The 121,896-nt window shown below is 38.6% G+C and overlaps 1 protein-coding gene across 7 annotated transcripts; it reads left to right on the top strand.

The window, feature by feature from the left end:
• The first annotated feature begins 928 nt into the window (after positions 1 to 928).
• KLHL13 (kelch like family member 13) lies at positions 929 to 75,170 on the top strand. Of its 7 annotated transcripts, none has more exons than XM_068696737.1 (10): positions 995 to 1,086; positions 10,313 to 10,377; positions 17,419 to 17,477; positions 25,425 to 25,496; positions 55,531 to 55,672; positions 58,455 to 58,587; positions 58,819 to 59,015; positions 63,924 to 64,719; positions 71,819 to 71,932; positions 73,630 to 75,170. In XM_068696737.1, the coding sequence occupies exons 3-10, from the start codon at positions 17,458 to 17,460 to the stop codon at positions 74,115 to 74,117; spliced, it is 1,962 nt and encodes a 653-aa protein (XP_068552838.1). In that variant the 5' UTR covers positions 995 to 1,086; positions 10,313 to 10,377; positions 17,419 to 17,457; the 3' UTR covers positions 74,118 to 75,170. The 7 variants fall into 7 exon arrangements, with proteins under 7 accessions (XP_068552840.1, XP_068552839.1, XP_068552838.1 ...); XM_068696736.1 differs by lacking the exons at positions 995 to 1,086; positions 25,425 to 25,496 and adding exons at positions 39,579 to 39,623; positions 40,093 to 40,205; XM_068696738.1 differs by lacking the exon at positions 25,425 to 25,496 and having other exon boundaries at positions 988 to 1,086; positions 10,313 to 10,400.
• Positions 75,171 to 121,896: the final 46,726 nt, after the last annotated feature.

The raw sequence follows: 121,896 nt of genomic DNA, 5'->3' as shown, positions 1-121,896 counted from the left end.
TATCCATAGCAAAATCCATTAGTTACTTAACTAGAAACACTTTCCCTCTGACACAGATGATGCTCTGCCTTTAACAGAACAGCTTTGAAAATTTCTATATAAAAGACGGCTTTAAAAGCAAGCAACATTGGGGATGGGCAACTCTCAAAGGGTATGGCATGTTCTCAAATTTTGCACAACCTTTTCTTTAAGCTGACATTTTTCAAGACAAAAATAGTTACCGAGCTGAAGTTACAGAGCTGCCATGAGGAGCCATGCTACGGCTTCATAATTAATTTTGCATCAAGTTCTGCCCTCAATTGCATTGCTGAAATTCCTGTATCTTCATTAGGGTTGACTGGGTTTAACTAGGGTGTTATTACCGTAGGATTACCTAGAGTCAAAAATTTGCTGAGTGTTGGGGGTTTAGTAATTGAAGCTGTGTTTACAGGAAACAATACAGGCAGAACAGCAGTCCCCAGATGAGGGCCACATGAAAGAGAGAATTGTGCTGTGAGACTTCACCATACTGCAGCGCTACAGGAGCAGGTGAAGCAATTCTGAGCTTTCCAGCACTACATGCTACAGCCCGGTGAGCAGCTTGGGACTGTCCTCTCACTCGCTAATAAAGCTGATCCCAAATTAATCCCCATTGGAAGCTATTTTTGGACACCCATCGCTCATATTAGCTGAGCTTCGCAGTGTGGAAGCACGGCAGCACTTATTAAATAGGATTTTTAACTGATTCGGGGTAACTTTCACACGGGCATGCTCCAGGAGAACACGCAGCCGTGTGGCACCACCACCGAGCCCCCTACCCCTGCTGCCCCCTCCTGTCACCACACAGCCCCCTCCATCGCCCCTCCCCTCCCCTCCTAGCTCCTCCTTTCGCTCCTTCCCTCCCTCTCCACACCGCTGCCGTAGGCGCCTGCGCCGTGTCCCGCCGTGTTGGCGCGGGCCGTGACGCGCGGTGCCGGGCAGGCGGGGCCAGGCGGCGGCGGGCGGGCGCGGGGAGCGGGGCCGCGCTCCCGGGCCGCGCTCGGGACTTTGGGAGCGCTGCGGAGCGGGGCCCGCGGCCGGGGCCGGGTGGGCGGCCGCGGCTCGCAGGTGAGGGAGGGGAACGTGGGGGGCGCTCCCCGCTTGTCCCGCGGGGCTCGGGGTGGCGGCGGGGAGGGCTTTGCCCGCTGCGATGCGAGGACGCGGGGAGGGGAGCGCCGCTCGCAGCCGCGGGTTGCGGGGGGGGCGCTCGGTTTGCGGCGGGGGTCGCTCGTGTGCACTGGGGGGGGGCTGCTGGGGTGCTCAGGAAGGAAAGGGGGGCGCCCCCTCGGCCATCGGGAGCCCCTGCGAGGTGCCGGGGGGGCGGTTGGGGTTGGGGGTGCGCGGAGGGGGCAGAGCGGGGCTGCCCCCGCTGGAGCTGCCCTTAGCGCCGGGACGGGGCTCGGGCGCTCCGTGCGCCTCCGAGGGCTCAAAGCGTCTTCGATTCGCCTTTCCCGGCGCTGTTCTGCGGCCCCGGGGGTCGTTGCTTCCCCCCCCCCCGGGGTTCTCCAGCTCATCGGGGGTGCTGTGGGCTCTGAATAGGGCAGCTGAGCTCTCGGTGGAGGAAGGAGTGTTAGGGGTTGTTTCTAGGGTGCAGCCATTGGGGATGGGGATGTAGCTAACTGTAGGTTGTAATCAACTTGCTGGTCTTCTCTTCACCCTACTTGCGTAAAATTTAGGCCGAGAACTGCTTTTATTAGGTCCTGTTCAGGACTTTTTATCCTCATGAGAAAAGAGCGATATTAACTTGAGAGCCTTGGGTTCTTTGTGTAACTCAGGAGACGCTAGGTGCATATCAGTTTTTGTATGGCGAGGGTCTCTCGAGCTTGACTGTTCTGTGTTAATGAAACTGATGGTGACTTGGGCTTGCTGTGAAGTGCTCATCAGAAATATCTCCCTCACCCATTTAAATATGGCTCATGAATTTGAATAGGATGCCACGGAGGAGTCTTCCTTATTCGTTCCCCAGTGAGCTACACGCAGAGATAATGCTAATGAAGAACCTTCAGGGCGCTCTCCCCACTTCTCTGATTTCACGGTAAAGCCTGTTCTGCAGTCCCACTTAATGCACTGCAGAGTGGTGATAGTGAAAAGTTTGGATAGTAACTAGGACTAAATGATATCTGGAATGCGCTTCTTATGATCTCTTTGATTCTGTGATTTTCAAAATTGTGCTTCTAAACATTTTCCTTCACTTCTGAAGTTCAGAAAATTGCAGTGCGCTGCCAGCACAAATTAGCATGCTGCTCTGCTTCAAAGAAGCAAGACTGTTTCTTGTGAGCATTGGCTCAACACCAGGTGTCAAAAATGAATTAGAGTGACTTTGCCCAAGCCAATAATTTTTTTTATTATTTTTGTGTTTCTTCTGCAGTTCTGCAAAAGGTTCACTAAGCTCCAAGTCATCTGAGGTCATGGTTCAGCTGTACCTGGTCTGTAGCAGTAATGGTGTCTTGAGGAATTTTGCTGGTTGTGGTCACACCGGCACAGCTTTTGGTGATTCCCAGACATGAAGCAGATCAGCAAACTTATCTGGCTAGAAAACAAGGCTTGTAACAAACAAAACTCTCTGATTCAGTTTGCGGTCCCACAAATGATGGGACGGCGTGGCCTTGGGGAGATGATGAGCACTGGGCTTATCTCAAACAGCCTGTGAGGCTTACTTAACACAGGGCTGAGTGGGGCGAAGCAGGGAGGGAAGATGTTCAGCTGATACCGCTATAGAAGGCAGTGCATAAGAGACTGATGATGAATCCTTCTTTAAGCTCTAAGGGCACTCAGAGGGGAAGTGAAATGTAGCTGCTGCAGAAAGGGCTCTTGTACTGGCATGTGAACTGGCTAGATGCATGGTGGGATTGGGCACACAGTAAAACCTTGCTTCTTTCCTCTGAGTTGTAGTAACCTTAAATATCTTTTTTCCTTCTGTTTTGCGTCAAGGTGATAAAAATGCTGGCATTCCTTTAAAAAGAAACAAAAAAACTATACCAAACTGTCTCACTTTCAGTGTATGTCAATATACTTGTATATAGTTCTTCGACAGTGGAGAGCAAGCCCAGGATGCCTGGATATAAAGGCTGTTTTCAGGGGCTGTATGTTCTTACTGTGGTCCAGCTATTAGAAAGGGGTAACTAGTTTACACTACAAAGAAACGTGTTGGTAGAGACTCCACCTGAATTTGCAGTGTGTTCTCTTAGAAGTTTCTACTAGTGTTACTGTATCACCTCCACAAACACTATAAACGAAGTTGTCAAAAATGTTCTTTTTCATTGTTATAGTGCTGAAGTAGCTGTGATGCTAAATACATTTACATTTTTTTTGTTGTTGTTGTTAGTCTTTTACTTGATGTATCTGTGCTGGCAAAACTTTCTGAGAAACTGTAGCGTGGCAAGGTTCAACAAATGGAAACATTTGTTAAATGCTAGCTGCCTCAGAGAGAAGGGTTTCAGTGTTTGACTGTTGCACTGTATCAATAGAAAATTTTTCTAATGACTCTTAATAGCTTGTGAAAGTTGTCTTAGATGGCCTCAGGCTAGGTTCACATGGATAGATGTCTTTATCACAAATCTGGCATGGTGTTTATGGGTGTCACTGTGAGTGGGAGGTAGGTAAGAGCTTAAATGGATGGGGCAACACATGTTCCGCTTCTCTTTCAAGGTTGTCTGCTCTGAACTTTTTAAAGATTCTCACAGCTGTATTCCGCTGTCAGAATACCGCATGAAAACATGTGTGGTTTTCTTTCAACTGTTTGTGATGTAGTAGAATTCTTAAAATTGGGAGATTAGCACTGCATGGAAATCTTCAGAAAGTTAGTATGTAAGAAATTATGAATAGTATATTTGCCATCTTTAAGCAAAGGGTCTTCGAAAAACTAGGGGGTAATAAAGAAAGGTTAGATAATAGTCTCTGGAAGAAAAAGGCATCCTTTCAATGATACTCAGGATAAGAGCTGCTTTGTAGACTTGTTGTTTTCATCTGAATTATTTACATAAAGCATATTTGTGTTTTGTCTCCAAGGGTTCTACACAGTAGTAGCTGTTTCAGGGTGAAAGCACGCTTATGCTGCATAATGAAGATTGCCTGTATCCTGTGTCAGAAGGGAATGACAAGTGAACTAAGCTGTGGGTGCCTTGAGATGTGAGATACAGGGATTTTTAATGTGTGACTTGATATTGGTGACAGGAATGTTTCAGAAATGGATTCTTGAAGATACCTTCTGGATCGTGAGGTAGGAAGGGATCTGTGTGAACCCAAGAAGAGCTTGCAAACTGGGACAAAATTTGCATACAACTCCTTTAATTGGCTTATGTGTTTCCAAAGATTAATCCAAAAAAAAACTTGAAATTTTTCCCGTAGTCAGTGTACTATAAAGAACTTGATGCCTATTTTGAGAAGCTATTTTTAAGTGAATACGATGTATTAATTTTTCCTGGAGAATGCAGTAGCTATGGATTTTTGGTGTTAGTTAATGTTTTTGCTTTAAACTTGCTGCAGGAAATAATTCTTTTTGTTCCATTTTGTGGAAACAGTGATTTGTTGTAAATACAAATGATGCTGGTCATATGATTTCTTGGGGCTTTTGTTGTAAGTTTTTCTTTGTGATTGATGCAGCTGCTTGTTGGTGTATTCTATAGATGTGAAAAATGTGAGATTTGTTGGCAGTGCCAATTACTTCATTGCCCATTTCTAAAGCTTTTTTGCTTGGTTGTTTTAATAGGAAATATTTATAGTGTGAGAATGCTTATGTACAGGTGAAAGTAGAAATGAAAATAGATAGTAAGCAGAAGTTTTGATGTCGAAGAAATTCTCAGATTTTGCCCCATCTTGTAGTTGCTTAAAGTTTGTGGATAGTTAATATTTCTTCCATTTCCATATTAAAGAGGATCAGTCTCGCATGCATTTCAATCCAGTTCAATTTTCCTGATTATTCTCTAGGATCTTTGTGTAAGTGGTCTGTTTTGTTTCCAAGCTGAGTGAGTTTCATGTGCATTTCATTAGCATCATGGAAACCTTGATTCTTTTGAAGAAGTGACCTTATCTAGTAATACTAATTTAAAATATCCAGCCGTATGTTAAAAATTAACTGAAATATCCAGCAGGTTTTTACTGTATCAGCACAAAATCTAGCTCTTTAAAGTTGAAGCTCTATTTGTTTTATGTAGTAATGTATTCTATATACTTACATAATTCTGTAAGACACAAATGCCACATATTCACTTCTTTTTTTAATTAAAAATTTTAAGACTTATTCATGAATCTGTTAAGGATTGAAAAATGACCAGAAGATATATACTCAAGAGCTAAATCTGGTGCTAGATACTTCGGAGACAGTTTGGTGCTGCAGGTACCTTACCAGATGCTACTTTGTGTGATCCCGCCCCTGGCCTATGCTGCAAACTGTTGCTGCACCTCCTTGCAGAGCTAACGCTTGCATGTTTGTGGGATGATTACTTTCATGCTGCTTATCTCATGGGAAGCTAACTCAGTAAGTTTTTTATCAGTTTAATTCACCCTGTGGCTACACCTTGATATCGCTCCCACAAGCAGAGCAGGAATGATGTGGCTGGAGGTGAGTGGAAGGGAGGCAGGACTGCTCCCAGCGCGTGCTGGGGCTGGAGGGATGCAGCAGCAGACAGCCTGGCGGGACCAGTGCTCACACCTCCAAGTGCTCACATCTGCAGGTGCCTTTGAAGAGGTGTTCCTCGAGCTGCTGTTCTGAAGCTAGCTAGTTAGCTTTCTACTTGCATAGGAGCTGAATGATCCGTGTAAATATTTTACTGGAGGCCTGAGTTTACATGAGAGCATGAATTCACTGGAAGAAGGGAGAGGGAAAGCTGTTGTCTGCGAGGAATCAGAGCGCTGGCCTGCGGCCTGCTCGTGAGGAGGAGATGCGTTGCTCGTATGCCTGTCAACTCTGACTTCTCAGCACCTGGCTTTCAAATACCTTCACTATTACGAAACGGGCATGGTTCTGGGCAAGTTTATGGCTGCCCACAGATTTTGAATAGAAGAGAGGAAGTGAGTAGCACATCCGTTATTTAAAGAAAGCCACGAGTGTTGCTAGAATCCTACGCGCTTTGGCACATATTCTGTGTTTTTTTTAGAAGTTGATTATCTACCGTGGGTGCCAGAGTTGTAGAAGACATATTAATAGTTTATTTCCCCCATGTCTCCACCCCAGTCATCTTTCAGCTTGTTACTTGTTAATAACTTTTTATGTGGTAGCAACTAGAAGTTACAAAATGGATACGTAGTTGTATTGCTGTTGCTTACTACCAATGCTATTACCTGTTTATATTGAAAGCTTTTAACAGGAACAGCTTTTAACCAGTTTTGCTCTCTTTGCTGTTGAACTTGTAATTAACATCATTTTAGATTTTTCATGACTGGATAAATTTAGAAATTCAAGCTGGACTTTTGTGTCCAATATTCTGAACTTGTTTTTATATGGCACTAAATGGAACTGAAGTATTTCTATCGAGGCATGTGCCCCATGAGAGAGATTTTGTATAAACTAAGAATTGCAAATTTATGCCTTCAAACAATGAATTTTGGATTAAATACTTCAGCCACAAAAGAACTGAAGGCTAAATCTAGACAACTAAGCAATATTGAATTCGATTTACTAGACTGCTCAAGTAGTCTTACATTTGCTTTCTCAGTGGCTATGCAAATCAGACCAATCTCTTGTGGCTACTCACACTTGTCATGGAGAAGTAAAGGTAAAGTGAAGTGTTCACTGACTCTTTTTGATTAGCTATGGGCAGTATAAAGCACTGGCACCTTTAATGACAGAAGGGTTAGTATGGGATGTTATGTAATTCAGGTGGTGCTTGGTACTGTGTTTTCCCTTGTCTGAAAATTTTGTCTTTCATGTTCAAACTAGGAGTTTTATTATTTAAAGGAGAGCAGTAATGACATAATTGTGATAGCTGATATCTTGGAGGTGGTGGAAAAGTGTCATCAATTCAACCAGTGATCTTACTGATGTTGGTGATATCACTTGCTATGAGAAACTGCCTCAAATCTTTGCAAGTGCACTAATTTATTTTGTCAGGAATGGATTAACTTTTCTTAATGTAGGGCTGAATACATGGAGGAGTTTGCAGTGAGTCTCTAAACTAACTGTGATCAAACTTCCCTAGTGTCTCCTTTTTACAAGAAGACAGTGGCCCTGAAGTTTTCTTTTATCATAATTCCTTGCTTTTTTATTAATAAAATTCTCCTGTTGACCTATGTGTCTAATCGTATGGACTTCTAGGAAGCTTGCTATTTTTGGTTGATGCTAAATTTAAAGGCTTTAATACTTGCCTTTTTCTACAAATATTTTGATCAGTAATTAAAAACTTTTTTTTTTTGAGTACATCTAACTTAGGGTATTACTATCCTCTAATTTTTTTTTTGTAAAAATGTTACTGATTAAGAGCCACAGTGATGGTTCAGGACCTTGAATTCTGCGCTTCACATATGCAGAACAAAAAGGCAGTTTCTGTTCCTAAATCTTATGCTTACTGTAGTCTTTCTTTCACCTGTTATTTTTGTGAGGTTTGTGGGTGGGGTGGACACAGGGGAATAACAAAGCAGTTAGCATTGTAGGCAATATCTTGCTAAGCGTGCAGTCTAACTTTAGAATATTGTGGTGTCATTTTTATGCTTTAAAACTTGTAGGCTGAACTTGACTTGATGGGCCTTATCAGCATTTCATCTTCTTTCAGGGACGGAGGCTTACATGTGGTGTTAATATGCAGCTCACATGTCTGTCCCTGCATGTGGAGCTCTGCAAGTTAGCTTCTCTGGGAGCTAGATGAAATCGTTTCCCTGGAAAGGGCTGAGCAAATGTATAAGCAGGACTTGCCCTTCTTTTAAAATGAATTCTTTGGATGATGATAAGTGAGCCAAGAGACCTAGTTTCTTTTGGGATGTGGGTAGATATATCTTCTCTGGGTTTAGACATTTCCAGGTTTAGAAGAGTTGCATGTTTCATTTAGGGGGCTATTAACCTTACCTCTGGTAGTTGAGACAGTTGTGAGCTCTTCTTCAGAATGACAGCCAAAATAAGCTGGGGTGGTTTGAACAGCCCAAATAATCAGTCTTTTATCTCTTGATCCTAAGTAAATAGGTTAGAAAGTACTTAAGAGAAGCTCAGCTGGTAGCCTTCTGGCAGACAGCAGTGACCAGCAGCTGAGGGTGATGAGCTCTTCTAGGGCACAGCTGTATCAAGGAGGAGATCCAAATCCAGGGCAGAGGTTCACAAGCTAAAAGGATGCTCAGCAGGCATAAATGTGGCTTTTCCACTGCAAATAATCCTACAAACCCCTTCGGAGTCCTTGTAGAGAGCATCTGGTTAGGCTATAATGGTCTGCTGGTGTGGTGTAAAAACTTAAACAGGCTATGGTGATAGCATGCCTCTTACTGTGCTGCCAGGCACAAGGGTGCTGTGGGACATGGTGCAGGGTTGCTGTGCAGCCACGTCCTGTCTCCTCCATGTGCACACAAAAGAGTCCATACTATGGTCATAATCAGCTGCCTTTAGTAGTTTAGATTGTTTATTCATTAGTACAATTAATAGTAGGAGGGAGTTGGCCCAGAATATGAGACTGCAAAAGAAGAGGTTGCATGGCAACACTATGCTCCTGTACATGGAGTCAAGAATAAATAATGGTGGAAAAAGAAATAGGAGGAGGAAAAAATGAGTGGGTTGGAGGAAAAATGCTGTCTTTGTATTGACTTTATTGTTTCAGTGCCATCCCAGATGTGTCTAACAAGTCTGACGTTGTTCTAGTTTTTCTTTACTGAGGGCCCTTCATAAAGACCTCCACTGTAATGCTTGTATGTGTCACTGGAGTAGCCTGACACCACTTTGCATAGATGCAGGTTTATGTGAAATGCTCAGACAGGATGGTGGGAAGCCTGGTTCTTATGCCCTGTTCTTAGGGGGCTTCTTGCCAGCAGAAACGACTTTCTAATTTCTTATCTTTGTGCTTTCCTTCACCAAAACAAACTGTGTAGTGCTTTGTGATGAATTGTGTGTGTCATCCCTGGCACATTAATATTCCTTCAGTTCTGGAACATGGGTCTTTCTGATGGCTGCCATGCATAAATGTGTATCTGTGAAAAGCAAACTAATGCATTTAAGGAGGGATACCAAAATGAAGGAAGTGTCATGAAATAAGACTGCAGTGGTTTATCTAATCTTCAGGTAACTCCTTTGTTTTAGTACAGGACATTCAGTCTTAACTGTTTTGTTTCTTTTCTGTTACTACTGTTTAATGAGTGGCTTCATATGTGATTTTGTCGGTAGTATTGTTTTAACTAGATGAGTAGCTTTGCTTCAGGTTGAGAAGGGCTTATAATTGAAAAAATGTTTTTATGCTTTGATTGCATGTAGGTGTGACTCAACTTATTGATTCTAGCTGAATATGAGAATATGAGATGCCAAATGTAATGCTTTAATTATTTTGGTCTTCAAAGAGAAGAATCAGAGAAAGCAAAAGCAGGCAGCAATGTTACCAGTGTTTCTTCACTCTGCATTAGAATGAACAGAAAAATAAAATTGCTGCCATTGCAAATGACAATACTGCCAACTGTTCTTTGCATTTTGGGGTGACTGGCTGTTTTTCAATAGAGTACACTATCTTTTCTGCATTACAAAGAAAAGCAGCATCTCTCAGCTTCTGTTCTCCAGTTGGTCATTCCATACAGAAAAATTACTTTCAAATGGCCGTGAAACTTCTTGCTGTAACTTTGTACTGTTACAGCTCTGTTGTAACCTACCCTTTTTTTGCAAGCCCAGCCAGATAGTTTCCTGCTGTAATAGCAACCATGAGTTGAATTTATAAAAAGCATGCCTGGTTTAGTGACATGTTGCAAGGTATTACTTCTCCTAGGTCTTCTGGGGCTTATGTGCATTTAATGATTTATGTAAAATGGTTGTTCTTCTGAGATGCACAGAAAAACTGACCAACTTAGAAGCAAAAACTGTCTCTGACACCTTTTTCTTCAACACTACTATTGAAATTGATTTTTATTTGCAGCTGTGGTCTTGCAGAATTGTGTATGAAATACTCTGTATACATGGAAGAAGAGCAGGACATGACAGTAGTGAGTTTTATGAACTTTCCCCGCAGGCAAGAAGTGGGGTTATCCAATTTTCCACTCACAGTGGAGATAGAGCTCAAAGAGCTGCATAAACCAATAGTTAACTCTGTGGGAGATGATGTACCCTGCAGTTCTTTCAAATAACATCTACAATGAATAATAGTGTGCAAAGGTGTGTGACATTCTTTTTTTCTCTTTGTTCTAGATGTCAAAATTAACCTGGACTACTTGGGAATGGCGAAACGTAGCCCTGGGATCCTGCCATGAACAGTAAGAAAATTGAGATGCTTTGTGTATGCAACTAATCTTATTTAAGTGGCTAACCCCCAGTGAAACTGTTCCTGTTCAATTAAACTATACAATGCGTTGTCTAGTTACATTAGGGTGGGTGTGCTCCCAGCTTTTCATGTAGTGAAGAGGTAGCACAGTAAATCAGAGGTATGGCTTGTTAGGGGAGGATTTTGGGAAACAGTGCTAGGAAAGTCTCTGCAGCCAGCAGGAGCGCCATGAAGTTAGAGTTGGTAGCTGAAGGATGCTTTCCTGTAATAATTAACTGTGTTGTGAGACTCCATTTTAATCTAGTATATAATTATCTTGAGACTCCATTGTGGCATGATATCTTGGACACACAGCAGCTTGAAGTGTGACTAGACAAATTAGTGGAAGAAAATAGTGAATTGTGGAGTGCTTAAAAACTGTTTTCTGCATGTGGTTTGTGTGACAAAGGCCCTAAACCACTGGCTGATGAAAGCTGTTAGAATGCAGTCATGTTGTTACTTTTGCTGCTCATGAGTTGTCCACTGCTGGACAGGAAGCTTGTTTAAATAGGTCTTTGGTCTGACCTTTCATATCTGACTTCTGTAAGGCATTTTCCTTATATGAAGCATTTGTTAGATGTTGATTAAATAGCTTACGTGTCCAAGAAAGTAAGCACCTTTAGAGATAATCTTGAATGTTGATGAAAATATTCAGGTATTTTTGTAGTGTTGGTAGTCTGAAACTTTCCAGTTTGAAGGTTATGTAGGTAAATATTTATGTATCTGTATTCTTTACGTAGTCTTTTCCAGATGTTGTAATAGGCATCCTTAAATTGATGCATTGAAAAATTATTCTGCTGAGTTTTCCCCGGCACAAAATAGATGATTTATGAGAGACTGTGTGGGTGAGTAGCATGCTTGTGAAGTGTAAATTTCAACTGAGCTTGGTGCTGTTGACACTATGTGTCAGCCTTTACTGGGACAGAAATTAGAAGGCTTTTGTATTGTTGAATATCATGAATTGAATAGATATAATCAATTGGAAATGAATAGCTCTTGTATCTAAACTCTTCATAGGAGTTTAAATGCTTAACATCCAAATGTTCAAAGCAAAATATATTTTCATTTGTAGAACTCTCTGACCATGCCATGTTTAATCCTTTCACGAGAGCAGTTTTTACATAAGGCTTTCAAAAGCTGGTGAATATGTTTGCAGCGTTATGCAATGTTAATACCTTAAATCTCGGAAATCTCCCTCGATAAGAATGCTGTAATTGTTAAATTATAATCATGGATCAAATTATGTAGCATTAGGTCATTTATCAGAACAATTGATAATGACGGAGGAAGCTATTTAGTGTATGTGCAAAGTTGTGTGTGCAAAACAAGGAGGTATTGTTAGAACTGATGGCCGTCAGCTTTTTTCATAAAAGCTGACGGCCATTCAGCTTAGCTGAAAAGGATATATGTATGCATTTTTAGATTTATGAAATAGAAGATAGGTTTGAAAGCTTACTAGAATGTGGCGAAAGCTTTAGTTTTTGTAGTCACAGATAGACTGAGTTAAAGTTATGCTGCTCTGAGATAAAACATTCACTTACTTTTACCTCTTCTATTTAGCAAGCCTCGCTGTTTGAAAGGTAAATATGTACACAACATTCACTGACATTTTCTGTGATCAGAACCTCATTGTTACCTGTGGAGTTACGAACATATTTATGTTATATCAGAATAACCCTGCTTATAGTTAAGAGGAATTTTAAGGATGGAAATAATTCTCTTAGCTAGGATATCTCAAATAGTCTTGATTGTGTTCTCTGGCTCTTCTTTTGAGGTGTTTATTGGTGTCAAAATCTTGACTGTTGTACTAGTGTTCAAGGTCCTTGTGTTTGGGAGATTCTTAAAGTCTGTTTCAAAGACAAGTACCTTTGAAAACCAAACCTCACTTCTGACATTAATTCTGTAGTGTTAGAGAAATAACTCTGCTGCTAAGCTAAATTACTGTTATGTGAAGTGCATCTTATTCAATTCTCATGTCATTTGTTTGGTTTATGATAAGCCAGTGAGTGGTGGGTGTGCTATATTGTGTTCTAGATAGCCTTATGACCTAGTGTTTCCTGAATTGTATCAGTTCAATGGCTGTGTTGTCTTTTTGAGGTATGCTTAAGACAGCTGTTAAAAGCAAAGGAAAAGCAATGTCTTTAAGTTGATCTGCAGCCTGGTGTTCTCCTAGCTTCCAGCTTTACCCATTAACAGCACTCCAGAATTAATAAGCTTCCTGATGGTGATTGGTGTTTGAAATCATGCTGACTAACATGGCCAAAAGTGTTTTTCCCAGGCCTTTATTTGCATATGTAGATAATTTTTTCAAGGATGTGGTTTAAATGAAGCCTGCAGGTAAAGGATGTGGCTGAATAAAGTAACAACAGGTGGGAAGGCTTAGTTTAGTGGAGAGTTATTCCAAGGTGGCTCATCACATGGATACTCGAGTGCTAGCTTAAGGAAATACCAAGGACTTAATTTCTCAGTGAAGCAGGTGGCTCTGATACTCTTGTGTATAATGTAACAGAGGAGTACTGAAATGTTTTCCAGCAGAAAAGGGGAAAGCAAGTTTTAATGTTCTGAGCTTTTTTGTTTTTACTGTCAGCTAATTTATACTGGCTACTTGAAAACCATTTTTTTGAGGACTGGAAGACTGCAGACCACTGAAGTGTGCGTTATTTTACTAGGAAGCTTCCCAGAATTTGAACTCCTGTTATAATCGCTTGGTTTCAGTCTATTGTAAAACTAGCCTTTCGATTTACCCTTCCAGAACAGTATTTAATTGGTAACTGTGAGTCTGTGACATACGCTCTTCAGAATAGAGCTCCTGACAAATGGAAGCAGTCCTGGTAGACTAAGAGGCACTAACTCCACGCTTTCAGGCCTTTTGAGAGAGAACTAGAGGTAGGTTTTTAACAATGATTGTAATCATGGGGGCAGTAGCCCATGGAAGATGCTTTTTAGTGTAGTCTGGACATCCACAAACATGGATGTGGACATTATCAGCAGTAGGGACCTGCTCCCAGTTGTGGCTGTAGTGACAGCAGTAGGAGGAGAACAGCCTTTTAGGCAGGTGTCATTGCCTCAGCATCCAGGCACTGTGTGTAATGCCAAATGATGCTTGGAGCTGCTGCTCTGGGTGAAGGTGTTTGGGCCACGGGCAGGAGAGAGAGAGAGCAGTGCTGCTGCTGAATTGACAAAGTCCATGTGAGCCCAGGGGTTATTAACCTGTCAGCTCTGGCATGGAGCTGGCATGTTTTCACCAGTGCTTTTGTGTGGTTTTTGGGCATTGGTGCCAGCTGTCTCCTTGCTCCCTCCTTGTGCTGGCACAACTCCTTGTCACTGCTGTGTGTCACCTGCAGCCTCTTCCTTGTCCCCTTTTCCTTTGGTCCTGGTTGGGGATTGCTGCATACAGAGCTGCCTTCTTACAGCTCAACCTAACAGGAGAGAAGTTGATTCCCTGGTGTTGGATTACTCTAATTGCTGAAGCTCCTGATGTGCTCCTGATATAGCTTCCAATATGCCATAGTACTTGTAGGCAGCCTGCTGTCTCTTTGGTGCTATTTTAAACTGCAGATGTTTTACTTGAATGCAATTTATAAGCAGTATATTAATGATTCTGTATTCTTCGGAGAACTATTTTTTCTTGTTACATGCACGAACAGCTATACTAATAAAGCTTGTTTTTTTATATAAATAGCACTGAAGACTTATAAGCTTGAGTAAGCATGCTGAAGCTTGATTTTTGTTATATGGTGTTGAAATATGTTGAATAATAATTTTGTAAAACATTTTTAAAGTATGCTGACAAAGGACATTATGTAATTGAAGTTAACGAGCATGATAGCATCACTTTTGGTGGGTAAGACCTTTTCACTGAGTGCAATTAGTAAATTTCTGTTAGTATAATACCTGTTCTGTTACCTAGTGTTGTATTTCAGCAGTTGACAACTAATTGCTTCCTTTCTGACACTGGGTTTTTCAAAATGCAGTACCTTGATTGACTGCAATAAATTGGTAACTTCTGTTGTATGTTCTGTAGGGTAAGAACAGCGGTTTCTTTTGTGTATGGACTTATTTTTTTTCTTTGAAAATGTTTGTGTATAATTCCAGTTTGTAGCTGGAAAATAGTGATGATTCTACTCGTTAATTATTGATTATCAGGGGGTGTTTTATAATGATAATGCCACTTCCAGGTAATGGAACTATGGTACCTGTTGTTTTAAAAAAACAAAAACAAAAACTTTTTATCATGAAAATTTCCTGCATGAAACTATTCTACATCTTACCTTCAGATAAAAATGCCTTTATAGACATAGATCTCTCTATATTTAGAATGAAAGTCTCTTACATATCATCTCTTATACAGAGATTAAAACCATTCTATGTGTAAGGGTATAGTTCAATGTCAAATTGAGTCAGCTGCTGCCAAAAGGGAAAATACTGCTTTCTTCATCTGCTCCTTATACGGCTGCTGAGTGCATGCCTGAGAAGGTGCAACTGGCACCAGGTGAGTGGGATTATCTTGCTTATCTCACAGAAAACCGTTATTTGTAATGGACAGTGGTTTTCCCTTGGACAGTGGTTTTCTGTTGAATTGTGCAGCTAGTTGGCTTGTTAAATTGGGCACAAGTTAGGTGACTACTAGTTAGGTCAGACTAAGTGTAATGTGGAATTGCATGCTTAATTAATGTTCCCAGGCTAGAGTTTAGCCACTTGCTCCACATTTGTTTGTCTTGTGTTTTTCAGCAGTTCTGTTAAGTTATGGGTTTAATTTTCATTCTTTACTGTGCTAGAGGAAGCTTGTATGGCCTGCAATTACTCTAGCTCAGGCTAAATAACAGCATCTTCTTGATTTATAATTTCTGAGCATCATTTGCAGACACCTTACCTTCTATAAAAAAGACAAGTTTGATAAAGTCTGTCCTCTGACCTAGGGACTGTATTGACACTCCATGCTGTACATCCTCATGTGTTTATCCACTAGGAATGCATGGGTTTGTTCATTCAATGGCTTCTTAGACTGTGCCCTTTGTTTTGTACTCTTTGATGTGTCTTGTCTCACTAATTTGCTGTTGTATCAGTAATCAGTTCTTTAGATAAGTAACCTACAGAAGCCCTATCATCTATGGAACTTGAAAATTTTAAAGCCTTCTAACAGATGTTAGAAATAACAAATAACCTGGAGTGGTCATTGTAATTGATATGCACATAAGCAATCCGATTAAAGACCACGTCAAAAAAATATCATTTTGGCCTCACCAAGGAGGTATTTGGAGAGATGACTAAACCATCTGTGGTGTATACTTGCCCAAGATGAGGCCAACTTCTTTTATTTCTTGGAGTTAATTTGGTCCTAACCATAAAACTTTCTGAAGACAAGGAACACCATTCTTTTGATAAATTGACACAGTTATGTAATGTATTTCTCATCAGAGAAACCTCTGCTTTGTGCACAGGATCGTAAAATAATGAACAAGACTGCATTATCCCTTCAAATTGTGTTAACCGTTCTTCAGATCCTACTGGACTTTACAAATAACTATTTCTGTGTACATTTGTAGGATAGCAATTCAGATGTATGTGGTACCTTTTGAATGTTTATTATGATGAAGGATAGATAAAACATATCCTGTTTTAATCAGCAGACTTTAATGAAGAAAAGCCTGGGGTTTATTTGAAAGAAGTGGATGTCCTAAAGTGCAGTAACAGCAGAGGTTAAGAACCACATTATTCTACCAGCTGCTGTTGCATCAGTGGGAGGGAGCAGTGAGTTAGATACCATTAAATAATTCACTTTGATGCTGTTATAGTACATTTAAAGCGTTGCAAAGCACACAGTGTAGGTTTGCACACAATGTAGGTTTATGCCTACAAATGCTATGTGTGGATTCCTTCCACTAAATATCTAGTCTGCTTTAAGAAAATCAATTTTTTGACTAAATCCGAAATTAGCATTGCATGTGATTTTTCTCCCTGAAGTCAAAATGATATTTATAATGGTACAGAACACTTGCGTGGGAGAGGATGATTTGCAGAAGTTTGTTTTTCATGATAAGTAAACTGATCTGTTTCAAATCAGGTTTACAACTTTGGGACTGTGTATAACAATACTCATTGACATCTGTATTAAAAATATTAATTCCAGCACAGGAAGTTCTGCTTGGGGCCGTGAAGGAATAGTAAATCTAAAGAAATCCATAATTCCCTCTGCTACTACTTTTCTTCATGTTCACTTATGCCTAACAATGCAAAATATTCAGAAAAAAAAAATAAAAATGTGGCTTTAGTCAGGAGTGTTGCATAGTTATGTTTTCCAGTGCTTGCTGCTAAACAATGTCAGAAAATGTAAATATTACAGCTTTGCCACTCTATCTTCAAGTAGAAGCGTGGTTTCAAACTGGAAGATAGGCTGTAGTCTTTCATTCTGATTAATAGATGTAAGATACCATACCCTTGAGACGTTAAAAAAAAATAATCTAACAAGACTGTCACTTTTTGATCAACTATATTAGATCTTAAAAATGGAACTCATTAAAATTTTGGCCTGCTCTGTGCAAATTAATGTGATTGTTTTGCACATAAATAATTTGAGCTGTTTCTCTCTCTCTCCTAAAATAAAAGGTGGCTTTAATGAGTCACAGCTTCCATCTTAGTAAATTGTTCATAGGATAGACAGGCTCAGGAACAACTGGGTTAAACCAAGAGATTATTTGAAAAAATCTAGGTCATGCACTCTCTCAGTTCACTTGATTAGTTTTCATAATTCATCCTTGTTTCTAATGTGAAAAGCAGTGTTATGCGTGCAAACAAGAAGCAATTTTCTTTCTTTTATGTTCCTTTCTCTCTAATTCTACTGTAGAAAATTAGTAAAATAGGAAAAAGTCATATTTTGAATGTTAAGAACAAATATTGATTTGTTTTGTGAAAATCTGTAGGATCTGAGTGACACAATGCTATTTATGGATGCCTGTCTGTGACTCTGCGTCAATTCTTTTCTGTTTGACTACAGGTGCATGAAGAACAGAGAAGATATTTCCGCTTATCAGAGATGATGTGGAGAGACTCTTTGTGAGTAACTGTGTGTTTCCTAAGAAGTCCAAAATAATAATGTAGGAATAATTTCACCCCCGCCCCCCCTTATATAGAATAACTGACATTTGATTAAATTTTTCTTTTGTTTCTGAAAAACTGTGAATACAGATCCCTTCATGGAAAGCATTGACAAAGTTGAACGTTGAAACAAAGAGCTGGAAGACTGAGCAGTAGAATATGAATAGTTTCATAAATGATTAACCACAATGCCCAACTTTTCTACAGAAAGTCTACCAAAGACTTTTACTGTTATCTACTGAATGCATTCTAGACATCAGTAAGAACTTGCGATGTTTGGTCTGTGGGTAACCTTCAAGTAGGGTTAACTAGGTACTTACTCAAGTTCTATAATGCTTACAGAGGGGCTATTAATACTATTGTCTTTGTCTAATTTGGATTTTCATAGATACAATTTTGTGATTTTTGTAGTTTAGTAACTAACAAAAAAAATAAGTGTGTGTGGGGGGGAATTGGTGCTTTATTTCCTCATTTTGGGATGTGAGATTCATCTTATGCAAATAGTGGGTAGTATTCTGTCATGTTTTGAGTCAAGAGGAAATTTTGCTTCAGGATAACCATGGCTTCTAGTCATCTTCACCTTGGCTTTTTCAAGCACTTCTGCACTTGCCAGTTCAGGAAGGATGCTGGAGTATTTCTTGCTTAACAATGTCCTGGCAAGGTGCTGCATTCTTCGTGAAGCAGCAGGAGAAATCCTTCTGCTGATCCACCTGGCTTATAAAAGAGAGACAGTGCTGATTGAATTTTTGTGACCTTTAGACCACTCTTTTGGCCAAAGTCCATAAGGATGTTGCCACTGTTGGCTATGAGTAGTGATAATATGGAATATTATTTGATAAAATTACTTTTAATAGTAATAAATACTTTAATAAAACTGTTACTGTGATGCCTTTTGCAGGTAGTCAGTGTAGTGGATTACCTGATTCATCAGCCATGGTGCACGTTCTCATTGTTTTCGCATTCTGGTCAGGGCTCAAGCAGAGTCCCTTGGGCAGATATCATGGGCAGAGCTTCTTACTGCTGCTCTTTGAACTGTTCAGTTCTGCCTCGGTGATGATTTGGCAGTCCAACCTCTGATCTGGTAAATCAGGTAGCAATTGCTCAGCAGTCTGTTGCTTCATTAGGTTTGTGTGATCATTCAGTGGATGATACTGTTCTTAAGATTGCCTATGTTTAAATTTTCCAAACCTAACAACAGATACTCCTGCTGTTGATAATGAGAACGAAGGGATGCAACTAAAGACTCCATTTGGTACATGCTCTCTACATTCAACTTTCTAGGTTTCTTCCTTAGGACAAAAGAGATTTTCCATAACTATAAGTCTTTACCCTTTTAAAAAATAAGTTCACCTTTCTAGCATGTTTAAAGGTGAATGAGGGAGGTAGAAGTCATGTGGCTGTCAGGTCTGTACAGGCCTAAATAAGTTTAATTGAAGTGTTTTACACAGGTACAGTTTTATTTGTTCTCCAACTGGGTGTCACTGTATAGAGCTTTGAAAATCTACAGTTGAGAAATTTATTATGTTTTTAATAATAGTAATTCATTATGAGTTATTTTAATTATTATCATGTTAGTAAAATTGGAACTGGATTGCTCACACTTCTAACAAGAAATATAGCTGTGGTGTAAGTGTTCCAAATATCAGTCTTCATACCTTAAATTAATGTTTTCTTAGCGATGCCGTAGTTACTGATGGAATACCAAATTTATTTTTTGAACAGATATTGACTATTTCAGTGTCGTATTTTTCAGAAAAGGATCTGTGGAAAAATACACGGCAGTTATCTTGTGGGGCTAGCATTTAATTTGTACAGATGGTTGCAGTTAAGGACCTTTTAGCTGCATAGCAGTCAGCTTTTCACTGTCTTCAGCATATGGTTGGGTCAGGTTGTGCTCTGATATTTAAGAGAGCGGATAAGGCTTACAGCCAATGACACCCACCGTGAATAGTGTTTCTGGATTTGCCTACATTAAGACTCCTCTGTGTCAGCATTAGTAGCTTCAATAACAGGTAATAAATAACTGGCTAGTTTCTTTAATTCTTATGGGATTGTAGCAAGAGTGAATTTGTAAGATGTAATGGGATAGCTTGTGAATTGAATAGAGTTTAATCCTTGTTGCAGGGTGGAGGTGCAGGAACTGGGCTCTTTTTCCAGTTCTGCATGATCATAACCTTGGCTTTAACCTCTGTGCAGCAGTATCTCTTTCTGTGATTGATACTTACTTGTACAAAGTTTGTGGGATGCATAATGCAAATTGTTATTTACTTTTTATTGTTGTTGTGAGTATTACTCTGCAGTTTTCAGTGTGCAGGATTTTTGGTTAACAGTGAAAAAATGTTTTACCTTTGAGTGCTCAAGCAGCAAGCTTTAAAGGGCTTGAAATGCATACTGCAACTTGAGTTAAAATGTCTTTGACAATTGAGAATGTACAATAAGATTTTTCATTTAGTGGTATTGACTTCTACATTCATGAACTTCAAAAATACTAATTCATAAGTATATTGGATAATAATGAAATTGTAGAAAGTGTCTTTGAGCAAAATACAGAGATGTCTACTCCTGTCCTACGTTGATTTTACTCCTTGAGCCTGACAGGCTGAATGAGGGTGCCTTGTTCTATTTGACATCTGTCCATGTCAGAGTAAGTCTAATTTGTACAAAAGTAATAGGTACTTGAGCTGTGCCCTTGGTAATCAGTAGATTAGGGGTGTATGTGACAAGCTGGGTGCTGAAGGGACATGCTGTATCTAAGCTATTCAGTTTCCTAGTGAATGGACTAGTATGTTCCATTGGCCTTCCCTGATCTTAGTAACCACACAAACCTTTATGCTCTCAAAATAACTGACAGTCAGCAGATGGTTTGTTACTGTGATTATTTTTTTCACTGCTAGTGAGAGTTGTTCTGTTGTCTTACTGGTCATAATACAGGTTTTTCTTCTACTTGTACAATGTTTGCTGGGTTACTTCTCTGTGCTTTTGTTTTTTTTTAAATGCAGCACTCATCTAATCAAACTTTTGTTGTGGGAATCTTCACCAACATGGATTTATTAAGTGTAGATGTTGATGAATGAGCTTTAATATGCTGAAGTCATGATCATAGGTGACTTGTACTGGAGAAAGGTGAGGTACAAGTCCTCTACACAACACTTAAAATATGATAACTCTGTAGGGGCTAAAACATTTTAATAATGCTTTTAAATCAATTCAGTATTTTGGGGGCAGCTTGATAATATTTTGAGTCATGTTGCTATAAAAGTGAGATAGAATTTGGTTCATTATGCACATTCAGGCATGAAGCAATAGTTCAGCTAACTTACAATTCAAAATAATACCTTATTTAAAGCAATACTTTGACATACAACTCACTTGCAAAAATACTGCTTTCTGCTACTTCAGTTTCAGTGCAGTGAGTTGAGACTGTCCTTGCACAGTGCCCTGATCTGGTGTTACACGTAGCCACTTCTAGAAACAGGAGAGTTTCAGGCTCCTGCCCCATTTACATGAAAGATGTGATGCTGTGTTACTAGGTGGCTTTTTCACCCTTGGTAATCTTCAGGTAAAAGCTGATTTTGGCAGTAAAATAAGGATGTTGAAGAATGGGAGGGAAGAGGGCATGAGGAAGCCCTTCTGCCTGCTTTGGGGCTTGTTAGGTGAATATGAACTAGGCAGTCACCAGCTTGGTTCTTCACAGCTTCCTTTCCAAAACCTGAAATACAGCCTGAAATGGTGGATGTTGAAAGACACAGTATCTCCAGACTTCCACTACAGTCTGGAGAGACATTCCTGTGGTGGCTACTGGATGTGAAATATTGGGGAAGAGCTCTTGGTCTTTTCTCTTGATGAGGCCATCAGCTGCACTGCTGTAGCAGACAGGCCTGAGGCGTTAGTGTAAATGCAGGGGTTTAGGTCTGTGGAATTGTTGTCTTCAAAGTCATGAGTGTGGAAAGAGTAGCTGATTATTTCTAGAGTTTACCTGAAATGAATGTATGAAGAGAAGGGAGATGTCTGATGATATGTGGCTGACACAATTGGTTCTATGATTCTAGTGAACTGGAGTTTGGGTAAAAGTGTGTGCTCTGAGCTTTTTTATTTTTTGGAAGTCCAGCTATTGTCCTACAAGTCACTTGAATGTATAAGCTGACAGGTCTGTTTTTAAATATTAGTTGCATAGATGTTTCTGTAAAATGCCACTCCGTGTTTGTCTTGAAATTTAATGATGACTTTGCTGTTGTCAGACTTGTTGCTCTTGGACTTCAAATTATGAAGCCTGTAACTGCCAGACATGAATTGACTTCAGAGCCAAGATCCGTTAGGGCACAGATGCCGGTCTGCTTAGGCAATGAAATAATCCTGTTTTAGCTCAGGAGTACAGAAGCATGATTGTGCTCCTGCAAATGTTATGCAGGGATTGAAGTTGCTGAATGGTTTTGTGATTATAGGTTTGATAGCATTAAGACTGTATAAAGGTTGTTCTTTTCCCATGTAACAGCTCTAGAGGCTTATTTCGCTGTCTTTACAATGGCATGTTAAAGGTTGCTGTAGCTATGCAGTGAAATTGCTTGTGTGCAGACATCCTTCTGGACAATTTTGGGACACATTTTAAGATTTTCAAACTTTATAATATGCATGCTGGTAGTATTTCCATTTTGCTTGCATCCTGCATGTTGGAGTGTGTTTTTTTTACAAGCTAAATGTTTACATGGCTTTAATAATGCTTGTCTGTTATACAAGCAGGTTTTACAGTAGAATGGTTTACATAAAAACAAGAATTACTCACACTGATTTTAAATATGACTTTGTAATATGGAGTTCAGTGTAGTGGATCCTGTCCTATTAAACAGTCTCATTTCCTTCTTTAGTATATGTAGCTTACCTGAAACTGCTGTTTGTAAATGGTATTTCAGGAAGTGTGAATTGATCCAGAATATGATAATGTATGAATTCTAATGAACTACCAGGTGTGATGTGAAATGGGTTATTTTTTCAATAACAATCTTTCTTATATTGTAGGCCTTAGACAGTTTCACACTTTCTTTTTTAATAATGATCTTTTGCCTCAAGGAGACAAAATTTAATAGCTTTGGAAAGAAGAAAGAATTTTAAAATTTTAAAAAATGTAGTGACAAACACTGTTGCAGCATCATTGCAATTAAAGGGAAATCCATGGGGAATGTTTTCTGAAGGTGTGTCTTGTACCCTCTTAGTGCTTGCTCATCAGCATCCGTGAATCAACAGATGTTGCAGCTGGGAATACGTAGCTGGATCAGAACAGCCTCAGAAAAGCTTGGGTCAGTGCTGTCACTGTGCTACCAGAGTGCTTGGCAGTCAGTTTACCTTTACTGTCATATTTAAAAAGGCTGAAGAAACAAACTTTTCTTGAAGCATATTTCTAATTTTTAAAATTTAGCCAGGTGAATGACTCCCTCTGTGACAAGTACAGATCTTTTATTCATTTGAATTTAATGATTCTGTGCTTTTATTTAATTTTTTGAAGATGCTATGGAAAGTACAGTTCAATAATTAATTTGCAGAAACAGTCTTTAGGGTAATAATTGTTTGCTTATTCATCTGACCAGCATTACTAGTATACAAATGTAAATCAGAACATCTTTCATGGAAAGTTTGTATAACTTGAGTACAAAATAAGATCACGTGCAGGTGGAGATCTGTTGAAAATCAAGTGAGGCAAATAGTTGCAATATATCATCACTCTGACCAACGTTCAGTGCTATTATGCATTACTGTTGTGCCTATTTTGGAGGAATTATCGCTGCTTTATTTTAAGGCACCTTTGTGTATAAGGGGTCACATGAAAGAAAACAGAGGTGCTCGTTGGACGGTTTGCCAAAGGTTGATTGAATTAAGGGGAACAAATGTTGCGAATACAGCAAGGCTGAGCCCTTAAGGGCATTAAAAAGCAGCTTTTCATGCTTAATGTGGTGAGAGAGGTAGGTGTATTGGATGGATGCACTATAATAACATGGCTGAAGGGACAAGGCAGGAAGACATTTCAGTAGAGTTTCAAAGGCTTAAGAAAACTGGAGTTTGCCTGAAACGAGAAATATCTTTGTGAAAGATGAATTTTACCTGTGTAAGTAATGAGGGAGAATGTTGAAAATATTGTACAAATACTTCTGAAAAAAATAGCATATATTTGACAGCAATTCTTCATACAGACAGCATGCACTAGCAGAAGATGGCTTGTTCAGTTTATTCTGATTTGGTAGTGTAAACTGATGTCATTTACAGCAGTAACTGCATTTGAGACTTTTGGTAGTATGCATAAGTTCTTTAGAGAAACAGGACCCTTCATGTTTCTTATACCTACAGTTCCTTGCCTAGTACTTCAGGCAAGATGAAAAGGATTAATGTAAACTATCCAAAGACTCAAAGTGATATATAAGTAGAGAAGAAAGATTATTTTAATAAGTATTGTCACATTCACTCATGGATTTATAATATTAAAATGTCTGAGGATTGAGTTCAACTTTGAATTTCATTTTCATTCTTGATGCTTTTTTTGGCAAAGAGAACTACTAATAAAATTCAGTGATTTTTATACAGAATATTTTCCTTTTCTGGAATGCTTTGTGGTGGCAAAAGTGGCAATGTTGATTTTCATTGGGAAGTAATTTATTCAGTCCTTAACATCCTTTCAAGAAATATTTTTATTGAAATAAAGGAGGAAAAATAAAAGCATGCTTCTGAAGGGAGTACCTCCATCTTTTTTATGACTACATTTTAGATATTGGAAGCCTGTGATTAGGTCACATCGAGCCCACCGCCCCCCCCCCCCAGTTGGACAAAGATCAGCAAATAAGTGAACAATTCCATTCTGTCATTTCATTTACTCTGTGCTTCAAATTAGAGATTATAGGATTACTGAGAAGTCTACCTTGGAAAGAACCTCAGGAGATCATCTGGTCCAACTTTCTCCAGAAAGCAGGGACTCAGATAGTTATCCAGGGCTCCATGGAGCCAAGTCTCAAATATTTCCAGTGAGGGAGTGTGCAGTTTCTCTAGTAAACCTATTCCAAAGTTTATTTGCTCTTAGTGTGAAGAATTTTTTTTATCTCGTGCACATTGCCTGTTGTGCTGCTACTGTGCATCCTAAGTTGTTCTAAGTTCCTCTTTCTCCCTTAAATATCTTCAAGGAAGTCTGGGATTAGATCCCCTGAGCCTTCCATTCTTGAGACTCAAAATTAGGCCCAAGTCTGATAATGTTTCTGTTCATACTTTAAAAGTTAAGGAGCAGCAAAATTTTGGTGCAGTGAAGCTTTGGTCCTTGCATTAAAACTGAATGCTATATTAGCTGCTAAATGTTCTCCTTGTGTTCATAAGGTACCAGTGAATAGAAGACACTTCAATCAGAAGTCAGCAGCCTGGGTTACATCCTGTCTTTGCCAGCAGAAGAGGACTAGCTGAAGTTTGTGGTAGTTAAGGGAATAGTAGAAATGCAGGCATCATAGTTGAGCAGTATATTCACACAGAAATAATCTGTATGTGCTAGGTCTATGGACCTTTTTATGTTGTTACGGCTTTTGTCCTTTAAACTTTAACTGAAGAATCTGAAGCAACTAAGTTGTTTTTTTTCTGCTGTTGGTTTTGATGGTCTTTACATTTCTTCAAAAATACTCTTTCAAAAGTGTATTGTGGGGGACTGCACACAGATGCTGTTGTGCCTCAATAAATTTCAGAACGTCTCGTCTGCTTTGTGGTTTTCTGTAACTTATTTTTCTTCAAAGAAAAAGGCTCATTTTCTCATCAAAAAAATAGATGGACTCCACAGAACTTGGGCAGTATTGGCTGCAAACTTCGTTTCTTCTACCATATGAGGCACACTTTAGGATGCCTGCTCTCATCTAAGATTACATGTAGCATTTTATCTCCTTTGGTCAACAGGGCAGTTACTAACCTCAGCGGCATGGATCGTTCTGTGCTCAGAGGCGAGGTGTCAGCAGTGCTTCATGACAGGTATGTGGCAAGTGGCTAAGTTCCTGGAGAGACGTCAACATTGTTTTTGTCAGAGTGGCAGCCTGAGAACTTTTTCCTTACCTGAAAAATTGAGGAAGTCTGGAAGAGCTAGGTATCAAGTGACTTTAGAAGCAAAAGGACTTAGGACTTAATTTGTTTGTCTAATAATGGACTACATGATTTTTAAACAACATATAGGAAAAAAGTCTTACTTTCAACATTTCTCTAATTCACGACTTCCATGGATTTTTCTGATTTAGTTGATCCAGCTGCCATTGCATCAGCTTTTAGATTTTTAAAGGCCGGTTTTACAGTAAGTAGGGAAAAACTTATTTGTGAAAACTGTCAGAGTATGCTAAAAACATTTCTGATATGACTGAAAAGAGACTTCTGTCTTAAAATATACTGACTTCAGCCATTCTGTCTTTTTTCATTACACTTGCAATTTATTCTTTTCATGCATGTTCTTATTTAGAAAGAAAGTTTTAAGGTAAGGATTTGAGATGCTTATCTTTTCCTGGAAGAAATTCCAGCAAGCTTCCTTTAATGTCTTCCGTTTTGAAATACAGTTCATAATAAAGGAACAACTACATTTGAAAAGCATACTGCAGGATTAGTGAAGGCTGTTGAGGGAAACAACTCAGTTTCTCAGACAGTATTCTTCTATAGCTTGGTGACTACCAGTTCCATAAATAGACACACTGAAATCTGAAGTCCAGATATCAGTATAATTTCAGCAGGTAACAAGTCTTAACAGCTGAAACTGTTGCACTGTTGAAGTGCAGAAGTACATCTGTCACAGAAAACTTTCAGCTATAGCCAGCACAGTTCTGCCTCATTACAATATTGTACATATTTTTATACCTGACTTACACGACACTACTGAAATGACACTTCATGATACTTCTAGTATCTTGCAAGTCTCCTTCTGTCTTCCCAAGTTTCCATCGTTTTGCATTCCAAATGTTTTCAGCATGTAGCTGTCCTTTTCCAAATTCCAGATTTACTTTCATTTCTGTGTTCTGCTTTACTTGCTTAGACTGAGTCATACCTGACAACCAGGTAGGTGGAAGTGTATCAGCCAAGGATCTGTAAGGAAACTTCATATGAAATAGTTGTGTTAAATCTTCAGATGCTCTCAGTCTACTCATGTTGTCTCAAAGAGTACAGAGGTCGTGTATCAACAAGTCAGCAAGTTCCTCAATACCCCATCTGGACAAGGATAGCGAAGCTGTGTTTGCAGTTGCTTAAATGTAAATTGACATGATTTGAGTGAGTCAAAGCAATGTGGGAGTAAAGCAGAACATAAGAACTAAAAGCAGAGGAGTTTGTAAAGCTGTTTTCTCCACAGCATTGTTGGCTGTTGTCTGGGTTCCTCTTAGCTTTCTCAGTGATGTTTTCTTCCTTCTTGCTCAGTTTCCCCGGTGATTAGACAGACAATACAATTACGTTCACTTCTGATTTTAGATAACTAAAGCTGGGCCCGTGTAGTAAAATATATAGAAGTCTCACTTGGATTTTGCTCACAGGCTTTGCCAGGACATCACTGGTCTGTCATTGTAGAAGCGAATAACCTTTTCATTGCTGCTCTTTAGTGGGGTGTGGCAAAGATACTGGCCAACATGGAGTACTTCTATGATGCATACTGGTTTTATCTGAAGTTAGTCTAGCCATCTCTATGCTATACATGGTTTTAAATTAATGAGGAGTGCTGTTTGAGAACAGGAATGTCCTTGTTCTCTGGACAGTTAAAAGTATTGGGTTATAAGACAATTTACAGTGTAGAACCTGGGGGCAAAGAGAGGGAGAAGGAGGGTGAATGAGCTGAATCATATTATTGGAATTTGCTGTTAGAAAGAATTTATTATATGTTTGACAACTGAAAGGCAAGGCTCAATAATTGTACCTAATTTTACTTTTTCCAAATGGAATATGTGCCCTTTGGATGGTGTATCTTTTTTCCCAGAAGATGACTTTTCTGCAGCAAAATGTTGGTGGTTTGCTTATGTTTCTGCTTCAGTTAAGGAATCAAACAGAAAAAGGTATGTTTATGCATGTTGTTGCTTGATTCAGGATATGAGCCAGAACACAAATTTGCAGAAATTTTATGTGAAGCACTGAAGAAAATATACTGTTCGGTAATGGTGTTTTGTGTAAAACGTGTGGTGTCCAGTCATTGCTGTAACTCTTGGTTTCCCCAAATAGGCTTATTATTTAATGGGCAGTTTCTAATTTGCTGTTTACAAAGACTTTTATAGCAAATGTTCATCTTATCTTGAGCTACTAGATGTGTTTTACTTCAAGCTCAGTACTAACCCTATTGAATAAATATCTGACTTATTGCCCTGTCTTCCTTCCTTCCTTCCTAATTGGACTGCTATATCCTGTGCTTTTGGATTTGTAGTAGTGCGTGGCTGGCTCAGCAGAGATTTCCCAGGTGTCTCCAGAATTAATCTTGCCTTCTTTTCATGCTTCCAGTATATGCTATACAAAGGCCTTAAAAGCTTCGTCTTTCAGGGATTTTAAGTCATAAAACAGGGATTTTAAGTCATAAAAGTACTGAGTTCATTTGAAATTGCCTTTGAATTATTAGGCACCAGCACTGCTTTCAGTGTGAGGTTTGAAATTTAGAATTCCAAGTGAGTGAAAAAGTGCTTTGCTAAACTAGAAAAATGCATCTAGTTAGTATTAGTTATAAATGTAAACACATGGGCAGGGAGGAATAATTCAGGCATGACTGCTATCAGTGCTTGCTTTTTGAAAAATATTTTAGCACTTCATGTGGGATCATAGCACTGCATTTTGTAGATAATACTTCAGAATATATGCAGCAATACTTTGTTCAGGGGGCTGCAGTCACATTATGCCTGACCACAGTTATCCATGTTGATTCTTCTGAGGATTTATTCTGCAGTCTTGGTGTATTATTTCTGTGATTCTTGCAAGATCATTTGGTTACACTGTTGTTGCAGCCTGACTTCCAGTGGTGTTTTTGATTAAAGTAATGTTTCCTACTTCTCACAGTGTGTATATCTTGCTTTGTGTGGTCAAAATGATAATTACATAATTTATGCTCAGGGACCTTCCAGATCAGAAGTAAATGTTCTATAGTTCTGTTTTTTTTTTTTTTTGTTTGTTTTTTTTTAATTATTTTTCACAGTTGCTTCTCTTTGAATTTTTGCACAGTGAGAAGAAATGGTTACTGAAAAGCTGAGAGCTTGGTAGCTGAAGCATGTGTCGTGTGAAGAGTTTCCTCTGTTTTGTTTGTTTTTTTTTTTTTCACCAGACATCTGCTAGTTTCATATGAGCTTCCTATTTTGTGCTACAGAGATGGTGAATAATTACTGTGTTCACCTTTGTCATGTTTTTGACACTTCATACTGTTACTGTATCTTCTCATCTGTCTTCCATGCTGTTACGTCCAGTCTACATGGTGTATCTTGCACAGAAACCACTTCATGTGTTGTCCTTTTCATTCTGCCTTTTCCAGTACCTCTGCTGTATCTATTGAGATGGGGACAAAGAGCAGAATAGCTTGTACCTCAAACGAGGTATTGTGGGTGAATGACTAGAAAGGAAGGTGGTACAGGTGAGGGATTCTGAGGCAGGGCACAAGCTGGTCCAAGCTAATGGTGATGTATGAATAAATCAAAGCTTTAGAAAAGTCACATTCTGCATCTTACCTGAAGTGAATTTTCTGAGTATTCTTTTTTTTTTCCTATTCAAGAAATGGGAATTTATAAAAAATAATAAAAAAAATTAAAAAAAAAATAGTATTTGTCTTATAGAGCAGTTCTTAAGAATGCCAGAAGGTGGCATAACTGATTTTCCTAAAGCTGTTTTAATTGTGAGAAATACACAATATATAGGATGCTACTAAGCTCATTTTAAAGCTGTTTGTTAAATTTTGAGCTAAGGAAGGTTGGATCACTTTAGCCCTTAAAGTTTAGGGGAACTTTAAAACTATACGCATTTTGTTCTTTCTTAAAACATGAAAACTCTGGTGGGATTTGTGCTGGCTTTTATAGCTAATGTTTTTGAAGTTAAAGTAGTTAAAATAGTTAAACTGAAGCATAGGATGGAAAGGAGTTGTCCATTATATATAGTGATTTTTTTTCCTAAGCTGTTTTGTAGAATCCTGTTGTCTTACGAACAAATTGTTTAAACATCTTCACCAATTTGCAAGAAAAGATCGATTCCTGCCTGTTTTAAGCTTTTCAGGTTAACTAATGTTATGCAAGAATAAATTAGCAATGTGGTAACTTACAGCTTTATGCAATATCAACTCTTAACTATGTGCAGATTTATATGTATACCAATGTTAGGTTTTAGAAGCAGTAAATGGAAAGTGTATGTTTAAAAAAGACCAGTAAATATTTGAATGGAAGTCTGTTTTCAGCTTAGTACATATTTTGTTCTGTCAAACTTGAAACTTTGCACGACGTTACTGTGCATTACTAAATGAAGGCATTAGATAGATGATGCTCTCACTACTAGTAAGAGAAGCCTATCTCTGGAGCAGCTGTGGTATAGATCTAAACTAGTGAAATATATCTTAAAATAAGGTATTGTTTCCATTCAAAGATCTAGGCGAACCTGTTGACGGAATGAGTATATTGGATATAATTGGCAAGGTTTTGGTGGTGCAGGTACATGGGTGCCCTGTCTGGGATGAGGCAGTGACTGCTCTGTGCCAAACACAAGTGGCGGTGTTTTCGCAGCAGAACCTGGTTCATCTGAATAGTTAAATGAACTGGTGTAGTACCAACCTAACACAAAACTTTTGAAGTATTGACATTCGAGGTGTTTTTTCTTTGCTCCAGCTCCCTCTGGCAGACAAACACCTGAATTACAACTGCTTCGAGTTTATATTTCAGAGAAAGGCGACTCTTAGCTCAAAGTTATTGCAGTTGTTTGGTGTTGTGTGTGTCTACATCTAAAGAGAATTTCAGCTGTGAGAATGCAGATGACTGCAGCTGCAGAAGGTGCTGAAATGCAAATATTTGTCATTTAGCAACAGCTGACTTTTGTACTATCTTTTTGTGCATCATGGCTGTGCAATGCCATTTCACCTCAAGGACCTGTATATACCGTGCTTATGTATTGATTTTTTTCTCTAACGTGATCTCTCCTGAGCATGCTGTGATTCTCTAGAGCAGCACAAATAAGAGATGTGGTTTTGGCATAGAAGTGTTCTTTACAGAATTGTTAGCTTTTTTTTCCCCCTGACAGCTTCTATAACGGCAGGGAAGAGGTGCACAGGGTTGCTGTTACTAGCTGTCATCTGGGCTGGATCCTTAGACTCTCCTCCATGCAGTTTCTGGAAGCACTGAGCTTTAATTTTCATTAGGGATTAGATGTTGTTGCACATCTGAAGTTCATTGTAGAAGTCTTCTGTGATACTCCTGAATATTCACTATTCACTCCTGATTATGTTATGAAATAAAGATTTATAATCAGGAGACTTTAAACTACTGGTTTGATTACTTCATAGTCTTTGAAAATCCAAATAAGGTTAGCATTCCATGAATCTTTGTAAAAACAGCTGGTGCTTAGATAGGTTTTGCTGTGTACACTTTTTTTATGCAGTATGCCCTATCTTGATCCTAAATTATCTAGATAGTTATGTTCTCATCAAACATTGATATTATAACTGCAAAGTTGTTCTGGTCTGCTAAGTGAATATCCTAAAACTGTCATTTTAAATCTGCTTCTGGAAATGCAATCATAGTTTGTACGTTTTCCTACTATAACAAACTTGAATGAAATAACTTGAATCTTTTGAAACTTTGCCTAGGAAAAGTATCTCTTTACATTTATATTCTCTTAGATGCTAAGGAAAATAGCAATTTGTACTTCTATAATTATGAAGCAGGAATTTTGGCATTTGATGAAATTTATAATATCAGAGTATTTCAGACATGCAAATTTACCATGACACAGTGATTTTTGTCATCATTCTTTTATCTTGGAAAAATCTTTGTATGCCAAGTTATACATTTTAAGTCTCGTGTGTTTTTATAACCACTGAGATTGTGCTACTCCTGAATAGAAGAGCATCTAAACAAGTAGAAACAAGGTTTCTCAGTTTTATTTTGCTTTTCAGAAAAAGATAGCAAGTTATGTTACTGATAATCTCTACACTGAGGAAGGGAGGATCCTGAACAAATAAACTAGGGAGGAACCCCTACCTTGTCTGTTGGGAAGGAGTCTTTGAACTACACCTAGCTTTGACAAATGGGAGGGGTTGATTCCTGATCACCTATGTTTTACAGGCAAAAAAAAAAAAAAAGCAGGGGCGGGTGTCGCGTTAAAGGGGTGTAGCTGATTAACCGTCACGGGCCCGTTTGGATTCAGAGTACTGAACCAGTCGGACATTCACCAAAACTGGGGGTCCGTTCGGACATTCACCAAAAACGTATTAACCACCTGGGGGTCCGCTCAGACATTCACCAAAAATGTATTAACCACCTGGGGGTCCGTTCAGACATTCACCAACAATGCATTAACCGTCTGGGGGTCTGGTTAGATTCAGAACACTGAACTATCACGGATAACCACCCTCACCCTAGTTGCATTAATGAGAGCTATCACAATGCAATCAAGTATGGTTTATTACAGCAACAGATAATCAGGTTCTTTTGGATTGCAGGTGATAGTGACTATCTGCAAAAGCAAGCTAGTATGCATGAAATACACAGGTGTTACAGGGGTTCTAGGTGTGGGTTCTAGGTGTGGGTTCTAGGTGTGGGTTCTAGGTGTGGGTTCTAGGTGTGGGTTCTAGGTGTGGGTTCTAGGTGTGGGTTCTAGGTGTGGGTTCTAGGTGTGGGTTCTAGGTGTGGGTTCTAGGTGTGGGTTCTAGGTGTGGGTTCTAGGTGTGGGTTACAGGGGTTACAGGTGCGCAGCCTAGAAATAAACGCGTTAAAAGGATCAAAGACTCTATAGAGATTTATAAGCAAATATTCAGATCTCACCCAAAGGCGTCCCAATGGGGGGGGAAGAGAGGCTCAGCCCGTCGACTGATCCCAGGAGTCAGGAGGTCCTAAGGATGTTGTATGTCCTTGGGATGGTATCTCCCCTGACGATGGTATCTTCCCTAACATCCCCTCTCTCTTGGGCCAATTTATATTATTTTCTGTCTTCTAGGTGGAGCTTGAGTGGCTCTAGTCAAGCATATCTTAGTTATGATTGGTGTAAAGTTTTCCCGTTTCCGTTTAAAGTAATAGGCTCCGAGAAATTCAGGGCGCATGCTCAGTGAGGGGTGGTCGCACCTTGGAGGCGGGTAGCTTTTGGGATGGAGGTGTGTTTTGGTATTATAATGATATTATAATAAGCAAAAAGTACACTAGGGTACAGCATTTGTCAAAACATGACAGGTCTTTGGCTTAGGGTGGCAAAAAGTGCAGCTTTGTGCACAAGAACAATCGAGGCCCCACCTGATTAGCCGTGGTGTCTCCACTCCACTCTACGCTCCGTGGTGTTCCTTAGAGCTAGCACACCAAGTTTCCCCAGCGCGATAGCATCTAAGGTTGGGAGCCTAGGGAACGCTCAGATAATGCAGTTATGCCCTACCCTGAAAGCCTCTTCAAAGCTGTACCTTTCCCTTAAAAATGTGAATGTTAGTTTTATTTTCCTAGTTACTTCAGGCATTTACACCACAGCGGGGGAGTTGGAGAGGAGAGATTTTCAGTCATGGGGTTTTAGTGTAATACTGCTTTGACTCATCGAGCATATTCAGCTGTTCCAGCTTCTGTACTAGTTCCACTTGTTCCTCAGTGCATTTAGATAGAATTGAAGTCCCTTTTCTAGCTTGGAGAAACAGTACAATTTTCTTTTCATACTGAGCGGGGAAATACTAATGTTACTGTGAAATTTGAAACTGAACTCTTTGCTTTGTAAGCCTTTCAGCTTGTCTTTGTACAAAAGTGCATGAACTTTTAAATTCAGGTTGGTATTTCATTAAAATTTGTATCAAACTTTTGCAATCACCTACTCTTAAGCATATAATTACATTGACTGAATCTCTTCAGGGAGTCACAAAAGAAATAATATTTAAAGTAGGATAGCAAGTAGCATTAAAATAACTGATATGGTATAGTAGCTTTAAGTCTTGTCCTAGAACAAATGTTTCTACTGTTTGTTGGCCCCCAGGTTGCACGTAGTGACTTCTAATGACCTGGACTGGAAGCATCAGCTTGTTTCTCTAAACCTTTTAATTCTTTTGCTGCCTCACTCTTCCCTGAGGGACTTTGGCCTTCAAAAAAGGAATTCAGATGCCCACGTTTGAAGTTGGGGGGGGGATTGTGGGTTAGCAGACTGGATCCACCAGTAGTGACAACACAGTGAGATTTCCTGTGCTCAGCAAAAGTTAATCTTTTTGTCTTTTAAAGAAATTGTTCCTATTATGTGTTCCTATGATGACTCAATGTGCTTTATTCTTGCCTCCCCATGCCTGTCCTTTTGACTTTGCATATGTGTGCAGGACCAGAAAAACTCTTCTCTGGTTAAAGACAGTAAGGCTTAGGGAATGCTAAAAGACTGTTTTCCATGTAAAGAAAGAATAAAGCATACACACTTAAGAATATTTTAAAAATACTTCTAATAGACACATTACTAATGTTATTTTCAGCTTGCTGTCTGTGGTGCAGGACGTACTTAAGTTATTACTGATGGGTCCTCTATCCTATCTTCCTTTTAATTACACAACTGTTTAATATATTTGCATTGTACAGTCCAATGTGTAAATGTGTTTAGGCATACTTAAAAATAATTTTTGTAGTCAACAAACCATAACAGCTGTGCAGAATTTGTTTAGAAATAAATGCTTTGTATTTAATAGATTGACCTAATAAAAATATCTGTTACTTTGGACTAATTGTTTTCAGTAGGGTCAGCCTGGCTGTGACTTTGCCTTCACATTTCTGTGGTGATTAAATATAATCACCTGGGGAAGATGAGCTCAATTCTCTGGATAAATTGGTGTTAATTCAGAACTCTTTCTTCTTAGCGTTATGTTGTCAACAGAGTACATGGGCTTAAATCAAAAGTTACAAACCTTCATTAACTCAGTTTGGTTTTACTTACTACTAAGTGTTTTAAGAATGTATTTTTTCCTAATGCTTTTTATGTAAGAGGTAGGTTGCGGAAACAAAGCTGAGATTGTTTTTTTGCAGTATTAGCTGTAGCTTGACATCAAGTTAACATTGCATCTAGACTCTTGGAAGTGACTTCCTGATAGAAATTTTGTCTCAGTTTTAGAGCAAAACACTTTTTGAGAATATACACAAGAAAATGCAGGATGTCCTTAAGTGGAGTAAAATACAAATTAGTTTCATGGCCAGAAATGCACACTTTGGAATGCATTCATATATTTCTGTGACTGCATACATAGAGTATACTTGAAACTGAAAGAATATATACATGCCATATATATATGCACACATAGCATGTATATGTGTATTTATGCATATAATTTTATCTGAAATTTGTCATAATGTTACTGCAGTATTTTCCTCATGTAGGAAAAAACACTGAGTGGATAGATGGCAAACTGAAGTATTTTTTGTTAAACATATGTGATGTGTGCCCTAAATAAAATTGTAACTGCTTAACTTAATGCTTAAGATTTAGGTTTTTATTCTGTGTTAGAAATAGCTCATCATACATTACTATAGCAGACAGGAGGCTGTATTGCTTGTAGCGTTTTGACAGAAGGAGGGGTTGGCTACAAAAATAGTTTCACACTCTTTTTATTAAGTGCTTTACAATTTATGATCATTTTTGAGCAGTCAGCTCAAGAATAAAATATTAGAAAATAAATGCTTACAAAATACTATCAAAATAACTGTTCCATTTATGAAGCTGTGCGCATCTTGATTTCTACAGTGCATTTTCTTCTGAATGATACTGTAATTTATATCTGTTATCTGAGATTTTTTTCCCCCTTACCTGTAGGGAAAAAACAAACAAAAAACACTACCAAAAACCAAAACAAAACAAAAACCACAAAACAAATCCAAATGTCTTTGATATAACATAGTGGATAGTGAGTTGAAGTACATGTGTAGCTCTCAGGTCCCACTAGAGAGGGTTTCCCAGACTGAAAAACTTTCCATATAGGATAACCCTATTTTCACCTAGTGCTTTAAGTTCATCAGATGCTCAGTAGATGAATAAAAGCAGGGATGTAAGCAGCTTGTTAGAGCAGAACAGCAAATCTCTTAACCACAGCAAATCACTTGACTGATTTTTGGCTCTTCTTTTTACAGTTTAAAGACTGAAAAATAAGTTAATCTTGAAAGTGATGAAAATCCAGTGGCGTGTCTAGAAGCTAACTGACCCTGCTTAGGTCTCATATTCAGGTGGTGTTCCAAGGCTAAGAATAAATATTTTCAGACTAGTGTACTCTTATGTTGCTGCTGTGTTCACATGTATCTTTCTGCCTGTGACATTTTCTTCTCTGAAAAAACACAAAGGGAAGTCTTAGGGAAATTTAGAAGTGATTCAAAGTTTTATTAGAAATGCACGTGCCCCAGAAACGTAAGCATTGCTGTGCTGTAAGAGGAGAAATTGTATTTTGTAATGAAGTGTTTTTTTGTAAAAGGCAGCAAAAGTGTATGTGTGAAACAATGTGATAGGAGCCTAGTGTTAAAGTTGCACAAAGGAAAGAGGAGGATATTGCAAGAAAAAGGAAGAGAATCACCAGGGAAACATTTTTAACTACATTCCTACCTTGAAGGTCTGGGAAAGCTTTGCAGAAGATGCTGTTAACCTGTGATCAGCATACTTGCGAGTGCTTCTGTGTGTGGCTTGTTCATACTGTTATGGGTATGGTGCTCCCAGTCTGCTCCTCTCATCTGGGGACAAATCGTGCTTCTTGTTCAATAATGAAGGATTTAGGGCAGAGGGTGTAGGATAAGGATAAGAAACGTCTTGCTCTGTTGAGCACTGTGTATGTACGTTCCTTTTGTGGGTTCAGAGCTGCATTGCTGTACAGCCTCAGTCAATAGTTTCTGGCCTTCTTAACAGCTCAGGTCTGTGAACTGGCAGCCTGGGATCTTGCCTTTGGTCTTTGTTCTTTTTATGCCACCTGTTTAGTTACTTTATGGAGGAGTTTTCTGCAGAAGTACTTGGTACCTTGTCAGTTACTTCCTTTGGTGCCAGTCTACTCAGTGCAGGTTTAGAAATGGTAGCATGGAAATAATTACTTGAAAAAGTAAAGACTTCTTTCTCATTTTTCGTATACTGCATAAAAGTCAAGTAAGAGACTGATAATACATGTAAGTAGAATATATCACTAAGCAAGTTTAGAAGTTTCTGCTATTTATAATTCAAAAGTGAACTTGCTTGAGAGGAAAAAATACAGAAATCAAACCCCTCAAATAGTGGAGTGGTCCCAAGAAGCTGTTTAATCTGAGCAGTTATAGTCTTAAAACTTGTAAATACTGAAGAAAAGCAGATCTCCAGTTTGGTGTGTTTTCATAGCATTTTTCTAGGAATAATTATTTCCTCTGCAATCTAGGGATGGGTGACAAAGCAATATACATGTAATATGAAAATGGAAATAGTAGTATATTAAGTGGGCATGGTGTACTCCAGAGGGGTCATTTTTTTTCCCCACTTCTTAAAATATGTACTATGGTGTTATTTTGAAGACTTAAAATAGGAGAATAATATAACAAGACCTTCTGTTATGTTAGGAAGAGCTCATATAAAGCGTATATTCAGATAATCGTTTCCCAGGGAATGTCTACCTGTTTTGTGACCATCAGGAAGAAGGCGGTTTGTTTATATTTTCTACTTATTTGAGGATAGGTGACTCATTTCTCCTGTGGTTCCTTTGTAAGTGAAAAGCATTTGCCTATTTTTAGAGTACCTAGCACTGATAGGTACTTCTAATTCTGAATTTTTTTTACATTGACTCTTTGATAAGTAGCGTGCTGAATGGTAGGGGATGATTAAGTTGGGTGGTGCTTGGGTTCATACAGTTTTAGAAATGTTCAGTTTACTGTTACTGGTTTTCATTTAGAGGTTTTAATTAGATTGCTTGTAAACTAAATGGAAAACTTAACAGGACCAGAAGTACACAAAAGAAAGTAGGTATTTGAGCACTAACATTGCCTTGTATCCCAAATAATCTTGTTGATGTCAGAATGGAGAAGTAGCTGCTTTCTGGATGTCCATTGGTTGATTTAAATGCTAGTCAATGTGTGGGAATGACTATATTACTTAAGTTGGATTTTACTCGATAAATGACAGGTATACGTGGTATTTGAAGAGTTACTTTTTGCAAAGGTGATGTATTGATTGTCCTTGGCATTTTCTTATAACAGCAGCATTACTAATATATAATTAAAATACGCAATCAAATCCTTGGACTTGGTAGAGCAGGCAGATGCAGACTTTTAAAAATGTTTAGTAGTTGGTGGCACTGACTGTCCACTCAGTATGAAGAAGGAGAGTAACATCATTTCCTTAGTTATAAGACAGTTATAACTATTTATAATTATAATATTTTAATCGTTATAATGATTAGGTATAAGATGGTTTCTGTGTGGTGGTAAATGCAAAAGCAAAATTTTATGAATTCAAAATTGAGGTTTTTTTTTCGTGTGGTTGTAAGACCTGCTATTTAACGTCTTTCCAATTAATTTTTAGACCTTCAATGCAAAGAAAGCATGATCTAGTAGTCTGGTATTACATGTGTGTATGAGACTGCACACATTATTTATAATGCATGCAGACAAGCGTGGCTGTTGGCATGTAAATACATAAATTCTACCAAAAGTAGATTCCTGAATGATTAAAATGCATACTTGCTCTTTGCAGGGCTAGCGTTACTTAATATTTATAGCATATACATACTTGTCCTATACAGCAAATGTCTGTTCATCATTCTTTGAGTAACGGTTTCACTGAAATTTTTGCTAGTATTAATGCTGTTAATATGTAATTAAGAACTTCTGTAAAGACCTGGGAGACCTAGTTTTGAATTAGTCCTGGGTTATGACCTTCCTGGATTGTTTTAGTTCGTTGCCTGTGGTTATGGTAACAGCTTTAAATGCACAAAACTATTTTGGGGAAACATCTTCAATAATAATGATCAGAAACAGCAATTATTGCGCAGTGATTTCATCCCCAAAATAAACTTAATGTAGGGTTTACTTACGAAAAATCTATCACTGTGTTACTAAATATTCTTAAAATGCTTTAAAATAAATATAAAAATCCTGCTCTTTGTTCCATTATTTATTGCCAAGTAGTGTAACAGGGTGTTGGCTTTTTTGTGATAGGATTAAGCTGTCCTGATGAACAGAAAAAATGTCATGATATACAAAGACTTATTCTACAGATTTTAAAATAAATATCTTGAACGGTGTTGATTCTGTCTACAGTGGCAATGTGATTTTTTTTAATATGAGGGAGTTAATATAGTTGAAGCTTTCATATTTTTCCTAGAAACCTGATCCGTTTATGCACAATGTGCTATTAAATCCTCCATTCCATTTTTAATCTCTTGCCTTCTAAAACTCCCCTCTGTCATTAGCCCTGGGAGGTCACCAAACTGAGTGCGGAGTTGCAGAGTGGTCCCTGATGGACACCTGCGTGACCGTCTGCTTCGTCAGTTCTTCAGGCAATTTGTGAGCTGCTGGGGTGGGGGGGGGGGTGGGGGGATTAGATTGTTGATAGCGTCCCTACAAGGACTGCTATTAACAGCATGCTACTCTCTGCTTCTCTACTGCAGAAGACAGAGTGATGTTTGTGTTCCCATAGCATGTTGTAAAATGCATGAGATTTTGCTCATCCTCCTTGGAAATGAGAATAGGAAAATGAGAGCATCCTGAACAAGAAGCTATTAGAAGAGCATGCAGAAACCTGCAGCGATTTATGCTTTATTTTGTCTTCCTAGCTATGGATTAGAAGGACTGATTTTTGCAATGGGCTTTTTCCATAATGGCATTCTTGTATTGTTTGGTCAGAGCTTGCACAGGAGGAAAACAGGCTGCTGAATTTAGTCACTGATCTCTATTAGCCGTGGCCTAAGGCTATGCTGAGATTTATATCCCATTTGTATTGTTGCAGCTCAAAAGAAGAATGTTCAGAGGATGACAAGTGTATTCTGAGTAGGTATGTTGTTTCATTTTTATATGAAACCCATTTTTCTGCTTTCATTGGTCAGAAACGAGGCTAATAGGAAGAGAATATAGTACAGTGCTGCAGTGTCCCTGTTAAGGTAGAACAATAGCATCAGAAATAGTTCTTTAAAAATTAGCTGCTTTTATTAAATAAAGCTGCATTGTGCTGGTGTGCACAGTGCAGTCTTTTTTTTTAAACATATACTGCAGTCAGCGCTTCCCTAACGAGGTGGCACTATTGTTGAGTTAGAACGATAGAATCATCATATTGCTTTAGGGGACAGCAGGATTTAAAAGGAGATGCCTTGCAGCCCTGTTTTACAGATTGGAAGCATCGGTTTAAGGGCATTGGCAGAATCATTTCCTTGTTCTTAGCAGCAGCCACTGCTGTGTCAGTAGTGTGTGGAATGGAAGTCCTAGTTGGTAGTCTGTTATGGAAACGCTGTTTACTGTTATTGTAGTACCGTGGTGACAACATGCCATTGAAATGGAAAACGAGCTCTCCTGCTATCTGGAAATTCCCAGTTCCTGTGCTTAAAACATCCAGGTCATCGCCACTTTCTCCAGCATACATGTAAGTGAGAGAAATGAGGATAATAAGGTGGGATTTCTTTCGTGAGACTACCCTGTGGCAAAATACCCTGTTATATATTAAATGACATTGGCACCCAGAATCTTACCTCGTTTTATATGTAGACCCTCTAGATTTTATCCTGGATGTTTCATGATGGATGTTGTGTCGAGTCTTTCCCTCTTTGTTGAAATGTAGAGAAATTGTGCAGATTAAGCCATATTCATAATATTGTAAATGTTCATTTGAAAAGTTCATGTTGATGTTAATTTGTAGAGCTGATCTTGAATTGGGAAGTTTGAGGCAGGCTTTATTTGTAGTATATATGCTAACATTTCCTCCTCTTGATTATTACACTTGGAAATTGAATGTGGAATCACCTGCTCTATTGTAGTGCACTTTTGTCTGTGTTGGTTCTTATATAAAAGAAATCATCTTGCTTTGGTCTTGATTTATCATTGAAAGTCTTAGCATTAATATAAATCGAATGTCTTTATGGTTTTTAAGAGTTAAAATAAAAGCTTAAAAGATGCATATAAATCATCCCTATCTGAATATTTACGTAGTTACTCAGTTTGTCCATGTAATGTAGCTTTACATAAGTGAGTATTTTAATACACGTGAAAACATTATGCCTTTGTCTTGCCAAATACTGGTGGAGATTTTGTTCACCTTTTGTTGCTGGAGTTCTGTGTTAGCATATACAGGTGGCTTTTTTCCTTCTGTGAAATAAAACTAAACATAGGGTACTAAATTGCTTCTGCCTTTAAAGAAGCAGCTCTTTCAAAATGAGAGAGAGTTGCTTTTAAATGCACAAGTGATTGTGTAGATGACTTCTGTATCTGAAAAATTATTGCTGTTACTTTCCAATAGTATTCCAGCTTAGTAGCTACAGTATTAGTACTTTTAAAGTTTATTATTTTTTTTGCAGGTAGGCTTTTGCTTCAACTGTTGTTGAACATGCTATATAAAACAAGCAATAAAAATAGGTATTTTCAGGTTCTTTAAATGTCTTTTTTTGGTTGATGCTGAGAATTGCATTGATAAACAGTGGAGCCAAAGCAATACAAGAGGCACAATCTATGCCTGGTCACTATTGTTCTCAGAAAGTCTAGGGTTTAAGGAGCAAACCTGATTGTATTGAACCCGTGCAGTGTATGCTCCTGTTTTAAGATTAATTTTCACGGAAGAGCTTAAGCTTTTTCTCTCATTGGATGCATCATCAAATATGCTTAAGGCTATCAGAAAATAAGCTATTTCCAGTAAATTGTTACTATGAGTTTTTTTAATACTTTGCATTTAGTCATATTACAAGAGTGGTGAGGCTTTTGAACATATTTTGTGGAAATAATATCTTTAGTGTTGCCTGTGTTTTTGTTTTTTAAACTACAGTATTTGTTAAATGCAAGCAAAATCAGAAATAGCCTAATGTGCTGCTGAAAATTTCTTTTGTTTGTTACCTTTAAATTGTTAATCTAGCTCCGTATGCTTCAGCTTTTATGATAGGGATCATATAGCTGATTATCTCAATGTGTTGAAAGTATGTGAGCAGGTTTAGTGATCATGCTTAACTATATGATGCTGAGCTTATCTGGAGCATGAGAAATATGTGATTAGCAACCTTAATCATCTTATAATGATTCAGTGTGTCCCAATGTTTATGAAGACACGTATTCAGTGGCACACAGTCCTGATGTTAGCAGGACTCTTAAATCTAATGTTAAAATTATTCTCACACTCTTTAACAGAAAATGAGAAACATTATAAAATGGCATCTATTTGATAATGAGTATATATCAACTGATAAAAACAGCCTCGTAATTTAGGTTGACCAGTAAAATACATGATAGAATTTTTAATCTTCTTTGTGGAGATTATGCTAAATTTGCTAAATGCTTTACCTGATACATTTTTCACATTTGCATTTCTAAGTTTTCTTTCACAATTAATATTCTGCTTGCTGGCAAAAGGCTTATGTATCAAGCAAAAGACTCAGGAGTGACACGTAAAATGGAACATCTATTGATGTAAAACAAATAGAACTACTGAATTTACAAATGAGCACTTTTATACTTGATAATTTGGATCTAGAGTATACAAATGTATAATTGAAGTCTTAATCCCTGTAATACTTGATGCCTTAATCTCATAGGGTTGTCGTCCAATTTGTAACATAGAGTAGGAAGATCTTAAAGGTATGTTTTTTTGGACTTGTAATGAAATTCCAATTTTTCCTTAAGGTGACCGTAATGTTAAAAGATTCATCCTACTTATGATTTATAAGTAACTTATCTTAAACTGAATGTAAGGTCACAAAGATTTTATTGGTGTTTTATTTGGTTTGTGTACCTGATACCTGAACTCTGCCTTAGTTTCCCTTTACTGGAATGCCAAGACTCATGGTTATGAGCATGGTTGGCTGCTGGGATGAAGCAGGCAGCTATGTACAAAGTACCACTGTAAAATGGTTAATTGGCCTGTGAGCTGTGCAGTTGAATCAGTTTAACTGCTGTTTCTGCTTTAAAAGTTTGCGGTGGTTCCAAAGGTGCAGAATGAGTAGAAAGAGCTTACGTGAGAGAGTCCTCTGCTTCAGGAAACTTGTATCCAGGTAGTATATAAAATAAGGGACACGATGAAGTTGAGCTAATGGATTTGTAGGCAAGTACATGGCTGTTACTCCGAAGTCTGTCGTTTTCGCTGGGTCTGGTACCGCTTTCTTGGCAATGGAAAGGAGAAGCAGTGAATCACTGCCTCTAGGCTGGTGGTACTGCTTCCCACAGTTACAGGTACAGCTGCAGTTTCAGGGACACTTCCAGAAAGCCCTCACATCATATGGAGCATGAAGTGTCCCTCTGCAGAGAAATGCAGACTTCCTCTGACTTCTGGTGGTGCTGGTCCAAAATAGCTTGAGCTTTCCCTCAACTCAATCAAGAGATGTGATGACATTTTATAGATAAAAAGAGATATTATAATTGGAGTACTGGCATGTGACCAATATGTATAGGTATAATGCAGTCTGACTTAGTGCACGAGTTACAAATGTGCGGATGTGTGCTTTCATCAAGCCATTTTACATTCTCTTTCATGGGGTTTTTAGAACATAAATTCCTTTTGTTGAAATTAGTGCAAAAGCTCATACAGCAAGTGCAAGCTTCACTGGTGTCATTATATTCATATGTGAGGTTGTGTTGACTACATGGGGACAGACCTAGGTGACTTTATGTTAGTGGGTGCAGGTGAGCAGTTTCAGCAAGTGAATTGGAGGGGAGGATGAAGTGAATAATTACAAATTGGAAATGTGTGATTTCTTAGAACTGCAAGTATTCATTGATAACCTCATTTTAAAAAGAAACAGCCCGCACAGATTGATGTAAGTACAAGTTAAATTGAAGCTCTACTTCGAGGGTGAGCAGCAGCTCAATTTAGTTATGTACAGCAGAGCAGTTTCAAGGTGTAATAGAAAACACACGCTAATTATTGATTGTTCACAATGCCATCAACTAATATCAACTTATATAAGGAATTTAATGGAGAATTCTTTCTTATTCACAGTAGCAATGTCATTTATTATTGTTTTTCAAAGCTGCGCATAGCTTGCATTGACATGAATGGAAGAAATGTTTGTGGAAAGTCTGGAGATTAAACTATTGTGGCACACATCTACAAATAAATCAATAGTAATATTTCAACAGTACAAAACAGTAAAAAAAAAAAAATCAGTAGTAGAAACAATGATGAGGAGAGCCTCTAATCCTATTTCGTGTGAACATGTTTTCAGTAAAAAAGTGTTTAAAAATAGGTACAATGAAAAAATAAAAGCGTAGTATCATGCCTGTAAACTTAATGACTGCTATCCTTTTACATTTAATAATGTTTTGATATTTTAAAATGGAAATTATCTTTTGAATTTATTTTCATAAGTGACTAATTGTGGGACAAATAAATGCATTGTTCCAAATACATAGCTATCAAAGGGTTTGCAACACAGTATATCTATCCTGAGTGATCTGTTTTGTAAGATGTCCAATCGGAGATGCTGTGCAGTAATAGAAATCAGTTACTGTGCAGAAAAGTAGAATAAATTCGTAATACTCTGGAGTAATCAGTGTTGGTTTTAGCTGCTTATGTAGGTTAATGCTTCTGTGTTTTTTCAAGTCTTTAATTTGCTCTACAATGAGCTCTTTGAATTTATGCTATACGATTATAAGCACGGAAAGGTGTGTATACATAATTCATCATAGACCATCTGTATTGGGCAGTTTTCTTTTATACGACCACCCCATGTGTCTACTGTCTTCATTGCTCATTTTTTGTAAATGCATTTGTTGGGCTCTTGAGCATTAGACAGACCATTCACACCAAAACAAAAACTTACCTGTCTTTGGCAAGTTTTCTATTCTAAACAGTTACTTCCTGGATATTTTAAATTTCAACATGTTGAAAGTCAATGTATAGTCACCGCAATTTTTTTTAAATAATTTGTCAATGCATGCCAGCAGCTGAATAGGGCAGGTAGGAAATTGAAATGGTTTGTTTTGTAAATTGAAGACATTTTGTACACAAACACCTCATTTATGTCTGCTTGTCTTATTTTTTTCCTTTTTAAATAATAGGTATTTCAGTAGGTTATTCTAAGTTTGAAATGTGAAATTTCATCATGGTAATAAACTGCCAAAACAAAAGAAACTTGTCATGAACTTTCCCAGTGCTACTGATTTTTCTAGACAGACCTTCATAGGTGATTCTGTCTATGGCTTATAGGTTCTCAGAATCACCTTGTCCTCACACAACATAGTGTTGCAATATTGACTTTATGCTGTGACATATTAAAGTAGTTTTATTGAAATATGTTGAGTGTATTGCTCAGCCTATTCTGCCAGAATGCCACTTTTGCCAGTTGGCCATTTTTTGCCATAATTTATTGTAGAAAAACCTTGTTGTGCAATCACTTTATATTTTCTGGCTTTTACAGTGTTGTATGGTAGTTTCTGTTGAAGTTTTGATATGAATATTTGCGTATTTTCCTAGAGACTACTTGGTGGATTTTAAAGCAATAGTCACTATTCTACTTGGTGGTAGTAGTAGGAATTGTAGTGTGATAATACGTAGATATAACACTAAAATGGAAATGTATGTTCATAATCACTACTAGACATTTTTTTTACAGTACTAATAACACTATTGCAATGTCAGCTGCAGAAATATATATATTTTTTCCTGGCATTGACAGGTGCCTCGTGTTATCTGATGTACATACATTTAAACTCTCTAATAATGTGAGGGAAGGATAATTTACAATTTGAAATGATTAAAATTGCTATAATCTCCCCAGGAGAACATAGTAAAGGAACACTAAAACAACTGTGAGAAGTGACAAAGCAAGAAGAATGGTAGAACAGACCTAGACAGCAGAAAGAACAAGGGTTAATATGTAAAATGTATGTCGGAATCTTGCTTACTTTTTTTGCTGGCCTTTAAGCACTCAAAATTATCCTTTGTAATGCATTGAGGTAAGGGGCTGGGGGGGGGACATGTTACTGTTTTGGGACAGAAAGATCAAGCAGGGAGAGGAGTTGTTGCAGGGATACAGTGGAATATATACTCTATCACCAGGTCTTGAAAGCGTGGGTACTACCATAAGCATATATGGATTTTAGCCCATTAATTTTGCTTTCATTCTGAGGAACTTTTCTGCTAATTTAATGATTTTTGTGTATATATGAAAACTAAACTTAAAGCCATTAGGTAGAACTGTAAGCTCCTAGTGCATGCTAAATGTTTTTATGTGTTCTGTAGTGCACAGGAAGTGTTAGGCTGTCTAAATAAAATTAGGACCTTCTTTTTGAACATCTAAGACCAACATGAAGGTCAGAGGATAGGATGTGCAGAGTCAGTAAAGCCTAAAATGTGAAGCCTCTGAGTGACTTGTATTCTACAGTTTCAGACTTCAAGGAAATAAATTTGTTCTGCTTCTTCAGAAAAGCTATAAAGCATGTGTATATGCTTTTCTTTTTGTTTTTAATGGTAGGAAGCAATACACTAACACCCACTTTGGCAAAATGTCATTAGAGAACCATTTCTAATTTAGCATCATTAAACAATCTGAGTCTGCAAATTTAAGCTATAAATGGCTAAATGAATGTAAACCCTTTGTCAAACAGATAAATGTGGATGTGATACTGAGGCTCCCAGAGAGACTAAATACAGTTAGGAACAAAAGCTTTATAGCAATGACTGAGCCAAATATTGCTTTGTTTCTGTGGAAAACATATTTGATTTAACTAGTGGGCTGTAATTATACAGCAAACAGCTTGAGACTTCTGATAGTTTAGTTGTTTAAGAAAGAATTTTAAGGAGAATATTTTCCACGTACGTGTCTTGGGAAGTCATACCTAAACAGTTGATGTTGCTCAGTCCTTTTCTGCTGGCTTTGGTCACAAAGTGTGCTTATATCAAGTAATATAAAAACATTCAAGTGATGTTAGGAATATCCTTAGTTCTGTGTCCCGCTTTCCACCAAGGTTCATTGGCATTTGTGAACAGTAATTGCTGCTTTAATCACCTGAGTGTTTCCAGAATTTCATTTATTTCTGTTTGCGTCATGGGCTTGTATGCTTGGGCAGAAACTCTTTTGCCAAAGGTGATAATCAAGTGTTGAAGTTCAAATAGTACTGACTGTTTTTTCTTAAGGAAAAAAAAGAAAAAGTTGGGAATGGCTTTACTTTATGTACTACTCTCCAAAACTTTATTTCTAGAATAGCTCGAATAGGTTCCCTTGAGCCTGACAGATTACAATGAGGTTGTCTGATCCATTCCAGTTGGTTTGTATGTGTTATAGTTCCCCTATTAGCTTAGATACCTATGGTGATTGTACTTGCAAAGCTGTGCAGACTGCTTTGCTTCAGTACTTAATTTCTGCCTTAGACACGGTTTAAAGCTGTGGTGAAAATGCTGAAATGGTACTATAAATAGTAGATAGTGCACATCTCCCAGTCAGAATTTACTTTTTCTAAAAATGTAACGCTTTACTTGTCTTTCTCTTTCTGTAGGACTGATTAACTGTTCCCCTTGTCGTAGGCTTGACTTCTTCTGCATATGCATTTCCTACAATTCTTTCAGTGCCATTGCAGCTCATTTTCTCAGGCAGTTACCCCCACAGCTTCTGTTCTTTGTGAAGTGTTAATGTGTAGAAGAGGGCTGCAGCAACAAGGAGCAATGATCATTGCAGATTTAATCAATTTTTTCTTGATATGAAGCTGGGTCAAGATCAGAGGCTGATCACTGCAATGAGTATCTCATGCTGTAACTGTGTCCAAACAGAAATTGAACTTGGCAACCCACCTGCCTTTGCTTACTGCCCTGTGGAAAACCTTATACCCTTTTCTGCTGCTGCTGCCCATGGCTAGAGCAATGTGAAAGTAACGTACAACTTGATACATAAAGACTGGCTTTCTGTCCTCATTTTGTAATGCTTAAAGAACAACCTTGGTTTAAAGGAAGTGTGGACAAAAGACAAACTGGAACATCAGTTCGTTTAATTTAACAGTAAGCTTTATTTTAATAACTTTTCTTCTGGAGTGGAGATCTAGAGTTCAATGTCGTGGTACCAAACAAATGTTTTCATCTTCTGCTGTTACTGCCCTTCTAATCTATAAACCAGGTCAAGTGTAAAAACTGAGATATTCAAATATAAACACCCCAGGTGAGTACTACTCTGAACTAGCTGACTTAACTATTTTGAAAATGGCAACCACAGTAGTGACAATTCAGTGTTAATTCATTTGAGGTAAAGGCTTGCAAACTTCTGATTTTGGTGGCCCCTTTCAGATGAACAGCATTAAAATGAAATTCTAAGAAATTGCAGTAACCTGGTAAGGCCAAAGTGTTTCTAGTTGTATTACCAGCCTCTAGTTCATTTATTAAAAATATGGCTTTTAAACAATGACATTGGAAGCTGATAGCATGGGACTTACAGTCAGTTAAAAATAAAATAATAATAAAATGATTCCTGCTCATAATGCTTTTATGTATGACAGATCATTTAGGTAGTGCCTTCCAGTGCTGTTCCTGTGTTCGTCCGAGTTTCAGATGTTTAGCAGCAGCAAAAGAAACAGAATATGACACCAATTGCCCTATGTCAGTCCTTATGTGCCCCCAAAACAGCAACAGAGGTGAACACTTTTTGGTCTGTCAACCAGTCAGGAAAAAGAACAACCAAACCAAAAATACCATTTGTCTTTGTTTTCTGTTCTGGCTGAAGTTGTGCATGTATTGCTAAATGTAAGCTTGTGTTTCTAATACAAAATGTTGTGATTGTTTTTGTAATAAGAAACCATTAACAAATGATAAAACTGGTTACTGATCCCATGAAGGGATGAAGTTAGGAACTCCTGTTAAAAAACAGTAAAAATGTGGTGTTATTTTAGGAGGGGACAAGTGCAAAAACGTAATGTATTTGCTGATATAAAGGATTTCCTGAAATTGTGTTAGTAGAAGATACAGAACAGAAGAAATGTGAAATACCATGATTGTGTAATTTGTTCACCTATGTTATATTATTTGAATTTCTTAATAGAAACATGATGAACTTTTTTTTTAATGCAGCCATATCAGTTATGCTTATTGAGTTACTACTAGGAGGCCAAGTAATTTGCTGGGGAATTCCTAAATTCATTACTTAGCTGGAACATCTGTTCATGACAGAAAGATAGTAAGATAGGCAATACTTAAACTGTTTTTTGGCAGACTATGCACACAAAGTAAATAATTACTATAAGTCTAATAATAAATGAAAGTTTCATTGTATTTCATTGAGATTCTCATAGGTTCATTAGCAAAATACATGCACAGATGCAGGCAGGATAGGATAGCCCGTAATATGCCATATTTGTGATAGATAATTGAATAGTAAAGATCTATACTGTGATAGGAATGTCTTAATATAAAGTTGAAATGTAATTCTGTTTGCTGATAAATACCAGACTACTGGCACATGCCAAGTGTGATTTTTGAAGATGCCATTTACCAGTGACCGCAATGCTTGAAGTCATGGTTCATTGGATTGTAATTTGTCAGAGAAAATGAGGTTATAATCCTTTCAAAAACAAGCTACTGAGTTTCATCGTATTAAGAAAGCACCCTGGCCAATACTGGTTTGGTAAACTTTTACTAAGTTATGTCAAGATTGTGAATTTTAAATTGGAGAACATGCACTATAAGATACCTGTAGCTGTAGGCTTATCTTCATATTTTGTTTTCAAAGGCTGTGTGCTATACTTTGCCTGTTCCAAACAAATTGGTGACTTGCAAATGTAAGTGAAAAAAATCCCAATAACGTTCATAGTTGCCTGCCTTGTTTCTGTCATATCAGAATGAGTTCAATTTCTTCTTAAGAAAACTTCACAAAACAATAGTTTTATTTTATTCCTGTTTCTAAGCACTATAACAAGTGGCAACTCTGTGGGAATATTTAAGTCAAAAGTAAAACTTGTCATAATTTCCACAGATTTCTGCTTCTCGTAAGTCACTTGGATGACTATGAACTCTTTTAACAGGTTAATATTTGTGAAGTGCTTTAGAAAGCAATTTGCCTGTAGCCTCTGAATCATCCTGTAAGTCAAGCCTGTTCAGAAATATTTGTCAGTATTTGCTGGAAATTTCCAGAACTTGAAGCATATTTTGAAGGAAGGTACAAATTGTGATTACGCTAGAGATGCAGAAAGCTGTGTCTGTCAGCAAGCTTTCAGTTAAGGGGTGAGTGAGTGAAGTTCAAATTCTGGGTCTGGCTACAGGCTCTCATGTCCTGTCCTGGTCACTAGGTTGCTGGCTCTTCTGCTGTATACATACTTCTGTTTCTTCTTTAGAGGTCAGTTCACACAGTTTGCAGTGATTCACTGCAAATAATCATGAGAGATTATATAGAGAATTGGGAGCTGTAACAGATCTATGTAAACATTTTGATTAGTCTATTTTCGAATTGCATATTTAGTATTCTCCTGAAATACTAACCTCTTCAATCTATGCACCGTACTCAGGCCACTTCTCAATGTGCAGGTGCTATCAGTGAAACAAACAAACGAAAAAAAAACTCACAAAGATCCATTAATATGATTTTCACCTTGCAGGCTTATTTTTGTTAATATAAGTTAACTGTTTTTGTTGTTGCCCCGCTGTTTTGTCATATGCTGTAACAAGGTTTTATGAATTATATACCTGTCTCACTAGTATTTAAAAGCCACCGAATGTGTATCTTTCAAATGAGATAAACATGAAAGAGCACTACTGGGTTTTTCCATTTTGAACTTTCCCCACTGATATGGTGATTAGCTGTGATACTGCAGTATGCTTTTCCTCTGCACTATAAAAAAGGCAGTGCAGATTCTTGTTTGGTAAGACTCTTGAACTGTTGCTGTACTCTTCTCATAGCCCAGCGTTTGTCTTAGTCATCTTTCTAGTTCTAAAATAATTGCTAATTGCACAAACTGTCAAAGAGGGTGTTGAGATGTGTTTTAGTAGATGAACAAGATTAAAAATAACACCTTCAGAGAGAGAATAAATGAAACAGAATCTAGTGGGCAATTATCTAGACAAACAAAACTTGTTACTTCTTTTATATGATAAAAAGCAAAGCTATCTTCCTTCGTACTGACAGGAGCTATGAAATTAGGCTATATAATCAATATCCATATAATGCACACTATTATGCATATTTCATTGCTACAAAAGTATCACTTGGAATTACTTGGGGGATTAACTTTGAGTCATGAGAAAGCACACTTGGTTACACTAGCTAGGGAAAAAAATATTCTGTACTTCAAAGAATAAGCATGAGGTTAGAAAGAAACTTCTGAATGACAGCTTATTCTGTGATAGCAACTAATTAACCTCCTGTGGCTTTCCCTGAACTGCAGAGTACTTTTGAGAGGTTGCAGAAAGTCAGGAAGCCCCTCTGCTTTGCTACTGCAATGTTAATATTCTATTTTAAATTGCAATGTTGCCTTGGTCTTATTACTTAAAATGGAAAAGCCCATCCAGAGCAATTGTATACTTTGAAAGTGGTGTTAATATCCGCGTTTAGAGCCACTTGTGAATTATCAATATATGTTGCAGTCATAGCTGTCTCCTCCAGCTTTTTTTTAACCCTGATTAAAAACACTACTGCTGCACTTCTTCTTTAATGACTTCTATTGATCAGAACAATAGAATTAATTAAAAAGTGAATTAGCTTTATCATTTGGTAGTATGCTTTATCATGATATACTGTACTTACAATAAAGTACCAATCAATACATTTACATTCATTATTATCTAATTAATTATAGTGCATAGGAAACCTATGTTAATGAATATAAAGAATACCTTTGGTAACAGCATCCAAATGTGGCAGATGTACTTACCAGGCTTTTATTGGGAATTCAGTTAGATATAAAACATGTTATCCATTTGTTCTGGGTATGAATGGTGGAGTTATTTCTGAAGATCCACTTTACAGGCCACAAAATAGAAGTTGTGTTCTGAATAAATTGAAATTTTGTTGCAAGGCAACTTTAAATAAATCTCATATGATATAGTACTTGTCTTTGTTGTTTCTTTGTGCATTGGTATCAAAATTGTATTCAAGAGCTGTTGCATTTTTACTTGGTCTTACAAAGATGGATTTCTGTTCTTATGTCAAGATAAATGTTAAAACTGGTACAATTCCAATAACAAACACATAATTTCTGGTCACTCTGGGAGTGCTCTTTCTCTCAGTGAATGTCACAAGACTAGGATTCAGGGGATAAGTGCATTGTTGCCAGAATAATTGCTGATTTAAATTGTAACTTTTACAAAAGCAAGCTTCCAAATGTCACTTTCTGGGGAGCGCTGGGCATTCCTAAACTGTTAGAGAAACTGTAGATAAAATTGGTGTGTACTTAAACATTAAAAAAAAAAAAAGGGGGGGGGGGGGGAAGAACAACCAAACAACAACTACAACAAACAAACAAAAAACAGAAAAAACAAAACAACAACACCCCTTGTTTTTATTTGGATAGGATTGAGAGGAAGTTTTTTTTTTTTTTTAAAAGAAACAATTATTCATGGATTTATTCTGTAGTTTTAGTAACCTTGCACAGAGGAAAAAAGCCAAAATCAAAAAAACTGTTGAGCAGCATACAGCTAGAGTAGATAGTTAATTTCAGTAAAACAGTAAATCTTTATGACAGCATGTTTTTCTCTTCAGTTGGACGCTTTGTCAGCTGATGCAAGCAGTAGGTGATCAAACATGATGTAGGCCTTATCATTATTTAGCATAGAGCAAAAACCAATGTAAGAATAATAAAAACCAATGTAAGAATAATACAATCTGGTTGTCTTTATGCTTATATGTATTCACATAGAGTCAATTGCAGCCACGTTAATATTTGAGAATAGAACTGTAATGTTGTTTGATTTTTTTTAGTGTAGGAGTTTGGTTTTTTAATGTCCAATTAGCATGCACAAATTCTTGTACCTATAGAATAGCAATTATAGAAGGGAAATTGTGAAAATCTCTTATGCAGAATAGCATTGAGTTGTGAGCTGCTGTGCTTATTGAAGGATATAGATATTAGACCCGTTAAGTTCTGAAAATCAGGCAGGGGAAATAACTGCTTACAGCCACACCTCTGCAATACTTAAAACTATATATTCCACATGACAATTATTTTAAAATATATTGTATCCTCTCTATTGGGTGTGTACTAGAAACAAGGCTTCACATGCTACAGAGGTCCTCTAAGGACAAAGGTGCGAAAATTGTATGTAATTTACCTTCACCGACGCATGTAAAATAAATCTTGTACTAAAAATTAGCAAACACTTCAATATGTTAGTGCCAGATCCACTACTACAGAACTGTCAAATAGGCCACGTTTTATTCGGCAGTGTGTAGAAGTTGCACACTGCATGCTCTTCTAGGATTTACTAGCATCTTCCTTCTAGAACGTCAGGTGCATGCTGATTTTTTTCATTTTTTTTCCAGTACTTCGCCACAACTTGTATTAGCAGCCTAGTGTTGGCACATTCTGGGTGAGGAGGTACATGCACAGACAGCGGTGCTGTGTTACTTCTAGGTTGTTGAACCTGCTGGAAGGGAGCCATGTAACATCAACAGAAATGTTGATGCTCTGTAGTGGCCTATCCAGCAAAATGCTTCCATTGTTACTGCCTTGTTGGATAAATGAATCATGGCCAAGGTCTTTGCCTTGTTTGCAAACCTTATCAAGTATGCTAGTTGTTGGAAGAAGCCTGTGTCAGAAGAAAAAGCCTGTTCGAAACAGGCAAACAGATATTTTACATATGTTTTTTCCGTAATGATCTTAACTGATGTGCACATCTTCTGTTTTCTTCTGAGTTTAGAAGAAATCTTTAAAAAGCCCCTTCATGTAATAGCTATCTAATCTGACACTTCTGGAAGGTCTTTCTGGAAGTTGAATCTGCAGTTCCTTTCAACCCACACTCATAAGTCTCCCAACATTATCTTATATTTATTTTCTTTGAAAGATATGTAAAATTTAAAGACAAGATGTCCTTGGAAATTGTTAGACTCTTCCCTTGATGTGATTGTATTCAAACTAAAAAAGAAAGGAAAAAAAGCGTAGAACAAAGTGAACAAAAATATTGTAGGTCGTCATCAGATAGCAACTGCCTTGCTGCGGCGTTACATTGTTGTATGCATTTACTGTACAGCAAAGAATTTGAAAAGCACATAGGGTTGAAATCTACCTTGTATTATAAAAATCACAATTTGTTTTATGAGAGAGTTCAGTTTCAAAAATGACTAAATTCTTGCATGCTGCAGTAAATCCACATTGATTAATTTTCTCAGATGTCTGAGTGTTGGATTGCTACATTAGAAGTCAAAGCTATTTAGATGTACCCTTGTTCCTACAATTTGTTATGTCTGTGTGCATAAAATCTCACTGTTTGAAACCCATGTGCACTGTTGACTGGTGAATTTGTTTTGAATGTTTTCATAGCTGACCTTATGTAACCATGGGTTTGAACAAAGCACATCAGTGCAATCAGAATAATTCAGAAGTTTCAGAAACTGCTCTATATAGGTAATGTAATAAAAGAAGGAAGGGGAAAAAAATCTTTTCTGAAAAAGAAATCAAGCAGTTTTTGAAGAAAAAAAAAACTATTTTTCAACTGTGCATTCCCATGTTATCCTTATAGTGATCTCAGTCAAAATAGTAAAAAAGAAAAAAATAATTTGTATGTGTTCTTGTTACTTAAATTAATTTCTGAAACTGGCTTGGAGGCTGATGTTTTTACCTGCATGTTTAAAATTTGGAAAAGTCTGTATCTGATATTTGCAGCATTTATTTCAAATTGCCATGGTTATATTTTGAGATTAATAACTAATATCATTATCTATGGATTAGTGGCTAATGTTTGCTAATTAATTTTGTGGATATATGCATTATACCAGTATTCATGCTAATAGGTAGTACATTAGATCACAGAAATTACAGGAACTAGTAATATTTCTGGAGATGAAATTTATTTACATTTTATAATAATTGCAGGCTAGGGTAGTTAGAATCTCATATGCATATCTCTTTATGTAAATCTAATTTACATCTCAAGATTAAAGTGGTAGGATAATAATAGTGCTATAATTCTTTAACAGTTATTCCTAAAATTAGCCCTTTCTACCTGGATTTAGACAGTAATTGCTTGGAATCAAAAACACATGTACTGACTTCACACTAACAAATCTTAAAATTATGAAGTGGTTGCTGGCAGTAGCAAAATTCTGGATATCATGTCCTAAAAGAATTATTCTAATTTTATTTCTAAAAGTAGCTTAAAGTTACTGTTTGAGACTCTACTAGTTATATTTGCTATTATATCCTGTGTGAGCAAGATAATGCAAGCCATAACAATGAAATCACTGAACTTTAAAATTGCATTTAATGTTTCAATCTTTTAGCGTTCCTTGGTGATCTAATGCAATAGTTGATTTTGAGAACTTGACGAGACTCCTCCAAGTATTCTGAAACACTAGAAGCATATGTAGCGATAAAATAATGTGCAGGTGTCTTAATCTGGGGGGAGGGGTCTGGATTTATTAGCTGCAAATTAAGTTTTTGAATTTGCACGGTTTAGACGGTGTAACACTTTACCTTCTTAGATTAGTTGAATGGGACCAAAAATGGTTGATTCTGTTCCCTACTAGTTTTCTTGACCTATAGCCTCTATGCTGTCACTCTTCATCCCCAGAAGACTGTGGTTTTAATATACAAGAGCACTTAATGGAAATGGGCTTGGTCGTAAAGTTTCTTTGTTCTCATCTTCTTAGATCTCTGGTGGAAGAGGAGGATCCTCATATGAAAGTGTCTCTTGGTAGCAGCGATATGGGCGTGTCTGCCCATCTACAGTCTTCGAAGACAGGGACCACAAGATTTTTCACCAGCAATACTCACAGTTCTGTGGTATTACAGGTAATTGAATACTGTTGTGTCAATATTGATATGTACTGAGAATTTTGGATACAGAAAAGAATGCCTGTACTTAAAAAAAAAATTTACCATACTTGTCATTCCTGAGTCTCAAAAATGTTTGTGTGCTGTGCTGGCAATGCCCACAAGCAAGCATGGCCTGTAACTTCTTTTCCTAACAGTTAAAGGTTCACATTTTAGCAATAGCTTTTGAGGGGTAAGAAGGGGAGTACTTTTGCTTCTAAGAGGTAATACGGCTTAAACTATCAGGTAACAGTGGTATCAGAGAAACTCAGCTGAATATAATCAGTATATGAATATAATCATATAATGGTAAGACAAATGCTTGTGCTATCTTCTGTGTGAAAGCAGCCTTAAAGATGCAAAAAGGAGAGTTCTTTCTTTTTCATTACCTTAAGATGACAAAGCCCTTCCAGGTTTAGTGTGATGCCTTGTGCTGTGTCTAACAGTGTCCTGGGAATGCTCTTGGGAAGGCTGGCACCTGCAACTTCTGCATAGCAGAAAAGGAGCCTGCACACAAGTTACTGCTGGGAAACTTCTTTTCTCTGCTGAATCGCATTCTACTCTGTTTTCTTAGTCTTTATAGGTATATGCCACAAACAGGCTTGTTAAGCAGACTGATATTGAGCTAGGCAAACGAGATATTAACTGCTATTAAATCAATGCATTTCATGTTCTTGCAGTTTGTATATATTGGAGATTTGGTGTTATGTGGCAGATAGCCTGTGAATTTATTAATTTGTATTAGTCACAAATGAATATCTTTTTCTCTCAAGGGACATAATACTTTCTGCCAATAAATCTAACAGTTTTACTGTTTTTTTTCTTCAATCAAATTAAATCTTCAGAACATCTTCAGAAGTTCCATATTAACAAAAAGTTAAAAAAACAAACGTGGCGAAGGTGCTATTGATCTTACAAAAGGGAAGAAAACCAGCTTCATGTAATTGGTTTTGCTCTGAAATCGAACAAAAATATATTCATATATACAAAATGGTATTAACCAAATTCTATGAAACTTTTTTCCTAACATTGGATGTTCTGTTGATTTATGGTTCTGCTTTTCTGAAATGTGTGCATGTTATTGAAACCAGGCTAACTTCTATATGAAGGAACATTCTGGTTAGAAGATTGTATGTGTGTATGATTATCTTAAGCTGCAATTTTAAAAAACGTGGTTCCCTAGACAGTCTACTTTTGAGTCTGTGTAGTCACAATCTGTCCAGGAACTGAGGAGACCATCTCATCTGGTAGAATATCTTTCTAATGAATAAAAACGTTGTCCACTTTGAAGCTTTAAGAATTTAAATGTAAAGTCTCTTTATCTATTCATTTTTGCTGGTACTTTTACACAGCATACAGAGTTGAGCCTACAGCTTACATAATTCTTGCTACTTTCCAGTGCAGTCTTCTCGGGAGTGCAGACTTTTCTGTATGGCATAATTCCTTGGAGAACACTCTTTTAATTTTCAATTTGCTGCCAATTTAAACAGATTGCCTAACTTTTGGGACAGTAATGAGTTGTGAGTTTTTGTTTGTTTTGGTTTTGTTTTATTCAGAGAAGCTAGCGATTGTTTTGGTTTAGTTTCTGAAGCTTGGACATCTGTGCATACGTCCCCCATGTCTGTAAATTTTGGAACAAGTTAAATTGTAAATGTTCTCCATTTCCCTTTAGGTTTTGTAGAAGTTCTTTGTCATGCAAGTTTGGTATAATAATTGCAGCCTATTTACTTAAGATCTGTGGCAGTTCAGCTGAATTCTGTCATGAGTAATGCTCTTTCACTGGTATGAAAGGTTGGCGATAAATATCACATGCTGTGTTTAGCTTCTGGTATCTATTGGAGCTAATAACTCATTTCCTCGTTTGCACTGTTCTTTTTTGTCATACAAATATTAATGTTTTTACATACCTTTGTAATTTCAAAACATCTTAAAGGCTATATATGTTAAATTTAAAATTACGGGAGCTGATGCCATGACTTTTGCACATGTTAAATCTATAAAGGCAATATTTATGTTTCTGCTAGTACTGAAAAAATGTCAGATGACATGCATGGTTGAAGGAAGTTTTGTTTGAGCTTCTGTTCTGTAGTGCACAAAGGAAGCAAGTATTCCACGCATTTTCCAGTGTACCCAGTCAATAAATTTTGAGGAAAATCTTATTTTGAGGTGTGGCTTCAGATTGCTTCCCTTTTTTAAAATTAAAGTTAGATGTCATGAATAATTCAGAGAAGATCAGCTTATTTCATAATATTGCCGCATAGGCTTTGGTAATACGTTTGATAGCCATTGAACCAGGTGGCTTTTTTCTTTTCATGCCCCAGTATTTTGCAAATTCTTAATTTGGGTGTCATTGACTAGCATGGAACAGAAATGTATCTAGAATGCATTTGTGTCCAGAACGGGTAGGACAAAAAAAAACAACACAGCAGTGCCTATCTTTAAACAGTTGCTGGAGTTCAGGCTTTCAAAACAAAGTCCTTCCTGATAATACATTTATTTGTCAAGTAAAGCTACTTTTTAAGGCACAGGGTACTTCGTATTCTTTTTTCATTTATAGAAAATAATTGTTCTGCTTAAGTTTTCCAATGGATAATTATCATTGAATATATTAGTTATGATTGTAAGAGACAACTAATGCCTTTTGACTTCTTCGAGCTACAGTACTTATGTAAGTAAATAAGTATGTAGATGAGGAAGATGAAACAGATTTCTACACTGCTCTCAAATCAAATGGATGCTTTGAATTATGCTTTCCCTGCAGGGTTTTGACCAACTGCGAGTGGAAGGTTTGCTTTGTGATGTGACGCTTGTTCCAGGAGATGGTGATGAAGTGTTTCCTGTTCACAGAGCAATGATGGCTTCTGCAAGTGATTACTTCAAGGCTATGTTCACAGGTGGTGTTTTTTGTTAGTAATGCATATAGCTATCTCTAAATTATCATGTGGCCACGCAAACACATGTTCAGAGTTGTGGGAGAATAAGTCCAAGATTGTGAGCTCTAAGAGTCTACCTACTGTTACATGTGAATTAAACTTTAAAATTGTATTTTAGTTTTGTACAAATTTATGAAATTATTTCAATCCAATCAAAATGATTATATAAACTTACCTATGCGTCTTTCTCAGGAGGAATGAAGGAACAGGACTTAATGTGCATTAAGCTTCATGGTGTGAACAAAATAGGCCTAAAGAAGATCATTGATTTCATTTATACCGCAAAACTTTCCCTTAACATGGACAATCTTCAAGACACTCTGGAAGCTGCTAGCTTTTTGCAGATTTTACCTGTTTTGGACTTCTGTAAAGTGTTTCTTATCTCTGGGGTAAGACTTAATTCTTGTTCCACATTTACAATAATAAAGACTTGTCATTGTTCTAATCACAAAAATATAAACTATACAGAAGTCGAAATTAAGTCTGTCTTGACATTGTTTGTATTTTGGATTCACAGAATTATAATTTTGAAATTTTTTCTTCTGACCATTATGTTTAGTGTAAGTTTGATATCAATATTATACCACATTAAAATTCTTCTAATCCTCAAGTGTGTTGCAGTAATGGCATAGTGATTATAGATCTGATTCATTACTCAGTATCTTAGCTCGTGCCCTCACATTCTATATCCTGCCATAAGAATGGGACTTGCAGAGTTTAAGTGGAAAAAAATGGTAGAGCTGTCTGCTGTTTCCAAGAAATGTATTAACAGTCAGCCTCTGTGTTTTGTAGAGTGCTCATAATTGTGACTATCACAGAGATCTTTACATCATCATCGTTGTAAACCAGTGAACTTGGTGTCAGCCCTTTTAGTAATTTCTTTAGAGGACTTGGTATACTGAAAAAAAGATGATACAGAAACATTGTTATATTAGAACGGTAGCTATGAGAATGTTGTTGATTTCCATATTTTGCTAGAACAAAGTATGGCTTTGAATGCTTACTGGGAAGTGTCTTTTCACAGTGACTAAATGAAGCACTTTTATATGTGGAGAACAGCCCCCAGAGTAGCTTTTCTCAGTCACTATTACTCTTTGTTTAAAAGAAGAATACTTATGGAACTTGTAGCACGTACGATTGTACGCAGTTAGAACAAATAAAAAGTTCGCCCTGCAAACTAGTATACTGTACTTGCAATGCAGTCTATTTACAGTTTAGTGTTGCACTGCTAATTTTTATTATTGAGATTAAAATCTCAGGTCGTGAGCCCCATCTGTGGGAAATGCTTTGATAACCTTTTTTTCCTCTTCCTTCCCTTTCTCTTTGAGTACTCATGTCTTCTTTTGTTGTGAGTCTGTGCTTTAGAGAAGCTCCATTCAAGTTGAATGTTGGAACGCTTCTGCAGTTTTCTCTGTATTAAAATAGAGTATTAATAGAGTATTAAACTAGAAAATCCTCAAATATTGAGGTCTCAGTATTTGGAAGTCTGTCTTGGTTAATTGAGAATGGGAGCAAAATGGTTTCAGTTTTGCGGTAGAGTGGAATCTAACTCTGGGGCTGGTGTTCCCAGCTGCTATAGAAATCCACATTTTCTAAAGTAGGAGTTTGATCAACTCAGTTTTCTGAACTGGTCAAATGCCTACACTTATTTCTGGACTTCTGTATATGGAAGCTCACAAAACAAATAGTTATTTCAGGGGAATGTAAGTTTGTTTAATCTTAAACTCTTTGAAATGCCACGTTAAATGCTCCATAGTCTGACAGTCATTGAAACAAAAAGTTAGATGCCTGAATATTGATGTTCTGTGCAAGATCACATGAGTTATTCTCCAGGGTGTTTGTACTCACTATGATTTTGCTCTGTATCCAGTTCTGTAGTATTCTATAGTCAACTAAGTTTTTAACAGAGCTTGAAGTGATTGTTTCAAAATTTCAAAGAATTAGTTCAACTGCTTTTTAAGGGGGAAGTACTCTTGCATTTTTTTTTTTTCTGGCTGTAGTAATATAGTTGTGTTCAGCACTTTGAAAAGCTTTTTTTTTTTTTTGGAATTTTTACTTCTGCTTTGTAATAAGTAATTGCAATGAGTAATGTGAATGAGCAGCAGCTCTGCACAGTAGTCAATCCTCAAGTTAAATAAGTCTTATCTTAAATTTGTAACTTCTTAGGATGTTGCTTAGGTGTTTGTCCCGTATGGCTTTTAGCTGTTTTGCATGAATATGTTGATATTATATTCATATATATTATATTCATATATACATATATATTCATATATATGTATATATGAATATCACTAGTTACTGGATTTGTTTTATAAAGTTATATATTTGTCTGATATTTCCATTCCTCCCATTCACTTCAGTAGGATTTCCAGAAGTAGCAGTTCCTTCTGTTTGTTGATGAGCTCCTGATTGACTGACTTCCTTACAGAACAGTTTCCACACCTCTCATAAGTACCATAACATAACTCAAATGTTTTGGAGAATAATTTGTTAATTTGCCGTAACAAAAATAGTTTAAATACCATTCTAGTAACTTAACCCTGTCTAATTTTGAATATTTAAGTGGAAGGGACTATAGCATTCCCTTCTGTTGAAGGGTTGTTTTTTTTTGGCTCAGGACTTCAGAATCTCTAGTGTATATTTTTGACAACTTTTTTTGGCAACATAATTTAGCATGATGCATTGTCTTAGACCACAGTGATATTGATAATAGCACTTCTGGTGAGGGAAGTAAACTTTAAGAAAATATTTAATATGGTATCCTGTTTTGAGGTGAGTGATAGACTTGTTAGTAAGCCAAAAAGGGCATGATTCTGTGAGCCTAATGGGTAGTACATGTGATTGTAATGATAGTAATAATAATAAAATAATCAGAGTACAATGCAATTCCATTAGGTTAATTAAAGCGTTAAGGAAATTCTATGAGAAGTTGGAGGGCACTGGAAACTGTCAATGTGATGTTCATCTGTCACTAACGATGAGAAATTTGACACATTACTCAAGTACAGACATTCTAGGAATATATTCAGTTGGATAGTTGTACAGTATAACTTAATTATGCTAATACATCAACTGGATGCAAGCACTGGGAGAAGCTTAGAATAGCCTTGTGTGCTGGGCACCTGGTAATTGGCATACATTCCACAATATATGTAAATGGTTCATTGCAACCGGAACCCAAGTACTAATGGTATGTAATCTGTACCTTTTTTGCTTGATCTTTTGATTTCAAGCATGGCTTTTCTATATGCAATAATACATTTCTACTTATCTTGACATGGAGAAAATGCTGCATCTCTATAATTGGATACCAGTAGATGTATTCAAAAGTAAGTTTTTAAATGCCGTAACTTCTTTTGCAAGAGTTAAAAGTTGCATTATAATATGTCATCTGTTTGCTAACAGGTGATTTTTCATTCCTATATCTTTTCATTCCTTTATTATTCAGCTTGATAGAAATTTCAGAGGAATGTACAGTTTTACTTCCTTAATTTACAGTACTGTTACTTCTAATATTCACTTAATATAAGTTACAAAGCCTAAAAGGAAATACACGGAAATAAGTTTGATACCGTTTCTTATAAACAGGTGGAAGAGGGATCAAAATGTTTCTTGAGCATCAGAGAATGTTTTATAAGCATTGCTAGATGATATGAGTAGATTTTAGTGTAAACAATGTGGTCTGTTTTCTAATATAAAAATTTCTGTGTATGAGTGGTGTAGATATTTTATAATAAAGATCCTGTCAGTCTGCGTTTCTTATCGACAAGATAAAGAATCAGATCCAGATCCTTTGATTTTTAGGAAGGTGATTCAAGACTTGTGAATGAAGGTTTTGTTGACTGCAGATCTTAATTCTAGGAAAAATGAGATCAGTTTCTAGTGAATAAAACAAATCTGCTATTCCTATACTTACTAACTTTTGGAATTGCCCATTATTAAAGGGCAACGTGATCAGACTGAAGTTATACAGTACTCTGTCATGGCCAGAAAACTGAATGTTTCTGTATTCTTAGGCTGCAGTCAGGTCATAGTTCTCACTCTTACATGTGTGTGTTTATATATACATATACATGCACACATGAAAATAATTCAAAGATGTGGCAGCTTAAATTTTTTTTTGGCATTAAAAATAGGAGAATCAAAAAAAAAAAGTTGTGGAAATTGTCAGCATTGAGTAGGACTGACATGCTGTTGGCTCGATCTGTAAGGAGACTTTAAAGCATGTGCAAATGAAGCTTGGGCTAGAATATTGAATGCAAAAAAGCTGCAATTCTCAACATGAGTCTGAAAATTGACTTGCTGTGTGTATGTACCATAGAGCCTGCAGAAGTGAAGTGACTGGGTTCACTGAAGTCCCACTTAAGTTATGTCCCCTCCCTCCCATCTGTCTTTCTCCCCTGGCCTTGGATGCTGAGTGGCCCTAGAAATGTAAGGAGTCTAAGATGTAATAAGGGTAGATGCAGCAGCACTGTAAAAGGTATGGTTAGCATACCTTTCAAGTCATTCAAGTATTGAATTGGTATGATCCACGCTGATAAAGATTATCTCGTGCTGTGTATTTTTAAGGGAAATCCTAATATGTTCATTATCTTAAATTGCTAGCTTTGTTATTTTTGACTATGCTATGTATGTAATTTTGAACATATTCTGTAGGAGTACCATCTTAATTTACCAAAGATGCATAAATGCAATTTTATTCATTTCTAAGGAATAAGTTGTCCAAAATAGGTAGAATTGGAGAGGTAGCTGTGTCATTCTCTTTGACAGCATTATAGAATCATAGAACAGCCCAGGTTGGAAGGAACCTACAAGGATAACCAGGTCCTACCTTCCTTTGGAAAAGAGGTTATGATAATAAAAGCTTTAATAATGTTGGAAATGTGTAATGGAAAGCCCTAATTTTTCATCATTCTATGTAACTTTGAGCTAATCGCCATTCCTTTAACTGTATTTTCAATGTTTCTTTCTTACGAAGACATTTGCAGAATATTTCAAAGTCAGAGTGCTTTATATTTGCTATGTATCATCATTGTATAATGTATCTGACATAATATATGCCATCTGCTTGTTACTTGTCTCATTTCTTTGTTCAAAATAAGGAATACCTTGGCTCTCTCCTTGTGGTCATGAATATATACATCACATCGAATATTTATTTGCTCATATGTAAACCACCTTGAGCATGTCAAGTGTTGAAAATGTTGCTGATCCTATAGTATTCATTAAATTCTACATTATCATTTAGAAACCAAATTAAGAAAGTGTTTTGATCCCTCTTTCCATTTACTTAATAGGTTTCATTGGAGAACTGTGTTGAGGTTGGGCGAATTGCCAACACATACAATCTCACAGAAGTGGATAAATATGTTAATAATTTCATCCTGAAGAACTTTCCTGCATTATTAAGTACTGGTGAATTTGTGAAACTCCCCTTTGAACGTCTTGCCTTTGTGCTTTCAAGTAATAGCCTTAAGCACTGCACTGAACTTGAACTCTTCAAGGCGGCTTGTCGCTGGCTGCGGTATGAGGAGCCTCGAATGGAGTATGCTGCAAAGCTAATGAAGAACATCAGATTTCCCTTGATGACACCCCAGGATCTTATTAACTATGTTCAAACAGTGGACTTCATGAGAACTGACAACACCTGTGTAAACTTGCTTTTGGAAGCCAGCAATTACCAAATGATGCCATACATGCAACCAGTTATGCAGTCGGAAAGAACTGCCATTCGATCAGACAGTACGCACTTGGTAACATTGGGTGGAGTGCTGAGGCAGCAACTGGTTGTGAGCAAAGAATTACGGTTGTATGATGAAAAGGCCCATGAATGGAAATCACTAGCTCCCATGGATGCACCAAGGTACCAGCATGGCATTGCTGTGATTGGAAACTTTCTTTATGTAGTTGGTGGACAGAGCAATTACGACACAAAAGGAAAGACTGCAGTTGACACGGTCTTCAGATTTGATCCTCGCTATAACAAGTGGATGCAAGTCGCATCTTTAAATGAGAAGCGTACCTTCTTCCACCTAAGTGCCCTCAAAGGACATTTGTATGCAGTTGGTGGTCGAAACGCAGCAGGCGAGCTAGGTAAGCATTTGTCTTAAGTATGACTTCTTGCCTTTCTTCTTAGGCCTTGAAATGCTGTGCTGCCCTTTGAAAGGGTGGAGAGAAAACAAATTGAATTTGCTGCCATTCAGCTTCTTTCTGGAAATCCCAAAAATGCTTAGAGAAATTTGTCTGGATACCATTAGCAACTCATTTTAGAAGGGCTTCCACAAAAAAAAATAAAATTAAAATACGTATCTTATCTACCAATGCAAAATATCCAGTCTCTTCAACTTTGTCATCAGTGAGTGTGTCTGCATGTGTAACTGTGTACATGTATGTGTGTATATATATATAGTCATGATGTAACAAATATATAATTAAGCTGGGAAACCAAAACTACTCTTTCCTCTCGTAGGGGAGAGATAGCCTTTTAAATGAAAGACTATTACAGGAAGTTTGCATTTTGTAAGATCCAAACTTTCTGGAACAGTCAGTTTTAAATTTTAGTTACCTTTTTTTAAAGGTGAGCTAATGAGATTTAGATATTCTGACATTGTGATTTTTAACTACTAAAAATACTGTATTTTGCCTATGATTTTATGAGGTAATGTACCATTAATATAAATGACTTGATGCCTCTATTTTTCCCCCTCCTCTCCTTGCCAAATGATTATTCATTTTATTCACCTCTGCCTCTACCACTACCCCCACACAATCAGAGAAATAAAGGTGGTTGGAAACAAAGAAGAGAGACATGGTATCTTTTAATTTAAGAAAGAGGATGGTCCATGTTGGTCCACGTTTTCCAAAGTTGATAGTGTTTGCACCCAAATCAACTGTAAATTTGTCTAAGTGCTTTGAAATTGAAATGTGATTGTGTGTGGCATTTTAGCATGCTAAAATATCTAGTACAGATGTAGCATTTCATTATTTTCTTTGCTGCTTTCATCCCAATACTCAGCTGTGTCTCATCACTTCTTTGTGGTGGTTTCTCTTGTTGCAAAGACTTGCTTTTTACAAGTACAGTGATACAGAATACTGAGAAACGTTTACTTGAAACAATAATAAACCTAATTTGTGCGGCAACAGCTTAATTTTTTAATTAATGCATCTCGGCTTTTCAGATAAACACTTTAATGATCGTATTGCAAAATTTCTTAAATATGCTGTATTCTGCTAGTACTAGACAGAGCTGGGCTAGTTTTGTTCACAGTTTAAAATCTGATCTCTTTGATGAAATTAGACCTTAAAAATGTTTCTGGTTTCAGAAAACATTGGAAACAGTTTTGCAAAAATTTGTTTTCTTTAGCCATTTTCTGATGTAAATACAGAGATTTTCATGTTTTCTTGCATGTCACTTTGTATACCTGAAAATAATTCTAAAAAGTTGAAACTAATATGTATTTATTATCCTGAGTGTCAGAAAACCTGACCTTTGTTGAGCTGTTTTCTACTGATGTGAATTAATAGCCGATGAACAGATTAACCTTCTGTATTGTACCACTATTGTACCAATTAAGTAGAATAGGGTTGTAAGAATGCCAGTGAAAAAGTTGGTAAGTTGTTACCAAGCCAGTGCAACCTGCATATAAAACAGGCTTTAAGTGCAGTGTTTTTATTAGATCAAGCAATATCATTCTGCTGACCTCAACTCTCCTGCAACTTTAATTAAAATACAAAATTTATCACCTAAGATTCTTCTGTAAAGATATCATTAAAATGCTGCAGCGATTTCCACACAGGCCTGGAAAACCTCATTGGATCACTCTATGGGAAGAGCACTCGATGAATGTTAACTGTTATAGCTGTCTCATGCTTTGATTTGGGTCTTGTTTCTTTTCTTCTTAATTGTGAGGCAAGTCACTTTTCATTTTCATGTTTCTTTCATAAACCTTGACAGCTGAAAGATGAAATCCAGCTTTAACTTCCCACTTTCTTTAGATGAGGAAATCTCCAAGCTTTTCGTACCAGAGAAGGTCAGGTGTGTTGGACAGGTATTAAAGAACTTGCCCTTGAGTTCAAACTAATTTCAATCTGTTGTAAGAGAGGGAAAAATTACAAAAACCTGAATTCAGCTTCACAGAAGATCAGCTCTTACGGAAAAGGGTCAAAGGATTAAAGTTACTAAAATGATTTTTATTTTTTTCCTCCTGGAGAAGTACTGGAATAAAAAATATTTTTTGAGGTTCCTTATCAAGTATTTCTAAAACAGTTCTAAAATGTTTAATCTTCTGAGAACTTTATAAATATTGCTTTCTAAACTCAGTATGTACTTTCACAGTAATAAACTGCTACTGTTTAACAATGCATGACACTTGAAGAAAAATTCAGTTCATTGGTAAGGACAAGTAAACTGACAGTATGTGGTACCTGCATCAAAATATGGGAAATGTATCTGAAATATACTAAATTCTGGAATTATAATTCAGACTTCTAAGTATGCACCAGTCCTAGGATGTTTTAGCGTAATTCTGGTTTGTTCTTTTTTTAAATGTCACAGCAGGCACCTGCCAAAGGTATTACTAGAAGGTAGAGAGAACATCACTCCAAGACCAGCTTGGAGAAACCAGGTGTGCATAAAAAGACTTATTGGAAAAGGAGACAAAGGAAAAAACACGTGTGGTTCTCAGAGGTATTCAAGAAGCAGTGTCATAGACAATTTCTGGTTGTGCAGAGCACAGGATACTGTTTTCCCATCTTAAAGTAAATTTTTTTTATTTCTCAAGGAGCTTAGTTATGGTGCCTGATGCTGGCAGAAGCCATACCTTTCATTATTTATTAGGAAACTTACGCAATTATGTGCTGATGTTTCAGGCTCTGCTGTTGTTTTACTTGGTATACTTCACTTTACTCCTTACTTGAGATTTTCTATGTGGGATTTTCCTAAGCACTTTAGAGTATGTTGGGCTGTCATTGGTACCACTTTCACGGCTGCAGTAAAAGCAGATGACTCATAGCTTAGGGAAGAACAGCTATGTGCTCTCTTGACTCCTGGTCCAACAACTGGAGAGGCATTTAGTTATCAGGTGGCCTCTGTCATAGAATCATAAAAATGGCTTGAGTTAGAAAACTTTAAAGATCATCTGGTTCCAAATCCCCTGCTATGGGCGGGGATGCCACCCAGTAGATCAGGGCCTAAGGCCTTTATGCTGATGATGTTTAACTCTCAAATCAAGCAATTCTTTGATTGTGTTTAAAAGAAAACAAAAACAAACAAAAAAACCAACTACTTCTCATTCATATTTTAGATGTTGGGTAAGAAGAAAAATTTACGTTACTACCCTGTTAGGCTCTCTATTGCCTGTGTAGTACTGTAAATATTGAAGTGTGAGCTAAAGGACCCCTGTATATAAGCTGAAGTGACTCCTCGCTGTGCTAGGGGCAAAATTACTTGGGGCTTTGTTTAATTTAACCAAGTAAGCTTTGAGTTCTTTAGAAGCATGTTGTGTTGTAGAAAATATAATAAAATGAAGATCCTAAGTTTCTGGACATCACACACAATTGCTAAGTACTGCTGTAATAAACCTCAAGATACATTACAAGCTACTGACAGAGAAATGGGAAATATCTATATATTCCTCAAATAACATCACAGATGGCACTATAAAGTTAGTGCAGGCTGAGCATCCCTTGGGACTGCCAAAGCTTTGTGTCCTTTTGAGATTGCTTAATTCTATTAAAATGTGGCTTGTCTTTCCTTTATTATTGGTAACAAAGAGAAGTTCCCCTGTTAAAACATAGGTAAAAACTGATTGGAATAATTCATGCTTTTGAGAAATGTATTAATCAGTCTCATCCTATATAAAATATATAGTTGGGTTCGATAAAATAGTTCTTTTGAGTGCTTTGTCAACTGTACTCAGTCTAAGCATGATATACAAAACATTCTGATGTCTGTTAAAATGATCGGCACCTTTAAGTAATAACTGGAATTTTAAATATTTTCTTCTTCCAGTGTACTGGGAGGTCTTGTTAAAGGAGAGAAATGGCATGACCTAGCAGGGAAACAACTATGTACATAACCCAAAAAGAACAGTAGGGTTTTTTCAGCTCAGAAGTAATTAGCTTTATTTTAGAGCACACTAGATGCAAGATTTGAGTTTGGATGGTTTATCTGAAATACTGTCAAGCAGTTCTTTATCTGTATTGGTGATGTTCAAGAGAATTTTTGAAATGTCAGCAGAAATGAGGGATCTTGGGACACAGTTGCATCTTTTCTCAAACGACTGATGTCTTTACAACATGGTGATACAGTGATGTCAGTAAAGTAGTATATACCAAATTCTGCATGTATTATCTTCTCTTGCTAAAGAGATCTCGGCTAAGGATCCTCTCAAATGGAGTCCATAGTGCAGAGCAAGATCAGCAGTCGTCTAGTGTTGAATGTCATGTTACATTGCAGTTTTGTGGTTACTGATGGCTTTGTGATTTTTGTACATACCCTGCTTTTCCTGTTTTTATACTGTATTTGAAATCGAAGTTCCCCACCTCAGTGCAGAATGTAAGTAGCATGGGAAAGAGGGTGCTTTTGTTTTTGTGAAAGCAAACCGAACGATTTTGGTGTATCATGGCAGCTAACAGCAGGTTGGAAGGGTCTGCTGTCAGGGTAGAACTGGGACAGCTATAATTACTTGCATGTCAGATCTGTTTTTCTCTGTTCTTGAAATTTCTGCACATCTTTGTTTTTCTGATTGCTAAATAGAGCAGAGTAGAAAGGACCTCTCAATTTTAGGAAATAATATTGGAATGGGTGAATACATTTACACAAGAAAGAACATAGATACTTTTGAGGATTGCACAAATACTGAATGTGGTGCCAGGATCCCAGATCTCAGAAACACAACTCAGATCGAAATGCATGTGTAATTTGCGGAATCATATTTCAGTGTATACGTGTCTTAATTGGTCAAGGTTCTGTCTTCTGCATTCACTGGCATTATGACAGTATACGTGTATATCCTGGATGGATATAGAAATTCTGAAGGACGTCAAAAGGGAAAAATTCCAAGCATTTTAGGAGAAATTTGGGATTTTAAAGTCAGGCTTGATTTTTATGTTTTAACTTCTGTTTGTAGAAGAAAGCTTGAATGCCTTTTCTTACCTTTCCTTATGCAGACTTTTATCTGTATGTGTAATACAAAAGGCAGCCTGAGACTCATTTCAAATGTCTGGGTTAGGACATTGCAATAATAAAAGGGCTAGATTTTAGGAAAAGTGCTCAGTGACGGAGTGATCTCTTAGAGGAAACATGGAAACTTCCCTATTCTGGGGAGGTCTTTTAAATCAATTTTATCATGTCAGCAGTAGTGTATAGAGACATTTTACTCCAGTTGCTTTAAGTCTTTTTTTTTGCCCATCGTATAAATTTATATTTTGGCTCCTGTTTGGGGGGGGAGGGGAGGTGAAAAAATCCAGTGTGCTGTAACAATTTAGCAGTTTTCTTGTGCAACATCTTTTTTTAAACCTTATATTATGCTGAACCCATTTAACTCATTTCTGCCTTTAAAATGTCAAGATTCTGTTTTTTTTTTTTATCTGTTGATGTGAAATCCTAGGCTGTAAGTCACCATTCCATAAAGCTGGCTCAAATTTTCTACACTTGATTGAATAAAAGCTTGTTCTAGAGCAAGTAAAATGCCAGTTTCAAAGACAGATTACATTTTGCATGCATAGTCCATAAATATCTCTCTTCAGAGATTAAGCATTATATAACATGCATTAGAATCTGATTCTTAATTATTTAAAATGAGATTTAATATGTCTGAGATAACGCAATTATTGGTAATTGCTTTGTGCATCATAAGGTCAGTATATTTTTTCAGGATCTCTTATGCCTCTGGTCATATTATACTATTCAAGCTGTCAGTCTCTATAGCTTGCTCAGATCCATTATTCAATATTTTTTTTGTGCTTATTGTGTAGACATTTTCCTGGAACTCTGCATCTTTTCCATCCCACTTCCAGGAGAGGATTCTTCCTTTTAAACTATGTCTTCTGCAAGGATGCATGGGTTCTGGGTTTCTTTTTAACTTCACAATTATTTTTACCCTTCACAATTTCTGATTTGATAAATCCTTTGATCATTCTGATGTTCCAAGTCACAAAAAATATTGCACAAATAGAGTTGTGTGTCAACACAGGTGCCTCTTCTTTCTGAATTCATAGAATCATAAAATAATCCCAAGTTTGTGAGGACCCACAAGGATCGTGGAATACAACTCCTGGCTCCAAATAGGATCACCCAAGAAACAAACCCCATGTCTGAGAGCAGAGCATTTTCCAAATGCATCCTGAACTCCAGCAGGCTTGGTGCCGTGACCACTGCCCTGGGGTGCCTATTTCAGTATCCAACCACCCTCTTGGTGAAGAACCTTTTCCTGACCAGGAAAATATCCAGCCTGACTGTCCCCTGTCACAGCTTCAGTTGTGTTACAGGTGTTTCGTCTTGTATTTTTTAAAGCCTGGCTTTTGTAAACTTTGAATTAGTGGTCTGCATATGTTGTGCTGTGTGTTGCTGTACACATACTTAACAAAACATTGCTAAGACAACAGATTTTTAGTCAACAGTTGCTTCCCTCTTTTGAGGGTGTAATACCATTTCAATGTGGAAATGTTAAGAACATCAATCCTGATTTTCTGTGTGAGTGGAACGTTACTGAATAAATGGGTCTGAAAAGTTCTGTCTGCCAGATCTATTGAGTCTCTTTGAGACAGGTTTCAAGTTTACCCTGTGTCTCTCTACAGCAGGCATCAGAGTCAGTTGTACAAAAAGAAGGGGTAGAAAGACTGAATGCATCCATCTTAATCACCATTTTCTCTGGTGTCCCATGGCTGTACCTCTGGTAGGGTTCAGGAGTTGGCCGGATTACGTGTCAAGTAAGAATGGGAATTAGATGAGTGGAAGGCAAGAAAGCAAGATTTTTATTCCTTTTTCTTCCTCTGGGACAAAGCTTGAGGCTTTTTCTGTATTGCCTCTATACATAATATTCAGTAATTCCTTTGACACTTTCTCAGCTAAACAATGTTTCCCATTGATACTTCCTCTGTTTACGAATATATTAATGCCACTACTACTATACTGAAAGCCAAATTCCTGTGCTAGATTCAACTTTTCTATATTCTCATTTGTTTTAAACAGCCACTGTGGAATGCTATAATCCCAGAATGAACGAATGGAGCTATGTTGCAAAAATGAATGAACCCCACTATGGTCATGCTGGAACCGTGTATGGAGGTTTAATGTATATTTCAGGTAAATAATTAATCATGCCATTTCTATCAAATAATTGCCTAACTTTTTCTATTTCATGGGAGACAATAAGAATTAGTCTCTGGTCACAGTATGTTTGCTGTGATTTAAGTAGTGACACACCTTCATGTGGAGCCAGTCAAATACTGTATATACTGAGGAGTCTGAAAAATATATATTTACTAGGTTAAGCATTATATAATGAATAACCACTTTTAATTGCAAAGCGGTTATTCACTTTAACTGTCAGAATACATTTTTTGTAGCAACAGCACATAGACTAATGTGGCAGTAGCCATTAAACACATCCTTGTTGATGCATTTTGGAAAGCACTGGATATTTTAATCCTTTGAAGAAAGGCATCTGCCTTTGCGAAGGCAGATAACGCAAAGGGATAAGTTGTAATGTTAACCACAGTTTACAAATGATGACTATTTTCATTAGCCTTTCACTATAGTATTCTTAGTCTTAAGCGTCACTCAGGTTATAGCTTCATTCTGTTTTTTACCTAAACTGGGAAAGTAGGTTTTCTGAAAGACTGGTATCTGCTCATTTTCTAAAGATTCAGTCTCTCAGTGATCTCTACTAGCTCTATTCAAACTTTATTTTTCTATCAGTGATGGAAAAGATCAGACCCCACACCTATGATTTCAGCTCGTTGTTCTAAATACTTTTAGGTTAGCATCTGTTGTCATCCACAGGTGTTGTCCTTTCAGTGATTGTGGAGAAGGTGAAAGGAGGACATAACCCTGTGTATGTTCTACTGCAGTTTTAAGGAATGTCCACTAATATCTGAATCTAAAGCTGAAATTCTGAGCAGGAGATGGGCAAGACTGTTCAGCTGTAGACAACTGGTGGGGAGATCCACTGGAGCTGGCTGATTCTCAGGGTGTTTTGAGTCGGGGGGGCAGGGTGGCCTTGTGCCAGTAGAAAAGGAATAATTTGTTTCAAAATTTACCATAAAGTACAGCTGCTTGCTTGTATTTCTATGCCTAAATCCATCAAGCTAGCTTTTAATCATTGTTTTGCTATTTGTACCCTCTCTCTTCCCCTGCTCTGCTTGTTTTACTGCAGGCAGCACATGGATATACTCCCTACTGTGGCTGTTCATATAGATGCTGTATACTTGCCACAGATTTTTCTTTTCCTCTACTTCTCCCCTCAGTTATCCTCATGAATCAAGACACGTAGGGGATGAAAATGTAAAGATCAATCCCTTGTTGTTTCTTTGTCATTAGTTTCTTTATCATTAAGTTTTTCTTCAGAAAGCTCTGTGGTAAGGACCACTTAAAATGTAGTAACATTGAATCAAAAATTGACAGAAACGGATTCCTGTTTTCATGATGAAATAACCAGCAAACCAAACAAATGTGTTGTTTTGTTTTTTTTTAAAAAAAACAAACATTTTGCGAAATGAAGCACGGGTAACAATTTTTTGTTCTTTTAATCTGCCAGTAGCATTTTATATAATTAAGCACTGTTATATATGTTGTATAATGAAGCATGTCTCCTTTCTCCTTTCATATGTAAAAGAACAAGGTATATTAAAAATGTAATTTGAAATGGAGTAAGTATCAGATACTAATCTAAGGCAATGTGAAGAAGTTCTAGGGAAGACAATTCATTCACTGAAGTGTATGCTTTTGCTGTTTATTGGCTGCTAGTGTAAGGACTATTCTAATGTGTCTTATTTCTTTAGGTGGAATTACACATGACACTTTCCAAAAGGAACTTATGTGTTTTGACCCTGACACAGACAAATGGACTCAGAAAGCTCCGATGACAACCGTCAGAGGTCTGCATTGCATGTGTACTGTAGGAGACAAGCTTTATGTTATTGGTGGAAATCACTTTAGAGGAACAAGTGATTATGATGATGTTCTAAGCTGTGAATATTATTCACCAACTCTAGACCAGTGGACACCAATTGCTGCCATGTTACGTGGGCAAAGTGATGTTGGGGTTGCTGTCTTTGAAAATAAAATCTATGTTGTTGGAGGATATTCTTGGAATAACCGGTGTATGGTGGAAATAGTTCAGAAATATGATCCAGAAAAAGATGAGTGGCATAAAGTATTTGACCTTCCAGAATCACTTGGTGGCATTCGAGCCTGCACTCTTACTGTTTTCCCACCAGAGGACAATACAGGGTCACCGTCTAGAGAATCTCCTCTTTCAGCACCTTAGAAACATCCCTTGACTTACGATGTTGTAGTAACACCTTTGCACTGCATCATGGAGTCTATTATTTTTCTTCAGTAGTTTCTGTTAGGCTTAGCCTACAGCATTTGGTACAATTACTGGAAAAAAAGACTTTGACATTATTTGTGCTGTTTGTCTGGCCTAGAATGTTTGTCAAGTGGTTAACAAAAAACATGTACTCACACGAGCCAAATGTTTAACAAATGGGAAGATATTGTCTGTAAAATGTATGAATTAGGTACGTTATTAATGTTGTGTATTGGGTGTGAGGTACCTTACAACTTAATTTGGAAGCCCAGTGAGTCACATTTGAAGACCTTGTATTGAACTCATTCCTTCACTAAATTTCATAATTAAAATCCATTTTCTTTCATTTTTTAACTGCAGATTACAAAGGGAGGTAGACTACATCAATGTTAGTTATAACAGAAGGTTGCCAAGGGGCCTGAGCTACCTCCCTCTTTTCACAGAGTATTTTTGACATATCTGTTTACCAACCTGACGTGGGTTTGTTCAGAGCATACAAAGTTTCTTAGGCAGAGGGGAGAAATAATTAATTTTAAAATGTTAGTACTATACAGGAATTGGACCTTGTAAAGGCTGAGAGTTTTTTTTATAACATGAGTGTTTTTCCTGAGTCAGTTGAGTGATGCTTCAAACACAAAATTTAAAATATTTGGGTATTTTTAATTCATGTCTTTTCAGGAATTGGCTTCCGCCTACATGGGAGCACACACTATATCAAATGGGAATTCAGTGCAGTTGTATATTCTGTTGTACACCTGTACTGAATATAGTTAGATAAGGGCTAGAAACATTAACTTAAGCCACTGAATTTGACCGAAATTTTCCATCAGTTTAAATTTAGTCTTTTTCTCCTTTGCTGTTGAGATAACTTGCATAATGTGTCCTCTGTATAGTCTCAGTTAATAAGGTTATTTAGCACAAAGTGCAGCTTCAGCAGGAGAGCTGCTTTTGCTCAGTGAACTTGGACTACCACATTTTACCTTCTTTTGTTCAATAAAACTTTTAACTGCAGTTATTCAGTCTAAGCTACCTCATTAATGTATTTGGTTTTCTTTCTCTGCCTCACTGTATCCAGGATACGCATTACGTATATCTGTGTGGGTAGATTAATTTGCTAGGAAACCACTGCAGAAACGATCGTGAATGGGTATGTTGACCTACTTTTAAGAAACTATTTTGGTCTGATGTGTCCATTTTATTGTTAAGGACTAGAGAAAAACAAAACACAAAAAACTGTCTTAATTCTTTTCATGGAGAACTACTGCCTATGTATGCAGCAGTGCAAATTTTACAGAAATCTTTTATCTGCTACAAAATATAGTGCACTGCTGACAAACTGTAGCTCTGTGTGCTTATGTAAGGCTAATACCATCGTGACTGTCCTAAACTTCCCATCATGTTACAAGTGTTTTTCCTAACAAACATGGCTATAGCGGAATCATATGAGGAAAATTGTTTAAATCAGCTTATTTTATTGTGCTACCTATTACCAATAACCACATAAATCTTAATAGACTTATTGGGAGCATGCTGTTTGTATTTTGTCCCTGCTTGATGAATCAAGCAGCAGTATTGTTACGGTGTCAGTTTTGGAAATCCTGATATTTATTCTTTATCTAGTTTACCAGTTATGATCACTACCAAAATGTATGCATAAGCTCTAGGTTTAATAATTACTTTGGTTAAAATTGAAAGCAATTCCTTCTCTTCAGAAAAAAAAAATCTTAATTCTGTGTAGCTGTGCAAGACCGTTGCAGGTGGAAGTGTTACACCAGTGGACGGATGTTTCTGGAGAACAGCCAGTCAAGATGAACAGACTTGTCACCTTAAGAATACTTCAGATGTGCAAAGTGCTAGATAGGAAAATGTTGCTCTGTCACTTAAGTATGCAAGTCATATAAGTATGTGTTACATGCTACTGAATTTTTTCCAAGTCAGATACAGGATTTTAGAGACTGCTTGACTTTAAATCCTCTAAAATACATTTTCCAACTTATTCTATTTTATTAAACAGTAAAGTAGTGGAAGTAGTTGCGATTCCTCTTGGATAACGTACAGCATGCTGTCTATATGCTGGGGATGAGGAGATGCACTCTTTAGAATTGTGCATCTTCACTGGTATTCTCCATTATGAAGAGGCTTTGGGTGGTTTCTCTCCATTAAGAGGTGGTTAGAGGTCAGGACATCAAAGTTTTGTCTGAACCTTGAGAATAACCCAGGAGCTGGTACATTGCCGCAAAGTAGAGGTTTATTTTTATTTTTTTTAGTGATGCATTATCTATTCTACTTAAAGCGGAGGATTTTTTTTTGCACATTATTTTGTCATCAGTGTTGGACACAGCATAGATTAAATGTAGTGCTTCAATAAAATCTTTAATCTTTGAATATTTTTATATCTCCCTCTGGATTAAAGGGTTCAAAATGACATTAGTTAACATACTCACCAGGTGTGAAAAGCAAACATCAAAGATTTGCCAGAGACTGCAAACTGTTTTCTTCTGTAATGCAGTATGAAATTACTTTGCCTATTACATCTTTCTTAACCATACCATAACAAACCCTTTGTTTCTGAATCCGGAACTGCAGGTGTGCATATAACTGTAGCATATGTTGTCTCCAAATTCAGTAAAGCTGTTTTTATGAAGAGTAAGCCCACTGTAGCATCTAGTGCCAGCAGTGCCCAGATAATAAGCAGCCCCTTCTTTTCTCATGGATCTTGAATACTCCTATTTTGTAGTTACAGTATCTAAATTAAAAAAGCATCTGGGTAAAAAGCAATTAGTAGCTATTTGATGTGAATGTGAATAAAACTACCTCAATGTGCTGGCGGGGAGAACCACTGGAGCTGTCTACCCTGTCTTCATTATGTCAGATCCACATTACAATCTCATTACAATCTTGGAATTCATTTGGACTTTTTTTTGGTTCCCAATTAGCAGCAAATGCCAGAAGTGCTCTCTTCCATCCACAGCTCATCAAAAGATCTGGTTGATATTCTTGCAATGAAACACAGTACTTTGAACAACTCAAGACATTCAAGACAACATTTCCCATGTGTAATGTATTGAAATAAGACAAGTGATAGCAAGAGAAAACGGAAAACCCAAGGAAATCTTACAGAGCAGTTTCTTTGCAAAGTTCACTCTATTCTAACTGTTACTACTACTTAATTTCCAGCTGATAATTACTGCATCTTTGCATTGGTGTCTGACTGCTGACTGCCATTTTTTTTTTTTAATTTTTGTTTGTGGCTGCCATCTCTTGCTCCTAACCAGAATTGATAAAGCTGAAGCTTTTCTCCCTTGGTGTGAGGACCACATTACAAGAAATAGTCTGCTGGCATGTAGTATATTTTAATAAATGTAATCATAATTTAGCTTGTATGTACTTGGGAATCAGCTATATAAACAGGTTTAACCTAGTAAAAGGGTGCATACTTGTTGAAAGAGTAATGCCTCTCCCATTTTCTAATTGCGTGCACCTTGTGGCATTTTAGTCTGTGTGTAGTAATAGATATCCAGAGATCTGAACATTAAGGCTTTCTTACGTAGCACTTTGTGATTTCCATGCTCTGTGTAGGTGTTACTTGCATGATATATGTAAGTTTTCAGATTTTTATGTGTGCATTTTAGTTAAGCCAAAATGCGAATGTTTATTCCTTTGCACGCAGATAAGGTCAGAGAAGTCTTAAAAAGCAGAGTTATGTATACTTTGCTTAATAATTAAGTTCTTTGGTCCCATTACTGTTGCAGGATCTTTGACAGCTGAGAAAAGGTGATCACAGTTCTGAAAACAAACGAGGGGACTGGGATGACTTCACTGACTGGCGTTGGTTCATAGGTTCTGGTGTTAAACTCTGAACTTTTCTCAGCCTGTAGGCTCCATCATTTGCTGTCCAACTCTGGTGGGCTTGCTATTTGCCTATTCAGAATAAAACGCAATGGGATTTGTTCCACAACATGTCTTACCCATTAAAACAACACGGCAATTTTTTGTCAGGAATTCCAATAATGGTAGGATAGGCAGGAGTTTTCCTGAGTTGCTTAGTGACCAAGCAGTTTGTAGATGAAAGCCCAGATAACCTGGGAGTAGTGCTAAGCAAGACCCCTGCATGGTTGACATTCCAGAAGGGATAATATGGAATGGGGATTTCCTCTTCCTGTGTGTATTATTTATGATTCTAAATGTTTTTTCTTCATCTTTTGGGAGTATTTATTGCTGCTGTTTGTGTTTTTCACTTTATTCATTAAATGAGTAACGGTTCTGTGAACTTGGAGCAGGAGTGAGAGGTTCCATTCCTTACAAGCTACATGCCATCAGACTATCCACATACTTGTTAAAAAGTTTTCTATTCAGGGCTCTGTTTCTTCTCCATTTTGAAGCATTCCATTTGCAATGTGAAAAAATCTCAGATTAAAATGTTTGGGACTAGAAACACACAAAGCTAGTTTGAGGAGTAAAACTCTAATTGTAGGCAGAGAAAAGCTTTTTTTTTTTTTTTTTTTTTTTTTTTTTTTTTTTTTTTTTGAGTTGGCATAGTTCAGGGGTTTATTTTAGACAATGAACTCTCTCAGGCTGTCTGGAATTATTTTAAGTAATTTTAAGTTGGCTTAGATGAACCAGACCTCACTTGTTCATACCTGCTTGCACTCTTGACTGGGCTATATCGTTATGTGGGCAGTGGGTGTTCTCCCTGAACTGCAGCATTCTGCACTAGCTGGGATCTGTGATTTCTCGGCAAGCGTAAAAGAACCTATCCCATCTTCCATACTGGCTGTTGGCTGATTTCAGGTAAAAACAAAGAACTTCTTTCTTGGCCATTGCTTCTGCCCTTTCTCTCTTTGATGCCCATATGAAAATTTTAGGCAGGAGGTTCAGAACTTTGTCATTCTTTCCAGACCTCAGTGGAGAGCAAGCTTATTTACACTCAGCTGTCTGCACAACATGATAACAAAAAACTGTAGGAACATTTCAGACTTTAAATGCTAACTCTCAGAACAGTATCAATGAGTTAAGGAAAAACTTAAAACCAGTCCACGTTAACGTGTTCCCAGTTATTGTTCCAAAATACTTGGCCTTTGTTATATTAATAGCTTTGTATTTACTTCCCTTATTAAACATCTTTAAAAAAAAAAAAAAAAAGTAAAAAGCTTTCTATTTTCATTTCATTGCTTTTAACCTCTTGGAAGTGTGGAAATAATTTTCCTTAGGTATTTTATCCACAAAAATAAACACCACTGATCACTTGACTCCACTTCCCATGTTTCTTATGTAGTGCTTGTCAGTCCACAATTCCAGATTTCTCATAACCATTGTAATTTTTCACCATTGGCTTTTGACAGCTTTCCATATCATTACAAAGTCATGCAACTCCTGCTAATGGGTGCAGGTTCCCATGCTGTGTCATTACGTATGGTAAACATGAGTTCTCCTGTTTCATAGCAACAGAATACATCTGAAAAAAGTTGCTGTGGGGAACAGATCTACCCTGGATCAGACATTTAAATGCAAATTATTGTAGCCTGTGCTTTCTAACTTTTTTCGCTTTTGAGCATTTTAGCCTTTCAGATAAGTCTGCAAATAATGCCTACATAGCTCTTTTTTAAAAAAATGCTGTATATACCTTGTTAATGAGTGGGTAGAGCAATAGCTTGTGAGGTTTACTCAGTCTCTGCCTGTAAGGCTCCCTTTTTGCCCACAAAGACTTGTTGAGAGTGATGCTCTCCCAGCTTCAAAGAAACAAGAACCTGCATTAGGGACAGGAAAACTGAACTTGGAAGGAAAATCAAAGCAGCTTCTTAATTGCAGTTAAGAAAGAAAAGTCAACATCTGAATTTGAAAGTCCATCGTTCTAGAAAGAAAAGGGAGAGTTGCTCTCCTTTAGACATATTCAGGATATTAGCAATGAAAAGATTGTTGCTGTAGCTAAAGACAAGTAAATCCCTGTCTGTCCCTGTAAGAGACATTGTTTCTGTTGATGTCCTACACTATTAACACTTGACTGTATTTGTGATGTCTTAAGTGCTCAAGTATAACAAATGCCTCACTTTTCTGCAGTGATCACATGGATGAAGCTCTAGTCCCTGTGAGCCAGTTTTCTTTATAGTCAATTTTGAATAATGTTTTGAAGTTATATAGAAAATAAGGGGATATACATTTTTTTGTAACCAATTTTTAAAGACCATTTCTATTACTACTCTAACATTGTATTTAGTTGAACCTTTCAAAGGCAAGATGAAAGGTCAGGTCTTGGTTCATTTTTTTGAGTGTGGGCATTGCTGCTTTTTGGTTTTGCTGTGGAGAGTTTTAAGGAAGGGATATTTCATCCTATGGCAAACAGAAATGAAGGAAACATCAGATGCCAGCTGGATTATAGTATATGCTGTCAGCAGCTCTGCAATTTGAGACAATTTTATGATTTACGATCCTGTCAAATTTATCTTGTTTAATAACCCACAAGGTTTCCATTTGGCCTGCAGTGACACAGAGCTGGGAAAGTAAAAAAAAATCAAACATTTTTGCGTTATTCCCAGAGCAGTGGCTTTTGTCATATGCGGTGGAATAACAATGCACACTTGTCTGCACTGAGGCAGCAAGGCTTAAATCCCAGCCCTGTGCACCTGCCTTGAAGGCAGATCTGCTCTCCTCAGTGGGAACAGCTGCATAATGTCAGTGACCATTGTGCAGCCGCCTCTTCCTCAGGTGAGACTCCAGCCTCAGCCCTGAAAAACTGGAGGTCACTGGAGGGACTGGGAGTGTAGGATGCCACAGTGCCAGCTGTGCCTGTGGTGCTTTCTTAGCAGGGATGAGCAGGGCTCATACTATGCCCCCTATGAAGAGGGGGAAGCCCTGCAAACCTCTTCATCCAACAGGAATAAAGAAAGATTGTATTTATTAATCTTTGATAGTTCATAGGAATTATTTGAATCTCAGTTCCCCAAAATGTAGGGTGAACTTTAGGTGCAGTGATTGCATGTGGAGATCACCGTTAGAGGGTTTATAGACAAAATCACTCAGTGTGTTCCTGTTACCATGGCATTGCAGATGTGGCATCAAGGAGAAGGTCATCAGTACACAAGCTGAACTGCAGTAATTATTTTAGTAACTCTGCTAGCAATAGTGGAATTGAACTGAAAGTGTTTCTGACTGAAAGAGTCGAGCTTCAAAAAGCTGTCTACTTCTCTATTATTCATAAGCAACTGGGTTTCCTCCTAAATGCAGTCGATTTTGAAACCTCACCTTGTATGGAGTTGTAGGAGTTAATGTACATCTCTAGTTTCAGAAGAATACTTTGACACTTGTAAGTATGTTGAAGCGTGCAAAGTAGCTTGCCGTCCTGTTGCGTGTCTTCTGCTGTGCTGTCTGCTCTGTATTCAGGCTGGCTTGTCTTGCTAATCACATCACATCTGTCAGCTGTCTGTGGGTAGAAACAAATTGTAAACAAGCTGTCAAGGTGGAGTAGGATAATTGTTTAAAAAAAAGGGAGGGGGAATGACAAAAAATCAGACCACCTTGAATGGCTAAATAGAAAATCTGAGTGACTAAATAGCAACTGTGTTTTTTTTTTTCTTCTGCTTTTAGTGCTTGTTCCATCATAGATGATGGCTTTTACTTCAACATGTGGTTGTAAAATTATTCACCACACCGGGCAAATATATGGCAATGTCAGTCCTGGTCCTCCTCATTGCCTGTAGGAAATGCTTTACCACTTCCAAGCAATCTCCCGTCTTTGCTTTCCATCATCAAGACAATGCAGAGTAGTTTACCGCGACAACTTGTTCTTAGAAAATGTACATGCACGTGAGCCATTTCACCAGCAGCATTTGTGCTGTTCAGACCTTTCAAACTGCCTGACACCTTTGTGCTTCATTTACCGGGTCTGCATAGTAGGAGGACTCTAGTAATGCAATTACATACAATGTAAAGCCAAATATGTTCTTTAACTACATGGAGAAGCTTTACAGTTTACTTGCTCAATAAAAGTAACTTTGGTTGCTTGTTAGAATATGTCACCAGTAATCAAGAGCTCATATCTCAGTGATTTGATAAACGTGAAGGATGTAACAAGGAAACTCCTTTCCCTCAGTTGAAAAAGATGTTAATACAATAATACAGATGCGATGTTGTATGTTCATTCAAGGGTCATTTTCCTTCCATCCCTAGTGAATGGTATGGTACAATTTGAGATGTTTTTATGGGGATAATAAATAAGATCTACATCTCTTGAAAAGCTATTTCAAGTAATATAAGGCTCAGAAAAAAAAAAAATCTGGAGCATATTCCTTACACTACTACAGGCATAGGGTAGTATGAGTTTTGTTTGTGGCTAAGCAGTGAAAGAACTTTTCTTTTTCTAAACCAAAACAATATGATAAAATTACTGGTAAAATGAGAGTTTTTATGAAAACTACCATGATTTTTAAAGCAACTTCAGTAAAAGTATTGCTTATCCTTTAGGCCGTTTGATGGATTCCTAGAATTTTACTGCTTAAAGAAAGTGGTGAAGCCTGTGGAAGCAGTCAGTACTTGCCATGTTGCAAGGTTGCCTTGGTACCCTATAGCTTCAACTCCTGTAGCTCAGCTCTTCTCCAGCAAAGGGAGCGTCCTATTTGCAGTATGGCTTGCTGCTGGTGTGCTCAGCATTGTCTCTCACAGCCTCCATGTCTGTTAGAGGGGCCAGATTCAGCATCGATCCACCTGGCAGCATTGGCCTGCTTCAGTTGTTGCTTGCTGCTCTTTGCTCAGCTGTGCTATTTGAATGGGTGGTCTCCAAACTGGCTGCCCTTTGGGAACTGTGAAAATTACTGTGGTCACTTCATTTCCTCAATACAGGAACTAAATGAAGCAGAGAAGGCAAACAAGCTCTTGCATGCAAAGTGGTTTTTGCTGTCTAACCAGATCCCCAGAGAGGCATAGTGCCAGATAAAATCTGAAATTCTGGCCTTGTTGTTTTTGTTGTTGTTGTGTTGTTTGTTTTTTTTTTTTTGTGTGTGTTTGTTTTTTTGTTTTCTGTTGCTGTTGTTGTTTTGCTTTGTTGGTGGTGTTGGTTTTTTTTTTGTTTTTTACCCCCAAAGCATCGCCATGCATTTCAAGAAGTATCATTACATCTCTTCACTGATGGCTAGTCTGTTATGACAATAAAAATAAACCTGTGGCTGTGATTGGTTTTGTCTTCCTGATGTTATTTTTCATGGTAACTAGCTCTTTTCTTGCTTGCCCGTACATCATCTGAACAAATAGGTTTTGTTGCTGATAAATATGAGGGAACAGACCTTGAGAGACAGGGGAAAGGCAGGTATTGATTTATGCAACAGTCAAGCCCCAGCCATTATGTAACAGTGGGGTGCCCTGACCAGCATACTTCATAGGAGGTACTCGGTATAGTCTTAAGAATTTTCACTTGATGCTTTAAAATTTCTGTAAAATGTATCCTTTTGCAAATTAGGACTAAAGTGAAAGGACTTTGCAGTGCTTATGCTGCTTCCCACAGACTGCAGTATTTCTGCAGGGATGATGTGAAAGACCCGCTTTGGGGAAATCCAACCAATAACTGCCTGTAGATCAGAGGCCAAGTTCTTGTAATGGAGAAACATTAGAAAGCTGCAACTTAAGCCAAAATGAGCCTGGTGTGGAACTGGAGCGCTTTGTGTTGTTTCCAGCTGGCATGTATCCCTGCCAGGTCAGTATGGCTTGTGTCAAGGACCTCCAAGAGGTGCCACAAGTAATGAAAGGATGCAGCTGTGGGTACGACATATGCTTTGAGCACAATGAGGTATACGGTGTAATTTATACATGCATGAGATTATTGCTAGCTTTTTCATGTAGTGGGTTGGGGATTTTCAAAAGAAAATAACATATCACTTTGACAATTTTTACCACTCAGGTATAAAGCCATCATTTAGTTTCTTTTATGTATTTGCCCCATATATCGGTCTGTGCTGTTCCATTAGATAAGACTAACAATGATTTGCTAATGAGAATTACTGTATTCCTGAAGACAAACCAAGAGTATTTTTAGCAAGAGGATAAACTAACAAGACCACCAACAGAAGACATGGTCACATTAAATATTGCTATTAATTTACAGACATTTTGCAAAGGTTAGACATTGTAAAACCAGTACTCTTTCTGAGTAGAATAAGTATCACTGAAATTGTATTTAATTGTCCTCTCTAGACTTTTATGTCATTTAGTATGTCTAGCCATGCTATTAGTGACTTACGTAAGGAAAAGCCTGCTGTGACCTTACAATACACAAACCTCTAGACAAGACCCTCTCCATCCTTCTCTCAGGACAGTCTGTTGTGCAGGAATAAAGGCTTAGCATAAAAGAAAATTACTTCTAGCTGTACCAACAGGGGGGTGGGGGTGGATGGAAGCCTATTTTTTGTGTGTAAAAGAGCCCTTGAGGCTGATGGTCTTGGAGTGGCTGGATAGGTCTGATGGCATGGGGCCCCTTGAGCTCTGCATCTGACCTACTTTTGAGAAAGTTGTGAAGTTGCCTTGTGGAAACGGACCTGCTCTGAGGCTACGAGGTCTCAGAAAGAGTACTGATGGGAATTAAAATGCTTCATTTAAAATAATTAAACCCCAAGGTTTAGCAGTAACTGCAAAATGGGTTAATTCCCAATTGGAGTTGCCTTTCAGTTGCCTGACCTCTTGAGAGCTGATCTGCAGAGCTTCCCCTAAACTGCACTAAATGAACTCCTGATGGCTTTTCTCCTCTAGCAGGATTAAAACTGCTGTCCCCAAATAAAAGCTGTCTTTTTCCTGTAACAAATGAAGTAGCAAGACTCACTTGTGTGGGAAAGCATGCTGATCAGGTGTCTCATCACCCTGGTTCGTGAGAATGATCCCTGTGGCCTGCTTACAAATGCTAAGCAATGACAAGCGTGCCTGTCTGAAGCAAAACGACCACCAGAACCATGCCTAAGAGTGAGACCTCAGGGTCACAGCTGGTCCCTGAGCAAAAAGTGGAAGTGAAGGTGTGCAGGGAGAGAAGGGACTTTTGTATTGCTCCAATTAAGCGTCATGTTCGTGGGTGTGCACTGCCTCTGTCCCAGGATGCTCCCTGTCTGGCACCGCACCAGCTCCCAGGTCATGTTTCAGAGGGTGCTGATGATGTGGGATTGCTGATAGTCATGTCAGCAGTGCTTTGAGGGTGGCAGCTGTACTCGGTCACAGAGGCACAGAGGACAGGCTGTGGTCCCAGTATACACCTGGGAGTGGAGCTCCCTGGTTCCTTTGGGTCTTTGCATTTGCTGTGGTTGTGACTGTCAAAATCCATGTCATAATGAGATTGTCATACAGAACAAAAAGTGATATTAAGTAAAATTAATAAATGTCAAAATCTATGTAAGAAATAATGATTAGTCATTACTTACATGCAGCATAGCACCCCCAGAACTGTAATTTCCAATTTTGTCTTCTCTGGCTGGCCACAGATAAGAATTCATTCAAATAGCAAGCAAAGAATTAAATGTTAATTTAACAACAACAACAAAAACTACTAAGGAATTAGACTAGATTCTTAAATTAAATATGAACCAGTAACAAGGCTCCTTCTGAATGTCCTTACCTTTTCTCCTTGACAATTCTCTGCAGTAATAAAACAAAATGCTATCAGGTATCTGGCAAAGTGCTAAAGCAGGTATCCCCTCGCAGCAGGATAGAATTGTGCTGATTTTTATAATGTCTTTGTTTTCTGTATTAAGTTGAAAATTTCAGTTTGACTTCTTGCTTGTGCTGCAGTTGTTTTACCTAGTGTGCCTCAAGCCAGGAACAGCTGAAACTGCTGGCACAAGGAGGTGGGTTCCAGGCATGGCCTGGGCTGAATGTCATCCTTCTTCAGCCACAAAGGCTATACTTAGCAGCAAGGTATTGAGGCTTGCCTATCAAATTTTAAACAGAGCTCTAGTTTTAAAAGGCCTTTCTCTAATGGAGCATCTGATCATGCTCCATAATTAAAGATCGCAGTCCAGCCGTCTCTGCCTGCAGAGGGGGAAGGCAGCCCTGTGTGCCTCTACTCACTCCTCTTATCCTCCTGCCTTGGCAGGGAGACTTCAGAGACTTGTCACAAAGGAGATAAGGACAGAAGCAAATTAAGATTTAGGATTTTCTTCTGGGATTTTCTAGGCAAAAGGAGATCTTTAATTGGTTTTCTATGCTGCAGCAGCCAAAGGTCTTTAATTAGGTTTTACATCTTTCTCTACTATTGTTTCCCTTTTCTATCTTCACCCACTGTGATTTGGGATTCTTTAAACAGATAATAATTTAATATTTGTCTTAGTTTTTTAAAAAATCAAGGTGCTGACTGATTTCATGTAGTCACTAAAAATAGTAAATGAATTGTTGAAACTTCAGTCTGTTAAAGACAATATTTTAGTCAGATGGATTTAGTTATTATATTTAGATTATCTGATAAATATAGTATTAAAGGCCTCTGAGCTTTATTCTTTTTGTTTGTTTGTTTTATTTTCCTTGTGTTCTTTAGTTAGTGAACTGTCTTTAAAGTTTTCATTTGGAGTTCGTAATATCTACTCACTTTCCCAATTCATTTTTTTTAATAACTTTACAAATAGCCTGCCTTGCAAAGCTCTGCTGTGGCATTGACAGCTTACTGAGTTAACTTTGGCATATGTGAAACTCAGATGCCATCCAATCTCATTGATCTCACAGCTTTTTCTTCTGGTCAATGGAAGCAGGATTCCACCTGTGTGGCCAGGAGAGGTCTGTGAAGGGACCTTCCTTTTAAAAAATAAAAATAAAAAGCTTCTATAATATTTATGTATTTATTTACTTAATGCATCCCCAACTCTACAGAGCAATGATAGATCAGTCCAACAGATGCCGGCTTTGGTCCAGTCAGGCCTGTAGATGACCACCAATATTCATTCTCTGTGTCTTGTGCCTGGGGCAATGCAGCCTTCAGGAAGTAGGAGGTGAGCCCTGACACCTTTCAGAGTCATTGAAAGCAGTCCTTTTGTCTCAGGAAGATTTGGATCAAAATTGCTTTGATACTCTGGTAATAGTCCGCGTGGTGGATTAGTATTCATGTCCAGACAGTAGACTTGTTAAAAACCAACAAAAGAAGTGAAGAGTCATGCTGTCATTCACCTTAACTTTCAAAAAACAAACACTTAGGACTAAATTATTTCCTGGGTATTTCCATTGATTTAACTGGAATTACTAAGATTGATTGTTGCTCTGTTATACTGCAGATTGTCACGAAAAAACTTTATCAGTAGGTATGGAGATTTTTCTCTGTATAATGATTTACTCTATTATCAAAAATGTTTTTACACCCAAAACCTGCAGTGGTTTTGGAAGTCACATTTATCCCTGTACTCACACTTGCATTTGGATGACACAGTGATGCACCTCAGCAGTGCAGTTGTTCTTAGTCATCGTGGTACAGGCTGAAAACGTGGGAGAATGTATGGGTGGTGACAAGCCCAGAGGCGATGCTGGAGGACGGCTCTGTATGATGGATGTGCACTGTGCCCTGCCTGGGGGAACGTCGCTTGTCTTCAGCCAGAGGATGCTGCAACAACCTGGGCAAAGACGCAGCTGCCAGCACCTCTCTGGTATCAGCCACAGACATCGCTGATGTTGCTTTCTTCTCAGCAACCACCAGTGCCATTTTGGTAACTCTTCCAGTCCTCCCTGCTTGTACAAAACCATAGGGACCTTTGATCATGGGTCTCCTGTGCTGCACATCTATCCCCTGTGTGTGCAGTTCCCAGCTGTGCAAGGCACGAGGTTAATCCTAATTACAATAAGGACTTATGCAAGTAAATAAATTATAATGTAAGGGCTTTATCCAGGGGAAGGAAAAAACCTAAACGTGTGGTCAAATCACATTGGTTGAAATCACAGTTCCAATCACAATCACAGTTCCACCATTTAAAATTATTATTATTATATCTGCATGCAGAGAGGTTGCTGTTTTTGCTGGTAATTACCAGAAAGAAAGCCCCGTTTGCATGAATCTGGGTGCTGTAGGCTCTGAAGGGAGATGCTGCTGCTGCTGGCTTGTGGAGTGGCCAGGTCCTCGTGCATCAGCTTAGCATTGATGCTAAGTTGAATAGTAAATTGCTGTTTGTTAGTCAGCAGCCACAGCCATACAACTTGTTCCAGCCTCTCCCAGGGTTCTGTTCCCTGTGTTCTCTGCTGGGTTTTCTTTCAAGACATCCCTAGCTCAGTGCTGTTCCATGCTTTGGGGGCAGACCTGTGTCCCTGCTGCTGCCCCAAGCCTCTCCCTTGGGACTGCTCTGAAGTTCAAAGTAATTAGCTGGGCAGGTAGATTTCCTCAGACAAAGTTAACAAATTCTGTGCCCTGAGAAATCAGGGAGTTTTGCTTTCAATACTGGGAAGTGTTTCTAGAAGACTGGATGCTCAGCAAAGTCTGTTGCTCAATGCTGACTCTACAGCTGGTCCAAAATAACAGTAATTTTTTCCATAGATATTTATAAAATCTTCTTTGTGCTTAAGAATCCTTTGGAAATACTTCTATTAATTTCTGTTTATGTGCTGCCTTCTAATATTTTTTTCTTTTGGCCTTCTTTGAAGATCATGCTATCTTCAGGTTAAAAGTTCAATGTGAGAGTAGAAAATGTCACCTGTTTTTTTTTTTTTTTTTTTGTTTGTTTGTTTGTTTCTTGTTTCTTCATTTGTTTTCTGTGTAAACTGCAGTTTCTGATTAGCAGGCCCCCTCTATCAGATGCGTGCACCAGTGAGAGGGGCTGGGTGGCTCTGCCTGCTCGTGGAGGAGCTGGTGGTACCAGTTGCCCCAGCATGTTTGCACCTGAGATTTGGTCCTTGACCCACAGCTTACTGGGGAGCAGAGATGTCCCAGCTCTTAATAAGCCGCTGTTTGTCTCAGCAGACACCATCAGGTAAATGGAGTGTGAAGGCATAATGACTCTGGCATAAATGGGAGAACATTCAAATTAATGCAGTTTGTTGATGTAATTGGTATCTCGTTAGGGTAAGTGCTCAGCTTGCCTCACTGCAGTGCCATGGTCTGGAAGCTGCCCTGGCCAAGACTTCCCAGTGCTGGTTCCCAGGGCTGGCAGACTAAGCCCTGGGGTGCCTGTCTTGGCACCCAGCCCTCCTGCCACTCATGCTCCCCTGCACCTCCCTAGTCCTGGCTGAGCTGAGAAAATCCTGCAACCATTGCAGCTGGCTCTGCACCAGCTGAGTCTTTACTGGTACTTGCTATGGAGTAGAGCCCTTGCAGACACAAGCTGCAGCAGCTGGAGTTATAAAATGACATTTTTCCTCCACTGCTTCATTATTTAGACATGAAGTTTTCCTCAGAGGCAAATGGGAGCGGCTCATGCTCCGTGTCCTGCACATCTACTTGCACAGAGGAGTTCAAATACCATGTGAGCCCCCAGGCTCAGCACAGCACAGGCAGCAGAGATAAGCCAGTGATACACCAACTGCGCTGGGCAGGTTAGCATGGCATCAGTGTGGATAATAAATGCTAAGTCACGTGCTTTGAAGGCACTTCAGAAGTAATCCTGATGGCTCTTCAAGAGGGATGATATTGGTGGAGTGGCTTTTGATTTGTTCCTGGCCCAAATGTCTATCCTCTTCAGCATGGTGGTAGAAATTGCTTCATTATAAACTATTTCACAGCAGCAGACCTCAAAAGTTTCTGAATTAGAAGCAAATTGCATCGTTGATTACAATTTTTTCAGATCTCCATTCTTTAGGGGATGAAATGTTTTTTTATTGCTTCCCTTCCCAGGCGTATGGAACAGTAATTACCAGCCTAACGCAGGGCTGAGGCGAGCCATGTCTCCTTGCAGTATGCTCTGCTCTTTAGTGCTATTAGTCCCTCTGATATCACCACCTGTTCCCTGGCTTTCAGGCTGACCATTTTGACATTTAAAAATAAAAAAGCAAGTCCTAATTGTACAGTGCAGTTCTACACAGGTTTAATCTTACGTCTTGCTCTGTAAGACAACTACTGCCTTGAACGTGAGTCTGACGTGTTTCTTGAACATCACAACTGCTTCTTGGACTGGTGGACCCTTAACAGACATCATGAACTGGATTGTTCCCAGTTGTAATGTCTGTGCTCTGAGAAGTCCCCTGCCAGCACAGCCAGCCAGCAAGCCCCACAGAGGTAGTTCCTGCTGTTAATTCCCAACTGCTTCACCTCAGAGTACTGAATCCCACGGGGAGATTTCACTGACTGCTGCACTCTGGACAGATGAGGACAAGTGTATTTCCTGGGTCCAACAAGGTAGTTTTTTTACAGATGAAAAAACATTTTATTCCATTTTCCACTTGTTTTAACCTGTTGTGTTGCAGATGCTTATTATGTTCAGATAGATCAACAGAGATGCTGTACCCCTAATTAGATTTATCACAAATGCCCAGCCTCCCAGGTATTGACAATTAAAAAGTGTTCTTTGGATGAAGATAATTGTCCAATATGGGTACATCAATAAAGCAATACAGTGATTAACAAATACTGAAAACATATGGATAAATCTGAAGCTGTCTAATCAGGTGACCAAGCAAATAATAAGGTTAGTCAGAGGACAGATTCATCACCATTGTGAAACCAAATTGTTTTTTATAGGATTGTGTGATTGAAAAGATTCTTACAGGCTGATCTGGCTGGAGGCCAATGAGATATGATTGAAGGTATTTAGGGGACTGCAGCTTCTTTGCTGCAGCCTGCATTAATTACTTTGAGCAAGAAGGTTAGTCAATACCTGAAAGCATCCCTTGCTCATATTGCCTGTAATTTATCTAATCTCGTATATACAACTCTTAAAGTTTTTGTTTGTTTGTTTGTTTGTTTGTTTTTCCTCTGCATTGTGATGGAGAAACAGCAGAAGAATATGCTTTAACAGAAGTTTGCATTGATTCTTACACCAGAAAAATGCTGAGATGGTGTTGGCTATGCTGTGAAACCACTGCCAGCTGTGGAAGAGCAGTCTGGGCTATTTGGGTGAGGTAGCATGGATCAGGATGAGGAAAAAGAAAGCTAACTAGGCGTCCTACTTTAGCATGGCTCCCCACGCAAAACTAACCATTGTGTCTAAGCACCATGAAATTGCAGAGTCAGTCTTGCAAGTTTGTTTTGTAATTAGCTACTTTGTATGATGCTGTACCAGGTCCCCTTGACCCCTTGGGAGTTGGGCTAAGTGCATTTTCCTATAGAGCTTGTTTCTCTTCTGCACCTCCCTGTTTAAAATGTTCTTGTGTCTAGCCACTTATCTTGTGACCTTTTCCTGTGCTTAAATCCATAAGGTTTATTCTCTAACCTCCTGGCACAAATGATAAGCCTAAAGAAGCATGGCCATGCAGTTTGTCTGATCCCAAGCATTCCCAGTCAGGAAACTGGGAGGTGATTTCTGGTATCAACTAATTCTCGCTGTCATCTCTGCCTCATTTTGTTTCTTGCCACATGGTTGCAAGTAGGTTGCTATTGTTTTAGGCTTCTGTTTGGAAGTACCAGTTCCACAGCTAATTATGTATGAAATCAGACTGTTTTTAAAACACTTTGAAGTTTTTACAAGCATGACTTCGAGTAAGAATAATAAGGAAATAGACGAATATTTCCCCTCACTTTGAAGTTACTAAAACCACATCTAATTACAAAGTGATTAAGAGTGAGTCACCACAATTGTGTCTCTTCTGAACACAGTTTTCAAGCAATATTAATACTCAAGTGTAAAATATTTCATAAATAGGAATGCAGAAGTTGTGAGGTTAGACTGCAGTCTGAATTTTATGCTGAACTCCAAGTTGCCTTTCAGTGAGTGACAGCATTACATAAAACATCAAAGCCATTCTGTGTGCTGCATGGAAAAAAAGACCTACCTGCTTAAAAAAGCAAAATCAATGATTGAAGACATTGCTTAGTTGTCTGTTTCTTCAACTTTTTCTAGTCTTTTTTTAATAATCATTTATTTATAAGCTGCAGAATTAATGCCTGAGCTGCTTTAAAATGAGGGCCTAGGGATACTCCAAGGTTAACAATTGTATTTTTATTTTCATAGTGTTCTATTTCAGTTATTAAAAGCTATTCCAGCCAGTGATAACAGTTACCCATAACAACAGATAATTGAATAGATTTAATGGAGCCTTGATTTTAACATACTTGCTTTGAATGACAATGTGCAAAGTTAAATAAATGATAGATGAGCAAGACTAAATGGAACAGAACTCTAATCCACCTTACATAGTATACAGACATTATTATAATTCTAAAATACCTGTAGTTAAAGGCTATGTCATGGTCAAGGAGAACATGGATGGATGCCACTTGCAAATGTTATGTTCGGGGTCTGGGCACAGTTTTACGTAGAGCAGAAACCCCTGAGCAGCCTAAATTTGAAAGATAAATGCCTGAACACTTGCCTGATGGACTTGTCCATCTGCCCTCCTGTCCACTGGGCACTCAGTATTACAGCAGCTGTATGTCTTATGATAACCAGCTTAGGAAGATGGATGAGGTTTCTCCAGAAATCCTCAGGTCATCTTTTTAAAGCCCTTCAGGTGTGAAGAGAGCAGCTGGGACAAGCCACTCTTTACTCCACTACCAATTTAAGAAAAGGTTCTCAGTATAATTTCAGAAATGACACAAGGTTGGTGAACTTTGCAGTGCTTCAAAACTATTATAAAGAGATACCAGAAGGTCATTTAGGGACTTACAGATCTATGAAATGTTAGTTAATGATTGTTCCACGTGTACAAGTCCAGCTGAGGGAAGAAGCCTAGTGAGCGCTGCTGTCCTCCCACAAAGCAAGTGTAGTTCAGTTTGCAGTGGTGCCTGAGATGACATACCTGTGCTGTGTTGTTCTCATTCCAGGGAAGTTGGTTCTCTCTTCTAGCTCTGGCAGGAGATACTATAGGAAAACAGGCAACCTCTTGAAGTCAAATTTATCCTTCCCAGTGTTAGACAGCGGGTCAGTGCTTGGTAGGAACAAATTAGAGCAATTTGCAGAGTACAGTGGTTAGATAGTTGTTCCTGTTACCTAACAGACCAGAAGAGAATAGTATCAAAATTATAATATGATTAATAAAAAGTCACAAGTCTGCCCTGATGTGATTATGCACTGTTAAAATAAAATGAGTGCAGCCACTTCACAACATTTTCAACAGAAAGCCTCACACAAACAAAAGTTAGGAGTGAGGCCAGAAACGCAGGAGTTGGAGGACTCTAAAAAGGGGGTGATATTGCAAAGCAAGATGCTCAGAGCAATCTGAGCCCCAAGAAGAGGCCACGGTTTGATGCATTTGGAGCTTTTTGTCCAAGACATAGAGATGCTACTGGCAGGAGCCCTGTGTCTTTGTCCCAACTCCACAAGCTCAATATCCATCACTCTGCAGGATGATCACAGGCTTGGTGTGATCCAGGGATACTGCTGGATAAATGCTTTCTAAAATGTTCTTTTTGAGCACACCCAAATGTTTTTGTATAGGATTGACTTCAATCAGAAAAAGAAATATATCCTATTTGTTCTTCCTCCTGACACAGCTTTTCTCCTAGGCAAAACAAGGGCATCCACAGGGGTTGAAGCTGCTTTTTTCAGACCACCTTGTTAAGGATTCAGTCCAGATCCATTGTGCTTCTGCATTGAGTCATCTGGATTAAGGATAAAGACTGTTTTCAGCCACCAGACTAGGATGATAAACAAGTCTCATCAGACTTTTTTCGGGGTCATAGGTTAATAAGACTGTAAATCTAAGGGTAATTTTCCTGAAAGCCACAATGAAGTCATATTCTTTGGGATAAAATGGCAGCTTTATTGTTCCAACATTATTTATCTGAGAAGCACAGTTATAGGTAATTTGTGAATTGTGTGGAAACATGAACTCATGCGTAATAATCTTAATGGAGCTTGTTTACATCTTCTTCTTGTGCATAATTAGTAAAACATATGATCCAAGTTGTTCTCCTCATTTAGAGCCCTGTTTTGGCTGGTTGATGTAGTGGAATCGGTGTTGCCAAGAGCTATACTGGGTAATGTTTTCTGATGGATTTAGTGTGTGATATCTGTGCACAGCAGTAGGATCTGTAAATTTATGACAAAAGATCAGGGCTATCATAAACAGTAATATCTGCTGGAAATGAAAACTGCAATTCCAGCACTTGGCATTTCCTCCGTGTCATGCACAAGTGAGTGTCATCAACTGTGTCTCATATAAAAGCTTGACATTAAGTGACTGACAATATCATGGCCCTGAGATTGTGCCTTCTAATTGCATATACAGAGTGAATAATTTTAGTTCGATTAGGTGTTGCTGGCTGGACAAACAGTAGCAAAATGTGTGCCCGCACTAAATATTATTATTAAATTCTTTCATGTCCTTAGTTACTGACACTTGGTTATTGGAAATCAGTATTTTGAGATGGTATTTTTTTTTCTTTTTTCCTGACATTATTTTACACTATCTGACTAAATTAGAAATGGCAGTAGATGTTATTTAATGTCTTTCTACACAATTAATAGGAAGTCAGCATTGTTTATGACACTACGTTAAGATACTAGTTCTGGGGTTGATCAAATGTTTGTTACCAATTATAATTTTTTGAACTTTTACTTTTTTGCTGCTTTCAAAACAGTTCTGACTCATGCAGATGTAATAAGTTTCTCAGAAATTGTTTATGTAGCCTGCTCCAACAGGAGACTTGCAGATAGATCATTTCAATGAGTTACCTCTCCCCTATTCACTCCTCATCATGTAGTGATGTATAATTTGCTTACTAATTATGTTGCTTGCTCCTGTATTGGATTTATTAAGCTCTTTTAGCTGCAAAAATAGGTAGGATTGAATAACCCAGGTGGATGAGCTCTCCCAGAGAACCCCAGTGAGTGACCTGCCCTCTGCATGGCCACTGCCAGTGCAGGTACCCAACCCCTGTGCAGCCCCTTCCATACTCTGCCACCCCTCCTGCTGCCCCCAGGGCTCTTCTCCTGCCTTCCCTTCCTTGCCTGCTTTGCTCTGCAAGAGACAGAGGCTATCCCACCCGAGCACATGGTACAGAGCCCATGCTTCTAAACAGGGATTTTAGCTCCATTTTGGCTAGTTGTGGGTGGATTTTCTCATTATTTCCCTAGCCCCTGGCATATATGGTAGGAGGGAAAATGAAGTCTGGGCAACAGATATTTGCCTGTTGAAAGCGCTGCTGGAAACGGAAAATCTGGCAGCAGGAGCCTATGTGGACTAGATGAGGGGAAAGTACAGCCAAAAGGAGGAAGAGGATCAAACTTTCCAGACAGCAGGGTCATCCTGATCAAATCCCAATGCTCAGTCAAGCTGTCTGCAGCCACTAAGCCATCCCGGAGCTGGCGAGCATCTTCTGTGCTTAAGGCAGAGCTGAGCCTCCAAACCAGCTCCATCTCCAGCTCAGCCACTTTTTTTTTATCTTGTCTGATACCTTCTTTCATTTTAGATGCATTCCAGGACACAACACAGCAGCCTTTGGTTGAGAGCCCCATCCTTCTGCAGGAAAGGTGATTGTGCTTCTTTCTAATACCTCTTCATCCTTTTACTCTGCTTCAGAATCTCTCTCACATGACTTTGATGCTGGCATCTTCAAGTAATGACAGCTCATTAGCACAGCGGAGCCGAACTTTAATTTTCCAAAATCAAAAGCTTTTTGTAGCTCTGCAGTGTGTATGATCTGTGCAGAAGGTGTATCTGCTCACAGGTATGCCTTACATGCAGCAAAGTCCCATGTGCATAGGCAGAGAAATTATCAGTTTTTTTCACATAAATTAGGTTGCTGCAAGTAGTTACTGAGTGCACAATGAAGCTCTTTCTGAAACTGAGAGTCTCATCTGAAACCTTTTTGAGACTTTTTGTCCCACTAAGCTACAACGTGCCCCCATCCTGCAGCTCTGCTCCAGGTACTGCTTGGGGCAAGCATCTTAACTCCCTAGCTGGGCTCTGTAGCATTCCTGCACAATTTGAGTTGTTGATATTTTAATAGTTCCTAAAAAGAAAGAGAGAGAAAAAAAAAAAAAGGTTTTCTGGGTATTTAATATGTGAGGCCAAATTTTCTCAAGTGAGGTGCAGTACAATTAGGGCTACTCCGACATGACTGGGATATGGGAGTGAAATTTTCTTGGTTTGGTTCCTGATGCTGCATCATGGTGCCACAGACCCTGTCTTGGACCATCTCCTCTCATCACATCTGGCACCTGAATCACAGAAGAGTGCTCCGGGGCTGTCGTACAGCTGGCACTCAAAGGATCGGTCATCCAGCTCCACTTCCCCAGGAATCACTGTGATCCCCACTGCGGGGGCCTGTGGGCAAGTGTCCTGAAAAAGGGAAAGTTACAAAGGGTAAACAGTGTGTGATTTTCAGTCAGATGAATGTCTTCGGGCTGGTCCAGCACTGGCCCATCAATTCTGTTCCTTCATTAATAACATGCTGTTCCTTCCTGAAACTGTATGGGTCCTGCCCTGCACAGTATTTCAGAAGATGCCTGGCTGTTTCTTTGTGGCTGTTTTATTGCCCCAGTTTTTTTTTCCTTTACTGCATCTGAAATGTGCAACAAAGAGCAGAATGAGGGGGCAGTAAAGGAAAATGATCTTTCCTGGAATTTACCTGCTCTGCGGATGTTTCCAGAATTACTTGCACCTGAATGCTGCCTGCTCCCCTGCACCACTTGCCCAGTTACTTACCACATGACACTCTGTAACTTGCCTGAATCTCTTTTCTGGGATTGCTTCCCTACCACTCCAGCCTGCTGTGTGATTTGCTGGAGGCCTGCCAGTAGATAAGACTTGGTTACAAAAGCAGAGATGCACGAACATTTGAATGCATTGCAGCCAAAGCACAGCCAATATTTCAGGTATTTTTTTTTTGTTTTTTTTTTTTTTTTTTTCAGGCCATGCCAGTCAGTCTCAGCCCTTGCTGAAAACCTTGGCAATGTACTACTCATTCCCTAGCTGTCCATGTTGATATTTCGGGAAGCAGGCCTGGAGAATGCAGGGCTGATCTTTATGGTTTATGAATACAGCTCCTTCTAAAGGCATGGATCATGAGTCAGCCCTTCTGCCAGTCCTCTGTGAAACTGGGAATCAGGAAAAATACTATGCAAACATGTAAGTAGAGCTGCTCTAACCCATACCTACATGGAGCTTTTCTTGGAGCACAGGTTTTCTGCATGTTCTTGCCAGGTGTCGGTGAAATTCAGGGTTGTGCCTGGTCACTTGTCATGGGGATGTGAAAGGCACAGTCCCAGCCTAATTGCTCTTCCCCTGCCAATTCCCATGAATCTGCTCCACAGTCATTAAAGAAAATTGACTGGGGATTTGTTAGCAGGCAAAGTGGTGTATCTTCCCCTGGCTTCAGTCCTGGAAACTGAGCAGTCTGGAGATTTCTAAAACCACTGCAGGGGGATGTGGCCATCTTAGCCAGAGACCTCTCAGGCAGGATTTGGAGTTCATCAGCTTTATCAGCCCAGAAAAAGGACACTCTCAGCATCCATAGACAGGCACCCCTCTCTTTCTTTACAACACTGATGTGGGAGGCAGTAAATTATGAGTTTGCTATTGATTTTTCAATTACAGCTCTTACTTTGCTACTTATGCCATCTGCCAGGGTTGAAGGTACCTTGAAGGCATTTATTTTAAATCCTACTTCATAACCAGTAAAATATTAAAGGAGGGCAAGATAACCTTGTCAGACAAATTTGATACCAGTTTTCTGATTGTTTACTTTATAAGTTTACAAGCTTGGTTGATTAAAGTAAAAGGATTATAGGAGAGATTCTCCCACCTTGAGAAGGTTTCGTACTTTGAAAATAACAACATGAATTTATAATCACCAGCAGCATAATTTATACGCAGCTCTGCACTGGTGTAGAATAAGCTGATTTTAATGAAGCTAAATACAAGGTAAGGTACCAGGCAAAATAAATACAGGCTGTGTTGTGAAGATGGTGTAATCTTTGCTTTAATGCAGAGTTTCAGAAGGGAATTTATGGTTTATGGTTGCCACCTGTTTTAGTGCTTGTGCTGGCCCTGGGTATCTAACCTGAGAGGGCTGATGGTTGGTGTCAGCTCAGTTAGGGCAAAAAAATGAGTTAATCTGTTTTGTCCATGCTGCACAAGTGAGAGGTGGCCCTCAGCAGCATTGCCACTGCCACAGCACCCTCCTGCACCTCCTCAGGCCATAACAGATGCAACTGCTTAATCCTAGGCTCTTCCTTTGCCCAAAGGTCAAAGTCCCCACGTGTTTTTCTTTTCAGTCTTGCGACCTCTTACAAAGCCTTATGCTGGGAGAAGTTGTCTTGGTGCTAGCACTCACCACTGTCAGTGGAGACTTAATTTGTGTTTTACAATGTGGAGCTCTCTGTTTCCTGGCTGCTCTAGGCGTGACCCCATCCAAGCAGTGGTCAATATTTTTGGTGGGTGGAATTGGCAGTGATCTTATGTAGGCAGGCAAAATATGACTCTGAGCTTGTCATTAGAAAGCTGTTTTAATAGTACTATGGGTAAGCTAGCAAACAGGAGAGAAAGGGCTTGCAAGGTACGAAAATCCTGCCATGTGTTTCACCAGGATCCCCCTCCCCCCCCTTCCCAGTATTTACCTTGTTATTTAACCTTGTTTTGAGCTGTCCTTGGAACACAGCGGTGACAGCAAAACCTGAAATTTTCTGCAGTGGCCCCAGGCAGCAACTGTGTATTCAACCCGTCAGCATTTGCTGTACAGCCCTGCATGGCTCTTGTGATAAGTAGGTTTGGTTTTGTGTTGAAAAAACATATTTATTAGCATTTTGGCACATTTCTCTGTCTGTTATTTATGAGTAAAGTAACAAAGGGAGGAGTACTTTTTTCATTTTCTTTTCTTTTTCTTTTCTGATTGTTCCACATAGCTCTCCTAGCTGATAGCAGATATTTTGATGTGAGTGAAAGTGAATATTAATTATTTTCAGTTGGTCTATTCATAATCTGTGTGAAGACAAACACCTTGTTGATTCTCCACTGGTGCCCAGAAAGTCTCCCAGAATCAAGCTGTTTTGTTTGTTTGTTTGTTTGTTGATTTTTTTATTTATTTGTTGTTTTATTTTGTTTGTTTGTTTTTGTTTGTTGTTGTTTTTGCTTTTAATTCTGAGGGCTGGAAGGATCAGCTTCTTTCAAGGAATTGTTAGTATTTATTAATGCATTGTTAGAAACCATGTTAACTACGGCATGATGTATCGCATGAGACGCTACAGAGGACCAGGCAAAGCCTTCTGAGCACCAAAAAATATTCCCAAAATTTCTTTCACAAGGGTTCCTTATGTCTCTTTGGAATTCATCACAGATGCCAATAGAGAAATTAGGGGGAGCTCATAGATAGTAAGACATCTTTTATTAGCAGAACTGACAAGGACTGCAGGAGGTCATTTTGCCTAGTTCTTGCCCTAAGGCAGGAACCATGGATGTGAAGACGTTTGCCTGCCCTAGACAGAGAGATCATCCTGGGAGCCCTGACGGAGCAATTTCCGGAAGTCACAACCATGCAGTCCTCTCCAAACCCTACAAGCATCTATCAGGAAAAGACATCAAAAAGCATTCATCCTCGTCAACCTGCTCGAGGTCTGTCTTGTTGGCATGTAATTTGTGTTTTCTTTGCTTTATTTTGGGGGAATTTGCTTGAAATCAAATTTCAAACCAATGCCTCTCCAAGGGTGATTCCAAACTCATTAGAGAGTAGGTGAAGTCAACCTTTGTGAATTCACAAGTACAAAATACTGTCCATGTTGTCTCCCTTTCTTGAACTTCTGCTTCCTTCCCTGAAGTGGTTAAATTTTAAGCTGAATTTTCTTTGGGATGACCGAAAAAACATCATCTTCCCTAGCTCATGTCCGCTGCAGGAGTTTCTGCTTTCCTTCTTTCTCCTTCACCATGTCTTAAAAGCCACTGCTGATTTCTGTGCTGCTGCTCAAAGCAATGTTTGTGACTGTGACTATGTCACCCACACACTTCACAAGGCCAAGGTGAGAAAAGTCACAGAGTGATACCAAATTGCCCTGTTCTCCCGCTGTCCACAGCTTCAGAGAAACAAGGAAACAGAGGTGCTAATGGCTTTGGGCAACAGGCATTCAGACATGCCACAGCAACTTAATAATACAGACAGTTATATCACAGGATAAAATTATGTTCTGGCCTTGAAACCTATCTGTGGCAGAGCAGAAGCTGTAACCTTGAAGCCACCCACATCCATGTAATTCCGTGGAAATTATGCACTTTGAAAATGCCTGTCTTTCATTCTGACAAGCTGAAATACTTTCTTATGGCAAAAAGTGCTCCTGCCTTTTCCAGACTTTGTTTCCTTCTTTTTCTCTGTGCCATGCACAGTGCTTAGAACACTTTCTCCTAACCCATCTTCCCCATAAAATATAATTTTTATCATGCATACAACAGCATGAAACAGAAGGATACAGAGATCACCAGCTCTTCTCAAGAAGAAGGAAGATTTACTGCAGCCCATGTATTTATCTCCCAATCTCAGCTCCCCCTGGCAGTCAATTCATAGAAAAAAAAAATGGGGAAAAAAAAATAAAACAGCAAACCAACAGCAAGCAAAAGTGAAGTGCTGATTGTAAATAATATTGCCTTTCCACAAAACCTATGTTCTTAAAAAGAAAGTGAGAAAACAAACAAAAAAGCACACAATGAAAGTCTGTCTCTCCTTTTGTCCTCTGAATGCAGCCTTGCTGCTCTTGATATGAGAGTATAAGCGAGCAAACTGTAATATAATCAAAACGCTTAGAGATAATGAATGTTTTGGTACCTGTATTTAGTGATGATGTCAACTGCCCCTCCGTTAATAATAGGTATGTTTTCAGTGCAGTGCAGGTATAATAAATCTATCGCAAGGCTGGGTAGATATCACTGATTTCCACTTCAATAGAAGCAGCCATCAAAGTCAGGTCTTTTATGAACCTTAATCAGTGATAAACCAACCAATAATGCATGCACACAAAAAAGAACTATAAACTCCAATAGGCCCTGTGAGCCCTGCACACCTAAAATAGCCGTGTTGGGCTTCATCCAGTCTAGCAGGAGTTAGTACCAGGTGTAATCCATTACCACGTCTATTTAATTTTATGCAAAGTATAATATACATAAAGCAACAGGGTCATACATTATAAGTCAGCACAGAAACTGTGCTTTCTAATTTGTTTTTCCACTGTTCCTTGCTCTGACAAATTGTTCATTAATAACTATGATTAAAAAGAAGAAGTTTTCAAAATAAAACATTTTAAAATGACTTTGAAAAGCATTTTTCTCACACAAAAAAATCAACACTTTACTCTGAGGCTTTTATTGAGATTAATATTGAAATAACTTGGGTCTACAGTTTGGTAGAAATATTTATCTACATATCTACATAAAATCACATTAAAAATAAGAGGTTTATTCTGAATATTGAAAGCTAAAAGACATTTTCTGAAATACTAAAGCTTTAAAACTTTTGGTAATAACAATCAAATCTACAAATTTAAAAAAGGAAGAATTTACTGTTGGCTGCAAACTTGATTGTTTTTTTCCTTGTGAAAAGCATGTTTTCTGTAAGAGTCAGGTCGCTCCACTGAATATAACTCTCACTGTAAAACAATGTGAATTAATTCAATGCCAGAATCTCAGAGTGTAAATCCACTTCTGCCTTTCTTCCTCAGTGAATACCATGTTGTTAACGAGCACTCTTAGCAATATAGAGTATTTTCACAGTTGCCAGATCTGGGGACTCTGTCTCACAAACCCCAGGATAAGAACAAAAGAGAGACTTGAATGAGTCTGGGAAATGTTTGCTCTTGCAGTGAAATGATTAAAATAATTTCACCATACATAATACATAACAGGGTTCCAGGAAAGTGTAGGCACCCTCCTGAGACAGCCAAAGAGCCCTTTAATAATGAAACACTTCACCTCTGACAACGATGGGTCTTTTGAATTACTAGGTCTTGGAAGAACTAATTTCTGGTTTGATTGGAAAGATATGATTTATACCCAGATAACCCCTAGGCCAGACTGAAATTGTATCTTTGCTCCCTGGGACTATTTGTGCTGTCCTGAACACAAATGTGGGAGAGGGGATGGCTGCTGCAGCTGGGCTTAAAGGTGTCTTGGGAGTCACTTTTCAGGCACAAGAGCCTGGAGAGACTTTCAAAAGTTCATTAGAGGATACGTATACACTTCCACTTTCTCTCCCCCTTTGTCTCATGATCTCTTCTTGTCTATTCTCCTTTCTTTCATTAGCACTTTATATCATTTGACACTTCATCAGGATGATGGCCTGTTTACTGTATGCAAATAATTCCTGAATTATGCATGAATAATTATGAATTTGCGTATTGGTTTCCTGAACTGGCATATTGCCATGTAAAATTAGCTTCACTTGAATGTGAGCACAAAAACATGCCGACACAGTTGAATTAAAATTGAAGGAAGAGCTCACCTTGAAGTGAACACAAACTATTGAGCACTGCTAGAAAGGAGCAAAGTGCAGCTGGAGCCTGGTAGATTCAGCCACAATCTGAGGACTTGGTGAGGTTCTAAAGCAATAGTGTGCAAAAGGACATGTTTGTTTTTTTTTGCGTTGTAACACCACTTCCAGACATCATCTTCACATATAGTGACCTATGGCTTGCCTTGTCCATCTGTGCTAGTGGCCTGCAGAGCAATTTGGTTCATTTCCAGAGGTCAGAGATGGGCTGGAGGACCTGACATGACCATTCATACCCCTTGGGAACATCTTGTTCAAACTTTGCATGTTGGGAAGAAGCCCAAATGAGGATTTGAACCCCTTTGCTTTTCCCCAGCATTTGTGTTCTGACTGGTTTGGGTTCCAGCTCAGATCCTGGTCCTGACTGGGACCAATGTGGGCAACCCTGAGGCCACGTGTGCCAATCTGGTGTGCTGATGTATATACTGTTTCATCCTGGCACAACTCTTGATGAATTAGGCTGGATAATAACAAATCAATCCATTAAATTGTAATGGGGTATATAAATTTTATTTTTCTGCCATTATAAATTCCTACAAAATCTTCTTCCAAGTAGCCAGACTACTTCTAATCAGGTGATCTGACCTGCTTAAAAGAAGATTTCAAATGCTGAAGGCAGTTTTCTTTCCCTTGTTATGAAGTGAAATCTGGGGGTGCGCCCGCTGTGCTCCATTGTCTGGCATCATTATCTTAAGAAATTTTTCCTCTGCAAAACTCCTCAGCAGATCCACTCTGTGTTGCAGATCTAAGGGAGGTGGAGGAGGTAGCAGCCTTTCACAAGGAAGAGTGCAAGCACTGATGGGCTTTTTCCTTTACAATGTTTCTCCCAAGATAACATGGAATATGTTTCAAGAAAGGCTGAAGAACTTCTAGCTTGGGCACAGAGAAACCACTGAAGAAATCATTGGTAATATAGGCTAATTCTTCTTTGAACCTCTATTTTCCCATCTAGTAAGGACTTTGCAAGGTTTGTGTTTAATAGTTGCAAGCTCATGTGTCTCTGCATAAATGATCCAGTAACCTTTTTGTCTTGAATTTCCTGCCAAGACAGACTCATGACAATGCACCTGAGCACATGTAAGCAAACCTTAAAAAATGTGCACCAGCCTTGGAATATTGGTATTACTGTGCTTTGTTCCGTATTGTTTGACAAGGGTTAATTAAAACAATCATTATCAATTATGCTATCTGAAATGTTATCTGAATCATGCTGTATGAAATATTTTGTATGCACTGCAGTGCAGGAACCCCAGGATATGAGCTTGTTGCTGTCCTGTAATTGCAGGCATCTTTGGCTCTGCTCCAGATTTGGTGAGTGTTACACTGGATCAAACTTTGCTTTCTGGTAGTGATCTGTCTACACTCATGAATGCAGTGAGCAAAAGGTTGACAGTCTCAAAAGCAGCAGTTAACAAAAGGACAACATGTCCCTTTTCCTAAAATGCTATCAACGGACACATTAGTCTCCCAGTAAGCCTGTCATTCACAAGAAATATAGTTCACTGTAGTCTCTCTCTGTCTCTCTCTCTCTCTCTTTTTTTTTTTTTTTTTTTTTTTGTTCCCACCCAACCCTCATTCACCTCTGCCAAATGTTCTGGGCACACTAGGACAGTGTTACAACATTGTTTCTTGATATTTGTGATGATTTTGTTAACAGAGATTCACATCTGAGTGCAAATGTGTAATCTTCAGCTGGGGATTTGAACTGGCAAAACCCAAGCACCTGGTCCAACTCACAATGCCTGGCTGGACCTCAGAGGGAGAGAGCAGAGAGAAAAAAGCAGGCAGTGAGAAGGCTCTTCCACCAGTGTCAATGGGCACAGTTTTCTGGAGTGCTGCACATTCACCCATTGACAGTCTGCCTCTCTCTGTTTAATTGGTATGGAAATGAGCCAGAAACATCTTATATTTTCTTTTCTCTTCCTGGAAGCTCACAAGGAGAGCAAATGGGGATTTGAGCTTTTTAGAAATCTGAGATGTTTTTTCCCAAAACACAAATATTCAGCATACTCTGCTTGTGCGCTGTCTTTTTATATTTTCTCTGTTTTTTATCTGCTTTCCATGTATATTTTTTTTTATCATGACAATGGCAGTAAAAGATAAACACAGCAACCAGCAATGCAGTTCTAATAAAGCTCCAGTTAAAATAGCAAAGAGAATGCAAATTAAATGCTATAATCATTTAGAAGCTGTAGTTTCTATTAAATATAAGTACTTTCCATCTCAGCTTTAGAACGTGGGTGGATTCTATTAAATTTAATTATTTTTTCCAGAGAATTGAAGGCTAAAGGTGTTTCACAAATGCACAGCTAGCAAATGAAGGTGATTTCTTTTAAAAACTGCACAGAAAGATGCAGTTGTTAAATATATGAATGATAAAGACACTTTGTTATTGACTCAAACTCTTTTCTCTTTTCAAGTTTGTTTTCTTCTGAAGTTGCTGTCCTCCAAGAGCTCCCAGAATGAATATTGCAGAAATATTAGCTATATTTTTTATAAATATAAGTTCCAGTAAAGTTTGTTCCTTAGTTCATTAGAATAAGCTTTCTGCAGTCAGAGCTGGATTGAGCGCCTAAGAACTGAGCTTTTGGGTTTTGTAGGACTTCAGTGCTGAAGTTCAGCTCTCTGCTCAGTTGCTGCCCATCTCCAGGGGCACTGCCAGACAGCAGACACAATATTTTTCAGTATTTACAGTTGCAACTGAACAAGTTTTGGCCAAGAGGAGACACCTCCTTTTCTTCCACATCTTTGCTGGCAGCTTCCTTATGTAACATTGTGGCAGTTGTGGAAACCACCCTGGGGCATCATGATGTCCCCTGGTACTATGCTTGAAATGGAGTACAGCACAGAAACCCTTCCACGGACCTGAATTTCAGTGACCATATCCCAGGTAATTCCAGCTCATGGTGGTTTTTAGAGAGAGTTCAAAACTTGTGCCAGTTGTCCGACTGGAGATGTCCTGAGTGGGATGGTCTTAGGTCAGGACCCAACTCCCACAGGCACTTTGAATTAGGTGTTAAAAAATTCCATAGTGCTGTATGGAGAAAGCACCTCCCTGTGTGCTTTCCCTCTGTGTTTACATGCATTAGTGCAACTTTGCAGAAGTAAGGTCTGAAATAAACATGGTCATGTGATAAGAAAATCAGCTCCTGAATTATTACATTTTATGTAAGCGAAAGAGTAAAAAGGCCTGAGGATATTTTTTACTGTTTTATGGTGAAAACTAGAGTGAGGAAACATTCAAGGAACTGTTGGTGCTAAACCTCATCATTTGTGTATGTGAAGCTTGAAGAGTTGCTATTAGTAGATCTTTCAAGGTTAATGTGACTGGTCTTATTTTGTTGATTGAATAAGTGATTATTTCCAGAGGGATTAGTTATAATCCAGAAGTTAACGCTTCGTTTCATCTTTGATGGTGGTTGTACACATTTTTCATACAACCTTCCAGGCAAGCAGCCCTGCTAGCTCAGCACTTTCTATTGAAGGATTTGTTGCAAATCAAACTACTGTTATGTACCTTCATGTTGGAGCTAAAGGGCAATATTCTGATACAGCACTTCTTCCTTCAGAAATGTTAATTCACCGAAAATGAAATGTTTCACAGAACTTTCGCCAAGGCACACAAGCCTTCCTTGCTTCCTGGCTTGACACATGTCCTTTTAAATGTCTGTAGCAGGTGGTAAAGGGCAAATTCTGCAAATCATGTGATGGAAAATCCCTCAGTGGGGATTTGTCCATGGCCAAAAATGACTTAGCATATGTAAGGAAGGTAAAATGGTTACTTGGAGGAGAGGAAGCTATACTCTGAATGTGATCTTCTTGAGGAGTTCAGGCCACTTATCCGGAGATCCATTGGAAATCCTGTGAAGTGGAAGTCACCTTCACCTCTGTGGACATAGACCAGGAAAATATGTTAAATGCAAGGCATCTTTCCAAGTCTGATCAACCAAAGCATTTTTAAGCCTCACCAACCCAGCTAGCACAGCTTTTTAAGCTTAATTGGTACTATTATGCTTGTAAGGAGGAGAAAGATACAATATAATGCAAGTATAGGTATAGAAATCTACCTAAACAAATCTGTACATCTGTAATGTAGAAGAGAAAAGTGTGGAAATTATTATACTCAGTTCTGTATTTAGTGTTATGTTCTGCAGGATTTTCCATAATTAGTTTCCTTCAGCTATAGTTTTCCTTGCAGTTTTCTGTCATCCAACTAGCATAAAGCTCGTCAACATCACTGTATGTTAACGGACTTTTTGTATAAGTGGTAAAAATATCAGATCTGTAATTGTACCTATAGTTTCTCTTCTACTGTGTATTGATTGTTATTATGTGGCATTAAATTCATATGTGGGGAAATAGTTATTGCAGATTACTTTTTTTGCTGCATGTGAATAAGCGTTATGTCAGGCTGTGTTTCACTTTTTTTATCAAGATTACGGGCAGTTTTATTAAAATATATATTCCCCATCACTCACCTGATATGCACAAACATAGGTGATTTTCAAAGCCTGGTATTTTAAAGTCAACATGTCTTAACATTTTGCTGTCAGTTTTCTAAAAGAAAACAATTCTAGGAAAATGGAAGGAACCAGCCAAATGTTTAAAAATTCTTCCTGTGAGATAATCAATCTTTCTCAAATAGAATTGTAGCATGCTTAAATTACTATTGATTTTTTGGAGAAAAACATACATTTTTATTAGTTTTTATTTTATTTGGCCTTTGCTCTCAGATCCCTCAATAACACAACTAGTTACACAAACAATTTATGGTTATATAATAAATAGTCTTCACAATTTAATTAAAAAGTCAAGTAGAAGAGCTGTTTATCAAGCCAAATGAATAAAAACCCTGCCGTTTTTATGTGATAAATCAAAATATAGACTGTCAGTTTAATCTCCTCTGTTCTCAGCTGATACACCATGGCACAACCTTGGATTGGTATGTACACCTGAGCATTTTCTAAAGTTCTTTGAAGTTAGCTCAATACTGCAGTAACTCCAGGTTGCATTTCTGCGTGTTATCCCGGTTCTTTATTGGGGTCTTTCTAGGCTGAACCACGCATGGCAGCAAGCAACGCTGACAATGGTGATGTGTAGCTGCATAGGTCACTAAGCCAAACGTGCTTTGAACGTCTGTCAGCTCTTGCCACAAGATGCTGACATTTTCTGGATATGAATGTGTTGCTTAGTCATATAGAAAGCCATCAGGAACCATTGGCATATTGACATTTCACTGCTGTAAAACTCTTAATTTAATGCACTCATCATTTGTTGTGGACAAGTTGATGGGTTCAGTCGCCTGTTGTTCACTGAAAGGTCAGCTGCAGCTGCCTAACTGGGAGAGGCTGGCGTGTGGCAAGGAGAACACTGTCTCTTATCTTCTTGTGCTATCAGTCATTAGAATGCTGTTTATTATTGTGATGGTTTCACCCTGATGGGCAGCTAAACTGCATCACAACCACTCTCTCATTCCACCTCCTCATAGGAAAGAGGGGGAGAAGATATGTTGACAAAGTGCTCAAGGGTTGAGTTAAGGACAGGAAGATCACTCACCAATTACTGTCATGGGCAAAACAGACTTAACGTAGGGAGATTAATATAGTTAATCGCCCATCACTAGCAGACTAGAGCAGTGAGAAACTAAAAGCAAACTAAAAGCACCTTCCCCCATCCACCCTTTTCTACCTCCCTATTTTCTGTGATATTAACTTATTTTAAAAAGACAAAGACACCTGTTGCAAAGGTGTTGGTGGGAATTTTGCGGTACCTCTAAGAGAAATAGCCAGTGTGTCCTACTGCTTTGTTGCAGTTGATGTGTTGTGCACATACAGACATGGTTTTAGGCTTCCCTGGATTTTGTGCTGGAAGAGAAATAAACTTCATTCAGCTGAGAATCCAAAATATGGTATGAGCTAATTGTATGGACTGGGACAGGCCAAAGAAACTCATGCAATGAATGTGCTGGTCCTTCTGGTAGTGACTTGATGGATTGTAAGTTGTGTGTGAGAGGTTATGAAATGCTGCCTAGCACCCTCCTAGACTGGTTATTTGGAAAATCTGTAGATAAAGCACCAAATATGTGGGGAATTGAAATTCAGTTCAAGCAAGACTATGTGTTTTCTCAGAATATTGTTTAGTCTTCAATTATGGTTAAATCTTTTACTTAGATAATTGTTCTACCAGCTGATAACATGAATTGTATTGAAGAACAATACACTAAAACATTTTCAGTAAGAAGAAGCAAAGGAGATGATTTTGGATTTCTTTTTGTTCATTTCTTATACATGATGTCAGTTTTTATGTTTTCTAATTAATTTGGTTGCACTGCATGCGTTCTTCCCTGCAAACACTGATTCTGAATACTTACTGTCACTGCTTCTGACAGTATGGTTTGGGAAGCCTTGGCTCATTAACCAAGGTCAAGTCATCTGTGCAAGTTTTCTTGGGTCAGAAGACTGGTTCCCCTTTCAGCTACACTGTGGGAACTGAGGCAAATTACCTAGAGGATATGTTTGAGTTTTCTACTTGCACAGTTTAATGCTTTGGGGTCTATGTTTCTCACAGACATTGCTCTGTTAAAAGCCAAGGAGCTTGGTGACTTCAAAGTCCTCTGAGTAAAACTACTCTCTCTCTTTCTCTCTTTTTTTTTTCTTTTTCTTTTTCTTTTTTTTTTTTTTTTCTCTCTCTCTCTCTCTTTTTTTTTTTTTTTTCTCCCCTAAATGGAAAAGAATTAAAGCTGCACTTTGCTGCTGCAGTTTCTTTATTTTATGGCATTGTTGGGCATTACATGTATTTTGCATTGTCATTTGTGCCGGACACAGGCAATGCAGGAAGCTGTGTCTGTGTCCCCAAAAGATGCTTAATTCACAGCAGTGAGCTGTGCTCCATGCTGGGCTGGAGGTGCTTGGTGGCTCACAGCAGCTGGAGGACTTGCTGTTCCCAGCCATTTTCCTGCAGCTCCATGGGCTGATACTACAGTGAGGAAATCTGTGCACACTGCTGTTCATCAGATTGACTAAGTTCTCTGTGTTGCCAGGGAAACATCCAGTTTTAGGAACAGCCCGAAATGTGATGTAATTAATTTAATTAACTTTATTAATTCTGTATCCTAACAAACCCAAAATCTCAGTAAAATGATCCACATTTATCTGAAAAGTTTGCTCAGTCCCACCTCCCTCACGGGCTGCCGGTCTGGCTGCTGTTAGAGGGAACTGGGATTGCCGAAAAACCTGAGAGGGAAAGACATTTGCAAGACACTGGCAAAGAAGAAGAATACAAAAGAAATGGGAAACAAATACAGGAAAAGTGATTTTGTGATTTTTTTCTTTTTTTTTGACATACCTCATTTTCAGTCTGAAGGATGGTAGGATTTTGGCCAGAGACCTTCAATAAGACTCTGAAGGTCTAAATTCACTTCTGAAATCAGACACTGTTTTGCTTTGGTTTGTGTACTAGCACATTTTGGGACTTGTAATGCAGGTGCCAAAACTAGTGTACTCCCAGCCAGGGGATTGCATGGGCCCTGTGGCCCCCATATGAGGCTCTCTAAGTCCCTAAGGAGACCACATGAAAGGAGGGGGCTGAACTGCATATGATGCTTAGCTTCTCTGACAAAGGGCCAGTGATCTATGATGTTCATTTACATGTGGAACCATCCGCAGTCCCCATGGGAGACTGCCTGGTGTGCTGCTTTGGAGCCCAGGTGCATGAGGCTGTTCCAGACCACCAGTTCATGGCACAGCCCATTTTGGGGAACAAAAATGAGCTTTGTGTTGAATGGGGAACTGGGTTCTGCTGCCAATGAAGCCAATGGCAAGGTGCCGACAGATTTCAGAAGACAAATTGAGCCAAAATTTGTTACTGTTATGTCTCATTTGCCTGGAAATTAATTACCTGTACCTTCAGGTTCGCTTATCTTTATGGAGATGGGTATTAAGTCTGGCCCCCAATGGTACCTAAGTTTCTTTTGGACTTCTTGCCAGGAATTCTGGCAAGATACATTTCAAGGAGTTCTCATAGTTCTCATATCCCTTTTCTCTTCAAAAATTGTCTTAGTTGATTAAAGTTATGTATTTCTCCCTGCTCTGTTATTCAGTCTGTATGGAAACTAGCTAAGAACAGTGTAGTGAAGTGGGAAAACTGCTTGAACTGGAAGTACATCTACTAGATCTGAAATTTGTAAATGGTTGCCTAAATACTGCCCAAAATAGGATTTTCATTAGAAATGTTCTGTAGGAGCATGCAACTCAGAGAAACCTAGTCCAGCACTGAATTTGGCCCTAAGGAGGGGTTGGACTAGAGTACCCCAGAAGTACTTATCAGTCAAATTGACTCTTATAATTTAAATTATAATACTGAAAATCTAAATTATTAATAATGGTAAGACATACATGATCTCTGGTTGTTTGTAACTCAAATATATCCCATCACATTTTATTTTTTCCTATTCTTGGCAAAACAAGATGATGAAAATTTGTGCACACTTTGCTGTTGGACAAGGACTATGGCAGAGGTTGGTGTTTAGCTCTGCTTGCAAGGGAGTGCTTGGAGAAATGAAGAGCCCACAGGGTGAAAGACGCACAGAAAGAAATGAGGAGGAAATTGCAAACAAAAGTTGAGGTGAAATAGCTGGTTTTCTTCATGGCAAAGGTTGACAGCCAGGAGCTTGAGTTCCTGCCCTAGGTACCACACTGCTCAACACCTGTTTTAATGATCTGGATAAGGAATAACAAAACCATCCTGTACATGACATAAAGACTTAGGAAGGACTGTTGGGATTTTCAAAGAGAGATTTAAAATGAGATAAAGAAATGGGTAGGATAAGGAGGAATGCTCTTAAACTAATTTTGTATTATCCTAGGCTGTGCTTTTCTCTGCATTTTTTTTCCTCTCTTTACAGCTATTACTAGCTTCTTTCTATTTCAAGACCTTAAAAATGTATATCAAATTCTTTCCTAAACATAGGAAGTCAAAGAGCTGAATTTTAGCTATTAAGTTAAAGCAGCCTAAATAGATGATCTCTGCTACATCAAGCAGCACATGTGCACCCATCCATGTGGCCCTAAGAGGGGAAAATTACTTCTGTTTCACATGATGGCTGAGTTGATTAAAATATTTAGTAGCTTTTTTTCGGTCATGCTTCATCATTAATATTTACATCCTCCTCTGCATAACAAGACAGCTCAGATTCCTTCTTGGCATAAAGTTTAAAAGTGGCCCCATTCATGTGCAAATGTGTTTGATGTGCTTGTTGCTGGAGGTTGACGCATATGCTCTTGCCTGTCCACTAGTTCAGTCTAACTGAATCCTGGAACAGGTCTGCATCTCTCAGCTGTCAGAGAACAGCTTTCACAGATTCACAGAATTCATAGATTCACAGAATTGTAGGGGTTGGAAGGGACCTCGAAAGATCATCAGGTCCAACCCCCCTGCCAAAGCAGGTTCCCTAGAGCAGGTTGCCCAGGTAGGCATCCAGATGGGCCTTGAATATCTCCAGAGAAAGAGACTCCACAGCCTCCCTGGGCAGCCCGTTCCAGTGCTTCATCACCCTCACTGCGAAGAAGTTCTTTCTCATATTGGTGGGGAAATTCCTGTGCTCCATTTTGTGGCCATTGCCCCTTGTCCTGTCCCCACAAACCACTTAAAAGAGTGGTTAAATTTGTCAGAGAGGTGACATCAGCCACTCTCTGAAAGAGTGACTTCACTACACCTGTGTCCCCATCCCTTCCAGATGTCCTTCATGCCCTCACTGATAGCTGCGATTGATTTGAGAAGTTTTAGCAAGTGCCTCAGAAGATAGCCCTGACTACTTGCAGGGGAGGTGCAGGAGAGCTATTTGTGTCTTAAATTGTTGATTAAGTTTGCCTGGTCAAAAAATCCTTGGAAATAGTATTGCCTTTTAATCTGGGCTATATATATATGTATAGCTAAACTGCCTTAACATTCCTACGGACTCATAACACCTGAATGATCACAGCATTAAAACAGTATAAAGACTTCCATAATTCAGTGTCACCTCATTATCATTAAGAGAAATGTAATGTTAACAGTGACAACTATGGAATAACTCCAGTTGCTGATGGCACAAATTATATTCAGCTGAATCTTCACGCATCCTCAAAAAGAGAGAATCAAAAAGCTGTTCAACAGATTTAGGTGTGGTTATATGCTTAACATATTTTGGAGTAGTTATAAGGTAAATGGTATTTCATATTCATTAATCAAGGGCTAGAGGAGAAGCTGAACTGTTCAACATTGATTAAAAATCTCCTTGCTGGTATAACTAAAATCCTTTTTTTTACTTTGAAGCCTTCTGTAAAAAGATAATGTGTTTTAGATCGTCTTAACACAGAGAGTCAGGTTTGTATTTGCTGTGTAATATTTTTGCTCTTAAAAGAGAAAGAATGAAAGGGCAGATTTTAGCTGATTCAAACAGCAGGATGAAATACACAGTGTGAAAAAACATTTCTCAACTGGACCCACTGGAAGTCAGTTCCTATCTTTGGCAGGAGCAGGGAAGCTGGGGAGCAAAGGAGCTGTGCTGGAGGCAGGACCTGGACAGCCTCCCAGGCTGCCCCAGGGTCTGCAGAGTCAGATCAGCTCCTCTGCCAGAGCAGAGCTATGAGCTGGAAAGTCAGCTTTGTCTGTGCTGAGAAATTTGGCTGCTCTAGCAAAACACAAATGCAGCTTCAAAGCTGTTTCTGTGAGCAAAATAAGCCCAACTGGCAAATGCAATTTATGCTGGCACTACACATCTCTGCCATGTATTTTGCCAGCAGAGACATGTGGCAGAAAGAGGTATGTTTTTAAAAAATTCCATCACTAGTAGAGCTTGGCAGAGCCTAGTGCAAACCTGGCATAAGAAGCCAATTCTCCTGGACCACAGAGTGTTAAGGGAAGGACTGAAGCAAACACCAGATCTTTCCTGGACCGACCGATAAAAGTAATGAGAGCATTAAGTAGAAGCAAAGCCCCTCAGACTTCCTGTGGAAGCACTTCCATAGACACCTGGAAAAGGAAACACTGTCCAATCTCCAATGTGGTTTTAGGAGTATATCTGCTAAACACAGGTGTCACAGGTGTAAGATCTCCACAACCAGCCAATACACCAAAGCAGGGGCCAGAGCCTAGTGATCACTGCAGTCTGCATGAGGCTGGTGCCTCCATCAGCTTCGCAAACCACCAAACAAAGAAAAATAGCATCAGGTTACTTGTGCAGTGAAACTCCAGAAAGTGTAAGAAGGGTCTGGCCAGACCCCAGGGCCACGCCCTCAGGGCTTCCCCAGGACTACCGCTGACCCCAAGAGGTGCAGGGGGAGCAGCTATCAGCCTGCTCTGAGCTGAAGCCAGGCAGTGTGCATGGCCAGAGCAAGATGAAAGATGCAGTAACCCCCAGAGCCAGCCTGGCCAGGACAGCTGTGCTGGACTCAGCTGGGAAGAGCAGCACTTGGGCTCTGCCCAATCCCTTGGGCTGCTTCAGCCTGCGGCTTCACTAGGGTTAGGCCCAGGTTTGGCATCAATGTCTATTAAGCAGGGGCAATTTTTCTTTCCTGCCCTGTTCCTTCCCAGGTAGATGTGCTGATTAAAGATGTCTTTGCATTGTTTCTGGTAGCAGTTTGATTAACATCTCTCCAGGAGCTGCAGTACTGACTCCGGTTCTGCAGGTGGTGGCTGTTGTGGCTGCTCGTGCATGGGGTTGTGGGACCCTAGTGGAAGAGCTTGCAGGGCTTTGTGCTACTCTGTTTCTCTTCATCTCTCCTCAGTGTCCTGTGGTATGGTTCTGTCTTGTTTCACGAATCCTGTATGCATCTCTTCCTGCAGTTTTCATTTTTTCCCTACTTCTCCTGATCTTTTAACATTCTATGGGTGTTCTTTTAAAATGATATAAAAGAACGAGTAAGCTGGATTACTATAACTATATATATTCCCTTCCAGCACCCCAATAATTTTATCATCTAAAATCCTGTTGATTTCCTACATCCAGACCTTCTCCACAAACAAGCTGTTCTGCTGGACTCTTAGCCAACTGCGCATTGTAAATGAATGAGAGAGTTGGGAAACAGGGAATGGCAGGTTTAACTCAAATTAGGAAAGTGCTACTGGAGAGCAGAAATGCTGCTGTATTACCCTGTGCAATTCTTGTTTCTGAGAGGTGTGTTTTGGAGGGAACCTGGGGACTCTGCAGGCCAGCCATTTCCCAGGATGTTCATGCAATCAGCATGACCAAATATCAACCCTTGTGCAAGGGATAAAACCCTTCATTCTGCTGCGATGCTGCCATGCTTCTGTGATGGCCCTTCTCCCTTGCTGGGGAAAGAAAAGCAGGAAAAAAGTGACAATGAAAGAAAGGGAGGAAATAAAGGTAAATGAAGACATGTCTTCCTGAGAGGGGACTGACCCATGGGACATTCATTGGGGTCTGCTGGATGAGAAGTCTCCTTCATGTCTCAGGGTTGCTCACTGGCCCCTCAGGCATGGCTGCCATTTTGGGCACAGTGCAAGGCATGGGGCACAGCACTCCGGTGCAGCCTCTGCTTTTCCCACCCCTCCCTACAGGCAGTTTATTTTCCCATTTTTCTTTGTGCCTCTCCCATCAGCAGCATTTGTCCAGGCAGAAATTGCTCTTACAAGAATTACATCCTTTTTCTAAAATTGCCTCAACTACTGATTGCTTAAAAAGAAATCGAATGGCTGCCACGGATGGCTTTTTAATGAGTGCTGCTCAGAGAGCAACTCAAGAGCTCTCCAGAGAAGTAGCAAATAAAAAGTCTCTTCTGTTTCTGGATACATAATCTGCTCTGAAGGAGTGCAGCAAGCTAGCAGAGATGGAGGGACCCTCATCCTCTGTGGTATGGTGCTGAGGAATAGGCAGGCTGGCTGCACTACCTGGGTTGTTCATTCTCCCTCCGTGCGCTGGCTTTCTTTTTGATTTTAAATACTATACTCAGAGCCAAGGTGGCAAGTTGGAGGCAAGTTGTATGCAGATTCTGTGGGGAGAGACCTGGACCACAGTAAAATCTCTGAGCTGGTAAGAGTCTTGTGGATTTGCAGCCTGCAGAGGAGTGAGGGGAAATCTTTGGGACAGGAATCAGGTTGCTCCTTCCTGCCTTCAGCTGCCAGAGGGATACTGGGGGTTGAGAGCTACTGAAAAGCAAAGAGTTTTCCTGGCAGAGGGATGTGAGCCTCCTGGCTACACCCCACTGCAATGAGGATTTGGCACCCAAACAAAGTGTTTCTGTGCTGAGGCATTCTCTCCCAGTGGTTCTGTTAGAGGGGAGAAAAATAGATGGAGAAGAAAACCAGCCAGCAGAAATCCCTTAGAAAGAGCAGTTCCTGGTTAACGCTGTGCTGCAAGCTTTGAAAATCAATGTTGACAATTGCAAGGTGCTGCACAAGGAGAGGAATAATTTGAATTGCAGACACAGAGCCCCAGATTATTTGCAGACACCTGAGCCATGCTACCAGCAGCTGGAAGAAAACCACTGCGCAAAGTGCAGAAGTAGAAATGTCATAGTGTGAGTCAAGGGGCAGGTGGCAGTCCTCAAAATGTTACCATGACACCATCAAATATCATGCCTGAAGCTTGGGGGTGCCTCAGGAGAGGTTTCTGCTCCCACTGTTTGGCAAACAACCTCAGAGCGAACAATCTGTACAACCTGCTGGTTTTGGGGACCAGAGCAGAGCAAAATTGTGCTCCTTGAAGGACACAAAGAAAACACTTTTGCGGGGACCCCTTCCTCTTCTCTCGCGTCCCAGGAGCAGATGGTGACACGTGGTCCCCACATGGTACCCATACACAAAACTGCTTTGGGAAAACCACCTCCCAGGGAGTGCTGCAGAGGGTGTTTAAGGCTATGGTTATTTGTCCCTTGAGTGTAGCAGGTTGAGCAGTGGGGCATTTCCCTGTGTTTCCAGATGCACAGTCAAAGGTCAAAAAGTCTTAGCAAAACCTATGCAGGCTCCTGCTGTATTTTTCTCCCCACTTCACCTATGCCTGTTAGGTGAAAACTTCTGGCTTGACCTTATGTAGTTCTCCACTTTCTCCGTCTTCCAGACTGATCAGCCCAGCCCTGGCACAGAGGTGCTGACTTATGGGGATGGCTCAATGGCAAAAGCAGGGCTGAAGCTCTGCAACGGCTCACGCTCCTTCCTACAGTCCACATGGGGATATGTGAGCTACCTTAGGCCCCTGAGATCCTTTCCCTGTGTCAGCCTTGTCACATGGTGTAAACCATCTGTAAATACTTGCTTACATTCAAGTACCTGTTAGTCACCAGGATGGTTCCTTTATGGCCTATTATCCTCAATTTTCTCTCTTACCCAGACATGCTCTTTGAAGCCTCTCTTTTCTCTGAAAAGCTCAGCTCTGTTTTCTACCACATGCCCTGGGCTGGGGAGGAGACATCCCTGATCTCTGAGGTCTCTGCTATGCATTTGGCGAGGTCTAAAGCTAGTGTAGAAAAAAATTGCTGGGCTATTTTTTTGGGCAAATTTTTGGGGCAAAAAATTGATTGGGCAAACCTATTAGATTGGTTTCAGTGGGAGTGTGGGAAGCAGAGGCTTCAAAGAGCCTATTTGGCAAGTGTGTCCATGGCAATGAATTTTATTGTATTCCTTCTTGCATTCATGCAGATTAGAATATCAATTTTCAGTAAGGGGGTGAAATTTTCAAATTAAATTTGTCACTTTGAATCCACCAGATTATAGGAAGTGGAAGCAAAAATGAATTTAAAAGTCAGGAATAAAATGGATGCTTGCAAACCCAATGTTTATTAAACATTATTTTCTATTATCAGGAAACAACACGCCAGTTTTAGTATCATCCAAATAGACTATGTAGCCTATATGGCTAAATAATGACAACTGTACCTCATTGCTCATCTCCCAACCATTTTTAATTTCAGCTGAGAAAATGATGCCTGCTATTCAGGATGAGGCTTTCAGAGAACACTGATTTTTCAGCAGAACATTATGAAGTGCTGAAGACTGAGTGGGTGCCACCAGTCTAAGGCTGATGTTATTTATATCCTATGTGTCTGGTACAAGTGATAAATCTGCAAAGACAGTGAGGATCACATCCTGCAACCCATCCTGATAAGGGCATTCCTTACCATAAATTGAAAACTAATGTTTATTTTTCTTTAATTAAATAGTCCATTAGCCAAAGACTGTGTTACAATATTTAAAAAGAGTAATGTAATCAATACACTAACCGTGCCATTACAAAAATATCTCATGTTCAATAAGTGTCAGGTTTCCCCTTTTTGCTGAATTATGAGTTCTTTAAAATGGATAGGGGGAACACTGTGGGTTGAGATTACCTGTAAAGCAAAAGATCTATCATGTGTCTTGATTCTCATGAGGGCACTTCATTGAGCTGTTGTCTTGATTAACATACAGAATATTAATTGATTTGATTTTTATGTGATACACAACATTTCTTCTAAACTATCCCGCTACTTCTCAGATGTACTAAGTGTATATATATATATGCTGGTTATAATCAAAACAAGTTGTCTGTGGGAAGCAGGGCATTTTGTGCTCACCTAAGACTTGCTGTATATGTTGATTAATTACTTTTTTTGTTTGTTTGTTTTATTTCTGCTGTGTCAGTTGTGCTCTGGCTAGGAGCTGGTGGGAGCATGGGGAGGAGTTGTTGTAGCAAGAGATTCCCTATCCAGTGAGCTCTGGGTGGCATGGAGGATTTTTGGGGAAACACAGCTGCTCCCTGCTCCCTTTTTACAGTGCTAACAGTGAGGATGGGCTCATGCTCCTGTGCAGCCACTGATTTCCACTCAGGCCACATCTCAGGAGCACCAGATCATTTCTCATATGTGCCAAAATGGGAAGGAAGGGAGGAGAAACATAGAAGTAACCAGGCTGAGGAGTTCACACACTGCTTTCTCTTCAGTCCTTTAGGGATCCAGGCCAAAATCAAGTTTTGAAACACTTTAGAAATAAATGTATTATTTCCAGTGAAATAAGTATTCTGCAGTTGCTCCACTCTCTTACTAGTACCTGTAGGAGCTAAACCAGAAGCACAAGTTACCTGATTTAGCATCTGCAAGTTCTCAGCAGATACTTTCTCTCATCCTGTTATTGCCTTGCATGGTGTCTGTTCTACTGAGGTACTGAGGTAATCAAGGTGAATTGTTGCAGCTGTTTTCTTTTCCCAGAAAAATATTCCTAGTGGCATGATAAAAAAAAAAAAGTCTTTATGAAGATATTCTTTCAGTTGGATTAGTTTACATGTGCTTTTAATGCCAAGAACCTCAGATTGCTTAAAAATAATAAAAATGAAATGTCAAGCAAATAAAAGTTAATTAAATGCACAATGAAGGAGGCTTAATTTTAGTCCTAAAAGGAGCCAAGGATTTTTCAGAACAAATCTACAAAGGCAGCAAAATCCTTGATCGCAAGGTGTAAAACATGGCTAAAAAATAAGCACTAGGCCTGAAAGTGCATCTGTACCCCAGACAGGAACAGATATGTTGGAGATTATTTATGAGAAGTTGGGGGAAATAAGAAGGCAGTGAACTAACACAAAGACTCTATGAGCTGTTGTATATGATTGATATATTTGAAAGTTTTTATGAAAAGAGTTCTGAGTTATTCCAAGCCCAATGCAATACAAAATTTAAAGGTCAGCTCCTTCTCTTGTTGAAATAGATGGAGGCTTGTGTTTGGTAGGTGGACTGAGCTCCAGGTTTTTCTCAGCACAGTTGTTCCAGCATTTTGGAAATGTTGAGGCAATGAGGAAAGCCGGAAAAGCAAATGAGAAAAAGCAGCAAGTATGCAACTCACTCACAGAGAACGTAGCATGGACGTATACATACAGAAGTCTGATGCTACAAGCTTTTGGCACAGAAATGAGGCTTTTCAGAGGAATGCCCGATTCCGCTCCTGAGACTCTTAACAAGGATAACAAAAGGGTTAATTAAAAAGGACAAAAAAACATAGAGCAAGGACTGTCAAACCAAGAGGAAGTGATGTCAAAGCAAAATTACAGCAGGCTGCAGCAGTGAGTGGGTCTGCTTAAACATCTGCAGCCAGTGGTCTTTGACTTGAGGCTTCATAGCCAACATAAAGATGTAGGGACTTGATCAGAAACACCCCTAAACCACTCACACTCAGGTCTGTATCTTCAGATGTGACAATCAGGAAGAGAGGAAGGGAAAAGAGGGTTTTGTTTCTGATTTTATTTATATTAAAGGGCTTGATGATATGTTTAATGATTAATTTTATAAAGTTGTAAGTTAGCAACAGAAGATGTAAGACCTACTGTATTTAATCTAGGAGTCTATAAGGCTTTCCTTATCCTTGACTTATTATCTTTGTTGTGCATCAGGATTATGTGTGCTGTGAGTGTGCTGAATTTCCCAATGAATGGGATAACATCATTTCAGATCCTCAGACCCGAGGATCTGAAATGACCAGAATGTCAGAGCTTCCTGACTGACAGGCTTCTGTCAGGTTCTTTTCTTTATTCTTCCTCTATCCTGGCTGCTTTTTCTTAGCATCATCTAACAACTATTTATACAAAAGGACTAATATTTCTGTAAACACTTCACATTTAATCTTTAACAATACAACAGCTTTGTTAATCAGTGTAACAGATTAAATTAAATGCTCCTTCTCTGAGCTGACCTAGTTTGGAGGTTAAAATTATGCATCCTAGATGGAAAAAGAAAAAAAAAAAAAAAGAAAAAAGAAAAAGAAAGAGAGAGAGATGAAAAAAGTCTCTCTCATCCTATTTGTATTATTTTGCAATATGAAAGGAAGAGAAAATCAGCATCATCAGGAAAGTAGACTTCATCTTGACAGACAACTTTTTTTTTTTGAGATGTAATTACAGGCCCAGAATAGCAGCATGGAATACCCCTAAGGAAAATCAATCATGGGTGTACTGCATTTGCAAGTGTTGTGGCCTCTGGAAGCACTGATTTTCAGTCTGTGACTCTGAAGTGGAGCAAGGACTAGAATCAGAGCCAGGCTGAGAAATGGGTTATCTAAATTATAGGCTTGATGCTGCTGGGTTGCTGCTGCAGCCCCCTAACCTGCATGCAAGCTGTCAACATTGGACTGTATAGATCTGCTGACAGATCTGCTGGGAGGTGTGGAGGGGGAGGAGGCAGGCAAAGAAAGGCATAATAATGCAATCACAGTATTTTTTTTTTCCAGTTTATCAGTATTTACAAAAGAAGTAAGTCTACTTATTCTGTTTGTAAAGCTTGTAGCGCAGTGCAAAGAAAACCAGCTGAAATGTTGTTTGATGCACTCTGTATTTAATGTATGAGAACAAGAGAGTAAAGGCCCTTTGCTAGGTAGTGGCAGACAGCTAGTGAATGCAGTGATACATCAAACCCTGTTTTGGTAGAAGAACTGTGGGATTAGCTGTACATCTTGATATGATTGCTTGGAGGGGGGAAAAAAAAAAAAGGAGGATGGGCACATTACTGGTCTTTCTTACCAGTGATCGATAGTGTGGGCTCTGGGCAAGAGCAGCTGTTCACCAGGAATGTGCAGGAAGGCAGAGGCAGTGCTGCAGAAAGCTTCTGTGGCTGCTCTGCTCTCCTTGCCCTGACAATTCTTTCTGCATACCCTGACCGACCAGAGCTCCATGTCACAGCAGGACAGCTTGCAAGGACCTGCACAGAGGTGCCAGTCAGCCTGAGGCAAGCAGGGGGTGGCATTGATTTATTAAATACCTTTCCTAATTGTATGCCATTAGAGGAGTTTTAACCAATCATGGGAAAGGGCATTTGTTTGGCTGTTAAAGTCATAAAAATTAAGTGGCATTTGAATTACAGCTTTGCTCCTTTCATTTTTACAGAGGCCTAGGAACACATTTGCTTTTAATTTCCTCATTCGTATGTGTCTACCCCATGGTTTATCTTGCAGGACTAGTAAATTCTTGATGCTGTTTCTGGTCCCAGTATATCCAGTAATTATACAAAGCATTGGCTGCTTCTTGCTCCTTTCAGATTTATCAGTGCAATTTACATATGGTTAATATTTGTGCCTCACTGAGGTAAAACTTGATTATTATTGGCCTTTATTAACTTTTTGTGTGTGTGTGTGTGAAGGTCATTTCATTGCTTTATGGAGGTGCTTAAAATTTGCAGAACTCAATGTAGATGCTTTGATTGCATGCATAAAACTCGTAGGAGATACCGTAATAAAGCTTATTGAGCAGCTAGTAAATGTCCTCTGGTTTGGAAAGAACTGGATGTGCTTCATGTTTCATAA

Source organism: Anas acuta, chromosome 13 (genome assembly GCF_963932015.1).
Source record: "Anas acuta chromosome 13, bAnaAcu1.1, whole genome shotgun sequence".
Classification (NCBI taxonomy): domain Eukaryota; kingdom Metazoa; phylum Chordata; class Aves; order Anseriformes; family Anatidae; genus Anas; species Anas acuta.
The sequence above is the reverse complement of the archived record's forward strand: the minus strand, read 5'-3'. Positions and strand labels throughout refer to the sequence as shown.

What these genes read in the sequence shown, in the direction of transcription:
- KLHL13 (XM_068696736.1), top strand. Translation starts at nt 40,108, where the DNA reads ATGCCATTGAAATGGAAAACGAGCTCTCCTGCTATCTGGAAATTCCCA. An exon ending in CCACTTTCTCCAGCATACAT is followed by an intron (nt 40,206 to 55,530) that starts GTAAGTGAGAGA and finishes TCATCTTCTTAG; the next exon opens with ATCTCTGGTGGAAGAGGAGG. An exon ending in ACAGTTCTGTGGTATTACAG is followed by an intron (nt 55,673 to 58,454) that starts GTAATTGAATAC and finishes CTTTCCCTGCAG; the next exon opens with GGTTTTGACCAACTGCGAGT.